General features: G+C 42.8%; 1 long non-coding RNA gene across 1 annotated transcript; it reads left to right on the forward strand.

Moving 5' to 3' along the window:
* Window positions 1–59,287: 59,287 nt before the first annotated feature.
* Window positions 59,288–121,374, forward strand: LOC139071846 (uncharacterized). The gene is made up of 3 exons (XR_011521657.1): window positions 59,288–59,450; window positions 67,703–67,831; window positions 116,137–121,374. It is a non-coding gene; the product is annotated as an uncharacterized lncRNA (long non-coding RNA).
* The last annotated feature ends 7,642 nt before the right edge of the window (window positions 121,375–129,016 follow it).

A 129,016-nucleotide genomic window follows, 5' to 3' on the forward strand; every position in this document is an offset into this window, starting at 1 on the left:
TAAGTGAACCTGGTAAAACCTGGTGGGAGCTGGAGACCTAAAGGGGCACAGAACCCTAAGGGAAGAACTTGGAGTGGGGCTGGAGAACACAAGGAGGCACCTGAGGAACACGAGGAGGCACATGAGGGGGACCTAGAGGGGGCTGGAGAACACATGAGGGGGACGCAGGATGCAGAACATGACAAAGTCTCGTTGTGGAAGTCAAATAAAACCTAACAACCACCTGTGAAGCATGGTGGCGGTAGCATCATGATGAGGACCTCCAAAGCCTTCTCCTGAAAACATAAAAAGCAGATCAAAACTCGGACAAAACTGGACGCTCCAACAAGACCGTGACCCCACACACATACGTGCTGCTTTCTGATTGGATAAAACGGGCCAGCATTAAAGTTCTGGAATGACCTCAGACCTGGTGAAGTGTGATTAAATGCTGAGTCTCATCAGAAAACCAACTAAATAAACTCAAACAAAAGAGGATCAAATGTCAGCCAGAAGCTAAATGCAGGCGGTTCTGGTGCAGCTCGCTAACGGACATTTTCTAATTTTGAGCCTAAAACAGAAAATCTAAAAATAATCAGCGATATTTATGCTGATGACGTGCAAACTTCTGATGAATTAGGTTTGGTGTCAGGGAAATGAGGGAATGGTTTCTGAAGCAGCCGTGGATCGTGTGTGTGTGTGTGTGTGTGTGTGTGTGCGCGCGTGTGTGTGTGTTTGTGTACGTGTGTGTGTGTGCGCGTGTGTGTGTTTGTGTACGTGTACACGTGTGTCAGTGATCCTAATGAAAGCATGGAGATTGTTCCGGGCTCTCCACACCTGGTACGAGACAGGAATAACCAACATGTCGACAGCGACACTGAGTATATGTGACAGTTGTGCCGAAACCAGCTTCCCAATGTTCCTCCACCATCTTCTGTGTGTGTGTGTGTGTGTGTGTGTGTGTGTGTAGGGGGGGACTTCCTGTTTAGCTGCTGAAGGACTGTTTTCAGCTGCACTTTGGAGGAACTTGGAATTGAAGTATTTCTGTTTATGAAAATGAATGAAAAGCTTTATTTGTCCCAGGGAAGGGAGATTAGAGTGTCAGTACACACAATTCAGAGATCAGACATACTGGGCAAGACACATGACAAGAATTGGTGACTGTGGTCATTCGCAACGGAGTCGCGCTACCTTAATAGAGAGAGAAAAGGATAACATGAGGAATGGATTCGGGAGGAGGGAAAAAAAGGCACTTCACAGCTGCTCTCCCCCCAGGAGGGCAGCTTTGCTCTGCGAGAAAAAAAAAACACCTCAGCAGATAAGCAACAGATAACACAACATCACAATAGGAAGGCGGGGGGGCTGGGATTCTGTTTCCCCCAGCGAGAGCAGCCATGTACGGCGCTCAACCACTGTAGACCACAGGTGGGAGGGAGATCTTGGGAGGAACGCAGAGCACATTGACCCTGCAGGTTGATGACGTCGCTAGGCAGAAGTCCACAATCTGAAGGCGGGGTGGGGGGGTGGGTGGGGTGGGGGGGGGGGGGGGTTCGGGTTTTTCACAGCATCTGTCTGCATTCCTTCCTTCGTGGGGGTTGTTGTTGGCATCTTGAAGGCTGCCTTGGCATCAGATTTGGATAACGAGACTTTGTTTGGGTCAGGCAGAGATAATTTTCCTCTCTGCCTTTCAGTCTGTAACTGGTCATTCCAGTCCTCCGGTGAAGCCAATTTAGGTGTTAAACATCTCCACACCGTCCGGTGACCCTCTCCGAGATGACATCCATTTTGCGCACTAACACCGGTAACGCAGCTAGGACATTGTCCAGCTTACGATTCACCTCGACTAACGTCCCAGTCTGTGAGGTCTCCGCCCGGGCGGTGCTTCCAGTGGGTGCGGGTCGCCCTCCAATCGCTCCCGTCTTCCCAAATTTCCAGAAAACCAGATATCCTCCCACTCCAATCAGAACAAATCCAGTGATCATCAGGCCAAATATCCACATATCTTCGACGTCCTCAATGGACAGCTGAGAGAGACATACGATCCTCCACACCGTCCAGGAATCGAGTGCATATCCTGCTGCGTGTGTCCCTTGCGGGCAAGTGGGAGCCCCCTCCTCCGTTCTCATCGTAGAAAAAATCTTATCAATCGCGTTGAATGACCAATTAATTAAATCCATTTCTGAATAGGGATTTTCAGAAGAAATGCAGAGAAGCGCTCTGTAGGCAGACAGGACAAAGAGCCTTGGGAAACAACAGATAAGGGAGCAAAAGCAGAAGCGTCTGTACTCCTCGAGTGCCGGAAGATGAAGCTTAAGATTCACACAGGAAGCCACAGGCTCAGTTTGATTTCTCATTCGTGCAAAGACCCTAAATATAATCAGCAGAATGTTGTGTTTTTATTTTAGTGAAACCCAAAACCGTTTCTCCACCGAACAGATGAGAGGAAAAGGGTCTTTACCAAACATGACTCAGCGAAGCCAAGCGGCGTTATTATGCCCTGGGTGTCGTCAGAGACGTCCCAGCCATTCGAGGACATGGAAACAAAATGACTCAAGTCCAGCAGCTCTCCTGGGTCTCCGTGTTTTATTAGAAAAGATTAAAGAAAAGTCTCGATAACGCTTTATAACCTGGGAGACAAAAGTACCTGCTTATTAAAAAGTTTCAGCTTTATCGATAAAAGTTGGATTAATTCAGCCGTGCCTTCAGTCTCTGTGTCCCCGGTTTCCCTTCAGACCGTTTAATGAGCATTTCAATCCGTCCAGTTTCCGCTGCTGAAGATGGCCGATCCGTGAAGGTAAGAGCCCCGGGAGGAAGACGCAGACGTTGGCTACACCCTTCTGCTAGTCCAGAAACAAGGGCTGGTCCTTGGGCAAGCAGGCGGGGTACACCCGGGACGGGTTTCCAGTCCATCACAGGCTGATTAAAGAGCCTGCCTTTATGATGGGAACACCGGTGAGACGGGTGAGGTTGGTAATCCAGCCTCGTTGTCTCTGAGTTTGTGGAAGCAGCTGCTGACAGAAGTTCTGCTGAAACAACCAACATTAATTTGCAGGAGGAGCACGTTGTGAGGGCTGGGAGCGCTGGTAAACGGTGACAAATGAACCTTCCAGAGTGTGTGAACAGAAGGCCCGTCGCCTCCTCCTCGGGGTCCTGTTCTCTCCATCACCACAGCGAGGTTTTAATCAACTGCAGCTGTAAAGGTTGTGTGTTTCCTGCTGAACGTGTTATGAATAAGCTCGCCTCCGACTGCTGCAGCTTGGGAAATAATTGGCTGATGAATCATAAAGCGGCCTGACATGGAGATGTTAGGTTCTGGGCGTGTGAGGTCTTCGACAGAATTCTGACTAGGTGTGAATTTTACCCGGAACACCAGAGCAGAAATAATTCCTGTGGAATTAAAAATAGTTTAACTTTACTGAAGATACTGAACTTATTCTCTCCTCTCCTCTCCTTTCCTCTCCTCCCTTATCCTCTCCTCTCCTCCCTTATCCTCTCCTCTCCTTTCCTCTCCTCCCTTATCCTCTCCTCTCCTCCCTTATCCTCTCCTCTCCTCCCTTATCCTCTCCTCTCCTCCCTTATCCTCTCCTCTCACCCTTATCCTCTCCTCTCCTCCCTTATCCTCTCCTCTCCTCCCTTATCCTCTCCTCTCCTCCCTTATCCTCTCCTCTCCTCCCTTATCCTCTCCTCTCACCCTTATCCTCTCCTCTCCTCCCTTATCCTCTCCTCTCCTCTCCTTTCCTCTCCTCCCTTATCCTCTCCTCTCCTCCCTTATCCTCTCCTCCCTTATCCTCTCCTCCCTTATCCTCTCCTCTCACCCTTATCCTCTCCTCTCCTCCCTTATCCTCTCCTCTCCTCCCTTATCCTCTCCTCTCCTTTCCTCTCCTCCCTTATCCTCTCCTCTCACCCTTATCCTCTCCTCTCCTTCCTTATCCTCTCCTCTCCTCCCTTATCCTCTCCTCTCCTCCCTTATCCTCTCCTCTCACCCTTATCCTCTCCTCTCCTTCCTTATCCTCTCCTCTCCTCCCTTATCCTCTCCTCTCCTCCCTTATCCTCTCCTCTCCTTTCCTCTCCTCCCTTATCCTTTCCTCTCCTCCCTTATCCTCTCCTCTCCTTTCTTCTCCTCCCTTATCCTCTCCTTTCCTCTCCTCCCTTATCCTCTCCTTTCCTCTCCTTTCCTCTCCTCTCCTCTCCTCTCCTCTCCTCTCCTCACCTCTCCTCCCTTATCCTCTCCTTTCCTCTCCTCCCTTATCCTCTCCTTTCCTCTCCTCCCTTATCCTCTCCTTTCCTCTCCTCCCTTATCCTCTCCTCTCCTCTCCTCCCTTATCCTCTCCTCTCCTCCCTTATCCTCGCCTCTCCTTTCCTCTCCTCCCTTATCCTCTCCTCTCCTCTCCTCTCCTCCCTTATCCTCTCCTCTCCTCTCTTATCCTCTCCTTTCCTCTCCTTTCCTCTCCTCTCCTCTCCTCTCCTCTCCTCACCTCTCCTCCCTTATCATCTCCTCTCCTCTCCTCCCTTATCCTCTCCTTTCCTCTCCTCTCCTCTCCTCTCCTCTCCTCTCCTCACCTCTCCTCCCTTATCCTCTCCTTTCCTCTCCTCTCTTATCCTCTCCTCTCGCTAAATCATAATGAACTTTGAGAACTTCACTAGTTTACAAATTAAGACACTTTGCACGTGAAACAGGACAATAAAGACCAAAACAACCCCGGGAGGAGGACGGGGGGAGTCCTGTCGCCCACATGAATGATGCTGTTTAGGGATCTGTACTTTCCTCTGGAGAGGATTTGCATGTGTGGTGAGTCTCACAACAGCAGTGTAGCAATTTAGCTACATAAAACACATCTGATTTCTGACGTCCAACCTGCTCTGAAAAATGTGTGTTTTATATAAAGAATATTAATTTCCTTGTTTTCTGCTGTTTTGTTGCATTTTTACCTGCTGACCTCATAATTAATTAGATAACAAAATCATGTATTAAGGAAATGGGCGTAAAATACTGCAGTTTAGTTTTTTTACTTTTCCACCTAACCAGCTGGACTTTCTCGGAAAAAATAAGTAGAAAAATTCCCGTCATGTTAGTCATCACTGACTATTGTGGTTTTCTCGTCTCAGTCTGATGATGCAAAGCGACATCCGCCCCAACTGTGACATCATGTCTGCAGCTTCTGGCTGTTTTAAGTCCTTCTGACCCGCAGCGGAAAGGACCAGACTGATAAAACAAATAGTATGAAGCAGAAATGTGCGTGGGTGTGATCTTAGTTTGATCTTCTACTCAGAGACGATTGTTTTTTTTCTGCTTTGACGTTTTCTGATCTTAACTTTACAGAAGAGAGATCAGAGGATGCTCCAGACCCCGTTAAGCCAATGCATGACTCAGCAGAAGGACTCAGTCATGCTGCAAATAAAAGACAACAAGCATCTTTACTAAAACATCCAGCAGCAGGAGCGGCTCCAGAAGACGAGCGTGTCTGCACAACGGCGTTTGTTTAGTCATGTTGATCAGATATTCCTGGTGTGTTGAGAGCGCTCTGGTCCCTGCGGAACACTCAGATAATAAATCAGGGATATTAAACATGTTGGATTATCTTGGTGTGATTTTGAGGACAAACAAGCGTGCTGCTGGTTGAACGTGACATGTAGCCAATCATGCATGCTGCACGCTCCTCCTCCGTCATGCTCGTTTTCTTCGCAGTCACGTTTGATCTTGCAAGATTTCCCGTCTGACCAGGCGATGTCCGTGTGTGAAATGGTTGTTAAATCCTTGCAGAAAGCATTTGACTTAGTCCAGCACTCATTGCATCAGCTAAAGCTAACCCTTAATGCTGAGAAGACTAAGTTGATGTTTTTTACAAATAGGCAAATACCGAATAGTGTTCCTAAACTAATTACATTGGAAGGGAAAGTCATAGAGATGGTCCATGAGTGTAAGTACCTAGGTGTTTGGATAGATAACTCCCTTACCTCTAAATCTCATATAGCTAAACTGGTGAAAGAATTAAAACTAAAGCTGGGTTTCTACTTCCGTAATAAGTCGTGTTTTTCTTTTGAAGGAAAAAAGCAACTTGTCACTACTACCTTTTATCTGTACTAGATTATGGTGATCTTATATATATGAATGCTTCTTTAACTGTGCTACAAAAACTGGACTCGGTTTACCATGTAGAGCCATAACACATCACTGTGAATTATATTCACGAGTGAAATGGCCGTCATTGGCAATAAGAAGACAAAATCATTGGTATGTTTTTATTTACAAGGCAGTGTTTGGATTGTTACCTCCTTATATTTGCACATTAATCACACGAAAAAATGTTGATTCCTATTCTTTTAAGGTCGAACGATCAGTTGCTACTTTCTGTTCCTTTTGCTCGCACACAGTTAGGAAAGAGAGCCTTTGCCTGCTCTGCTCCTTCTGCTTGGAACCAGCTGCAGAAAACCTGGAAATTGACTGAGCAGGTTTCACTACATGCCTTTAAAACCAAACTGAAAGCTTCAGAGACTGCTTTAGTAACTTGTAACTGCTTTTAATGATTGAGTGTTTTATCATTGTCATTACGTTGTAACTGTTTGTATTTTTTGCTGCCTCTTGGCCAGGACACCCTTGTAAAAGAGGTTCTTAACCTCAATGGGTCTCCATCCTGGTTAAATAAAGGTTAAATAAAATTTAAAAAATAAAAATCGGTTTGTTTCACGCTGTAGGACCAAAACGGTTCTATCCGTGTTTTTTATCACCAGGATTGGATTCCCGTGCTCTGGAAATTGTCCAACAGTTAAAAATCCCATCTGCGTGAACCAGGCCTTAGCTGAGGACTACGATTCCTTTGTGGTACAATGAGATCAACAACACGAAATCCTTGGTGCGACTGTGATACCAGAGATGCTCGTGAACTTTAACCGGTCGGGATCTTTTTAACTTTCAGGGCTAAAAGCAGAAACGTTTGTAAACAGCTGGTTTGTATCATTTAGGCTGAGACGCTGAAACACAATAAAGTTATTGTGACAAGACAGGGGCAGCAGTAGCTCAGGTGGTAGAGCGGGTCGCCTCATGATCATGGGTTCGATTCCAGCTCCCGCCACGGGTATCCTGCTGTTGTGTCCTTGGGCAAGACACTTCACCCAACTTGCCTGTGTTAGTGGTGGTCAGAGGGGCCGACGGCGCCAAATGGCAGCCTCGCCTCTGTCATACCTCCCCAGGGCGGCTGTGGCTACAAGTAGCTTACCATCACTAGCAGTGTGTGAATGTGAGAGTGTGTGAAAGCGTCTTTGGGTGTCTAGAAAAGCGCTATATAAGTTCAATGCATTATTATTATTAAGACAATTTTAAAACATTGTCTCTTCCAAGAATATTAGTTTTATTCTTAATTTGGCTGAAAAAAAAACTTTATTCTGATGGTTCAGGCACCTGTTAGCTTCACGTGACCCCACCCTGCGAGGTCACACGACCCGTTAATCCCTGCGTGTTACACGTGTTAAACAATCCAGACTTGTGTGTTTGCTCTCAGGTCAGGATGCTTGTTCGGGCCCAACAATGAGAAGATAAAAATCTCCTTCATGGAGAGGAAGCAGCTCGGCGTCATCCTGGATGCGGTTGGCTGGGTTTGAGGCCGTGTGGACCGGTGTCACCCCGACAGGACGCGTTTGACTCCAGTCCCGGACCACAGATGGCCCAGATGGCTCATTAAGGCCGCAGCAGCGAGCCACCGGCTACGGCGAGCTCAAACCCTCACCTGACACACAGCGCTGCCAGTTCAGAGAAACTAACAAGAGGCCGGAGCCAAAACACGCTGTCAGAAAAATAAATCCCCCCCGTCAGCACACCACTAACACAACTTACTGCCTCGGTGCCTCAGAAGGAGTGGCAGGAATCGTCCTCAGCAGCTCCGGCAGACTGACAACAGCGTCCAGGAGGCGGCGAGAGCGACAGAAACCACAGAAAGACAGAGACGTGACAGAAGTGTCGAGGGCTCATGAAATAATTAGCTGCTCCTGTTACCTCCGTGTCAGACCGGGTCCTGATGCTGTCGCTCAAACCGGCTGCAGAAGCCGGATCTGGATAATTAACCCGCTGCCCGGACCGGGCCGCAAGCGACAGTTTGGATGTCAGGACGAATCACGAGGGAAGCATCAAAGGACGAGAAGGCCCGGGGTCGGCTGCCTCCCACGTCGGAGGAGGATCCAGAGTCAGCGACAGCTGGAGACGTTCAGATCCATCCGTCTCACACTTTACTGGAGTCCATTATTAAAACAGATTATTTCTGCACAGTTTCACTTTCTGAGATGAGATTCTCAGAAAGTGAAACGCATTTTTGGATGACATGAAAACCTTATTTTAGAAAAGACGCTACAGTTTCAGACCGGTCAGACACATCTGTCCAATCCTCACGAGGACGCTGGTGTCACATGCTGGGATGATCGTGGCTTACAGCTTATGAAAAATGAATACAGAACACCTGTAAATGGTTCCTGGGCCTTTAGATGGTCTCTCAGTCTAGACCGGATTACTGATATGAATGGACTTTGCACCAGCTTACCTGTCATGTCAGAGGTTTCAGTTAAAACCAGTATTACTAGTTTTGTCGATCAGACAGATGTAGCTACTCTGCAGGTTGTTGTTTACATCATTGTTCATTATTATGAGCTGTGATTATCTGAATCATTTTCTGGTAAAATACGCAGCTACTCTGCAGACTTCAGCCTCGTTAGGAGCTCCATTACCGTTTTTGTGTGTTTTTGATTCACGCACCGATGTCTTTTGGGGGGATTTCACCGTTGCGCTCTAACGACTTCATTTGGAGGCATAAATCTGTTTGTAGGGAAGCTGAAACAGTTTCAGCATAAAGCATCGGGTCGCTGTAAACAAACGCTGGCAGCTCATTTCCATTCATGCCTCCACTGTTTTCACCTCTCCATCACAGGATGAGGCTGCCTTTTGCGTTCATTTCATAGAAAGATGCAGTTCAGTCGGTGTGTGTGTGTGTGTGTGTGTGTGTGTGTGTGTGTGTGTGTGTGTGTGTTAAGGGGGTTCCAGTTCTTTAACATAGTGAGTTTATTATTACAGCTGTGGGTGATTCATGTGAAGATGTCAGCTGGAAGTGTTTCATCCATCCATCTGTCCATCAACCCATCATCCATCCATGCAGATCCTTTCTTCTCCATTTCCAGACTAAATGCTTCTTATTATCTAATTAAAGGATTCCTGCTTTGGATCTGCAGGCGGTCGGTCCCTGGAAGCAGATGTCGGCTCCCAGTGCTGCCAGAGAGTCCAGACCTCCAGCCTGCATCCTCCACGGGGACTACTCAACACAACCAGGTACATGACACAAGGCCAACTGGTTACTTGTTGTTGATGTTCGGGTTTAATTTGAGCCGTTTAACAGCCACAGCTCTGAAGCAGAAATCACTTTACAGTCCGGTCTCCTGGCGTTAAAATGAAAACAACATGGAGTTTCTGCACACCACAGATCTGTAGCTGTGGCTGCTTTTCTGCACCAATCAATGCATCCGAGCTGGAAACGTTCAAGGAGACTGAAACATTTTGACCCGACATCTGGACTCAATAATTTAGCTAGCAGTCCCAGCATCTAAATAAATTACTGATACAACAAACCAATAAACATTATAAACATAACATGAATGAATACAATCATTCATTTACAGGATATCACAACATTATTGCTCCAAATCAATATATAAGTTGTTTTCTAGAACTGTGGTGATTTATCTATAACTATTGACTGTTAATCCTAATCTCTGACAGAAACAAAGTTTAATCAGCTTCAACTTGAAGATCATTATTCATCAAGTTATGGTTTGGATTAGGATTAGGGTTAGGGCTAACTAGAATAAAGTAGTAGTAGGTAGTAGTTATAAATATTTGAGTGGTCAGGCTGTATCCACACACACACACACACACACACACACACACACACACACACACACACACACACACACACACACACACACACACACACACACACACACACACGTCATTAAAGCTCAGTAATGTGTGCCATAAAAACACGGTTGAGCAGATATAAAAGCTCATAAAGATATTAACAAATATGTGCTCTCTCTCACACGCACGCACACACACACACACACACACACACACACACACACACACACACACACACACACACACACACACACGCACACACACACACACACACACACACACACACACACACACACACACACACACACACACACACACACACACACACACACACACACACACACACACACACACACACACACACACACACACACTTCCTCTTTGTTCAGCGAGTGTGTGATTGTACTTTAATAATCTGTCATTTGTGCTAATACGCCAGCGCTCCCTGTTATCGTCTGAGTTGTGTTTGTTGTTCAGCATCATCGTGTATAATTAAAGTCAACACTTGTCAAAATGCTAATTTGCTGCATCCATGGTGGCGTCGTTGGTGTGAAACCAAGAATCTGTGTGTGTGTGTGTGTGTGTGTGTGTGTGTGTTTTCCTCATGCTGTGGGGACCGTCTCTTTGAAGACAAAAACAAAACCCTGCAAAAAAAAAAACACCAAGTTCCAGAATGAACACATCACATCAAAGGTTTGGTATGATGAACGATCAACTACCCTAAAGAGAAAAGAGGTAAGGGACATTATAAAAATATTTCAGCACAAGTAAATCGATTCTCAGAAAGCTGAAAGTTGATGTCCTGAGTCGTCAACAACATGTGAGACTGGTCCAGAAGAGGTGTGAGTCGTTTCTTTTATAGTTTCCTTCTGTGTGAACGAGGATCAGGACTTAACAGGTTACGTTACGTCATTCAGTTATGGATAAACACATTTTATTCACTCACGGAGTTGGGAAACACCACCCAGAGTTCACATTTTCATGAGACTGAAAACATTGTTTCCTGTCAGCAGGTGGCAGAGTTGAGCTATTTAAAAGTGATAAAAATGAAAGAATAAATTGTTAAATTAAAACAAATTTTATGAGATTAGAATAAATTATTATTATTATTTAGTTTACAAATCAAATACATTAATATTTTATATGCATATGTCAAATTAGATACCAAATAATTCCACACAAAAAATACTACAAAAACTTTACTTTTTAACATTTATATTTGTCTGGTAAATTATCTTCATCCCTTTTTGGCCTTCCCCTTTAGGGGGCGCCACAGCGAATCATGTGTCTCCATTTAGACGTTGGTCTAATCTGGGAATTAAAGGTTAAGATGCATGGTGATAATGTAAAAATCCCAATATTAAGATTAAGGCCATTTTAATATAGGATCATCATATTAAACCTTTAATTTAAACATGTCCACATTTAAAAGAATTTGCTTGGTAGTTGATTTTTTCCATGTTGTTCATTTAAAGACTTGCAGGAATGGATGTATGCTTAACCAAAGTGGTTGTCCTGCTAGTTAAAAGGTTCATTTTCAGCTTCACTGCATGAAGGAAACCAGAGGAACTGCATTAAAAGCAGAGAAGAGCTGCTACAGGAGCCTGCAGGTCCAAACAGGAAGTGTTTAATTTTTCAGAAGTGTCAATACGTATAAATAAAAGCACCCAAAAAGATCTGGCTGGAGGTCATAACCCTGAGCCTGAGTGTGTCCCACATGGAAGTAATAGTTATGGATTGTGTGGTGAAGGTTGCTGTGTTTTGCCCTTGTTCTGCCAGCTTTAAGTAGATGTGGGTGAGTCTAGCCTGCCATCAGGGAGGAGGTGGGCGTCATTTGAAAGGCGTGTCAAAATAAGAGCTTGCTTATCGTGTCAAAATAAGAGCTTGCTTATCTTCATTTTCATCGTCTGTTTTGGTATCAAACAGATAATCCCAACCATGACTACATGCACAAGCAAAACAACCATCTCCTGCCGTTCACCACTTCCTTCATTTTCTGCAGGAGTTTGGCTCGTTTCCACTAAACAAAACATTGAGGTGTCACCAAGCCCCCACAATGCAGCTCTAAAATTGAGTCAAACCCGGAAGTGAAATAAATTGCAGTTCCACTTTCATCCACTAGGGGCTGGTGTCAGAAGCGAGCAAATCCTCATTGACTCCCATGTTAAAAATACCAATTTCACAGCAGAAATAAATATGTTTACAGCCTGGTACCAAAACATGTTTTTTGTTTAAATGATCTAGTTTACACTCATGACAACTCTGAGGGGGGTGAATTTTTTTCTCACTCTTCTGTTTAAGTGTTTAAAAGTCTAAAATTCTGTATAATTAATGAGCATCAGACCCACGTGACCGCAGAGATAGCTTCGTGGAAAGGCCTCAGTAGAGCCTCGGCCTGGCCTGGAAACTGTTCCGGGATTTTGAGTCTCTGTGTTTGTGTATTCTTTTTTGGATATTATTTGTGCAATTGTTGGACAAAATGACTTGCTGTGGCATTAATTACACTAATAGAGCGTCCAAGGAGTCTTCACTTCATTTTTTTTCAGTAAGTAAAATTATATTTATGTATTTTAGGTCACTGCCAAGCTGAGCTTAGATTCTAACATGTACTTTTTAACCATGAAATTTAAATGTAATAGGGTAAAACCCAGTGCATTTAACATAATGCTGCCCTTTAGAAAATGGGTTGAAATATAACATGTTGGTGGAGCTGGGTTCCCACTATCGGCTTGTGGAGCTCTCGGGAGACCGATGTTTTCCACCCTTATCCCCTCCCCGCAGCCCGGCCCATCTCTGTGTCTGATCGCGGCTCCTGTCTGCTGCGCGGCAGGCTGACGGCTGGTTCTTCCAGCAGCTCGGCGCATCTGTCTGATCGTGGCTTCTGTTAGCTGCGCGGGCTGACATCTGGTTCTTATGGCAAGCCAGAACCGCCAAAATACGTTACTTCTCCCCGCAGCTCGGCGCATCTCTGTCTGATTGCGGCTTCTGTGTGCTGCGCGGGCTGCCGGCTTGTGGAGCTCTTGGGAGACCTCTGTGTTCCACCCGGTTTTACCCAGCGGTCAGCCCGGCGTATCTCTGACTCAGAAGCTCTGGTGTTGTGCACAGTTAACTTCGGTTGTAGCTAGGTTGCTACCTCCGTTAGCTTAGCTCCCACCTCCGCATTAGCTTTGGGTTAGCTTCAGGTTAGCGTGTAGCTAGTTCGACCGGGTGTCGTCAGCCTTACAGCCCCACCCTCAGCTCCACCTCTCTTCCCTTTTATGGAATTGTCTGGGCTTGACGGAACCTGTGACACGGTCAAAATGGCGGTGGTGGCCACCTCCCATTTTAGCAGAAAAACTTGTTATTGGAGCCTATGGAAACCCATTGTCCATATATTAATGTCGATGGGTGTCACAGACCCGCAGCAGCTCATGGACTGATGTTTGTGTTTGTCGTGTCGTCTGAGTTTGTGTTTGCAGCCACACCTGAGGGATGAAGGCTGCAGCATCCAGCCCGTCTGCGGGTCAGCACGGCTTCAGCCTCCGGCTGTTTGGAGGGAGAGCTCGGCACCGCTGGGCGAGTCCCGTTTAATGAAGTACTCCCAGAAATAAGACTCAGAGTTTCTCAAGGAAAAACAAACATTATGTGATAGATGGTGGTGAGAAACAGGGACAAGATAAGATGGACCAGAACTTTGTTGATCCCTCCTGTCGCAGCAGCAGCTTCAGCTGGATAAAAACAGACACAGCATAAAAAAGCTCATCCGAGGCTCTGGTGCCATCCAGAAACAGAAGACCTGTTGCCTCAGGTGTAGGCAGGGTCCAAAATTAAATTTTTTACTCACCGGCCAAGTTGGCTGGTAGATGATGAAAATCTACCGGCCAAGCATATTTTTTACCGGCCAAAATTCTAAATGATTTAGATCCACCTAAAGCATGTTATTCTATATTATGTTGATTCCAAACAGAGTGACAACATAATTAAAACACCAATTAATAAGAAAAACAACTCTTTTGTCATTTTTACTATTTATTTATTTATTTTTAGAGATGTTTTTATGAACTCTTTCATTGAAATCTAGTCAGACTCCTTGTTTTCTCTGTCCATGAAGTCTGGCCTCCTGCTTCTGACACCGTCTTTGTGCCAAAGCATTACAGCCTCATTTGGGTCCTAGTCCTTGATCTCTGGAGAACACAGCTGCAGCATGAGACTATCTGAAAGTGTGTCAGGGCTAGGGTTGTCACGGTAACCGGTGTAGCGGTAAACCCCGGTAAAAAAGTTGACAATAATAATAACCGTCTTGTTTTAAAAACTATATTATCTCGGTGGATTACTGTGGCTGCGGTGTAGGCGCGGTGACCCTTACCAGCCACCGTATCATCTGCTGAAGTTGCCGGCGGCACATGCGCGCTTTGTTGTTTACGACCAAAACTTTCTTTAAGCTAAAGCTGAAATAATGGCCAAAGGAGGAGACGGCAGCACTCGGGACATTTATTATCCCTCAAAGAAGACAAAGTCGGAAGTACGGGCATTTTTTTGGATATTTGAAGAATGCCGAGGGCCAGTTGATAGAAGACGGCTATCCTGTTTGCAGCACGAGCAGAAAAAGTGTCTGTGAAAGGCAACAATGCTACGTGGCCATCATAATGTAGCCATTGTCTCACGACTCCGCCATCTCCCACTTTTCACAAAATCTTCTGGTTGCCACTGGTCCTGGTGGTTTTTCTTCCAGTTCGACGAGTTTTCTTTTGGAAGGCTGGCTGACTCCAGTTAAAAACCACCACAATTCACCGCTAGTTTTAACACGAAGCTAACTGCTAACTTGATAAACTGATTGAATGGGATAGGTGGAAATGACGTTGGATGCGGCGCTCACGTTTCGCGTACGTTTGTGTACGTTGCATGCAGGCGGGAGGAGTATCAGACATCCATGGAAGATGACTGATAAACATAACTAATTTGGTGTAAACATTTACTCGCTATGTGGCAGGTAGAGCTCAAAAATTTACTCGCCAAATGGAGCAATTTGCTCGCATTTGGCGAGTGGCGAGTGTTAATTTCGGACCCTGGGTGTAGGTGTTCCAAGTTGGACTCTCTCTGGTCCCATCTAGATCCTAACCATCATTCATGGTCATGTGATCAGGATAGAAGCCATTAAAAGTAGATCCCGGTCTGGGTGGCCGGGTTCATTCTGAGGTGAGGAGCTCCATTATCCAGGATTAGCTGAGAAAACGCTGATGCTCCTTCTCCAGAAGAGGAGTCAGCTGATTCTAAGAGGTTTTCCTGGCCTGAGGCTGAAAATTCAATCAGATATCCTCTCTAAGAACACCTTTGGATCCTCCAGACGCTGGGGAGAGAACAGGGAGGTCTGGTTCTCCCTCCTGGATCCTGACCAAGGATCAGCAACAGGAAGAAGATGATGGATGGAGCTCACAGACCCACCGTCCTGAATCGGTTTTAGTTCTGTTTCCCGTCTTTTTGAAGAGTTTTGATCCCGGTCAGCTTTTTTTTTTTTTTTTCACCACTCAGAGTGAAACGTCTGTCACGACATCGAGAGCCTCCAGAAAAGTGCCTGGATCAGTGAACAGTGAAAACACCAGTGGCGGGCGGTGCGTTCCACCCCTGGGCCTTCAGTGATTTCCTATTCAGTCCAGTCTAATTTAATACACCTAAAATACCATCAATAGGACATCACAGCTGGAGAAACCTCACACACACACACACACACACACACACACACACACACACACACACACACACACACACACACACACACACACACACACACACACACCAGTGGCTGGTCAAGACACATAATTTCCAGAGTCTTTAAAATCAAACTCGCATTCCCAGTTGAGAGTAGGAAGCTGACCACGGATACCGTCAAATCTCAGAAATGAAAGACGGGTTTAAGAGATGAGACAATAAAATAAATAAGTAAAGCAAACACATTATTTGCATTTGTTTTGGAGAAAATTGTACCGCAAAACAATTGAACATGTTGGCGCAGCTGCACACACCACGTCATTCACAATATAAATTGCATAGAAACAGAACACAGAATAATTTCATTTTTCCATTTTATTTCGTTACCATTTATTGATTATTAACAAAATAAAATGACAAAACATTAAAAAAATACTAATAAAATGTTTCTACTCACCAACATAAATGTCCAGCATGGATCTCCTCCTCTCCTGCTCATTAGAAAATAAAATCCATCCTTCTTTCTTTCCTCAGGAAAACCTCAGTGGCTCTGTACAGTTTATCTGTGCACTTCAGGTCCATGAGTGGATCCTTTTCTACGGACATGGAGGCTAATGCTGAAAGCCGTGTCTGTCCGGTCGTGTTTCTGGCGTACGTTTTAACGCGCTTTAATGCTACCAAATCCATCTGATGCGAGCAACAGGCATTCCCAGCAGAATAACCTGCAGCGGTTCTCTGAAGCTGTTAGCCGTGGGTACCGTTCATAGTTGCTTGCCTGAAAATGACGAACAAATCCTTTCCCCTGCTGGGACAAGCCAGCTAGCGTTGGAGTCAGACGACCTGTTCTCACAAGATCCATTTTTTCTTGAAAGGTCCGTCTTGAAAATGGTGTGGCAAGTTAATCTGCAACCAAGTCTGTCTCTTCTCCTCTTTCAGCCATCATGTGTTCAAAAACACACCGATAGCTGCCTATAGATACAAATCTCCGTGTTTAGTTTTGATATTTTGCTTCATGCCGCTAGAAAAGTTCTAACTACTGCTTATCCAATCACAGGATGCGTTCATGTCAACTTTTGCATGAGGCCAGCTAGCTGGCCCGGGCCAAGCTGACTCGTGAGCTGATTGGCTATCGCAACTAGATCGTCTCCGTTCACTTACAGCGGACAGTGGGCTTCTCGATTGATTCTGAAGGCCTAGGGCAGACTTAATCTGCCTGAAAACACAAGCTAGCTTAAATCTGATTGGATAACACCCAGCCTTGGTATTTTAACACTGGAAGCAGCACAGCCAAGTGGGTATAATAGGATATAAAGAAAATAGACCAGTAAACATTTTTTTTATTTAAAAATAATTACCAAAGGAAAAAAAATACATTTACGCTTTTGAGTATGTTTAGGCCAGCAGAGAAGGCTTTGCTGGCCCTGACTGCCCACCACTGGAAAACACGGCAACATCTCTGTTAGTTTCCTTTTGCTGCTTTTGTCCAAATAAATAAAAAAAAATGTTCTGTCCTATGCAGCAGAAACAACAAGAAGTGGGTGAAGAAGGTTTAGAGAGGAGGACACTCTCGTGATGATGAACATCTGTGCTTCAGTTATTTAGATTCAAGTCAGACGGGTTCTCCACACGTTCAGGAGTAAACCAGCAGTGATTTGGAGGAAGCAACCCCCGAAGGTTCCGATTTCACGTGCGCTCAGGTGGGTGGACGAGAGCCAGCCAACAGTCAACTCTAATATGACGGTGTTGGATTCCAAACCACATCTTTTACAACTATTTGTTCTGTGGTCCAGCCCGCTCCATCTGCCAGCGCTGCAGCTCTGTCACCCACAGCTCATTACCCGGCATCTGTTTGTCATTTAGTTTAAGTGTCCCCGACCGCACAGGTACACAGAGCACCAGCACTGTCATTATAGCCTCTGTGACACCGGGGGAGGCTGCACTCGACACTCAATTACAGAAAAATGAGCTTTCTCTGACCAAATGTGCTCTGCAAGCAGGAAGTGTGGATGCGCTGGAGCTGGAGGAGCAACAAGAAAACAAGTAGAATATGGAAATGTTGCTGCCAGACACATCCCGCTTCTCCAGCCTCCAGTCAACAGCAACAGCAACCGCTGCAGCCAAAAATCTCCAACTCCAGCCACTCTTTAAGGATTAAAGAAACATTTCACCAAGATTGGAGCTGGTTAAATCAGTTTTTACAGAAAATACCAGCAAAAGTACTCTGCAGTAGCAGATGGAATGATGATTTTGACCGATTTGCCCTCCCACTGTCCAATTTGGTGACGCCGCGAGGAAAGTTGACCATTGAGCAGGATTGATGGTTTATCCCTTGAGGTTCATGTGGTGGAGGTGCAAACATTGTACAAAAGCACAGAAATATTTTAGCTGAAATAAAGACAGACTAAACTTCTGTTTTGTTCATTATCTGACAATGGAGTTTTGCTTTCCTGTCTTTAGGCCTTAAAAGTACGAGTCCCCCCCCATCCCGAGTCAACTTTGTGCTGAATATCCTCCTCCTTGCACTGAGCAGTTGTGAACAGGAAACTCTCCAGAGAGCAGAGCCGTACTGAGACCAGCTTAAGGAGGAGGTCTCGGTTCGTTTGTAGTGAACGTGATCCAACACTGACGCGACGCAGCAACCATGTATGCGCTGCTAGTTTGAGCTAAATGCCGTCTTGTAGCAGCTTGGCGTTGCATTCTGGAATGCAGCAGGACACAAACATCAGTAGCTATACTAAGTAGCTCTTAGCTAGCAGGAAATGAAGTGAGAACTCATAGTGGACAATCAAGAATACTGAACACCAATCCCATCATGACTACTTTTTACCAAGGGACCACTAAAGCACCCTGACCTGCTGCATCACTGTGTGGTATGGGAGCTCCAATCCAATTTTATTTATGAAGCGCATTCACAAGGCATTACAGCCAAACAAGGCGCTGTACACTAAAAATGTTAGTTAATTAAACCGGCGATATACAAACATGTCAACCACAGATAAAAGATAAAAAGGAAATACAACTAAATTCCCAAAAATTAACAGCTAAAAATCAATAAGACACAGGGAGAATAGAAAATTAGAAAAACATTTTAAAAAGAACCTCAATAGTACGGAAGTCGATATTGTAAAGTCCATTTTTAAACAATGCAGATGTCAGTGAGGTCCATTATTATGTTGTATAAGCTAGGTTGAAGTAGTGAGTTTTCAAGCGTGATTTAAAAATGCTAGCTGTTGGTGCTAGCCTCACTTGCAGTGGTAATGTGTTCCACAGCTTCGGTGCACAGACAGAGAAAGCCCTCTCTCCACGGCTTTTTAAATGTGCATTTGGAACAGTTAGGAGGAGCTTATCTTCAGACCTGAGAGCACGCGGCGGGTAGTAGTAATGGACCAGTTCACACAGATATGGAGGAGCTTGATGGTTCAAGGATTTGTAAGTCAGAGCTGCACCATATCCTGTTAGAAGTCTGTCATAGTGAGAGCCGCTGAGAGGATCACCTGTGCACCTCTTCCTTCCCTCCAGGACATCATCAACCCCCCCCCCCACCCCCAGCCCACAAAGCAACGAGCATTGTGGGTGACTCCACCCATCCCTTCAGTCTCCTGCCCTCCAGGAGGAGAATGAGGAGCCACCAAAAGAAAACCAGGCTGCGAGGGTGTTGAACTCACTCCCAGTGACCAACTACAGATTAGATTATTCTTTTTGTGTTTTCAAACCAACAAATTCACAAACTCGGCTGTTAAGAATAATAAAAATATATAAACTTCAGTTTTGACAGTTATCATCTTTGCTTCTTCATTAGAAACAGAAATAGCTGTCCTCTGGATCACCACAGAACAGTTTGTTCCTCAGGCGTCGTCTAATCTCGGTCTGATTCATCGTCAGACCAACATCACGTCACGCCGCCCCATCATCAGGACGCCAGACACGTTTCCATTAAAGGTCAAGTTTAGTTATGCAAACATGGAAGTGAAGCACAAGGTGGACTTCTGACATCACATCTCTTCTCCTTGTGCTGATATTTATGTTTGTTTGGCCGGAGGCCGACTCTCTAATCACAAACAGCTTTTCTAATTTTTAAAAAGGCCACGTCTGCTAAAAGGTGGCTGGATAGCTCGTCTCGCTACCTGTCAGCCCGAAGGCCGGATGACTCACTCTCAGGCTCCAAGGTGTTGTTTACCTCCATAAAACAGATTAATAGTTTACATTATAATTCATGTAGATGTGTTGTTATGGAGCCGAGAACTTCTCTGTAAACAGAACGAAGGATAATTAATCACATCCCTAAAGATCCGGGTGGGAAGCTCGAGGAATATCCTGGATTTTTATTAGATGAAGATAGAAATTAAATAGTGAAATATTTTCTCCTCTGTTATTATTTTAACTCTTTAAGAGTCTGTTTAATATCAGGAAAAACCAGAGATGTTTGCATCCAACACAGGGGTGCCCAATCCTGGTCCTGGAGGGCCAGTATCCAGAACTCTGCTTCAGCACACCTGATTTCACTCAGCAGCCGATTAACAGGCTTCTGCAGGGCTTGATGAGCTGCTGCACAGGTGATTGAACCACTAAATCAAGTGTGTTGGGGCAGAAAAACACAAAACCTGCTGATACCGGCCCTCCAGGACCAGGTTTGGGCACCCCTGATCTAACAAATAACGAAGTCTTCAGTTAAAATATGAAAATACTCATAATAGATGATCATAAATTCTTTAAAATCTGAAACATGAAAAGATAATGAATTAAAAAAGATATTAAAGATCAAGTAACGCTTAAATTAACTTTTTTTTGCTGATAACCTTTATAGTGTCTAATGGTGCTGTACACATTAGTGTGGCAGTTTAGTGCATCTTACTTTAAATTTAATATTTCAGCCCCAAACCATAATTCTATCTCCATCTTCAGGTTAAAACTCTGCTCCACATTTATGTAGAACCAGCTGCGGCCGATGGCTGAGCTGAAAAACGTGACGTTATCAGCAAATTACTACGTGGCTGCACCGCACTTGTTTCCAGGTGAGGCAGCTGCACCTCCACCTGGCTCAGCCACGCACCTGCTGACATGACACGTTAGCGCTCTGAGCAGCTCGCCTCCTTGAAAAAAATGCCCTCCTCCTCTTTTCATCTAATGATCGTGGTTAACAGGAAATCCTCCAGAATGCTGCAGAATCTGTGTCTGCATTTCTCCTGAGCGGTACGCCTTGTGTGAGTGCGTGCACGCATGAGTGCGCACGCACTCGTTAACAGCTAGTTTTTAGATTGAGAAACTCCTCACAGGAAGTGTGGATGAAATAGGTCTCCACCCAGGCCTTGACCCTCGCTTTAAAGAGAGAGTAACACCCAAATCAACTGTTCTTTGCTGATAACCTGTACAGATGAGTGTCTAACTGTCTCTAATAGTGCTGAGGACATGTCTACAAACCCATATTCTATTACACGATACTTTAATCACTTTTGTGAATCGCCTGCACCGACGGCTTAATTACTTAGTCACAAGGATGCAGTCATGTATTTAATTATTGAGATATGCGATTGTTTGTTTTGCACTATCCTACATGGTACTACTGTAGATCATTTTTTAATGTATATATTGTATATCATATTTCTATTTCACCTGTTCCTTTGTCTCTCCGACTGCTTTGAGCATGTACATGACACAAGAATTTCCCTCGGGTTAAATAAAGTTGTTCTTATCTTATCTTATCTTAATTACTATTTTGGCACTAATTATGGCCCCATCTTCAGGTTGAAAACTCCGCCCCACACTGATCAGCAGGGTGACGCTGTCTACAGGGGCGCCTCCGGAAATTTTTGAAAGGGGTGGCCAGATGGGCCCAAAGACATTTTTTGGGGTGGCACACCAAATTGGTCCTCGTGGTAACTCTGGGAGAGTTTAGCCTGTGGCGATGACTTGTATTGCTTCTTTATTTGTTTTTACTTAAAAAACAGTATGTATCTAAAACATTTAACTTAAATTTTACAAACACAAACATTTCAGAAAAATACATTTCAGTTATTTAAAATGTTATTTCACATTTTCTTTGAAAATACATATATATTTTTAGTTTAATTCACCTGTTGCTGTGTTCACAAAAAACTATGGAGATAAAACCTTTTTTAATGGTGAGCAGCAGAAACGTGTAATTTTTTTGTCTGATTATTTCTTTACTCATTAATTGTATTATTATTATTTTTACTTTATTTACAATTATGTCTTGAATAAAACAGATCAGTTTATGGTTTTACTGAATATTAATATGATTTATTAACACTGGCTTTTCCTGGGGGGACCAGCAATTTTCTAGGGATGGCCATGGCCACCCCTGGCCACCCCTTGGGGGCGCTATTGGTTGTCTGTAACGTACTACGTAGCTGCACTGCACTGGACTCCAGCTGGTTCAGCCACTCACCTGCTCATATGAAACATTGGGGCTCGGCGCCGCGCGGTGGACAGGAAATTCTCCAGCTGCAGCTTCTGACCAATGCACTTGCGATGAACGCATTCTAAGGGACTACGCCGTCACCTAATAATCAGTTGTTTTTTTATTATCCAGTTCTGTAACACTAGCCTGGCAAGCCATCTTATGTTAATAAATAGCACTGGCAGCTGTTGAATTTTTATTTTGATGGGGTGCTTTTTGCTGTCTGTTTTCAGATGCGCTAGCCACATATCACCACTAGAGGACGCCAAATTACCGTTCTAATGCTTCACACAACTTGAACCCAATGGAACAAAGTTGTTCCAAAAACGTGCTTAATATTCACCAACATATGTAAACAGCACAGGTACCGAACAGGAAGTAGTGCTGCATGGTGGCGCAGTGGTTAGCACTGTTGCCTCGCAGCACGAAGGTTGCAGGTTCGAAACTCGGCTGCGGCCTTTCTGCGTGGAGTTGCGTGTTCTCCCCATGCATGCGTGGATTTCCTCTGGGTACTCCGGTTTCCCCCACAGATCACAACATGCCCTATAGGTTATAAATTGTAAGTCGCTTTGGATAAAAGTGTCTGCCAAATAAATAAACATAAACATAAACAGGAAGTGACTCATATAAACGACAGAATCCATGTTTTCTATCTCAACGACAACCAGTCAGAATAAGCAGCTAATTGAAAAGGCAGAAAAAAGCTAAATACGCATAGAGAAAAACACAGTAGCAGTAATTTCATATGCTTTGTGACGTCATTGTGGATCATTGGATGAAAGAAAATGTGATATTTTTAGTTTTAACCCTCCTGGGAGGAGGAAATAAGAATTTTAACTATTAATTCATAATTACAAGAACCTCGCAGATGTAAAAAAAACACACACACACAAAAGTAAAAGTTGAAAAGTTTCCTAAAGTAAATCATTAAATAACACAGATAATGAAACCAGGTCGGAGTTAACAGAGTAAAATATTCTAGTGCGTCGACCTCTTCAGGGGTCAGCGTGTGATGGTTGTTCTTATTCTAACGCAGCTGCTGTTTGTGTGAATTTAAAACAGCAGTTTGAATGAATCTCTAAAAGGCAACATGAGTGATTCTGGACACTTTTGACCAGAAGTTCTAATTTAATTTATCTTTAATCAGAAAAGTCCTTTAATTCTCTGAAGGAACGTCATTAGCGGCCTCTTTTGATGTTCAACTGAAGGTTAATATTTTTATTTATGTCAGGTTTTTAAATCTAAGAACAAAAATTCTGCAAAGTATTTGAATTTGTTGGGATATTTCTGATTAATTCACACCTTTGAGGAAAGAAATGTAGAAACACTCTTGGTTATTATTCTCCACATTTTTCTTTTTTCATGCGTTCACCCACTCAGAATCTCACGCCCACTTTAACCCTGAGTGTGTGATGAACCGTACGATTAAAGGTTAATGGCTTTCCACAGCTGGGAGAGTTAGCCTTAATCGTGCCCTAATTAAAGTTCGTTCAGCTTTGCTCCTTCAGCTCCTCTCGGGACAATTAGCCTCTCTTTTCCGCCGCAGAAGGGGCCTCCTTTCTCCAGGATCACAAAGTAAGGAGGGCCGAGTTGCCTCATCCCTGTCAGGATTCGAGTGGCCTCGCAGTTTGCTGACTCACTCAGAGGCATGAGGTAATAAACTCAAAGACCGCCTGGATCAAAGGCTGAAAACGAAACCCAACGGGAGATAAAACGAGGAGATTCGGAGCTTAGGACTCCAAACTGAGGAAATATCCGAGCCATATTACATTCAGAAATGCTGCCTTTGGGTTCTTCTTCCAGGCTGAAGGTTGTTTTTTACCCCAGAAAAATGTAAAACTGAGTAAAAATTCCATCCATCCATCCATCCATTTTCATCCGCTTATCCGGAGTCGGGTCGCGGGGGCAGTAGCCTAAGGCGAGAGGCCCAGACTTCCCTCTCCTCAGCCACTTGGGCCCGCTCCTCCGGGGCAATCACAAGGTGTTACCTGGCCAGGTGAGAGACATAGTCCCTCCACCGGGTCCTGGGTCTACCTTTAGGTCTCCTCCCGGTTGGACGTGCCCGGAAAACCTCACCAGGGAGGCGTCCAGGAGGCATCCTGACCAGATGCCCGAGTCACATCAACAGGCTCCTCTTGATGTGGAGGAGCAGCGGGTCTAGTCCAAGTCCCTCCCGAATGACCGAGCTTCTCACCCTATCTCTAAGGGAGAGCCCAGCCACTCTTAGGAGAAAACTAATTTCGGCCGCTTGTATCCGCGATCTCGTTCTTTCGGTCACTACCCAAAGCTCATGACCATAGGTGAGGGTAGGAACGTAGATCGACCGGTAAATCGAGAGCTTCGCCTTCTGACTCAGCTCTCTCTTCACCACGACAGACCGGTACAACGCCCGCATCACTGCAGATGCAGCACCAATCCGCCTATCGATCTCACACTCCAGTTTTCCCTCACTCGTGAACAAGACCCCGAGATACTTAAACTCCTCCACTTGGGGCAGGACCTCATCCCTGACCTGGAGAAGGCATTCTACCCTTTTCCGAATCAAGACCATGATCTCAGATTTAGAGGAGCTGATTCTCATCCCAGCTGTTTCACACTCGGATGCAAACCGCTCCAGCGAAAGCTGAAGATCACGTTCTGATGAAGCCAACAGGACCACATCATCTGCAAAAAGCAGAGACCTGATCCTCAGGCCACCAAAACGGATGCCCTCCACACCTTGGCTGTGCCTAGAAATCCTGTCCATAAAGGTTATGAACAGAATCGGTGACAACGGGCAGCCTTGGCGGAGTCCAACTCTCACTGGGAACAAGCTCAACTTACTGCTGGCAATGCGGACCAAGCTCCGACACTGGTCATACAGGGACCTAACAGCCCGTATCAGAGGGCCTGGTACCCCATACTCCCGGAGTACCCCCCACTGAGCCCCCCGAGGGGCACGGTCAAATGCCTTCTGCAAATCCACAAAACACTTGTAGACTGCTTGTGCAAATTCCCACGCACCCTCCAGGATCCCCCTAAGGGTATAGAGCTGGTCCAGTGTTCCACGGCCAGGACGAAAACCACATTGCTCCTCCTGAATCTGAGGTTCAACAATCCGACGGACCCTCCTCTCCAGAACCCCTTAATAGACCTTACCAGGAAGGCTCAGGAGTGTGATCCCCCGTAGTTGGAACACACCCTGCGGTCCCCCTTTTTAAATAAAATTTCTAACTAATGATAAAATGTTTGATGATGGCCTTCCTCTGGAGTCTGGTGGCATGGTCCCGGCCACTCGTTCTGCAGCTCTCTCAACATGCTGCAGGTTCTTCCTTTCCTTCTCTGTGCAGCAGATGATATTCCACTCAGCAGCAGGTCAGAAGACCCTCAGTGGTGGAGCGGTGGAAGCTGAGGAGCAGCTGTTTCTAGGGCTAGGGTTAGGCTGATTGTTGTGCCTTCCTCACTGTTACGTTCCCCACTCATGTGTGGCCGTAAATGTGCTGTTTTCTTTTTATTATTATTGTGTTTGGTTGAAACGGCGCAGGTTTCTTTCTCATCTGTTCTTATCTTTTCTCTGTCCTCTTAGCTTCTTAAAGGGGTAAAGCATAAGTAAAAAGCTAACACTCACCTGGCGAGAGATGTTTATATGAAGTCAGCAGAAAAAGTAGCTCAGGAGGTAGAGCGGGTTGTCCAGTAATCTGAGGGTTGTGGGATTGATCCCATCTCCCAGCAAAGAATGCTGCTGTTGTGTCCTTGGGCAAGACGTTTCACCCACTGCCTGCTGGTGGTGGTCGTAGGGACCGGTGGTGCCTGTGCTCGGCAGACTCGCTTCAATCATTGCAACCCAGGGCAGCTGCTTCTACATTGTAGCTCATCACCACTCAGGAGTGAATGTGTGTGTGAATGGGTGAATGACTGATTGTGTCGTAAAGCACCTTGAGGGGTTCTAGGACTCTAAAAGGCACTATATCAAATACAGGCCATTAACCATTTATTTACCCAATCAGCCTCCTCTCCACCAATGAAAAGGGCAAATTCAGAGGACGTCTGAAATCTATTATCACCTTCTGGGTTTTGGCCGTATTCCAGTCCAGTGTGTTGTTGTCACACCCTTTTGTTGAGATGGTGTGAACAGGGGCAGTAGTCTTGTGTGAAATAGGAGGAGAGAATGGGGCTGAGGACATATCCCTGTGGAACACCTGTGTTCAGGATGAGAGCAGAGGAGGTGTGGTCCCCAAATCTAACATTCTGAAGAGAAAATCCAGCATCGTACTGATCTCTTTGGTTTTCAGAAATGCCCAAACCACATGGTGGACACCTAGCTTGTCCCGTTTCATAACTCTACCCCTTCTAACAGACCTCCTGTTTTTTGTCTCTGCTTAAAAAACAGCAAGTTCTTCATTTAGCACAGAAAAGAAAATTCCAGAGATGGGGAATTGTAGCATCGAGTCATCTCCATGCCATGTTTTTCTTCAGTTCAGCAACTAAACCAGGTGATTTCAGTCAGCACAGTGAACAAACCTGGTTCAGTTGCTGAGCAGAACAAAATCACAGCATTGTAAGAGGGTATAATATGTTGCTTTTAAGTTTAATGTATTACCTTTACTTCTGACCAATAAGATGTGATACTCTATATAAATATAGGATATCAATCTGATTGATCTTTGAATGATTAATCAGAAGAATTAGGATTCTTTGCTTTTTCAGTGATCATGGTCCACTTTGTATTAATTCAGTCAAGTTTACAAAATTAATAAATTTATTTTGTAAATAAATTAAAAACACGACAAGTTATAAATAAGACGAATGTGATGGATGAATATAAGTGGATGTAATGTGATGTATGATGATGGATGGTGTGTGTCGATCAGAACCTTGGATCTAGAAGAAACTGAGTTCTGTGTTTGAAAATAATTTGTGGTTGTTACAAGCTGAAGAATGGGTTTATCAAAACGGCATCAGACGCAATTCACGACGTGCCTACGTACCCGTGCCTGGAGACCCCGTTTGGATCCGAGATGTCAAGGAGTCGTTGACCCCAATGCACGTGGCTCGTAGGAAAACCTCGATGTGACCAAGTCAGTCCTAGGATGCCTCCCGAGTCACAACAGATGAAATCATTTGCATCTAGAATGGTTGTATCTGAATAGCTGAAGGAGCAAGTTCCTGTGTCGCTGCAGGCAGCTTTTGGCTTGTCGAAAGCTTTGATGGTTCAACGTCCCTCCAGGATTGGTCACTCTGAAAGTGTACTTGAACTGAATCACTCAGGAAGTGAGTTCTGTTTTAATTAATCTCATTTTATGACGTGAGCTGAAAATGTTCACTTTTATTCAGAGGCAGGAGGAATCCTGTAGAAACGATAAGAGGAAGCTTAAGGCCTTGAAATGGGAACAGTTTTGTTGACAATATGCTATCCTGTGTTCAAAGCTGCAGAGGCCTGGACTTCGGCTGATAGAATAGCAGAATCCAGCAGATTAAAGGCAACAGATGTAGACTTATGTCTCCATATGACGGATACTGAAGAGGTCAAACTGTAGATGGAAAACTGACCATTTCTGGACGCTACAGCATGGAGTTGATTTGTTGATGCCACAACTCCCATCTCTAGCAAATTTTACATATTTATTTAAACTAGATCAAATAAAACATGAAATATCTGCACCTCCTCCTTGGTTTGTTCTACTGGTACCAAGCAGAACCAGTTCAGTGTAATGATATCACAAGTAGGATTAATGTTGCATTAAAATGAGAGCGTGGCGGACTCGGTGCAGTCGAGTGTGAATGGATTCACCCGAGTGCGCTGCCTGTTCATGTTGCCTCGTGCTGAATAAGTAAAAGAGGACACTCGCAGCAGAGAAGCTTTAAAAAGTTTCAAGTCTCTTTAAATTAGTGAGCTGCTCACTTTCCCCACTCTCTCGTGGTCACTTAGTGACACGCTGGCCTCAATTATGTAACTCTGTGATTTAACAGCAAAAACACCAACTTTACTATCACTCTGTTGTTATAGCCCACTGTTGTTTTTACTTCTAGAGTCAGAAAATGAGGATTAATGACCTAAATGTTCCAAGATTAAAATACGCTTTGTAAAAATTCGGACCAATTACTCTTTATTTGTTTTACTGAAGGAAGTTTTTGCTTTTTATTCAAGATGCATAAAAATGATGCAGCCTTCCAAATCATCAACATCCTACTAGAAACCACAACAGGTGGTTCAATCAGGAATATGATGCAGTGACTTTGGGCGGAAAGACTTTGAGCAAATTAGCATGAACGAATTCCATTAAGACAACAGTAGGTATTAAGGTGGTAGAGAATTAAACTACACACTGGAATCAACTCTGTTGCTATTCAGTTGGAGATTCCGAAAAATGACCAATCAGATTAACCCATGAAGCTTAGATCATGTATAAATATCCCGGATACTTATATATGATCTAAGTTCATACGCCAACCTGTTTGATCTAATTTTAATCCAAAGATCAACGTTTAATTTAAATAATTAAATTTATAGCAAAAGTTATTTTGAATCAGAAGCTAGGATCTTTGCTTGTCAATAACCAGAAACATTGTACCTTTTCTGTGTTTCGTTTCAACAATGAGGCAAGTTTAAAAAATGAAGAAATTCATTACTAACAATTTTAAACTTAAAGATTTGAAACGACAATTATACGACAATTCATGAATGACAATTTAATGACAATTTTTAACAGCTTTGATATTAAACTTGTTTAAAGGCAAACCTGTGGCTGGATGGAAGCTAAATGAAAATACGAGTCTGAATGCGTGTGTCATGTTTGGAGGAAGGTACTTAACCCAAGACATGCAGAATGCAACACAGACCAAAAACGGATGGTAAAATGATTTATTTATAAAGGAGGAACTTAGGATGCACAGATAAGTCTGTGGTTGGAACTGCTACGACAGCTCAGCGTCTGGAGGAGGGAGAACACAGGTGAGCATAGGTTCTGATTCAAAAGTCTATTGTTGGCAGAGGTGTTCAGCAGACTTACTGTGGGGCGTGTATATGTTGGCTGGAGGAGGGAGAGGTAGAGAGCCGAGGGAAGCGCAGGAGAGGGAGCATAGGTGGAGAGAAGCGGGGCGTCCTGGTGGATGGGGCACTGGGTTGAGATGAGAGGTGGGTTATGGAGGTTGGTGATATGGTCCGTGTGCTGAATATCCAAATCCTGGAGTAGAGGTCAGTATCCAATGAGACCGACAGGAATCCTGAAGAAGAGTAAAAATCCAAATATACTAAGAGCAAAAAACACTACGAATAACATTAATCCTAGAAACACTAGAGATAACTCGAGTGGCTGGTTACTACCAAAACTGAGGCAATCTTCCGGCGTCGAATTGTGTCCTCCATCCACCTTAAATAGGAAATCACCCCGCTGACTGCTGATCAGGAACAGCTGGGCCACTCCCTCTCCTGGCAAGAGACTCACAGATGGTTAAGAGAAAAGGAGTACTCACCCCGGCTCATGACAGCGTGAATGGAATTATTAGAAGATTTCTTTCAGAGAGTTGGAAATGATGTTTTGCGGCTGAGTCTTTTTCTTAGAGAAAACAGCATCCAACGCATTCCCGTGGTCTACCTCACCCAAACAGGGACCCTCTTGTGGATCCGGAGATCAGGAGGATGTTGTTCATCCAAGATGACACTTGGTCCGGCAGGGGAGACGCGAGTGTCCGACCATCTGGTCCAGAGATGTCGCCGGGTACACAGGTGTCGAGCGTTTGCGGATGGACGTTCTCGTCTTAACTCAGAAATCAATGACTCTGGGTAGAGTCTTCGTTAGCTGGTTACAGTTGCGTTTCTTCTTCGCTATTCTGGTCGGCGTGACTGGAACAGCAGGTGGAGGTTTAGGGACGGCTGTTCCCTTCCTCCGTGGTGTTGGTTCAAGAACTGGCTGAAGCTGGTGATGGTTACAGTTTTACAAAGCTCTCAGGACACTCCCACTCTCTCCCCAAGAAAGCTTTGATCATGCGTCACAAACATGTGTTGCAGTTACCATTTATCTGGACTCTGTGTTAGATGGATAAGGTGAACTGACCTTTGCTGAACACATCTTTTACTGTCATCAACCATAATCATAATTAATCATTATTATTATTATACCCAAAGCATGAATTCATTTCATGTAATTAAAATACCTTTATCTTGAACCAAGTGATCATTTATGATGATTTTCATAAACAGTAATAAAATCAATGAGTTTTATTAATTATTATTATCTAATTATTATCATCGCGACTTGAAGTGTCCTCCTCCTGGGATGGAACAGCAGCAGATATGGATATGATCTTGAGCAGACATCGTGGCTCCTGGTTTAATCTGTGGATTTAAAAGTACTGTTTGACCCAGCATGACCCAGCTGGGTAGATGTGCCCATTGCCACAAATTAGAGGACCTTCGGTGACGCTACAAGGTGAACCAGGTGAGTAAGTCCCGCCCCCTTTGGAGCTGTATACCTCAGGTGAACTTTACAGAAGGAACATCAGTTCAAGTTCAATTGGGCCGCAGGAAGTTCTTGTCTGACTCTCTTAGTTAAATGTCACAGAGAGAGATACAGGTAAGTGGTTACCATGGTGACCCTGGTGACCAACTGGCAGCAGCTTTAACATTTCTGTTGATCTTATTTCTCCATATTTTCTGGTTTTTGCATCAAACGTTTAGCCTGAACTTGAAGTTTGTAGCAGTTGCATTCCACACTATTCCATAAAAAATGTTCAACCAATCAATAGAGAAAACTCATTTCGACCGCTTGTATCCACAATCTCGTTCTGTCGGTCACTACCCAAAGCTCGTGACCATAGGTGAGGGTAGAAAAGTAGGTCGACCGGTAAATCGAGAGCTTGGCCTTCTTGCTCAGCTCTCTCTTCACCATGACAGATTGGTACAACGCCCGCATCTCTGCAGATTAAGCACCAACCCACCTGTTGATCTCACGCTCCATCTTTCCTTCACTCGTCAACAAGACCCTGAGATACGTGAACTCCTCCACTTGGGGCAGGACCTCATCCCTGACCTGAAGAAGGCATTCCACCCTTTCCCATCACAGCATGGTCTCGCATTTAGAGGAGCTGTTTCTACTTTTACATTTTTCTTAATTTTTGTTTTCTAAAAAATAAATGCTAAATTGCTGAAAAATAGGATCCTCCTGAAAATCCTCAGCTACAGTTTGTAACTGAGTTATTAAGCAGCTAAAGTCTAAGGAAAAACTCACTTCTGATGAAAACCACATTTATTACAGGAATGTTTGGCTGCCAAGAAGGAAAATATAAAGGAATCAGAACTATATTAGGAGTTTTTAACAGGACTGTTTCTGCTCTGTCACATTTATTGAAAACATTAATAATAAGTCTAAATATTTAGGGTGGGAAACCCTTCAAACACCATGGATTTATTTATAATAATAGTGAGTATTTCTTTCTTCAGACAGGTGAATCCTCGCTCGGGCTGATATCTGTGTGGTTTTGTAAGCGTCTGCTCATGAATAATCTCTGTGTTGTTTGTGGTGTTGTCCTTTTTGTGCCGTCGTGTTTTCAGGATCAAAGCTGACAGGTTTGTCCCGCCCGTCCTCCAGACAACATAATCCCTCTGAGAGGAGGCCAGCTGAATCCATTAGAGCTCATTCAGAGTCCCATCCCACACTGAGAGCGTGCGTGTGTGTGTGTGTGTTTGATAGTATTACAGGACATTTATTGCATATTTAGCCTGAGTCTGATCTTTTTTTAATGAGCTGCTTTTTCTTCAATTACAAATCATTAAAACAAGATGAATACAGACACAAACACACTTCCCTAAATGACCTCACATCTAATCATGTGATCATAACAGCTGATAAATAGTCATGGCCTCTTGTGAGAATATATGTACAACCATTAGTCATAGTGAATGTATGTACTCATCTGAACACACAACTAAACCAGAAACGTCTGGTTGATGAGTAAAATATCTAAAACATAAAAAACACTTTTTGTCATGATCAGTTTTGTTTTTGTTTTGTTAACTTATGGTTTTACCTCATTCAACCTGTGCTCACCAACTCTCCTCAGTCTCTGCCTCCATACCAGATAACTTTTTTAAAAACATCTTTTATTTCATTCTTTAAAAAAACCCAAAACAAAAAAAAAAATACTAATTGAACAACAAATACACCTTACAATCCCACTGCCCCACTCACACTAACAGTTAAATCAATAATAAATAAAATTTACTAATAAATTTACCTAAAAGACAACTGCGGGCTAACATGTCAGTAATTTACAATAAATACTTTATTTACTGTTCATGCAGCATCATCTACAATTCAATGCAGGGTGAAACAGTAATAAACAAATCACAAAAAACAACCAAACAAAATAACAAAACCAATCAAGATTGTTTATATTTTCTTATATATTGTTTTTCGTAGTCTTTTTAAACAAGGTCATTGATTTTGCTTCTTTCAATTCTAACTCCATACTGTTCCACAAACCTAGCCTGGCAAGCCAGACTAAATAAATGTATTATTTAGTCTGGCCACGCTCCATTGACGGTTCTCGGTTGTGGGGCGGGTTCTACCGTTGTCTTTCAAATGATCTCCGCGTTCCACTGGACAATGAATGTGACATACTCTTGTTTCACTCTGTTGCATCATCCCACCCACCAGGCACATAGAGTGCCCTGATTGGCCCACAAAGCGGATAAAGCTCTGTGATTTGTTCACTAAGCAGATAGAGCATGATTGGCCCACCATTATGGACCAATCACAGCTCTTTATGTGTTTGAAACCCCTCTAGAGAGCTGTGATTGGCTAGCTAGAGTCCTGGTAGGAGCTGCTGAGGTTCCAATGGAGCATGCCTAGACCAAACTTTGCAAAGCAAGAATTTGGTCTAGTTCACTAGGCTACCACAAACCGACTCCATACACAGAAGCACATCTCTCCAACACTTTGGTCCTGAATCTTGGTTTTATAAATATATCACATCCTTTTAAATCATAACAACTTTTGTCTTTTTTCAAATGTTGTCTGGATATTTCTTGGTGAACATTTCATATGAGCTTTATATATCAATGCTGTCATCAACCAGATCATTAAGTTTTGATATTTGTGAGTTGCCTAATAAAGGACTGGTTCGAACTCTTAACTACTTTGACTAATGATTCTTATTGCTCTTTTTCGTAAAATCAAAACTGGATTCGTGTATGTTTTATCTGTATTTCCCCAGATTTAAATGCGATAAGCCATATATGGAACAATCAAAGTATATATAATAGGCATAATGTATTACTATTCAAAGACTCTTTTACTTTGCCATTTTTGTTTTCATACCATTAATATGTGACTTCCAGGAAATATTTTCATCAATAATGACCCTAAAAACTTTATTTCCCTCACTCTATCATTGGTAATGCCTTCTGTAGCCAGTGAAATATCCTTATTTATCCCTTTTTGGCTAAATACCATGAAATTAGTTTTTTTCAAGATTTAGGGATTGTTTGTTTACATTAAACCACTGTTTCAATTTTCCTAGTTCATTTTGAGTCACTTCTCTCATATACTCTATATTGTCACTTACATAGAAAAACTTGTCATCTGCGAATAAAAGACATTTCAACAATTTAGATACATTTGTAATATCATTAATAACATCTATGATAGCTTCCAGTCAGGTTTTCGTAGAGCTCATTCTACTGAAACAGCTCTTCTTAGGGTCTCTAATGACCTTCTGACTCACAGTGATGCAGGGGACTGTTCTGTTCTGGTCCTGCTGGACCTGACTGCAGCCTTTGACACTGTTGACCATCACCTGCTACTGGAGAGGCTGAGAGACTGGGTAGGCCTATCAGGATCTGCTCTGGAGTGGTTCTCCTCTTATCTTTCTGAGCGCTCCTTTTCTGTGGCCGTCTCCAAGTTTAGGTCCTCCACCACCTCCCTTACCCATGGTGTCCCACAAGGTTATGTGCTGGGGCCTCTACTCTTCCTCCTCTATCTACTTCCTCTTCAGCAAATCCTGAGCTCCTTCACAGGAATCTCCTACCATCTTTATGCAGATGACATCCAACTGTACATTTCCTTTAAGCCCCATGAGATGTCTAAGCTGCAGCTGTTACACACCTGCTTTGACTCTATCAAAACCTGGATGGCTGGGAGCTTTCTTCAGCTGAATGAAGATAAGACTGAGATCCTCATCTGTTCCCCAGACAAGCTGGTTCCCAAAGTCAGAGAATCTCTTGGTCAGTTTGCTTCTCACACCAAACCTTCTGTCAGGAATCTTGGTGTGACCTTTGACCCAGCTCTCACCCTGGATTCTCATGTCAGTTCTCTTGTTCGCTCTTCCTTCTTCCATCTCAGGAACGTTGCTAAGCTGAGTCCCATTCTGTCCCGCTCTGAACTTGAGACAGTTCTCCACACCTTCATCTCCTCACGCTTAGACTACTGTAACTCTCTTTTCACGTGTCTGAGCAGAACCTCCCAGCAGAGCTGGCTCTAGGTAATTTGGTGCCCAAGGCAAGACTGCCCATTTGCCCCCCCCCCGTGCCTGCACGCCGCTCACCAAAACCCAAGTCCACCCGCACCCACCACACATTGGAAAAAGCCACTTCACAGTTTTTCCTTGGTTACTAATTTTTTATTTTAAATATTCACACAGCAACTCTTTAAAGTCAACAGCCTGAAGAATAAATGTAAGTTTGAAAGATAAGTAAGTGAGAATATTACAATAACCAACAACTCAAAATGTTGTGCAAATGTCATTGGGGGGGGGGGGGGGGGGGGGGGATACAAAATCAACAGCAACATTAAACTGTGCAATCAAAAGCAAAACTCAAATATCAAAGTGTCATCATAAAGAAAGTTCTACTTTCCATTTTGTTCAACTGCTGTGACCAGTCAGCAGGATCCATGGGGCCAGCAGCTCATACATGTTCACAGACATCTGTTGAAGCTGATGATGGTGTCTCCTCAGGCTGTTGGATTGGAGCACTGAGCCTGCTGGTGTTGGGTTCTTCTTCTGTGAGAAAATAAACACACACACACACACACACACACACACACACACACACACACACACACACACACACACACACAAAGCAACTTAACCCTCTGATGCATGCATTAAGAACAGCGCCACTTTCACATTCAGTATTCCTCAGTCATGTGCAGTGATGCACTTCATTATTTTTAAAGTTACTGGACTTTTTATTTTATTGATTTTTTTTATCTGTTCTATGAAAACATGAATAAAATTATCAAAAACAGGTGGAAGTGGGGAATATTTGAAAAAACGTAAGTCTCACTCTCAGGTGCTCTTCAGCATCAAATAAATCCTAGAATATGAGGAAGAAGAACCGGTGATCTGAGGCACTCTGAGGATTTCATTTATTAAACAAGGAAACGCAGACGCGCTTCGGTACAACCTTCTTCAGGGCAAACCTTTATGCCCTGAAGATGACTCACTAATGTCACAAAAACTAATGTCCATCCTTTTTTTTTTTTACAAATTTACAGCCTAATTGACAATAATATCTTAACGAGACAATTTCAGATGTGTATGTTCAGATTATTTAATATGCTCAATGCTAAATCAATGCTGCACTCATTGTGCCAAAAACAAGTGTCTGGTGTGGATTTAAATAAATTAATTTTGCATATCGATATATGTGATAAGCCGTTTAATTTGAAAAAGCCCGTTTCTACTGCTGATTACAAATAGCCTAACAAGTAACTTACCTGGTTCTAGATGCTGAGATTGTAGCTCAGTAAATGTTCTGCTGCTGCTGCGTGATGCCTGGATGGAAGACGCTGCAGCGTAAACAAGAAAGAGACGGCATAAGATGTCATCCTGTGTTTAGGCAGTTCTCACTCCCCGCCGGGCCCGGTGTCGCTACAAGATCTGCTCGGGTGCAAGATCGGCTCGGGGTCCGTCGACTGCCGATGATGTCAAAGTAGTTGATTGGCTGAACATGAACCTTACGGAAGTTACGTAATCACGTTACGTTGTTATCACGTTACGTTGGTCCAGGCAAATGTTTCTGTTGGAAAGATGGACAACTTTTACAAAGAAATCCATCATTACCTCTTTGAAAATACACTTTTAGCATAGAGCTGCATGTATATTAGGGCTGAACGATTAACTGCATGTGCAAATAAATTGTGATGTGACAAAAGGAGATTTTCTAATCGCAAAGGCTGCCATTTGGCAGCGAGTGGTTAGCGCAATGCTAATGTCACACGTGCCGGAGTACGAGGCGGGGGTGAGGATCCACGAGCGGGTGAAGAAGCAGGCAGGTAGGCAGATGGGAACATTAAACACAGAGCTTTATTTTTGGGACATGTAGGACAACGAAACAATGATCCGACACAAGACACAGAACAGAAGGGGCTTAAATACACGAGGGCTGGGAGCTAAGGTGATTGGGAAACGAGAGGCAGGTGGGAGCAATCAACGGAGACACAAGGCTGAACCAAACGGGAAGACTGGACAGGGTGTGACAGTAACCCCCACCCCCAAAAGGGCAGATCCCAGATGCCCACAGGAACAAGGAGCAGGGCGGGAGGAGGGGGACCCGGAGGGAGGGCCAAGAGGAACCGAGGGACCAACGGAGAGGAGGCAGGGACCAGCACAGTCCGGGGGCCTGCGCCTGGGGCAGAGGAGGAGGCGGCGGGCTCTTGGAGGCCTGCGTCTGCGGCAGAGGAGGCGACGGGCTCTTGGAGGCCTGCGTCTGTGGCAGAGGAGGAGGTGACGGGCTCTTGGGGGCCTGCATCTGCGGCAGAGGAGGCGGCGACGACGGGCTCTTGGGGGCCTGCGTCTGCGGCAGAGGAGCTCTGCAGGCTGGACCGGGGACAAAGTCTCTGCAGGCTGGGCCGGGGACAAAGTCTCTGCAGGCTGGACCGGGGACAAAGTCTCTGCAGGCTGGACCGGGGACAAAGTCTCTGCAGGCTGGACCGGGGACAAAGTCTCTGCAGGCTGGACCGGGGACAAAGTCTCTGCGAGCTGGACCGGAGCCTCGTGGAAGGGCTGGACCGGACACCGTGCGACCTCCGGAACCACCACTGGAATTGGAGATGGCGTCGACCACGGGACTGGAGACGACGGACTAGAGGAAGCGTCGACCTCTGGACTGGAAAGAACGTCGACCTCTGGACTGGAAAGAGCGTCGACCTCCGGACTGGAAAGAGCGTCGACCTCTGGACACCAGGGGGGCGGGACTGTCTTCTACACCTGTTGAGTCTCACTGTATGAATTGTGCAATGACAAAGGTTCCGCCTTGCTCGAAATGCAAGCTGTGATTAAATGCGTTAATTTTTTTAACGCATCATTTTTTCTAATTAATTAATCATAATTAACGCAATTAAGTCCCAGCCCTGGAGGTGCTCATTTCTAAACCATATGGGTCATTCCACCAAAAGGGCGCCATTTGCTTGTAAGTCTCAATATATATATATATATATATATATATATATATATATATATATATATATATATATATACCATTCAAAAAGTGAATCAAGTTTAAAATGCTTTTATTTAATAGTTTAGTAGTGTTTTTATTAATTCCTTCAATAAATCTCTAAATTGCAAACAGATCACAAATGGCTCATTCTGTTGGGGCGACGGTGGCACAGGAGTTAAGTGCTCGCCCCGTAATCGGAAGGTTGCAGGTTCGAGCCCTGCTCAGTCTGTCACTGTTGTTGTGTCCTTGGGCAAGACACTTAACCCACCTTGCCTGCTGGTGGTGTTCGGAAGGACCCGTTAGAGCCCTGCACTGAAGCCCTAGGCCCTCGGATCGGCCCGGCCCGACGGCCCTCGGGACGGGCTTCGGGCCAACGACTGTGTAATTACCTCGGACACGGGCTGGGCCGGGCTGGGCTGGGCGCCTTTATTTTTAATCGAATTCATGAAAAAAATTGAAACACAAACGCAGCAGTAGAGCCCTGCGCGGGACTGTTTTCTTCATCCCGCTCCTGCCCACTTCCGCTGAATTTCTGACCATTACCGCCTGCAACCGCAACGTGTGTGTTACACTCCCGCCCACACCCGTAGCGTGCATGTCTACTCCCGCCCGCAACCGCAAAACTCGGAGAAATTATTACCTCACAATGAAAGAGATGTATTGAGTTTGCGTCCTCTCTGGTCCTGGAGAAAACATGTCACAACCCGCGGCTCTTCCATCCATCTGATGCGGCTCTCTGTGCTTGTAAAATAATGAATGGATATTTAAATAAAATGCTTTATATTTTACTGAATTAATTTTATATCTGTAAGTCAATTCTATGTAAAGATCGTCTGCGTAAACCTGAACAGGTCCAATCCAGTCTTACTGTGAGACCGGGTTGACGCGTCACGCTTGTGCGTAATCATATAGGCGCTTTCTGAGCTGAAGATGTCAGATTCTGGGCTTCTCCTCAGACGGCTCATGGATGTGTCACCACATTGGAGACAGGAACAAGCACTATTCAGCCAAAGTTTCATAATCAGGGAACATTTTCTAAGTGACAAGTCTCGCTTCAGTGGGAGGAATCTTCCCGCATGCGCTCTGGTTCTGCGATGCGCTCCAAGCCCCTCTCCACAACTTCAGCTCGCCTTGCTGTGCACATATGCGCTGACATCGAGCTGCGCTGAGCAGCTCAGATGTTCATATGGGAATGTTTTCTTGGGTGATTTAGCTACATCTGCGATGTAACGAATAAAATGTCAGCTTGTCTGCATGCGTCAGGGTAATTCTTTCTATTCTTTCTCTATCAAAATAAACGGTCAAATACGGGAACTGTCCGGTCAACTCAAGCCCTGCTTTTGACTGTTTTGTTTTCTTGTGAAAATTGTTGGAAAGAGATCAAATTTAACTTGATTACCACCAGAGCCAGGCGCACTGCGTCGTTATCTCCGTGACGGTAAACGAGGGAAAAACAAATTGATCGGATCCTGCACGTCTTTTAACACACTGGTCAGGATTGACGCACTTTGTTTTCATTTAGTTTGTTAAAAAAAAAAAGTCGGGCTCATGCTCGGGCCGGGCCAGGGAATCCTGAAAACCTTTTCGGGCCGGGCCGGACACGGGCTCAGATTTTAGGCCCGTGCAGGGCTCTAGGACCCGTGGCTCCAGTGCTCGGCAGCCTCGCCTCTGTCAGTGCGCCCCAGAGCAGCTGTGGCTACATTGTAGCTCATCCCCACCAGTGTGTGAATGTGTGTGTGAATGGGTGAATGACTGATTATGTTGTAAAGCACCTTGGGGGGTTCCAGGACTCTAGAAGGCGCTATATCAAATACAGACCATTTAATATGAAAATGCATTTTACAGCCAATCTTCATGGGTGTTTATGGATATAATGTCTAGGGAATGGAAAGGGCACTGACGCTGTTGAATGACCCGTTTACTTTTCATAAATGTGGCAGGTGCCACATTTATGAAACAAAAACATTCTAATCATGCCACAAAACTCTAAAAAGATATAATTTGGACTTTTTCTTTAAACACTTTCACTCTCTGCCAAAAAGCAGGTTTTGTTTTTTTGTTTAAATACTAATTATGAGTGAATAATCAACTCTGACATATTTCCAGGTCATAACTCAAAGGTTTAAACACAATTTCCATCAAAAACCATCACATTTCCTCACAAACTCAAATACTTAACAGTCATAAATATATGCAAAATAAATGACTGAAAAACCAAACCTGGAGTCAGAGAAATTTATTTCATTGTTGACGCAGCCGTCTCAGCTGTCAGTCTCCGTGTGGAGGTCCAACAATAACAGCGCCTCTGGCGTGGTGACAGCCATGTTGACTCGTGTTTCTCCCTCATGGTGTTTTGATGGTTTTGACAGGAGAGATAAATGACGATGCTACCTCTCTTTGACTCAAACTGAAACAAGCAAACTTAAACACACACACACACACACACTCTCTCTCTCTCTCTCTCTCTCACACACACACACACACACACACACACACACACACACACACACACAAACACACACACACACACACACACACACTCACACACACACACACACACACACAAGTTCTTCTGTTTTATTTTTCTTCAGTTAAATGAAAGCTGAATTACCATGTCAGACATTATAATTTATGATTTACTACATTGGATACCGTTGTAGAGCATAGTTAGCTAGCATGGTGCTGGTTAGCCTATTAGCTGTTTGCTTCAACAGTTCAGACGTCCAGCTAGCTAAAAAAAGCCGTGAAGAGTACGTGGTTAAAGAGCAAGTCACCCCCTACCAGAGTCTTACTCCACTCCCACTTCATGTTTGAAAAATGCAACAAAAGCAGACCGAGAGGGCGGAGCCACTAACAAATACACACACACAGACTCACAACAGCATTGTGACATCATAATGTACCAACTAACGTCATTGTGTACCTCTTAGCCAATCGCGGTGGCAGATTTAAATTCAAATGTAGTGCAGAGTTTTTGCCTGACAATGGTGCAACATTGACAGTTTTAGGCAGAATAGTTAAATTTGAACTAAGGTGCATTATAGTGTAAAATTATTGACTACATGTGTCTGTAGCATGATTAGACACTCATTTATATTGTTTAGCAGCAAAAAAAGTTGACTTGGTGGTGACTTGCTCTTTAAATCAGTGGTCAATACAAAACACAACTCATATATTTTTAGGGCTAGGTAAATTGAGTACTCTAGGAGCTTAATATGTATATTAACTCTGCTTGTGACCAATAAACTGTGATACTCTATCTAAATATAGAATATCACCCTGTCTGGTCTTTATTGTGTTTAATCAGAAGATTCTAGGATTCTTTATTTATTAGGGGATTGTACACACTTCAGAAAATAGTCAGGTTTATAAAAGTAAGAATTTATTTTACAAACAATTAAAATGTGACTAACTATTAGTTACTGTGAGTGGATGGAGCTAAAGGTGATGTCTGGAACCTATGTGTGAATGCAATGTTGGTCAGAACTTCCGTATCTCGGACAGGTGAGTTCTGGATATAAGAGAATTTGGTTTGCGTTAGGCTATGAAGTAGATTTTTATCAAAACCACATCCAGACACAATCTCATTGTGTTCGACGTACCCAGGTGGAGATGCTGTTTTCGGATCTGAGATGTCGGGGGGGGGGGGGGGGGGGGGTGTCGGAGACCCAAGGTACCAAAGTCCGTAGATTAACTCGCAGTACGACCAGGCCACTCCAGAGTCATCTCCAGGTAACGACAGTTGGAACTAGTTTGCGTCTCAGGAATAACTCTTAAGGAGTCGAACAAATCTGCTTGTTCTGCAGGAACTATTTTGTTGTATCAGCTTCGCAGGTGCAAAAAAGGTTTTGACGACGTGTCAAAAGCTTTGGTGGGTTAAAGAGGTTTTTGCTTCAGGCAAGACCGGATCAACCATATGGGCAACTGGGCAATTGCCCAGGGCCCACGAACTCTAAAGGGCCCAGGGCAGCAAGGGCACGAGCAAAGTACTGTATCTGTAATCTCCCACTTTATATTAAACTAGGGTGACCGTCCTGTTTTCCTCGGACATGTCCACTTTTCACTCTCTGTCCGGGCGTCCGGGGGGGTTCTTGTATTAATGAAAATGTCCGGTTTTTCATCCAGGAGCAGGGATCGAATTATGGGGGAGCTGTATATCCTACACATCCAGGGGAGCCGGAAAAAACATTTTCTACCTATATTACATCATTCATGGACTCTTCAGCAGAGAGCACAGAGAGCGATGATCGTTGGTGTGCAGCGCTCCAGGCTGCTGCGTCCAGGGCATGGTCCATTCTCAAAGTGGCGCAACCCAAAAACTATAATTAGCACACGATCATTCATGTCCGCACATGTTCTCTACGTTCTGTCTTATCTGTGCCTGAAGTGCTCTGTTACTGTCTTAAGGCAGGAAGACGTCATGCCGTAGTAGCACACACACACAGGGCATTATTTTACTCCAGCAATCCGAATGGGTGTGTACATGGACGTCAATCTGAAAGACGATCGGACAAAACCACCTCTCTCAATCGGAATGAAATTTCCTTCCGATCGGGCCGTATCGGATCAGAATATTCTGATTGACACGTTTACCTGAAGAATTTTTGATCTGATAGGACGTAAATTTTGATTACTTGTGCCCATGTAAACGTAGCTATTGGTCGGCAGGCCTCGCCTCTGTCAGTGCACTCCAGGGCAACGGTGGCTACTTGGTGGCTCATCCCCTCCAGCGTGTGAATGTGTGTGTGAATGGGTGAATGAATGATTGTGCTGTGAAGTGCCTTGGGGAGTTGTAGAACCCTAAGAAGGCGCTATACAAATACAGGCCATTTACATTTAAAACATAATACTCCTCTGCTTGGTCCACCCTTATCAAATGTAGCGTGCCAAATGGCCAAGTATTTCATCAAAATGACCTGAAATTAACTTTTAACTTACAGGCCAAACTTCTGCATCGTGGGTCCCTCTAATCCTCTTTGCCTTATGCCCTGGATCACACACGTGTTGTACTGGAATTTAAATGAAAACTATTCATGGGTGTTTCGAGCACGCCAGTCACGTACTTTGAGATTTATCAGCTTGTAAAAGTTCGTAATTAGCATGACTACAAACTAGAAATCGGCACGTCGCATATGTGACATCACCACATAATCTCCTTTTCCCTAGCATAGCTGCTACTTACCAAATGACCAGATTTATGGTGGTTCTTCCCTCCTGTGAGAAGTTTGCTGAACTTACAGCCATTTTCCCTCAGTTTTCTCCGTGTCTGGTTCGATGGCGTCACTTTGGTGAAGCGCATTTGTAGTCCTGGACTTATTTTCATACAAAACCTAAAATATCGTTCCCCCGGTTTGAAAATAAGCGCGTTCTTGGTATCAAAATGCATCTTTAAAATTCACGGACATCAAATGTGAAATCCATGGCACATAACAAGCGGAATTAGAAAATAGCGTTTTAGCCCCGTTGACTTGCATTCATTTTTTCGTTCTTCCGGGGACTCGTGGTCCGGAAGTGACTTATGGGCCATTCCCATCTGTACCGGGTCGGCCCGGGCCGGGTAGCTCCAGTCGGCCCCAGCCTGGCCCGGCTGATTCCACACATCCTTGTCTTAAGCCCATGTGGGCTGCTTCTACCCACCAATCAGAGGCTTGCTCTAATGGAAGGTGTGAATTTGCCGTCAGCAGTGGGTGTGTTGGCCCTGGTCGGCCTGAAGCAGACCCCCTCGAGAAGAGGGCTGAGAATGAGCCTTGGTTGGCCCGGAAAAATACCAGGCCACCCAGATATGTAAACAACCTACGCTACCCGGCCCGGGCCGACCCGGTACAGATGGGAATGGCCCATTAGGCTCCCTATGATGTCTATGAACTTGAGCCAATATTCTTAACTCATCCTGCGTACGTCACGATTCCTCAAGGCTCCAAGAGATGCAGGACCTCTTATCTATCCTCTTTGAATAAAGTTTATCTTCCCTGGCTCCTAAATAACTTTATAATTTCACATGTATTAAATAATCATATTTTGTTGAATGAACAATATATTTAAATCCAAAGTGTTTTAATAATGTGTGTGTTTTAACAATAAGCGTACCCTTCGAATTTGGATAATTTTCGTCACTTCAATGTGACAAAGTCGGCCTTCACATGCAGCCCTGGAAGAATGCAGCCCCCTCACTCTGATGTATTTAGATCGAATTCTTTAATCACGTTAAACACAGGTAGTCATTGTGACAGGTGTTGTCCATCACCTGGTCAGAGTGAAGTTACTGTTTTGACCAACTAAAGAAGCTAAAGCAAGTCTTCCACTGTCACACTGGTTGAGTGAGACACACGTTCAGTTGGTGTAGAGTTTTCAGGTTCTCATACTTCTATGATGTAAGAGGTCAGAGGTCGTCGTTGAGCCCACGTCAGCCTGTTCTGTTCCAGTCTCCAGACGCTCCAACAGCAGCTGCCGCTCTGAGTCACGCGTTCTATCTGAAACGTGCTCCTCGTTTAATTTATAACTTTCCAGATTCACAGACACCGCCTAGGCTCTAATTAGCTGTACCTTCTGCTCTGATGGTTCATCAGCTCGCCGTCAGCAGAACTGGAAACTAATTTCTTGTTAGCTGCGCTGAGATTTCACATCTGTGTTGTAAAGAGAACTACATCATTCTTCTTATCAGATATGGTGAATCATTATATTAATTTCTTACTCATTCGATCAGCGCTTCTCTTGATGTCAGACTTATATTTCAGCAAACTGGAGCTTCACTTGGTTGTTTTTCTTGAATTTGAGACCATTTTGTGTCCACCCTGGGAGATACTGTATCAGGGATCAAATCCTGGTCGGGTCGTACCAAAGACTTTTGGGCCATTCCCATCTGTACCGGGTCGGCCCGGGCCGAGTAGCCCCAGTCGGCACCAGCCTGGCCCGGTTGATTCCACACATCCTAGTTTTAAGCCCATGTGGGCTGATTCTACCCACCAATCAGAGGCTTGCTCTAATGGAAGGTGTGAATTTGCTGTCAGCAGTGGGTGTGTTGGCCCTGGTCGGCCTGAAGCAGACCCCCTCGAGAAGAGGGCTGAGAATGAGCCTTGGTTGGCCCGGAAAAATACCAGGCCACCCAGATATGTAAACAATCTACGCTACCCGGCCCGTGCCGACCCGGTACAGATGGGAATGGCCCATTAGACTCTCAGCTTTAAGGGGTTGGATTGGGGGTTAAAACACCAAATAGTTCCCGTGCGCAGCCACAGCTGCAGCTCCCCGCTCCCCACGGGGATGGGTCTAATGCGGGGATGTAATTTCACCAGTGTGTGATGACTGATGGGACATTTACTTATTCTCTAGCAGGAGCAGGTGTAACAGGGGAGAAAAGGACTTTGACTTTCACCAGAATTGATGCTTAGTGTTTTGATGTCTGCACTTTGGAGCCATCTACTGGTGTTTGAGCGCAATAACACACAAGAGTTTGTTCGGGAAAATGAGCTATTAAATTACTGTGCGCCTCAGTTAGTGAGCAGTTAGCTTCCATTAGCAACATGCTAACCGAAGCAAATCAGCAATAAAGGTCGTTATCAAAATTACAGCCAAACTTTTCACAAAACACTCGGAGAGTCCGTATATATCATCAATGAGTTACATAAGCTACTTCACCTAAAACGGAGTTATTAACAGCGGATAATGTAGCAACCCACGTGTGCTCACCTCCACCAGATTACACATTTCTCTGCTAGGGGAGGCCGTGAACGTGCCAGAAGGACCCTTGTGTGTCATTGTGCTTAAACACCAGTACATGGCTCCAAAACACAGACAACACTGAACATCAATTTTAGTGAAATTCACTCTCGCTTCTGTTACTCTAATGAACCAGTGATGAATTTTGGTTGTTCCCTGTTCTCAGGACGAGGTTCTGTGTATCCTGAGCAAAACCGTGATCATGCTGTTACAAGCTTGCTGATGATTAGTGAAACTTCACAAACATAAACCTGATCAATCTTTTAGTTGTTTTGATTCAAATGCTTTGGAAAACGTTAACTTGCTGTTTAACGAGCCGTAGAAGTTGTCCGTAGAACAGTTTCGTTAGGTGCAGCTAAACGTTTTTAAAAATGTGTCATTTTGGTTCGAAACTTCACTTTTTGCTTTTCACTGACAAATTTTCTCCCAGAAACAGTAAATCGGAGGTTCTCGTTCGATCGGGGGAACCTCTGATATCAGAAACCCGTAGATAACTCCGATAGGACCCGTCCAGTCTGAGAACCCTCCAGGTGAAAGCAGGAAGCTGGAGTGCTTATTTACGTCCAAGGTGGATGTCTGAGAGTTGAAGTAGCTCTGAAAAGAGCTGATTGGCTGTATCAGCTTGCAGCGACGCGGAAAGGCTTTTGACTGGAGGTCAAAAGACATGTCGCAAAGATGCTTGTTCCCAAACTGGCCGGTTCGAGAATCAGCTAGAAACTGAATTAATCGGGAAGTAATTCTTGTTTTAATAAACCACAATGTTATGAGTTTTGGCAAATCAGAATTCAACCCATCTCTGAGTCTTTATCAACATCCCTCAGAAAACCACGCCATACAAAGATGCTTTCACTTTCTGAATGAGAATCTTTAAAACTCTTATGTGAGGTGCTTATTAACCTTAATGAGTATCTTATTGTAATGAGTGTAAACAATGATTAACTTGTTAAATCAACACATACTGATCATGAGATCTGACATGATCATTGTAAGAGCAATATTCATTTTAAAGCCATCATTGGTTTAAGCACAGATTATACAAACATTTGATTTAAATATCTTGTTCATTCATCACATGTGATTATTTAACGTAACTGTAAAGTCACGGAGCCTTCGAGTAGGTTGTGAGGAACGCAGCAGCCAGGCTTTTACGCAGTGAGTGCAGGACCTTGGGAGAGAATGTCGGTCTGGATGTTTTGTCTTCATGTATGTAAACACGCACTGAGCAGAACCTTCTGGAGTTGGAAGGACAATCAGAAAGTGGATTTATTTCTGTAGATGAAAGATTATTATGTTGGTCAGTATAGTATAGGTGAAAATTGACCCTTTTGGTGTATGCATGTGTATATGTATATATGTAAATATCTATCTATATATCTATATATTTATATATAGATATCTATATATAAATATATAGATATCTATATATCTATATATATCTACATCTATCTATATCTATATCTATCTATCTATCTATCTATCTATCTATCTATCTATCTATCTATCTATCTATCATCTATCTATCTATCTATCTATCTATCTATCTATCTATCTATCTATCTATCTATCTATCTATCTATCTATATATACATATATAGATATATATATATATATATATATGTATATATGTATATATATATATATATATGTATATATATACATATATATATATATATATATATATATATATATATATACATATATACATATATATATATATATATATATATATATACACATATATATATATATATATATATATATATATATATATATATATATATATCCATTGTCTGAACCAGCTTGTCCACGTAGGGTCGCAGGGGGGCTCGTGCCTATCTCCAGCGGTCAATGGGCAATCAGGCGGGGTACACCCTGGACAGAGAGCCAGTCCATCGGAGGGCAACACAGAGACACACAGGACAAACAATCATGCACACACACACACACACACACACACACACACACACACACACACACACACACACACACACACACACACACACACTTTAGAATGTCCCAACTTTTCCATTTTTTTAAACCAGATTCACAAAAAAGCCAAATCAACGACTGCACATATCTGCAGCACTAATAGAGCGGTGGGCTGAAAAAGACAATCACATAAGGCTGATATAAGACTGAATACTTTTATTGACACAAGGCAGACGTTTTGATGATCTACTTAGCACCATCCACACACATCCTTTAAACCTTCAAAATAAAAGGTTTCAAACACACACATGTAACTCAAAGCACCTGAAGCTTGTAAAAATAGTTCATTTTCTTTGTTCTCTGCTTGAGATTAATCAGACTAAATTTTAAAAGTCGCCAAGAGACGAATGATTGCCGTTAAATGTGGACTCTGGTTCAGATTCCTGCTCTTACAAACGCAATCTCTGACCTGAGGGGACCAACTCTGCTGCACGCACAAGTTTTCAGTCACGGAACTTAGTTTAGTGATTATTACCTTGTTTTTGTGAACATTGATGCAGCATTAATTAGATTTGTCCTGCTCTGTTTGCTGACCCCACGGGGACGAATATTAACAACCCAGCTCTCCATCAGCAGCTGTTAAAACCATTTCCCTGATTTTAATCAGCAGAAAACACCGACTAAACCAATGTTGTGTGGAGAACAAACAACCCAGCTCTCTGCTGACCCCAGCGTTTTCCTGTGCTGTGGGTGGCGAAGGCGACGTTCCTGATTAAACATCCGGAAAGGTGACGACGCCTGACGCAGCAGGAAGAGGAACCTGGAGGAGATGCCAGCTTCGGTCCAGCAGAGGTTGACTCATTCATGGTTTGGGTTTTATCAGCTGGCCTGCAGCTTCCAGCACACACACACACACACACACACACACACACACACACACACACACACACACACACACACACACACGTTTTATTTTGCTTTCGATCCATTCTCGTGACCCGAACATGTCAGGACTGATTATTTCTCTGGTCATCGTGATGCAGTAGGTCTGTGCAGCTCGTCTTCATCTGTTATGGGTTCATCATCCTGAAATCTGAGCTTTTGGTTTTTTGGGTGTTATATTTTTATTCCCCCCAGATTAGCAGGACGGCATAGACCTCTTAACGATATAATCTCTAATTCTAGAAGCTATTTATTATTTTGTGTTTCAGCAAAACACCAGCTGTTGTGTACAATAAAAAAGTGTTTAACAGAAAAAAACTAGTCTTAGGAAGCCGTTTTAATGTGATATTTACTTTAATTTAAAGAGCAAGTCACCCCCAAATCAACTTTTTTTTTTGATAAACTATATAAATGTGTGTCTAATCGTGCTGCAGACACGTGTAGTCAATAGTTTTGCACTTTAGTGCATTTTAGTTAAAATTGTAATTTTCTGCCTAAAACTGTCAGTGTTGTGCCGTTGTCAGGTAAAAACTCTGCACTGCATTTGAATTTAAATCTGCCATCGCTATTGGCTAAGAGGAACCCTAGAACGTTAGCTGGTACCATATGATGTCACAATGTCGTTGTGAGCCTGTGTGTGTGTATTTGTTAGCGGCTCCGCCCTCTCGGTCTGCTAGGCAACAGCATTTGTTGCATTTTTCAAACAGGAAATGGGAGTGGAGTAATACTCTGGTAGGGGGTAACTTGCTCTTTAACTAACACAATCATGTAATATTATTATAATAATGGTCTCCTTTTAAACCGTGATCAGGATCTGAGGTGGTCAGATGATTTTGACTGATCATGAATCTTTTATTCCAGGTTTTTTTCCCCACTCTGCACTTTTTCCTGACTCTGACATTTTTCCATGCCCACCTGTAATATTCACACCTGAAATCATCTCCCGTTCTGCAGCAATGTTGCATCTCCTGCTACAAATTACATGCTTTTATTTAAAGTTTTCCATTTCCTCTGGAAGCTTGTTTTTTTTTTATTCTGCACAATTTAACGTGAAATGCATAAATGTGCCAACACATCGACAGAAAATTGAAGAGTTTGAGTCCATTCAGAAAAACAATAAACAAATAAATAACAGAGGTAGAGACAGCTGTTATAGGTTTCATTTAAAGGAGTTTGGTAACACTTTTATCAGGGCTTGTATGAAGGACTGGACCCAAATGAGGAGTTCGGCAAAACAAGGCTTTTATTTAGGCAAAGGCTTATTTAACGAAGGAACAAAAAGTGATCAAAAAACAGAACTGAGTCAAAGGACCCAGAGATCAGTTAATGCCTGGAACAAGAGAATGAAAACTAATGAAATGGCAACTGAAAGAGAACAGAAGCCGGTTATATACACACATGAACAGCTGGGAGAAATCAGAGTGATGAGGAACAGGAAGCAGAACTGAAACAGAAGAGGTGACACCAAAATAAAACAGGAAGTGGGATGGATGAACAGGTCTCACAGCAGGGCGCGACAACTTTACTGGGCAGCAGTAGCTTAGGAGGTAGAGCTTTACATGGATGATGCTCCAACAGCTCAGATGGAAATGTTGACACAATTTGAAGATAAAAAAATAAAAGTTTTGTTGTTTTTCTTGTAATAAATGAAAATAAACAGAAACACACAAAGACTCACGAGTAAATTTACCATTTCAACTCGGTGTTGGAGGTGCGATGATTGCTGAAAGCCTGACGTTCCCTTTCATGTTCCTGTGCACTCTACGGCATCAACGCGCCTTTAAATAATCAAATGACCAGAGATTTGAAACCCAAACAGGAAAACAATCAATGGGTGTGTTTTCTTTACCGGTACTTCAGGGTAAATGCAGCGAGGGGGAAATTGACCGGGAGATAGAAGGTCCAGTCCTCTTAGCTGTCGAGTCTCCATTTACAGTTTGGCCCTGAATGTGCTAGGACGCCAGCGCATCCTGACCGTCACGTTGTGAGTGATGTCATCCACTGGTGCAGAAAACGCCAACAACTCGTGTTTTCAAAAAATGCCCGCCCCATATGCAGGGCTTTTCCTGGCTCAAACTGAGGCAGAGGTGGTACCATCCTGACCATGCGCCAGCACATGCATACTCTGTGCATTCAACTGCCTCAATTTTTTAAAGGCCAAATATTATAAAAGGCTCAATAACGTGCATTAGATTGGTGTTTAGTTCCCTTTTTCCCATCTGATATTTGTAGTTAAAAATATATTGAAATATTTGACCTACCGTATTTTCCGGACTATAAGCCGCTGCTTTTTTCCCACGCCTTGAACCATGCGACTTATGATGAGGTGCGGCCTTGACTGAAGATTTTCCTTCACCTGCCACCAGGGGGCGCTTTAGCAGAAAGTGAAACAGGTGGAAGTCAAAAGTGGAAATCGAAGAAAGTGCTCATTTCAATTTAGCACATGCAAGCAGCCGGCACGACGAAGAATTTTTTTCAAATCCATACCCTCAAAGAAATCAGTTGTTGGATGAACACAATCTAATCATGGCTCCTATTTCCACATAATTGAACCAACCAAGTACGATTACCCATTTTTGATCATGTCAAACGAACACAATTGGAATTTGGTGGTTTAATTTAATCAGATTTCATTGGATCAATGTAGTATCCTTTCATTGACTCAAAGTTATTTATTTAAGTATGTAGAATAATTTTTTTTAAATTCATTCAACAACAGTTAAAAACTTGAGAAAACACAATTAAATCTTGTTGTTTGAACATCTATCTTGTTAATCAAGGCAATTACTGTTAGTCTTGCTTAATGAACCAATATGGGGGTTGCTGATTTTACACATATCAATCTATGTATTTCAATTAGATTTGTTTTCATTTGTTACACATAATTAGAACCCATAATTTTACAATAAAAAAATCACAATTAGATTATGATGACATTAACTTTACTAACTGGATTTAGTAGACAGCATAAAAGCGAACCATTTTTGTACATCTTCTGCAAACATAATGCAATTTCAAAGGTTAACACTAGAAAACTTATTTAAACAGGAAATTCCATTGTAATCATGCAAATCAGACAGTGGAACCAAAACTTCCACAACTAATAACGGATGTAAAAATTGCTCCATAAACTATTATGTTAACTGTATTATAAAAAATTATATAAAAATTAAAAACATTTCCCTTTCGGCAAGATAAAAAATGATCTTTTTCTGCAGCGGTTTCAGCACTTTTCGGTGCACCGCTGCTCCTACAGCGCCCCTGTAGTGGCGCAACGCTGCAACTGCAGTTAAAATGACATCCATAGCTGGGGGCGGAGTGAAATCAGACTGGGGCGGCACAAAATAGCTGGAGGTGGCCGCCACGCAAATTTGAACGCAGGAAAAGCTCTGATGTGCATTTCCTACTTTCTACATCGACGTACAATGTCATTTCCAACCGAGTTCCAACCAAACGGCGGCGTTCCCGCCCACCACCTGCTTTGGGCCTCCCACTGGGCCACTCAGAGCACCAGCCTTTGAGCAGGTACTCAGAATGCCCCGGAAAACGGCCATTCGGCCGGCCCGGTTGAGTAGAGACTTGGAGATTTTGGTGAGTTTACCCTAAAGTTCCGGTAATGGAAACACAGCTATTGATATGAACCAGATTTACTTTTAAAGCTGCAGCAAACATGTCAGTAAAACACCAGAAGCTCCGATCTTCTGAACACATTCAGAGAAATACAGGGAATCAATAATTTAAAGTAGAGGTTGAAAGTTTTCCTGCTAAAAAAAACCCGGCCTTCATCTCCCAGGGAGGAGTGGATCCATCAAACATCATAAAATGATGATGATGCGTTTCCTGTCTGCTGTCCGGAGGGGATTCGTTGCTTCTTCCAGGGCCTTTCTTAGCACTCCGAATCCGGCTTTGCCAGCAACGCCTCTCGCTCCGGATTTCAACCACAGCATCAGAAATCTTTCCATCATTCATCCTCTGAGTGATTGTACTCTGATCGGGATCATCACTCAGATTAAACATTAATGATGGATGTCAGCAACCGGAATATTGATGGACATAAATAACTTGGGTGGAGTTTACTGGAAAACTCTCTCCACACACATCAGCTTCAGAGGTCTGGGAGCTGGACTGAGGTCTCTGAGGTCGTTCCTGAGATCTGCTGGAGCCACTTTCCCAGTTTGGGTGACCAGTCACACCAGTGAAGTCCTGATCTTCCACAACTCCCTCCTCAAACGTAAAACACCCAACCAGCGAGTGGGTTTATAGAGGATGCTGGGAACTATGGTTGGAACAACAGCGTGATGTTCCAAACCCTGTTCAGTCCAGGTCACTCTGATGTTTCTGCTGTTCTTCAGAACTAAAAAAATAAAACTCCCTCTGGAATTCCTGTTTTATCCATCAGGTCACATCAGTAAAGTTCAGCTGAAGGACCGGCTCTGGCTTTACAGATTATTGACATCACAACTCTTGGAATTCATGACCAAGTTTGATAAAAAATGATCGCCTTAAAATCCAAAATCCAAATTTGCTAAATAAAAGCAGCAGAAGAAGCAAATGGACGACTCACCAGAACGATATAACAAAACCAGCAGCAGCCTTCTGAGCATTTCTGTTCCACATTATTTATTCACTCGCTGCATCTTCTGTGAGAAGCCACATTCTCTCAAGTGTAAAAAACAGATTTTTGTTTTGTCTCTAATTTAAAATGCACATAAAACCACCGAGTGAAGTGAAGGGGGTTATTTTAAGAGTCACGCCTGCAGGAGATATCTCTACAAAAGTTGTTTTAGCAGCAAAACATTGACTCATGGATTGTTTTCCCGCCCAAATAAAGACTTTTTTCCCCCCCTCAAATGCTTGAATTTTTCAGGTAGATTATTATTTAAAGAAAATACTAATTCTGCTCCTGATGGACTGACTTTAAAGTGATTAAATCAAAATGAACACTTTCAACATTTAGCTCCTCATAGGAGGATGTAAAATGGTTAGTATCAATTCCACCACATTTGTTAAAGAGCAAGTCACCCCCTACCAGAGTACCATAATTTCCGGACTATAGAGGGCACCTCAACATAAGCCGCACCGGGCTAAAAGCCGCAGATATCTACTGAATTGAAAACGTTGAACTGAACGTAACTGAACTGATCAGTATCAAACAAAACAGAAAAGTTATCGATTAGTTTATTCATCATCCTCCTGCGCTCTGAAACCACTGAAGTCATCTTCTTCAGTGTCGGAGTTGAACAGCCTCAGAAGAGCTTCCTCACACACCTTTTCTGTGGCGATGTTAGTGTCGCTGTCATCATCCCGGAATGAAGCTGGGAAAACAAGCAGCGCCGTTTTACTGTGAAATAAATCCTCCTGGGCGCTTTCCGTAGCGCTCCTTTAACCATTCCTTCATTAGGCTTTCCAGCATCCATCCTTTCTGGTTGACTAAAGCCGCACCTCATTATAAGCCGCGTGGTTCAAAGCGTGGGAAAAAGTAACGGCTTATAGTCCGGAAAATACGGTATTACTTCACTCCCACTTCCTGTTTGAAAAATGCAACAAATGCTGTTGCTTAGCAGACCGAGAGGGCGGAGCCGCTAACAAATACACACACACAGACTCACAATGACGTTGTGACATCATATGGTACCAGCTAACGTTCTAGGGCACCTCTTAGCCAATAGCGATGGCAGATTTAAATTCAACTGCAGTGCAGAGTTTTTACCTGACAACGGCACAACACTGACAGTTTTAGGCAGAAAATTTAAATTTGAACTAAAATGCACTAAAGTGCAAAACTATTGACTACACATGTCTGCAGCACGATTAGACACACATTTATATAGTTTATCAGGAGAAAATGAGTTGATTTGGGGGGACTTGCTCTTCAAGGAAAAGTCAGTGTTCTGCCTAAATCCTAATATTAACGTAAAGAGAAGTGATCACTAAACAAATAAATGATTACGATTATATAGATATAATTTTTACACTAATATCATCAGTAATAGTAATATTTTTTTACTTACTGTCTCAAATGAAGGCAATTTTCATCAGCCTGACCAGCCAGCCCCACTCCTCGGTTCTCTCAGTTCTCTGTGTAGAATTAAACAGAGGACGAGTCTGGCAGGCCAGGCAAATTTTTTATTGCATGTTTTTTGATGTGGAGGCAAACGTTAAAATATGTTCAAATCATACATATCAACACATTTAAATAGTTTAAACTTTTTAACTTCAGACGTGTGTACAACAGAAGTTGGGTATAAGTTGGGTGAAGAGATCTCTTTTTGGGCATCACTTCACCCCCGTTTTCACAGAATAATGTAACGTTTAAAACCTGAATATGGATTTATTTATTTCAACAATCCAATATTATGCACATTATATTCTTATTTTTTAATAAAAATATAAATGTTTTACTTTAAAGCCCTGAAGAATACATGAAGTCGGCATGTGCTGCTCCAAGGGGAGGAATTTAAGTATCTCAGGGTCTTGTTCAGTGAGGAAAGGATGGAGCATGAGCTCGATAGGTAGATTGGTGCTGCGTCTGCAGTGATGCGAGCTTTGTACCGATCTGTCATGGTGGAGAGAGAGCTGAGCCAGAAGGCAAAGCTCTTGATTTAAGATTCTACTCTCACCTGTGGTTAGAAGCTTTGCGTAGTGACTAGGGATGCACGTTTTCCTAAATGTCTTTAACCGGTTATTGATGCCTCCTAACGGTTAATAGCCAGTTAACCGGAAGCCAACCAACAGTCCCATCCCCAACGCACACTTAAAGAGCAAGTCACCCCGTACAAGAAACTTACTTCACTCCCACTTCATGTTTGAAAAATGCAACAAATGCTGTTGCCTGGCAGACCAAGAGGGCGGAGCCACTAACAAATACACACACACACACAGGCTCACAATGGCATTATGACATCATAATGTACCAGATTACATCATAGCATACCTCTTAGCCAATAGTGGTGGCAGATTTAAATTCAAATACAGTGCAGAATTTTCCCCTGATGACGGCGCAACACTGACAGTTTTAGGCACAATATTTGAATTTTAACCAAGATGCACTGAAGTGCCAAATTCAAATGCCAAATGACTACACGTGTCGGCAGCATGATTGGACACTCCTTTATATAGTTTATCAGCAAAAAAATGTGATTTAGGGGTGACTTGCTCTTTAACATTTGCCCCCGCTCTATGAATAATAACCCTTTTTCCATCTACTCTTTTTAATATAACTCTGAGGCACAACTAAAATCCCACACTCGTTACATGTATGAACAAAAAGTAAAGAGTGGGATGAGAGCTGAAACGCCCATCTGACTCAGAACTTGCTGCGCAGCGGACCGTCTGGCATCAAAAACACGGCGCCGCTTGCGATGGTGTGCTTATACGCGCATTCTGGAGGCCCCGATTAGTAAAAGCCATTTTAGTTCCCTTACATTGAACTAAATAATTACACTGACATTTCTTTATTTTACTAGACAAATTAGAAGTCAGACGCAGGCAGGAGGCGTCATGGCCGCCTGGCCTGCTGCTGGTCTCGGTTCATTTTGCTGCGCCATGTTCTGCCAGGCTTTGATGTGAGGCTTATTGTGTCCCAAGACGAAATAACTAAGAATAAACTGCTCTCGTGCTGTTTGCTGACCATTTGTTTGGTCATGTGACAAGCTCATTTCTTCTTTTACGGTTGCCCCGTACACATACTTTGATAGCGGTGTGATTGCGCCCTCTAGTGGCACAAAATATATTACACCCAGCGCAGCAGAAGGACTAGAGGCAGTTCACTGGGCAAAACTATTTTACCCAGTTACAAAATTAACGGCAATTAACCGGTTAACTGGTTATCTGTGTACTTCCCTAGTAGTGAGCGACAGAAATAGGGTGAGAAGCTCAGTCATCCAGGAGGGGCTCAGAGTAGATCCGCTGCCCCTCCACATTAAGAGGAGCCAGTTGAGGTGGCTCTGGCATCTGATGAGGGTGCCTCCTGGACTCCTCCCTGGTGATCCAGGCACGTCCAACCGGGAGGAGACCTAAAGGAAGACCCAGGACACATTGGAGAGGCTATGTTTCTCGGCTGGTCAGGGTAAAAATGGTAAATGGTAAATGGACACCTTCTTAGGGTTCTACAATCCCCCCAAGGTGCTTCACAGCACAATCATTCACACATTCACACACTGGTGGGGATGAGCAAAAGCTGTACTGGGGCGCACTGACAGAGGCGAGGAGTGCCACACACTGGCACCACTAGTCCCTCTGACCACCACCAGCAGGCAAGGTGAGTTCAGTGTCTTGCCCAAGAACACATCAGCAGCTCTGGTCATCAGCTTCTGCTGTCCCAGGGAACACCTTGGGATTCTCCTGGAGGAGCTGGTCCAGGTGAGAGAGTGAAGTCTTGGCCTCCTTGCTTAGGCTGTTGCCCCCCACGACCCGAAATTGGATGAATGGATTGATTTTCAATGTTAATAATGATAAAAACATGTAATTGTTAAAACTGAACCATTGATTACCTAATGTTACTTGACTATTAAAAATCTGTTTAATTTTACTATGTAATTCTATTCTAATATAACAGTTAGGCCTAATGAAGACATAAACTGGCCTTTACCACTGGTAAATGCTCCTCCAGGGGACAGTGGACAGTTATAAGCCCGGTTTCTGATGAAGGTACTAATCCTGACGCTCCATCTAGAGGCTTTAATTCACAGAATTAAACTGTGTTTATTAATGATTAAATAAAAGTTTAATTACAATTTTGATGGCTTCAGCTACATCCAGCTCACAGATACAAACTCTTCGTATTTTTAGTCTCAGTTTAGACCATCCTGCCAATCACAGGCCATCAAAGATAACAATTGTCAGACTTCTTGAGTGCGCTGTTGCTGCTTTGCTTTGTTCCAGCCTGCTGACATTCTCTCTGGTAGTGTTTTGTTTTTCCTGTCTGCATCCTTTTGGTATTTAGCTGCAGTGATGTGGACTCAACAGCAGCCTGTTGAAACACTTGTTTCAGCATTTGACCTGCTCAGAGTTGGCATCGACTCTTATGATTTGCCAGTTGGTGCATCTTTTATGCCAAACCACCTATCTTTGGTTTTCCTGACTTGTTCTGAGCTTATTTGAGTTATTAGTGAAAGCAACCACATGTGGTCAGAACAGACGCTACTCTCATCCAGAGATATGACCTTTCACGCTAGGCCTACCTCAACTTTACAGCCTCTGGATTTTGGCTTAAGTAAGTTGAGCTTTTCCAAAACTAAACATTTGATTTTCCCAAAATGTGGAATTTTGTATCAAGATCTTTATTGTACCTATTTGTTTGGACATTAATGAGTGCGTTTACATGCAGGCAGTAACCCTTTTAAAACCCGAATATTCACAATAACCCAGTTCCGCATGTCCATGTAAACACCGCCAAAAACCCGGATATGCTCATAACCGGGTTTTTAAAAACCCGGTTACTACACCTGAGGTAACCCTTTTCTAACCCGAATGTTTGGTCGTGTAAACGCATATCGGGATATCCCCATCAAAGCGTGTGTTCTGCACATGCTCTGTTCGCAAGGAATCTTGGTCTTTTGAGTAGCGAGACGTCTTGTATGCGCCAGAACACCGGAAGTAAACAACAAGTTGGGATCAACATGGCGAGTCGCGACACAGCACCACACTTTTGGAGTGGCGAGGAAACTAAAGCGCAAACAAACGCGGTCGCTATCTCTTCCGAACTGGGAAACATGTTGTTGTTTTCATGGATACCAGAACAAGAAGAACCGGAAATGACGCATATTGCGTCTGGACGTAGTCCATACGTCCTGACGCTACCCCAACGTCCGCATTTAAATCGGGTTATGCAAGTTAGAGGTAACTCTTTCTATTTATGCTTGTAAACGGGTTATTCTGATCAACTCAGAAACCCGATTACCGACCTTAACCCGATCATAACCCAGATATTGGCTGCATGTAAACGTAGTCTATATAAACTATATTGGGCTGCCTTTAAGAAATCAAAACCTGGTTTTCAGCAAATTTCCTTCATTAAAATGATGACTAAACTGAGGCAGTTATATTCTACCCTAGGAACCACATACTGAATTTGTATGCCGCTCCTTTCAAACTCCTGTGTTTCCAGTTTAGGCGTCAAGCTGGATGCAGCGCTAACATTAGCCCCACATGTCAATGCCACGATCAAGTCTTGCTTCTTTCAGTTGCACCGCTTAGCCCGATTGAAAAATGTCCTGAAAAGATCTCATGTAGAATCAGTCATTTGTGCATTTATTACTTCCAGACTGGACTACGCAAACTCTGTCCCATTGGGAGTAAATAAATCACTGCTGGATCGTCTTCAGAAAGTTCAGAATGCTGCACCAGGCTTTCTGACTAATTCTGGCAGACGTCTACATATCACATCCATTCTCTCCCATTTGCATTGGCTTCCTCTCTCGTTTAAAGTGAACTTCAAAGCTATGGTTTTTGTTTACAAGATCCTTCAAGCTCAGATTCCTGCATACCTAGCTGACATGATCACTCCCCATATTGCTAGATTGCCCATACGCTCCGCTGAACTATCACTGTTGGCTGTTCCTGTTGCACGATATAAAGCTAACGGCGAACTGCTTTCTCGCATGCTGCCTCGAAGCTGTGGAACGCTCTTCCTCTGCATGTTAGAAGAGCCCCTTCCCTTGAGTGTTTCAAGTCCTACCATTTTTCGGTCACTTTCAAAGCTTCATTCCTTAAATTAGAAAACAAATTAGCTTAAAACTTATTTTTTTCATGCCTCTTAACAACGTGTTAACGTAGCATAGCTATAAAAAAATTAATACGATGCCCACCTGTTTGACAGGCCTGATGTTTTTATTGTTTATCCCAGAATTATTTTATTTATGTATTTATCATTATTATTATTATTATTATTATGTTTTAGTGACTGTGTTTTATTACTGGTTTTTATGTTGTTCGGCACTTTGGTCTGCTCCAATTCTGTTTAAAACGGTGCTTTATAAATAAACTTGGATTGGATTGGTTGTAGTCTGGAATGTGTTTTTATTTCTGGTTGTTCTGGGTTCAACTTCTGATTTCTGGTTGGATGTGATTCAGTGAAAAAAAATGTTCCTTTCAAAACAGCTTTTATACAGATTCACTCAGTGAGATTAATATTATAATAACGTGATATTTTATCATTTAGAAAAGTGATTATTAGCAAAAGTTGTAAATATTTTCAGTTTTACTTAGTTAAAGTTGGCCAGACTCTGCAAAATTGTAGAAATTAGCAGCTGTTCATGAAGAGAAGGCGAAATTGGAAACTGTGTGTAAGCTCCGCCCACTCGGCGCTAGCTTAGCAGCGAGCTAATTGTGTGGTTCCTAAATTAGCTGAAATCCCAACATGAAGACGTTCCTTCAACACAGAAGAAAACGGTCACCCTGAATTTTGCAGATATTTCACTAAAAGTAAAGAAACTTCTGACGATTAAGGATCGCCATGGCAACAAGTTAAAGTAAGACAATAATGTTATTATTAAGTTAGCCTTTAGCCACGTATTAGCTTTGTTAACTGTGTTAGCTGAGTTAGCTAGCTTTGTTTGCTGTGTTAGCTCAGAAACACTGAACTCGTACAGTGAGTTTAATACCTGTACTATATGTTTGTACCTGAAAGCAAGGTGTTCGTAGTAAGAAGTTGTATATATAAAAGCCACATTAGTGTTGATTAGCTCTAGTGTTTAGCTGCTAGTTTAATGAAGCAAACAGCTATAGAAACAGATAGCCTCAGCTTCCTGTATGTAACACACATGTACTACAGATTGCACTGTTAGCTTCAACATCCACACCTAAAACATCAGAGAATTATTAAGTAGACTAAATTTGGTCTGGCTTGAAACGTGACGTGGGCTGAAAAATTACAGGTGCTGGTCATAAGATTTAATTATCATGACAAAGTTGATTTCAGTAATTCCATTCAAAAAGGGGAACTTGTATACCAGATTTGTTTATTAAACACAGATATGTTTCAAATGTTTATTTCTTTTAATTTTGATGATAATAACTGACAACTAATGAAAATCCCAAATTCAGTATCCCAGAATATTGGACTATTGTGAAAAGTAGGGCTAGGATGATAACACATTTTACTGGATGACATATGGTCCGACTCCAACAAATTATTGATGATAAACAATATATTATTGTCGACATTATCGAGATCAGAATAACCACTTATGTAATATTAATATATAATAATAATGCATGTACACTCTTTAAAATGCAACAATTAAATATTTATTTAGCATTGGAATGTCCAAAACCAGAACTTCTAAATAAATACAGAAAACAAACAAAAAATAGATAAATAAAAAAGGACTTTCATTCTCTGTCAGAAAATATTGCACCAAAAACAATAAAATAGACCCTGTTTCTCCAAAACAATAAATACAGTGGCCTATCCAATGTCCACAACCAAAACTGCACTCCAATAATAAATAATAAAAATAGAGTTGTACATTTCTTTACCTCCTTATATTGAGGCTGGAAAATATATTGAGTTAATTTTCATCTATCGTACGGTTAGTCCATTTATTGATTATTGTCCCAGCTCCAGTGAAAAGGTTCAATGTTGAAGACTAATGAACTCAAAAACGCTTACAAAAGCCTTTAAATGGTCTCTCAGTCTAGTTCTGTAGGCTACATAATCATGGGCAATACTGCTAAATGGACATTTGTCCACAAGATGACCATTGACACCTTGCAGGAGGGCTAGACACAAAAGTACGCTGTTGAAGAGGCTGGCTGTTCACAGAGCTCTGTGTTCAAGCACGTTAATAGAGGCACAAGGAGTTTCCATGACAAACTGCTCAGACTAAATCCTAAATTATGCTTCTCCGTCTGCGTCGGGACGGAGACACGCAACGCCATTATCCATCCTTGCGAGCCTGCTGGAGAGCCCTCGCAAGTAGTGCCTTGAGACGACTCTTGTCGTGATTTGGCGCTATATAAATAAACTTGAATTGAATTGAATTGAAAGTACGGACGGAGTCTAGCTCTCTTTTCTAAACATCCGTCCGTCGAGACAGAGAACGCAAGCTTGTGATTGGTCAGGGCACCGCTGTCGTCTACAGCGTCGCCATTGCGCCCTCAAAAACATAAAGAGAGCCGAGGATAACTAGCAGTAGACACGGAGAAGCTTGAAGAATACCTCGCGAAAAACTCAAAATATGAACGTTTAATTCCCCCGTGACTGGGGGGAGTGAAAAGATGTGCAGCAAGCGTTTTATTTGTGGACAGAAATGACAGGAAACGTGGGTTTAGAGGTGGCGAGAGCATAAGGAGGTGGAGGAGAATGAGAGACAAATTTGTCTGTGTTAAAAAGTCTCTTATATGCAAAAACACAATATAAATACACTATCTAGGACCGGGTACATGACAGGATACCACAGAACAGTGCTACGCCCTCTGTTGTCCTAGCGGGGAATTGTTTTGCAACACTCCCCTGGAGACGGAGAAGTATGAGGGTAAAATGTCTCCGTCTGTGCGTGCGTGTCTCTCCCTGTTGGAGCTGATGGGGAAGTATAAATGAAGCTTGAGAGGAAAAGCAGCTCACCTGGAACAGGAGAGCCAAAGCCCCCCCCATCACCACCCTTAGGCGGGGGTAAACACCTGGTGGCTGAGTCCCGGTTCCTGGGCCTTCAGCCGGGCTTTAGCCCACAGAAGCAGCAGGACGCCACTTTCATGTGTTTCCACCACCTGCAGGGAGAAGAGTGGAGGTTGGGTTCTGCATGGGGGGTGTGGGGCAGACGAGGAACTGAATGAGTGTCTCAGCTCTAAAAAATAAAAAGTATGAAAGCAGAGCTTTCCTAATTAAATATGCATCAGCATGTCCTGGCTGCTATAGCGTCGCCACCTCTTTTGTTTGCACGGTACACTACGTGCTTCAGGAGCTGCAGACAATGATTCATTAATACAAGGACTAAAAGTCAAAAACTGATAAGAGGAAAATTTGTTTGAATATCTTCTTCCATTAAGTGCTTGACTCACATCTGACTCTGTTTAATCAATTTTGTAATCATTCCCAATTTCCTCATTATCCCCATTAACTCCACTAACTCTCCTGTGATCACCGCAGACAGATGTGTTTATGTCTGATGAATCTGCAGCCTCAACGCTGTCACTATTGCTTCAACTCTGTTTTGTTTTGTTTTGGATACTTATTTCCTCAAGGTCAGACCTGTGATCAGAATACAACGTTCCTTCAGTCTGAGAAAACTCAGCTGGAGTCGCAGTAAATTCCACCTTCATACTAACTGAAGAGCCATAGGCTCCCTTCCTATGGGTGCCCCTTCCATACAAGATTTAGGTTACAAGTAATGCAGCAGCATAGTTATCCAGGCAAACGGCATAAACTAAACTAACTGTCTTGCGTTAGAGGTTTAAATGTTTTAACCCATCATTGGGAGTTTTGATAAGCATATGAAAATACCAGGAAGTAGCCTGTACCAATCTGGTTAGCAATGAGTATTGCTCCAGTAAGAGGATTTCTTCCTGTTTCTACTGCCCACTTTTAGGGATTTCACCTAAACAAACGCTTGGTCAGCCACCCTCCGCGTCAGACACCAGACGCCAAAAGTGCCCTTTTTTGTCACTTATGTGCGAAAAGGGGTTTTTCCCTTTTCTGACTGAAGATCCCAATGCAGCGTAAAACTGACGCGATGGGATGTCCACAGCCAGGGCACCAAACAAGCTCATTGTACCTCACCCTAACCTTATCCTCTTGTTATTTAACCTTCCCCTCACCCCTATCCTAACCTTAACCATCTTGCTAGCTAACACGTTAGTGATGTGTCGATCGCTCTAAAAGCCGGCTCTATGCAGTGAACGGCAGGAGTTGCCTCGTCAGGTTTCAACTGCCAAGGTGGAGGTTAAAAGTAGAGGGTATTTGTAACCTCACCCTCGCCAGATGGTATGTTCTAACGTTCCCCTTGGGCGGCAAATACGAAAATTCACAGTCAGAATGCAGTGAGAGTAACGTTTTAGGTAGCAAGAGGGTTAAGGTTAGGATGAGGGTGATGAGAAGGTTATAAATAGTAAAACGTTAAGGTTTAGGTGCGGCTAAATGAGCTGGTTCGGTGCCGCATCAGTGGACATCCCATCGCGTCAGTTTTACGCTGCATTGGGATCTAAAGTCAGAAAAGGGAAAACCCCCTTTTCGCACATAAGTGACAAAAAAGGGCACTTTTAGCGTCAGGGGTCTGACGTGGAGGGTGGCTGACCAAGCGTTTGTTTTTGATGCGCTGGGAGTGAGAATGTGTTGAACTGATAGAACATACAAACGTAGTACGTATGCGACATCACCACAGAATCTCCCCTAGCATAGCTGCTCCTGACCAGATAGCCAGATTTATTATGGTGGTTCTTTCCTCCTGAAGGAAGGATTAGAAGTCCGATGAACTTACAGCCATTTTCTGTCACGGTGGGGTTCAGGCAGTAACCCAATCGTAGGAATAACAATCCTTGGTTTAGGTTCAGGGTTTTTAATAACCAAAATTCACCACACACAGTGGGAAAAACTAACAGAAAGTAACTAGCACGAAGGCACCCTGGCTCTTATCAAGCAATACAGAAAAAGACAACGCCACACTGAGGGCTGGAAAACAGTGGCTTAAGTAAGGGTGGTAATTGGGCAATTGCGACACTCCGGAGAAGCCCACACAGGGGGCAGGGCACCTGGACGGAGCTGCAGCTGCCCTGCAAAAAACACAGAAAAAAGGATGATCAGAAAGGTAAAACCAGTAACAGAAACCAAAACCACAAACCTGAATAAAAAGGAGCAACTCATAACATTTTCCCTGTTTTTCTCCATGTCTGGTTCAATGACGTCACTTTGGTGATGCTTTTGTAGTCCTGGACTTATTTTCAAACAAAACCTAAAATAACGTTTCTCCCTGTTTGAAAATAAGCGCGTTCTTGGCATCAAAATGCGTCTTTAAAATTCTCGGACATCATATATGAAATCCATGGCACATAACAAGCAGAATTAGAAAAGAGCGTTTTTAGCTCCACTGACTTGCATTCAGTTTTTCATTCTTCCGGAGACCCACGAAAGTAGATGGACATGACCTAGGCTCCCAATCTGCTTTAGGACTGTTAGCTGTTTACTTCACCGGTAGCTAATATAAAGGCTAGCACCATCTTTTAGTTCTTTTTAAAACACAGAACGGTTTTCTTTACCTGCAACTTTTTGTGACGGAGTTTGCAGCCGCAAACGAAACGTTGCAGGTAAATAAAACTATTTGGCCTCATGGCAGGGTCTGGAAGTAAAAGTAAGAGAGTAATGTCTTTGGAGGCAAAGCAAAGAGCCAAAACCAGAGTGAACATTGGCTTACGCTAGTTTGAAGGAGCTAAAAGAGGCTACGTAATCACGGACTGATGGTGACCTTGCTTTTTTTGCTACTGGACTTGAAAGTAAGAGTATTTTCTGTCCAACAGCGTGGATCTCGTTTAATTTATGGCTTTAGTACCGGTTGGCTTGTGTTAGCGTTAGTTTGTTCTCATCGCTAGCTGCGGCAGGGTTGTTTACAACAGTTGTCATTCCACTTTCGACCAGCAGGAGGGAGAAGCATGAAGCATATTCAGTAGGGCTGCAGCTATCGAATATTTTTGTAATCGAGTACTCTGTCGAATATTTTATCGATTAATCGAGTACTCTAATAAATTACCCTTTTGTGTTCGTAAACCATTATATCAAATAGCATGTTATAAAATATGAAAGACCTCTTAAAATAAGCAAGCAATTGCCAGTTATTCTTCTATTCAAAATTAGTTTTCAAAACTTCAGCACTTCAATTTTACTTCACAGTAGGGCTGGGCGATATGACGATTTTAGACCGTTTTACGATCTACACATCTGACGGTCTGTCATTTTTTTTGAGAGACCTTTTTATCACGATTCACAGCTCTGCTGTTGAATTTCTGCCTCTGAATGAAAAGGGAACTTACCTCCGGCAAATGACACACCTTTGTTTGACCCTTAACCAATCAGAGTGAGTCATAGTAATATATTAGTGCCCCGCTTGTTTTCACCTGTGTGTGAACAAACATGGCTTCGGCCGCGGCTGAGCGACAACGAGGTTTTCGTTCCGAATGGAACGCCTCGTCCGTTATGTGGAACTGGTTTGGTTTTTCACCAGATGACAAAGAGCAGCGAAACGTCATTTGCAAAGTTTGCAAGGAGAGCGTCAAGGCAAGTGATGGCAACACCACAAACTTGTTTAAACACTTGAAAAGAAGGCATCCCAAACAATGCAATGAGAGCCAGCTGGCAGCTAAAGCTAAAAAGCCTGCTGCTGCAGCGGCAGCGGCTAGTGCTTCTTCCAGGCAGCAAACTCTAACAGAAACACTCACAAAACTCACTCCTTACGACAGAGACAGCAGACGATGGAACAGCGTGACAGATGCAGTGACGTACCACTTGGCTAAAGATTTGTGTCCCGTGCGAACAGTAGGAGCGGGATTTAAGAAAATGATAAAAACATTGGATCCGTGCTACGAGTTTTCCAGCCGCATGTATTTTTCGAACACCGCCATTCCACGCATGTAGGCTGAATGCAAAGTGAGAGTTGCAGAAAATATTCAGAATGCGCAGTTTTTTTGCTACCACAAGCGATCTCTGGTCCAGCCGCACATCAGAGCCGTATTTGAGCTTAACTATCCACTACATGAGCAACTGGGAGCTACATAGTATTTTGAACAAGTTCATGTTTGCACAATACGTTTGCAATTGACATGTTTGCACTTTAAATATGTTTACGATTTTAATTTATGTTAAGTTACTTGAAAAACGAGAAAACTGATTTTTGTAATTGTTTCTCTCAGGGCTTTTGCCATCTCTGGTGTGAGTTTCAAATATAAGTGTGTTGTCACTGTGTTGATTATCCCTAATATGAATGAATGTTTATTTATTCAATGTTTCTCTTCTTTAATACGCAATTGAAGTTATGCTATTCATGGATAAATCGTGATAAAATCGAAATCGTGATAAAATATTGGAAAAATCGTGATATTCTATTTTTGTCATATCGCCCAGCCCTACTTCACAGTAAACAAATGCCTGTGCAAAAAATAAGTATACAACCTGAGCCGATTTTCCTCATGTGAGAATCTACTAGCCTGCAAGCCAGACAAAAACTAGGAGGATAACTGTTGAAGTAGCGCTGTGGCCCAAACAGCACCAGAACTGCTCACGGTGCATGCGCAAACATGGCGCGCCAGCTGTTTCCCTATGAACACACGTCCGTTTTAATTTCTACACATTTTTTTCTCGCAATAACCAGGATTGTCGAGAAAGCATGTTTGCCGTGGTTATGTCAAATTATACTGATCACAAAACATTTATTTACTTTTTTCGTTTTCCTCATAAATACCCGCGTCCTCCTGCAGCGATCCCGAGGGACAACCGACGTCAATAACAACACAATAAAACGTCTGACGTGTTGTGTAAAAACGGCTGTTTTTATCACATTTTTAGGTCCGACGTGTTGCTACCAGACTGAAACTGAGTGCTACAAATGAAAAAGTCGCACAGTGTCCGCAGAATATATAGCGGACCTCCGAGTCCGCCTGCAGAAGTGGCATTTACATGTGGATGTTTCCTGGTCAGGTGCTGCGGCATGGAGGATGTGGTGTTGTGGTAGGCTAAATCCATTTTACAGTATTTACACTGGACTACGTTTTCCGCCTTACAACGTGAAAAATGGTCCCACACCTTTGACATTTTCTGTCTTTTTTGCACTCCACCGGGGTCCACGTTGTCCGCCATGGCTTAAGAGAAAGTAAAGTTACATTTGCTACTCTCGTGTGCTTTCAGTGCAGTGTGTACGTGCGTCACTAATCTCGGTCCGGATGAAACATGACCCCGGGTGATTGCTAAGCCATGAATTAATTAAACATGAATTAAACTAAGCCTCGAGGCAGAGAATTTGACTCGAGGATTTTTTGTACTCGAATTATCCGAGGTACTCGAGGAGTCGTTTCAGACCTAATATTCAGTGTTGCTTTAAAGCAGCCTGTTTGCTCTCCGTGTGTCAGCTGACACCAAATGTAAATCTAACCTCAAATAAACAAAGCATTCCTGCGATGACTTTTACTAAGATTACAGAAACATTTCAGAATTGATCAAAATGGCCACCTTTGGAGAGAATTTCCCTGTTTTAAACCTCAGAGACCCTTTTCCTCACAAAAATTCAAACATATTCCCAGTTTTTTCTAGAGACACTCCCTTGTTTTACTGCTGGTGAAGATCGATCCTGTCTCGGAGATAAACAGCAGGACAACCTCGGGACTTTTGGAGGATTCGCGTTCTCAGATGGAATCCTTTAGGATGGGTCTTCCTGACACCTCAGAGTCTGTTGCTCTTCTGCAGCAGGATGACGATGGGATTCATACCACCTTAACATAATCTCCACTCAAGTTTATTTAAGGAAGCAAAGATTCTCGGGTGGAGACAGTGATCTAAATCTGTTCTTTCACTTCTCTTAAACTTCTCATTAGTTGAACACAGGTTTTAAAGCTTTGTTGTCAATTTAATTTGAATTTCCCACATTTTAGATTCCCCTGCAATCCGAGCTGTCTGACCTTTGTCTTTGCTGAATTTGTTTAGTTTAATCACTTGTTTTCCAAGATCCTAGCTTGGCATCAGGACTAGTTCTGTGTGTTGCTCTAAAGAAGGTCAGAGATGGGCTAATTGGAGCTCTGCTATTTTCAGTGCTGGCAACTGGAGCTCGTTTTGGCTTTCATCATCAGCTGGATCTGATGTCGTCTGATGAAAGAGCGTCAGCGAGCAGGAGTGAGCCTGAATCCTGGCGCTGCTCTTAGTCAGAACATGGAGATTAAGGTTTGTCTGATGTGATTAAATCCTGTTCATTGATATTATCTAAGTTGCACCAATTCCCAACAAAAGTTGTCTTTTAGGATTATACACATTATAAATATAAATCTGAATAAATATTTCACATTCATGAATAATATACTCGACATATTCTTATGCACTTTTCATAATTTAGTCCAGTTTCATTTATCGTAGAGTGACTTAAAAATCATGATATAATTTAATCTAATTAGAAAATTAAATAAATGAATAAATTAAATTAAATTCCAGAGACTTACATCTTCTCCATATGAGAAAAACCTTTTTTTTGCTGTATTCCAAGTTGAAATGTTGAAAAAAAAGTCTAAATGTTTTCACATAGTTTGTAGAAATAACAAGAATAAAAGATGAGATTAAAACATAAATAACAATGAAACCAGCAAGGTTCCATAATGCCTAACCCTAATAAACAATAGTCAAAGCCGATTAAAACGTTTTATCAACTTTACTTTAATTGTATTTCAACTAAGGGTGGGACTTTAACTCTTTAATTATGAATAATTAGAAAAAATATTGTGTTAAAATTACCCCTTGAGCCCCAGTGCCCCCAAATTTGAACATCAAACTTTATGCCTTATACATCATTAAATATCATCTAGCTTACCTCTAACCAAACATGCTCCAAACACTAGAAAACTACAATTAAATAAATGATGACACATCGGACTTCATAAAAAAGTAATAAAAAACTTTAACTGTTATGTTTTGTAGTAGAAAGCAGGCAGGCAGTAATTGTATCCGTATGAATTTTATTACAGCAGGCGGGACTAGCATACAGGTGCTGGCCAGTAAATTAGAATATCATCAAAAGGTTGAAAATATTTCAGTAATTCCATTCAAAACGTGAAACTTGTACATTATATTCATGCAATGCACACAGACCAATGTATTTCCGATGTTTATTACGTTTAATTTTGATATTTATAGGTGACAACCAATGAAAACATCAAATCTGGTATCTCAGAAAATTAGAATATTCTAAAGGCCAATGAAAAAATGTTTGTTTCTCTAATGTTGGCCAACTGAAAAGAATGAACATGAAAAGAATGTGCATGTATAGCACTCAATACTTAGTCGGGGCTCCTTTTGCCTCAATAACTGCAGTAATGCGGCGTGGCATGGACTCGATCCGTCTGTGGCACTGCTCAGGTGTTATGAGAGCCCAGGTTGCTCTGATAGTCGTCTTCAGCTCCTCTGCATTGTTGGGTCTAGCGTATTGCATCCTCCGCTTCACAATACCCCATAGATTTTCTATGGGGTTAAGGTCAGGCGAGTTTGCTGGCCAATCAAGGACAGGGATACCATGGTCCTTGAACCAGGTGCTGGTGGTTTTGGCACTGTGTGCAGGTGCCAAGTCCTGTTGAAAGGTGAAGTCTGCATCCCCATAAAGTTGGTCAGCAGCAGGAAGCATGAAGTGCTCTAAAACTTCCTGGTAGACGGCTGCATTGACCCTGGACCTCAGGAAACAGAGTGGGCCAACACCGGCAGATGACATGGCACCCCACACCATCACTGACGGTGGAAACTTTACACTGGACCTCATGCAACGTGGATTCTGTGCTTCTCCGCTCTTCCTCCAGACTCTGGGTCCTTGATTTCCAAAGGAAATGCAGAACTTGCTTTCATCAGAAAACATAACTTTGGACCACTCAGCATCAGTCCAGTCCTTTTTGTCCTTGGCCCAGGCGAGACGCTTCTTGCGCTGTTTCTTGTTCAAGAGTGGCTTGACACACGGAATGCGACACCTGAATCCCATGTCTTTCATGAGTCTCCTCGTGGTGGTTCTTGAAGCGCTGACTCCAGCTGCAGTCCACTCTTTGTGGATCTCCCCCACATTTTTGAATGGGTTTGTCGTCACAATTCTCTGCAGGGTGCGGTTATCCCTAGAGCTTGTACACTTTTTTCTACCACATTTTTTCCGTCCCTTCGCCTGTCTGTTAATGTGCTTGGACACAGAGCTCTGCGAACAGCCAGCTTCTTTAGCAATCACCTTTTGTGTCTTGCCCTCCTTGTGCAAGGTGTCAATGATTGTCTTTTGGACAGCTGTTAAGTCAGAAGTCTTCCCCATGATTGTGGTGCCTTCAAAACAAGACTGAGGGACCTTTTAAAGGCCTTTGCAGGTGTTTTGAGTAAATCAGCTGATTAGAGTGGCAGCAGGTGTCTTCTATATTCAGCCTTTTCAGAATATTCTAATTTTTTGAGATACCAAATTTGGAGTTTTCATTAGTTGTCACTTATGAATATCAAATTTAAATGTAATGAACATTGGAAATACATTGGTCTGTGTGCATTGCATGAATATAATGTACAAGTTTCACGTTTTGAATGGAATTACTGAAATATATTCAACCTTTTGATGATATTCTAATTTACTGGCCAGCACCTGTACACGCAGCATTCATCTTATAACCCTCAGCAGAACTTCCCCTGAACTCTACACTACACCTCTATATATATTAGCAGTGCTCTGCTGCCACCTAGTGTTCACTTCAGTACACAACATTTACGATGTTCCATGTCCATTTACACTTCATCAATAACACAAATACTAATATTTACACATCCCAACAAATCCCACATTGGTTACCTTTATAATAAGACCAAAGTAATCAAACAGACTTTGTTGTTACAGAAATAAACTCATTAAAGTGTGGATTTGTCTTCTGTGCCTCACTAACATTATTGTAATAAAAAATAGCTTTTGCATAACAGTTCTTGAATGATTAAAATGTGATTAATCAAGATTAAAACGTCTAATTTTATAATTATTTTAATCGAGTCCCACCCCTAATTTCAACCTTTTTTAACATGTTGACTTTAATTTTGACAATGGGATTAAAATAAAACTTTTCTAAACAAATTTTACTCTTCATTTATATATCCAAAGATTTTTGACTGGCCTTTTGTTCAAATATTTAAATCCTATTATAAAATATTTAAAGGAAGTTCTGAGTTCCTCTGAGGATGCTTCTACAGATGTAAGAAAAGCTCTTCGTCTAAATGATGACATTTATTGATTACTGTCTTCTTTACATTTAACTTTATTCTGGAAATAATCACTTAGTATTCCAGCTTATAACTTTTAGCTATGTTTTCTGTTTAATTTTGCCTCTAACACTCCTAAAACATTATAGATGAATAAATATTTGCTGCTGCAAAAGACGCTGTAGCTTTCTCAGGAAGGAGACAAAACTTTTTAATGTTTGTTGATTCCAGCTATCAGCTGATTAAAAAAATAACTTTTCATTTACAACAGAATCAATAAACTTCTTTTTTAGGTAGCTTGGGTTGTTGGATCAAACACACAAATATGGATGTCATATCTCGGTCCCCACCTGTCTCTTCTTGATGTTATCAGGATTTTTACAGAGTCACCATGAAGCCAAGGTTTCTGTCTCATCCATAAAGTCGACGCTCTCTGACAGCTGTTATCAGAATAATAGATGAATGATAGAATGCTCTGGCACACAGTGATTCACCGCTCTGCATCACCTTTTTCTCCTTCAGCTGATGTGTTTATATAATGTTCTTTATGGTCACAGTAATAAGTGGAAAGGGACATAAAGCAGGTGGGCACGGAAACTGGATGAACTTAGAGCCTTTTATCTCTCTCCACTCTCTCAGCCAGCAGCTTTACTTTCTGAAACAAACTAATTCAATAGCGCCATTCTCAAAGACCTGTGCAGTACGCCGTTCAGGCTCTATAATGGTATGGGGATGAAAACGGGTGAGCCTGGACTTTTACAGCAAAGCATCATCGTTTGTCTTATCAGAAGGTAAGTTTGATCCGACTGACCTCCGTGGATTCAAAGAAAAAAAATGACTGTGCATTGTTCTTGTTGTAAGATGATCAGTTTATATTTAAAGGTGTCCTAGAATTAAAATCCACATTTATCCTGTTGATAAAGGCAGCTTGTGGTGCCTAAGGTAGCGTGTGCGCATACTGTTTTCTTACGTGAATAAGTCATGTTGTTGCAACCACGAAGAAACTGATCATTCTGAGAAAAGCTCATTTAACACATCATGAGCTTGGACACGCCGTAAATTAGCATGTCCCAAACCACTTTATCTTGAGCAATATATAATAGTTGGTTGGAAGAAGGAAGAGCGAACAAGAGAACTGACATGAGAATCCAGGGTGAGAGCTGGGTCAAAGGTCACACCAAGATTCCTGACAGAAGGTTTGGTGTGAGAAGCAAGCTGACCAAGAGAGTCTCTGACTTTGGGAACCAGCTTGTTTGGGGTCACAGATGATAATAGTCTTATCTTCATTCAGCTGTAGAAAGCTCCCAGCCATCCAGGTTTTAACCCTCTGGAGGCAGGCATTGCAGATTTTCAACGTTAAAACCTGCCCACCTCGTTACTCCACATACATATTTCATGAGCATTTTTTTAACTCCAAAGTACCTCAGAAAGACTCAGGCCCCGTCCACACGTAGCTGGGGATCTGCCAAAACGTAGATATTTTTCTACGTTTTGGCCTGTCATCCACACGAAAACTGAGTTTTTTCACACGAAAACTGATCTTTTTAAAAACTCCGGCCAAAGTGAAGATCTGCGTTTTCTCCGTTTTGGGTGTCTGCGTGTGGACAGACAAAACCGGAGTTTTAAGGTCCGCAACGTCACTTTCCGCGACAGAAAAATGCTGGCATCATGTGTGCGACCTGTGTTTACACTAGCCGACTGCGCTCGCTTTATCAATTGTCCAAGCGCTTTTTGCTTGTTTAGTTTTGCAAGTGGAATTACTGCTCCTTACGGAAGATCACAGACGAAGGACGAGGTTAAGAACAGGGAAGTACTGCCACCTACAGGTCTGTCATGTCCTTAACAACGTATTTATCCGGGTTCGTGTGGACAGAGTTTTTTTTTAAACGAGGTGGTGTGGATGCAAGTTTGTGGAGGGGCGGATATTCATTTTGAAAAAAAACGGCTACGTGTGGACTAGGCCTTAGTTGTTCGTCCTTTTATCAAAACTTATTTTGAGCCTGAAATGGTTAATAGAGTCTAAGCAGGAGTGTAGCAGCTGCAGCTTAGACATCTCATGGGGCTTAAAGGAGATGTGCAGTTGGATGTCATCAGCATAAAGATGGTAGGAGATTCCTTTAAAGGAGCTCTGATGTGCTGAAGAGAAAGCAGATAAGAGGAGGAAGCGCAAAGGCCAAAACTTGCAACATTTTTACAAAACAATGCCATTAACTTGCTGCAATCTCGTGGCGGTATCAGGGACAATCGTGTCTTTTTATAAAGATTAGGCGATGGTGGCATAAAAGGGGTATGGAGGCGGTCTCTGCGATGCCATGGTCTTCCGTTTATCTTGGACATAACTTGCTTTTTATTGCGATCGTTAAGTTTTTTTTAACAAGCCACTCTTAAAGGTGTCTGTCCCCATCAGTCCCTGTGCAGTCTCTGATGATCTGAGCTCCAGCTCTAACAGAGGAGCTCATGGAGCGCTGCAGCGTTTATAAGACACACTGTTGCGTTAATATTACGCTGGTTTGCCGGCATGGTGTGTCTTGTTAAAAGGGCTTTGGAGACGGCCACAGAGAAGGATCACTCAGACAGATAAGAGGAGAACCACTCCAGAGAAGTTACTGATAGGCCTACCCAGTAGCAGGTGAAATAGCATGAAAGTGTGAAAGTATGAGTTTTGTCCACATGGTGTCTGGGCTCTCCCTTAGAGGGGGTGAGAAGCTCTGTCATCCGGGAGGGGCTTGGAGTAGATCCTCCTGCACATCGAGAGGAGCCAGTTGAGGTGGCTCGGGCACCTGGTTGGGATGCCTTCCTGATGAGGTGTTCTGGGCACTTCCAACTGGGAAGAGACCTAAAGGAAGATCCAGGACCAGCTGGAGGGACTGCATCTCAGCTGGCAGGGGATGCCTTGGGAGCTGGCCCAAGTGGCTGGGAAGAAGGAAGTCTGAGCCTCTCTGCTTAGGTTGCTGCCTCCACAACCCGGCCCTGGATGAGCAGAGGAAAATGAATGAATGGATGGATCAACGCCAACAAACATTTCATCCCGTGGTACTGCATTTGTTTTGAAAGAACAAAATGGCTGAAACTTCTCGACCAATCCTGTTGATTCTTCTAAATCACGTTTTCATTTAGCTGCAGATGAGAAACAGTTTTGCCGTCAGAACATTAAAGAAAATAATTTTTATTGCCTTTGTCTTTCAGCAACCAACAACTTCAGCTCACGAAGCTGCGTTCAGAGTCGTCCTTATACAGGTGCTGGCCAGTAAATTAGAATATCATCAAAAGGTTGAAAATATTTCAGTAATTCCATTCAAAACGTGAAACTTGTACATTATATTCATGCAATGCACACAGACCAATGTATTTCCGATGTTTATTACGTTTAATTTTGATATTTATAGGTGACAACCAATGAAAACATCAAATCTGGTATCTCAGAAAATTAGAATATTCTAAAGGCCAATGAAAAAATGTTTGTTTCTCTAATGTTGGCCAACTGAAAAGAATGAACATGAAAAGAATGTGCATGTATAGCACTCAATACTTAGTCGGGGCTCCTTTTGCCTCAATAACTGCAGTAATGCGGCGTGGCATGGACTCGATCAGTCTGTGGCACTGCTCAGGTGTTATGAGAGCCCAGGTTGCTCTGATAGTCCTCTTCAGCTCCTCTGCATTGTTGGGTCTAGCGTATTGCATCCTCCGCTTCACAATACCCCATAGATTTTCTGTGGGGTTAAGGTCAGGCGAGTTTGCTGGCCAATCAAGGACAGGGATACCATGGTCCTTGAACCAGGTGCTGGTGGTTTTGGCACTGTGTGCAGGTGCCAAGTCCTGTTGAAAGGTGAAGTCTGCATCCCCATAAAGTTGGTCAGCAGCAGGAAGCATGAAGTGCTCTAAAACTTCCTGGTAGACGGCTGCATTGACCCTGGACCTCAGGAAACAGAGTGGGCCAACACCGGCAGATGACATGGCACCCCACACCATCACTGACGGTGGAAACTTTACACTGGACCTCATGCAACGTGGATTCTGTGCTTCTCCGCTCTTCCTCCAGACTCTGGGTCCTTGATTTCCAAAGGAAATGCAGAACTTGCTTTCATCAGAAAACATAACTTTGGACCACTCAGCATCAGTCCAGTCCTTTTTGTCCTTGGCCCAGGCGAGACGCTTCTTGCGCTGTTTCTTGTTCAAGAGTGGCTTGACACACGGAATGCGACACCTGAATCCCATGTCTTTCATGAGTCTCCTCGTGGTGGTTCTTGAAGCGCTGACTCCAGCTGAAGTCCACTCTTTGTGGATCTCCCCCACATTTTTGAATGGGTTTGTCGTCACAATTCTCTGCAGGGTGCGGTTATCCCTAGAGCTTGTACACTTTTTTCTACCACATTTTTTCCGTCCCTTCGCCTGTCTGTTAATGTGCTTGGACACAGAGCTCTGCGAACAGCCAGCTTCTTTAGCAATCACCTTTTGTGTCTTGCCCTCCTTGTGCAAGGTGTCAATGATTGTCTTTTGGACAGCTGTTAAGTCAGAAGTCTTCCCCATGATTGTGGTGCCTTCAAAACAAGACTGAGGGACTTTTTAAAGGCCTTTGCAGGTGTTTTGAGTAAATCAGCTGATTAGAGTGGCAGCAGGTGTCTTCTATATTCAGCCTTTTCAGAATATTCTAATTTTTTGAGATACCAAATTTGGAGTTTTCATTAGTTGTCACTTATGAATATCAAATTTAAATGTAATGAACATTGGAAATACATTGGTCTGTGTGCATTGCATGAATATAATGTACAAGTTTCACGTTTTGAATGGAATTACTGAAATATTTTCAACCTTTTGATGATATTCTAATTTACTGGCCAGCACCTGTATTTAATTCTGTAATTTTATGCTTGTTATGATTCTCTCCTCCATGGAAGTTACTCAAAAGAACTCTGAAACCCTTCAGGGCTGTAAATAAAATGTAATTGCATTTCTGTTTATGCTTTAACGACATATTTTAGCCAAAACGTTATTCAGAAAGCAGCTGAGTTGAACCATAGTGAGAACAAGTGATATTATCACTTCACTCTGAGGTTTTGGGCATTTCAGCTCTTTGACTGTTTGAACCTGAACAGGAAGCCTCCTCTTCCTCCTGGGTCATGACTCAGCCGAGGCAGTCTGGTTTTTACAACATTTCTCTTTCTGCGACAGCGAAGCGTTGTTGCTGTAGAATGAAGCTCCGTACAGCACATGACGGTGTGCATAGTCAGGGTTCCCACGCGTCCTGGAAAACCTGGAAAATGATAGTCCAATTTTCCAGTCATGGAAAACACATGGAAAATGGGGGGAATTGCAAAATGTCCTGGAATTTTTTGAGTTTTCCCTGGAAAATATGTTTCCCTCCTTGTGGATAAACAAACAGATTAAACATTTTGGGCAATATTGGGCTGTAGCGCTTCTCCTTTAATTTCTGCATCTAGCTGGCACAGCGCCCAGCATGACGCTTCCAACCAATCAGATTGCATATTCCCCTTCAGTTTCAGTTCCACTTGTGTTTTTCCAACTGTCTTTTTGGCTAGATTTACAGATTTTTCACCCATAGATTTATTTCTCTAAAGAAGGGCCAAAAGTAGCGACTCGGTTCACGAGTATTGCTTTATCGCAGTTTATAGAGCGAGAAGTTTTTCTCCTTCTCTCTGTTGAGTGACAAAGGAGCAGAGGAGAGCTTTTGTTTTTTTCACTCATGCGATGAGACGAGCGAACATGAGGAGAGCTTTGGGATAGCAACGGATAGCAGGTAGTCTACCGGACCCGCGCTCCACTCAGTAATTCATACTTGTTCTATCTTCCAACAGCAGAAACAAAAATATGTGAATGATAAAAATGTCATGAATTCGATTTTATCAAAATACTAAGTATGTGCTCAGAGGACAGAGCCTCAGCTATTCATACTGTTTTTAGCTAGCTACACAGACCGCAGCCAGGAGGCAGTGAGAACTGAAGACTGGCATGGTCATTTGAACAAAGTTGTTAATGTAATTAAATTGAATTCAACACGGCTAAATTAATAACTAGAATGATTTTAAGTGGTAACTATATATTTATCATAGTAATGCTACGTACAGTCCAGACTAAAATGGTGGCGAACAATTACAAGTACTTATCTCTGAGGTAGAAAAAAATATTTTTCAGGTCCAATATGTCTGTAGTGTTAGCGGGAGATATTAGCCTAGTCATCTACCCTGAATCTTGTTTCTGGATGACTGGACTAACTTAAAATGACCAATACTGGAACAACAAAATGCAGTTTAACATCCAACTATGTGGAATAAGCAGTAAAATGTGATGTGGTGTGTACAGTAAGCATAATACATAGAATATGAAAGATATAAAAGAGCTAAGGTTTGAAAAGCAGGCCTAATTTATTGAATAAACAGTCAATATAAACAGTAACAATCTTTCAAAATATGTCTTTGTGTCCTTTATAGGCAGGAGTGAGTGATGTCAGGAAGACGGTGCAAATTCAAAACTTTTCAAAACTGGCTTTTTGCTAGCCCCAAGACGCTCTGCCTGTGTGTTGGGGTTTACCCCGGGGGACGAGAGGGTAGCTTCCCTGTGCCTTCGGGTCGGGAAATGGGTCCTGACTGCAGTTTGCGCTTATGGGCTAAATATCAGTTCAGAGTACCCACCCTTTTTGGAGTCCCTGGGACGAGTGCTAGATAGTGCTCCATCGGGGACTCCATTGTCCTGCTGGGGGACTTCAATGCTCACGTGGGCAATGACAGCTTGACCTGGAGGGGTGTGACTGGGAGGAACGGCCCACCTAATCAGAACTCGAGCGGTGTTTTGTTATTGGACTTCTGTGCAAGCCGCAGTTTGGCCATAACGAACACCATGTTCGAACATAAGGATGCCCATCGGTACACTTGGTACCAGGGTAGCCTAGGTCGCAGGTCGATGATAGACTTTGTAGTCTTATCATCTGACCTACGGCCGTATGTTTTGGACACCCGAGTGAAGAGAGGAGTGGAGCTGTCAACTGATCACCACCTGGTGGTGAGTTGGATCAGATGGCAGGGGAAGATGCTGCATAGACCTGGCAGACCCAAATGCATAGTGAGGGTCTGCTGGGAACGCCTGGCAGAAGAACCTGTCAAGACGGTCTTCAACTCCCACCTCCGGCAGAGCTTTGACCATGTCCCGAGAGCAGTGGGGGATGTTGACTCCGAGAGGGCCTTGTTCCACTCTGCAATTGTTGAGGCGGCTGTTGCAAGCTGTGGTCGCAATGTGGCCGGTGCCAGTCGTGGTGGTAACCCCCGTACCCGCTGGTGGACACCAGAGGTTCGGGGAGCCGTCAGGCTGAAGAAGGAGGCCTACAAGGCGTAGCTGGTCTGTGGGTCTCTGGAGGCAGCAGACAGGTACCGGATATCCAAGCGGGGTGCAGCAGTGGCAGTTGCAAAGGCAAAATCTCGGGCGTGGGAGGAGTTTGGTGAGGCCATGGAGAAAGACTATCGATCGGCTCCAAAGAGGTGCTGGCAAACTGTCCGGCGCCTCAGGAGAGGAAGGCAGCAACTCGCTCACACTGTTTACAGAGGGGATGGGGAGCTGCTGACGTCAACTTAGGGCTGGGCGATATGACGAATTTAGACCGTTTTACGATCTACACATCTGAAGGTCTGTCTTTTTATAGAGACCTTTTTATCACGATTCACAGCTCTGCTGTTGAATTTCTGCCTCTGAATGAAAATGGAACTTACCTCAGGCGAATGACACGCCTTTGGTTGACCCTTAACCAATCAGAGTGAGTCATAGTAATATATTAGTGCCCCGCTTGTTTTCACCTGTGTGTGAACAAACATGGCTTCGGCCGCGGCTGAGAGCTACAACGAGGTTTTCGTTCCGAAGAGGAACGCAGGGTTTCCTTAGCGCGCGGCGCTAACAACTTAGCGACGTGACATGTTTCGGAGAAAGCGTAAAAACACGTTGGATGCTTCTTCTGAAGCAGGAAAAAGCACTTCTTCTTAAGCAGAGCACGACGTCGCCTCGGCTCGTTCACCCTCTGCCGAGCCGGACTGAGCTCGGTCACTGGGTCGTTGGAGCTGCCCCGTGACTGGCTGATGGAAAACCAGCGGGTTTCATCAGACTCATAGTTACTTGTTTTTGCTGGGGACCCCCTGTATTTTATCGCTCCCTCCTGCAGTCTTCCCCTATTAACATTTAAAATGATTCTGTGTATCAATAGAAAAAATCTCTGCCTCTGCCAGCTGCAGTAAATGTAGTCTCCAAATAATAAGAGGTGCATTCATCTGTGTATCTCCTTTGATCCGCATTAGTGATATTTTCAGCACCAGAACAGTGAAGCAAAGAAAGATTCCTGAGTTTGTTAGTAATTTTATTTATTAGGTGCATCTAACCTGTTCTATTTTTCTCTGAAATGAGATCAAATCAGTGCTTCTATGGGTTGTCTCCAATCTGCACTGGAAATTTTTACTTTATTTAGAGACTTGTTGCAGAAAATATTCAGAATGCGCAGTTTTTGCTACCACAAGCGATCTCTGGTCCAGCCGCACATCAGAGCCGTATTTGAGCTTAACTATCCACTACATGAGCAACTGGGAGCTACATAGTATTTTGAACAAGTTAATGTTTGCACAATACGTTTGCAATTGACATGTTTGCACTTTAAATATGTTTACGATTTTAATTTATGTTAAATTACTTGAAAAACGAGAAAAACTGATTTTTGTAATTGTTTCTCTCAGGGCTTTTATCATCTCTGGTGTGAGTTTAAAATATAAGTGTGTTAGCACTGTGTTGATTATCCCTAATATGAATAAATGTTTATTTATTCAATGTTTCTCTTCTTTAAAGGCCCCATGTGTGAAATTCACAGAAATCATAGTAAAAAGATCCGACTCTTTAGCACCACGCAGTTTAGAGTCGGTATTGCAGCTATTGGAGCCCCCGAGGATCAAAAAGGGTTTTTTTAATCGTTATTTAAAACTTTATTAACAAATATAACAAATACAATACAAAATCGTGTTGCTGTAAACGGCAGCATTTCATCATCTAACTCCAGCTTTCAAGTCAGCGAACAGGTTAGTTGTTTTCATCTAACTTATTTTATTAATTTAATCTAAATAGGTTTTGAATAAAAAAAACTTTTTTATGTCAGTTATGTTTGCTAATAGCAAACGGCAGCTAGTTAGTGATGACTTCTGACTACAAAAAATGACAATATTTTGTTCATTTTATTTGAGAAATGTTATATTTCTATTTGCCATTTTGGAAATATACAAGGTAGTGTAGTCTGTAATTGTTTTCTCTCCGTAAACAGAGTCAGATATCATCCGATGGTTCATCAGTGGAGACAGACAGAGGACGAGGGAGAGGAAGAGGGAGAGGAAGAGGGAGAGGACAGATGTGTGCCAGCGCACAGAGAGGCAGAGGTGTTAGACATGCGACAGAAGCAGGGCAAGCATCACAAGATGAAGGAGCCGAATTTGCTCAAACCAGCCGCAACGTCCCACGCACAAGAGGAAGAGGCAGAGCTGCAATAAAGTCTAGAAGATCGGCGCTTTCAAGCGCTTTCAAACTATCCCGTTTCTCAAGTTTGCTTGTAGAATATGTGTGATCCTCCATCGCTAGAAGTACGGTGTGGCTAGTTTCTTCTTCTTCTTAGTTACTTTGTCAGACTGCATGCTTACAAGGCGCACTTCTGCCCCCTGCTGTTTCTTTGAGGTTACATCATTTAAAAACGCAAACATCAAATGCGAAGCTTAATATGTTGTATGTCCCTAAAAGGTCACTGTATTTTAAGATGGCGCATGCCATATGGAGCACCAGTCTGCTTCTTTTGTCTAAAATATTAAAATATAAAGCTAATAATAATGCTTAGAATAAATGCTTGTTTGAATTATCATTAAAAAAAACAAATTTGAGAATGTGATACAAGAAATTTGATAACTTATAAGATGAAATATCACACATTGGGCCTTTAATACGCAATTGAAGTTATGCTATTCTTGGATAAAAAAATCGTGATAAAATCGAAATCGTGATAAAATATTGGAAAAATTGTGATATTCTATTTTTGCCATATCTCCCAGCCCTACGTCAACTGGGGCTATAGTCGGACGGTGGAAGGAATACTTTTAGGAGCTCCTCAATCCCACCTACGCGCATTCCGAGGAGGAACCAGGGCCTGGAGACCTGGGGATGGACTGTCCAATCTCGGGGGCAGAAATTGCTGAGGTAGTCAAACAACTACACAGCGGCAGAGCCCCAGGGGTGGATGAGATTCATCCTGGGTATCTCAAGGCTATGGATGTTGTAGGGCAGGGTTATGGAGATGACTTGATGATGCCACATTGTCACACCTCTGGTATGAACTAAAGTAGAGAATAACTTCTGTTTTAGTTGTGTTGCATTGTAAGTAGAGGAAAGCAGGTGGGATTGTGAAAGACAAAAATCTTTCCAAAACTATATTGTCAAAATAACGGTATAGGTAGGTACAATATCATATCTGTTTCTAAATATATCGGGATATCGGCAAACCGTAGTTATGATAACTTGACTTGTACGCTGAAAAAGTCTTGAAAATGTCCTGGAAAAGTCCTGGAAAATAATTTCAAGAAAAGAGTGGGAACCCTGATAGTTCTTCTCATCATCTCACAGGTCTTCTTCCATCAGCCAGGTGAAGTGGCATCACCTTTTGCTCATTAGAGCATCTCAGATTTGTGTCTGCTCTCCTAGCTCGTAGCTCATCCACGTTTAGTGATGAATGACCCACACTTGTGTAGCGCCTTTCAGAGTCAGAGGACTCTACAGTGCTTTACACTACAGTACATCATTCATCCATTCACACACTGGTGGTGATGAGCTATGATGTAGCCACAGCTGCCCCGGGGCGCACTGACAGAGGCGAGGCTGCCGAACACAGGCACCACCGATCCCTCCGACCACAGGCTGCAGGCAGGGAGGGTTAAGTGTCTTGCCCAAAGATACAACGGCAGCACTCTTGGTCAGGAGCCGGAATCGATCCTACAGCCTTCCAGTTACAACCTGATACCTTCTGAGCTACTGCTGTCTGACCAATCTGACCAATTTAGCAACTTTATTGCTTTTTCTAAGAAATGTTAGACTCCCTTAACTGCTTTTTTGAAACAGCCTATCAACATAAATCAGAACCCGTAGCTATTTTATGTGCAATTCTGTCTTCGATATTTCCTGTAGATTAGCAAAAATCCAACCTGCGCTCCGGACCATCTGTCCAGATGTCAGGAAAATGAATGATCTGTGGATGTCTTGGTAGCATAATCACGTTACACTGACTGTCCAATCATAAACCTTTCTCGGCAGATCTCACCCATTCACAAAGTAGTTTTACAAGCAAAATAAATTCAAGAGGACCCCTTCAGATTTGATTACAACACACATTCGCTGTGGCGTTCCGATAAATTTCTGCAGTGTAACCAGAACCTTGTGGGACACCATGGGTAAGGGAGGTGGTGGAGGACCGAAACTTGGAGACGGCCACAGAAAAGGAGCACTCAGAAAGATAAGAGGAGAACCACTCCAGACCTGTTCCTAATAGGTCTACCCAGTCTCTCAGCCTCTCCAGTAGCAGGTGATGGTCAACAGTGTCAAAGGCTGCAGTCAGGTCCAGCAGGACCAGAACAGAACAGTCCCCTGCATCACTGTGAGTCAGAAGGTCATTAGAGACCCTAAGAAGAGCTGTTTCAGTAGAATGAGCTCTACGAAAACCTGACTGGAAGCTATCATAGATGTTATGTTCATCAAGAGCAGCTGTGAGTTGTTTAGCCACAACCTTTTCCAAGATCTTGGAGATGAACGGAAGTTTAGAGATGGGTCTGAAGCTGCTATGGAGAGAGGGGTCAAGACTCGGTTTTTTAAGAAGCGGGTGGATTACAGCGTTCTTAAAGTAAGCAGGGACCTGACCAGAGACCAGAGAAGCATTAATTATAGAGAGCACGCTGGGACCGATGGACTGAAAAGCACTTTTAAACAAAGATGAGGGTAAGATGTGGAGGGGGCATGCAGAGGTCTTCATAGAGTTAACTAGTTTGGTTAACTCAGGCAAAGAAACAGGAGCAAAGCTATCTAGGATGATGGGCCTGGTTGGAGTCGGGAGAGGCAGCGATAAGGCTGAAGGAGAGATGCTAGATCTAACCGTATTGACTTTGTCCACAAAGAAAGACAGAAAGTTCTCACAGTCTGCAACAGAGTGGATGGAGGCTGTAGGAGAGGCACGAGAGACGATGCTGCTGATGGTGTTAAACAGCACCTTGGGGTTCCCTTTGCTCTGGGACACCAGGTTGGAGAAATAGGCGACCCTCGTGTCTCTGACTGCAGAGTTAAAGGATGTCAGAAGATCCTTTAGATGCAGCAGATGGACGTCGAGATGGGAAGCAACTCATTGCACCAGTTGGGTTAATTAAGAAAGATCATCGCCCATGCCGTAATTATCCAATAGGAGGCTCAGTCCTACCAGTTTGCTTAGTTACATCCAGGTGGCGACTTTGTTTATGGCCAAGCAGTGATAATAAAAGTAATCAGTTCCATAGTTCTCACACAGTCAGCATGAGACACACAGATCCGAGTGTCTTCACACACACTGACGCCACTCCTTACACATCCCAAAATTGTCAAATCTTTTTAAATCCTGGAAATTCTGAATTATTTTCTTAAAAACTTGTGATTTTATAATTTTTATATTATTCTCATAATTTTACACCTATAAAATCAGCATGTTTTTTTCCTTGTTTGTCTATGTTTGTTATTTTATTCCCTGCTTTTGCAACGTTCTTTTTATTCATCTCTGAAATCAAAACATAATAATCAGCTCGCTGAAGCAAAAATATGAAAAACTATATCCTGCACTAAATTTAAGCCTGAAAAGGAACCCAATTAACATGAAAAAAAAAAACCAAAAGAAATATTTCAATTTCATTAGTTCAAAAAATCACTAAAGCTTTTAAAATTGCTTGAATTATTCAGCAGAACTAGTTTATTTAATTCTAGGAATTTTTAATTCTGTTTTCATACAGGAGGAGCAGTGTGTGTGTGTGTTTGTGTGTGTGTGTGTGTGTGTGTGTGTGTGTGTGTGTGTGTGTGTGTTTTGAAGCAACGCATTAAAAACATCCATTTTTCAAACAAACCCAACATTTATTGCTGAGGTGTGCCAGCTTCTGTTGAGTCATGATCTCGTCTCACACTGCTGGGATGTCATTCTGGCTCCATGGTAACGGTCTTTCAGTTCGACTGTTTCTGAATGGATGCAATTCAACAATCAGAGTGAAGGCCGGGAGAAAAATAAAACACTCTCAGCTGATTTAAAACCCGCGTTTGAAAATAACAAGGATTTTAATGCGTTGTTGGATGAAGTCAAAGTTTTAAAGAGCAAGTTCACTTAGAAACCAATTTTTTAACTTGGTAACTGGACAATTGGAACAAATTTTCAAAGCTGCCGGAGATGAATGAAAAAAACAAACTTGACTAAATTGTGAACAGAATTCAGAATCAGAAGGTTTTATTGCCGTGTGAGCCAGAATCACAACATTTGGAAGTTTCTGCGGTACTCGGTGCAAGAAAAAATAAAAGATAAGCAAAGTTAGAATTAAGAAATGAACACAATGAAATAATGAAAATCTAGGGAGACAATAATTATAAGCAGCTACTTTATACAAGTCAGTGTAGGTACTGGTCAGAGCAGGTCGGATCAGATGCAAACACAACACCGGGTCATGTGACTGAAACAAATCAGCTGGAGTGGGCAGGTCTACGATTGTCATTCATGTGTCTGACCGCAGAGGGGAAGAAACTGTTCTTGTGGCGGGAGGTTCTGGTCCGAATGGATCTGAGCCTCCTGCCAGATGGGAACGAGTCAAAAAGTCTGTCCAGGGCGACACGGGTCATTATTTTATGCACTGGCAACAAGGCCTCAACATTTTAAGTGCATGACTTTATTTTTTTAATATTTATTTGACTTTTTTGATGGTATTAACTCAGTTCCAGTCATCCTTTTTAAAAATAATGAATCCTTCTCGGTTTATTCTCAAGTGTTTTAGCTCTTAAATTCAAGCTGCGCCTCACTTTAGCTTTGTTTCAAATCCTCAGAGTGAGACTTCACATTCTGCGTTTGTAGAGGACATTTGTGCGTCCGCCTGGTGTTTCTGGAGGACAGAACCTCTGAGAGCGTGCTGACCATAAAAGCTTCAGTCGAGTCCAGTTGGAGCGCCGCCTGCAGAGACATGCACGGCGCTCTCAGGGAGGAGGTCCAGGCGGATGGTTTGGCATATAAACTGAGTGATTTGAGAATGCTGTTCACATGTCGTTTCCTAGCAACTGTCAGTGCGCTTCTTTTGACCATGACCGCAGTCTTTCTCTAAACTTCTGAAGCCTCCACCAATTTACTGCTGCTCTCCTCTAACAGAGTCAGAACCACAGAGAATCAGAGCTGCTGCCTGTTGCTCATCTCTCTTTATTAGGATGCCAAGCCCGAAGGGCAGGGAACCCTATCGTATTTGTACCAATTTTACTCTCATTTGTGTTTCTTTATTGTTTATTTCTGATGCATACGCTACTATCTTATCCCTTAATACTGCTTTTCCTGTTTCCCACAACAAAGACAGTGAAATGCTACCAGTCTAAGCCTTCAGATCAGGAATATCCTCAAGTTTGCAACAAATAATCAACAATGAAGATGAAAATTATTGAAAAGTTTGGTGAAAACATTTGTTTACTTGAAGTTGACGCGTGTGCTAGAGACAAATATCAAAGTGCCGTGCTGTAAATTACTTTGAGCACATGTTCCAACAAAGTTGGTGAAAACCACTGATCTGTTCGACCACATGAACCAGCGCCCCCTAGCATAGCAAGCCATCCTATATATGTGAATATCAAGTCTGGCCACAGTCCATTGACAGCTCTCAGTCTCCACATGCTATTGGATAACAAACAAGGTGATGAACTAACCGCTACGGATGTGAGTCAACGAGGCAGTCTGCCATACATCATGGAAGAAGCAGGGAAGAAAATGAAATAATGTTTTTCTAAATAAATGCATTGTGATTGGCCAGCCACAATGCTGGCTGAGGCTGCGAGGTTCCAATGAAGAGTTGCTAGGCGGTCATGCAAAGCAAGATTTCTGCAGAATGTAAGGCTTTACAATCACAGACAAGAGCGAGTGTTCCCCATAGGGAGCCCAAGTCTCCTCCCCTTTCGATCAGCTCCCGGGTCACTGGAAGAATGGAAGCAATCATGCAAGTCAACGGAGCTGAAAGAGCTGTTTTCTAATCCACTTTGCCTTAAGCCTCATTTATACTTCTCCGTCAGCTCCACGAGGGAGAGGCAGGCACGCACGGCTAGAGACGGTTTACCTTCGGAGAGTGTTGCAAAGCAGTTCCTCGCCAGGACAGCAGAGGGCGTAGCACTGCTCTGTGGTTGTACCGTCATGTATCTGGCCCAAGATAGTGCATTTACAAATGTGCTTATGTATTTTTTTGTGTTTGTAAGAGACTTTTGAACACACACGTTTGTTTCTCATTCTCCTCCACCTCTTCATGCCCTCACCACCTCTAAGCCCTTGTTTCCCGTCATTATTTGAGATTTTTTCAACAAGATATTATTCAAGCTTCTCCGTGTCTGCCTCTAGATATCCTAAGCTCTCGTTATGTTTTCGGGGGCTCAGTGGCGGTTCTGTTGATAGCAGCAGCGTTCTGACCAATCACAAGCTTGCATTCTCCATCTCGTTGGACGAATGTTTAGAAAAGAGAGCTCGACTCCGTCTGAACTTGCGAGCCTGCTGGAGAGTCCTCGCAAGTACGGATAATGGCGTTGCGTGCGTCCGTATAAATCAGGCTTTAGGCTCCCAATGTCTATTTCAATAATTAAGCTACGTTTCTTCAGGAATTTTTAATGATTTGATAATTAATGTTTTTTCATGTATTTATTATTCTTGGCATTAAGTTAAATTTTTACTTTTTTTTTTTTAAATTAAAACTGGGCAAAAAAAAATATAAAATTCTGAAAATGTTTGCAAGTAACTGATGTTTGCAGTGTAGCAGAACACTAGATAAGGTCCAAAGGTTCCTGTAGCAGACAGTCGTCTGGGAACATCCTGGGTGAACTCTGAACTCGGCGTCCGGCAGAATCGTCTGAATGATCTGACAGTTCACATTAAAGTTTGCTGCTCACAGAAGCTCAAAACCTCTTTCATTTAAATATGAGGCTCGCTGATATTCAGAGGTGAAACTGTTTTATTCAGCTGACATGTTAGAGTCAGACTCACGGTTTCTGTTTTTGACACAAGGTGAATTAAAGGTGAATTAGGAAAGAAAACAAAAGCTTAAATTAGAAATAAAAACTATAAATATCAAGAAAAAAATGCCTTTTTCTCGTTCATGAATGGAGTTCTGCGTAATCACTGATAACTTCTATTTAGGAGTGAGTTTTACTTTTAAAAGCCTTTCTCCTGATGCCAGAACAGGTCATATGTAATCCATGCAGGAATGTTTATCTGTCTTTAGTAAAGCCTTTGGGATTCATCATATTCCCAAAAGGAAACAGGATGAGGAAACTGGATCAAAGAGGCTTTTTGGATTTGTAAGCTCCAAGCTAGAAAACCTCTGGACCAGAAGGAGGACGTTAAAAGAATTTGATAAGCAGATGTGTGTAAATGTGTCTTTTGAATGTTGATGATGATGGACTGATGTGTATTATTTCTAGAACTGAGTTGTTTTAGGGTTTTGCTCTGATGGGTTTTATGTTTCTCCGCAACAGTTGGAGGCCTCCATATTAAGAAGGAAGAGTTTTCTTTTATTGGTGTCTTGTTTGACTCTTTTTCCAAAACTTCCTCTTTCTGTGCTGTTGTGTGTCTGAAACTAGCCAGTGGGAAGGGAGCTTCTGGTACAAATGTATCTATTACTTTACTCACTGCTTACACATCCAGTGGAAAGGCCGGGTTAAAGCCGTCTAGAATTAAAAAACGAGGAGAAAAGGATATTAAAGTTGAAATGGTCTGAAATAAAGTGCAGATGCCGCCGTTTGATTCTGTTTAGTCTGATCCGCTGATAAAACACCCTCTCCAGACCACTGAGTCCACTGATCTCAGGCTCAGGGGGAGAGAGTTCCAGAGTCTGGGGGCCACAGCAGCAAATGATCTGTCACCTTTGGTCTTTAGCCTGGTGCTGCACAACCAGTAGGCTTTGGTCACTGGACCTCAGGGACCTGCTGGGGGTGTAGGGACTAAGAAGATCACCATTGTATGATGGTGCTTTTCTATGCAAGTCCCAATAGGGAGCCTAAGTCACTTCCGCATCATGAGTCCCCGGAAGAACAGAAAAAGGGAATGCAAGTCAACGGGGCTAAAAACACAATTTTCTAATCCTCTTTGCCTTACGCCCTGGATCACACATGTTGTACTGCCATTTAAATGAAAACTATTCATGGGTGTTTCGAGCACGCCAGTCACGTACTTTGAGATTTATCAGCTTGTAAAAGTTTTTAATTAGCACGCCTACAAACTAGAAATCGGCACGTCGCATATGTGACGTCACCACATAATCTCCTCTCCCCTAGCGTAGCTGCTACTTACCACATGACCAGATTTATGGTGGTTCTTCCCTCCTGTGAGAAGTTTGCTTAACTTACAGCCATTTTCCCTCAGTTTTCTCCGTGTCTGGTTCGATGACGTCACTTTGGTGAAGCTCATTTGTAGTCCTGGACTTATTGTCACACAAAACCTGAAATATTGTTCCCCCAGTTCGAAAATAAGCTCGTTCTTGGTATCAAAATGCATCTTTAAAATTCACGGACATCATAGTGAAATCCATGGAACATAACAAGCCGAATTAGAAAATAGAGTTTTTAGCCCCGTTGACTTGCATTCATTATTTCGTTCTTCCGGGGAACCGTGGTGCGGAAGTGACTTAGGCTCCTCATGGACCAGAACCAGGATCTTGAAATGAACCCTGAAGTTGACTGGCAGCTAGTAAAGCTGGAGGAGAAGCGGGGTGTTGCTCAAACAGTGGAAAACCACTCCAGAGGAGTTCCTCTCAGCCTCTCCAGTAGCAGGTGATGGTCAACAGTGTCAAAGACTGCCGTCAGGTCCAGCAGGACCAGAACAGAACAGTCCCCTGCATCACTGTGAGTCGGAAGGTCATTAGAGACCCTAAGAAGAGCTGTTTCAGTAGAATGAGCTCTACGAAAACCTGACTGGAAGCTATCATAGATGTTATGTTCATCAAGAGCAGCTGTGAGTTGTTTAGCCACAACCTTTTCCAAGATCTTGGAGATGAACGGAAGTTTAACCTGTTTAACCCTAACGCCCCCCAATTGGGGGCATCTACAGTTTCATGTCCCAAACATCTACAACTGTCCACATTCTCCAAACACAACTAAAACCACAATCAAACAGCCCAGATGGGAAACAAGGCCATTTTAAACTGTAATAAATTAAGATACACAGATATTTAAACTTTATTCTAGAAGAGCATCTGACCTTCACTGGTGTCTGCTGGAAAAAAAACTCGTGAACACATTTCGTCGAGGACCCCTGGAATAAATAAAAACAATTGACTAAATTTCCTAAAAAGAATTTGAACTCACAACCTCCATCCTGTCAGCACGTTCACACAGGGCAGCTCTTCTAAAATAAATTTCAAGTATTATTTTATCTTAATGTATCAAAAACCAAAAATAGCTTTGTTTACCATCTAAACTCCAAAGGCCCCCAATTGGGAGGCGACAGGGCCCAAAGGAAAAAGGCCTAGAGCCTAAAGGGTTAGAGATGGGTCTGAAGCTGCTATGGGGAGAGTTTTTTAAGAAGCGGGTGGATTACAGCGTTCTTAAAGTAAGCTGGGACCTGATCAGAGACCAGAGAAGCATTAATTATAGAGAGCACGCTGGGACCGATGGACTGAAAAGCACTTTTAAACGAAGATGAGGGTAAGATGTGGAGGGGGCATGCAGAAGTCTTCATAGAGTTAACTAGTTTGGTTAACTCAGGCAAAGAAACAGGAGCAAAGCTATCTAGGATGATGGGCCTGGTTGGAGTCGGGAGAGGCAGCGATAAGGCTGAAGGAGAGATGCTAGATCTAACCTTATTGACTTTGTCCACAAAGAAAGACAGAAAGTTCTCACAGTCTGTAACAGAGTGGATGGAGGCTGTAGGAGAGGCAGGAGAGACGATGCTGCTGATGGTGGTAAACAGCACCTTGGGGTTCCCTTTGCTCTGGGACACCAGGTTGGAGAAATAGGAAACCGTAGCGTCTCTGACTGCAGAGTTAAAGGATGTCAGAAGATCCTTTAGGTGCAGCAGATGGACGTGGAGACGGGTTTTCTTCCACAAGCGCTCAAAACCGAGTCTCTGATCGTGGCTATCGGGACATGCTAGCCGCCATTTTTATCTGCTTTCAGCTCTTCTGTGGTTGTTCATCTTGCTTTAAAAACACCTTTTGACAGTTTTTTTTTCAGGGTTTTTAATCATTTTCTCACCACAAACTTTACTTCTCTAAGAAATGTGATCAAACTTGCATCTGTGGTGAAAACTACAGGAATCCATTTAATCTATAATACATGAAAAACTGCTGTCAGCCTTCAGATAAATATTTGCAGAGCTTGTCACCGTTCTGCCGTCACACGTTTGATTCTCAGATTCATCGTTTTTCTTTTTAAATTCAAGGTGAAGTGTGTAACAGCCAGCCGACATGCTTTTACTCTGAAGCTCATCACTCTGGAAAGAAAACAAAACAGAAGAAATGTGAGTTTTCTTTCTCTCCTCCGCAAATGAGTGAAAGGTTTCTTCCTTTGTGGGTGCACATCGATGCTTTGTGCTTTAAGACTCCAGAGATGAACATAGGAGGGTTGTTACAGTGGCTGATGGGAATCTGCTGTTAAATAATATCTTTATGAAGCTTTAGTTTACCTGGTAAGTCAGTAAGTATGTGGGTGAACTGGTCAAGGAGCAGCGCTACAGATGCCAAACAGCTGAAAACTAGACTCCTTTATGAAGCAGCAGTAAAAACAATGAGCACATCATAACAGGTGCATTGATCCTTTATGGGTCATTCTATTGAATATTTGAAGGTTCATCCGGTTTAAATTTGAGGTTTTTATGTGTCGTGTAGAGCTGGGGGATTTTTTTTTCGTATACGTCGATATCGATACACACTGTTTTTGTTCACCTTTAAAGTTCTTTGGTATGATTAAAGGTCAACTTGACTCATATTTTAATAGATTTTTTGTTGTTGTTGTTTTTTTGTAGGAATGAATGCCTTGTAAGTCGTAAACTGGGGAAAAAAGCTCCGGTGCATACATTTATTCAGAATTTTACGTCCTGATATTTGAGCATCTCTCCTCTGATTGGCTAACAGCCACACGGCTCTACCACTGACTCTGTTTGCTCTGCAACGTTGATGTTTTATCTCCACATATAACACATGCCTGGGGGAGTTCTGCTGTGTGGTGGAGCTGCTAATGCTAACAGCTAGCTTCTACTAGCCAAGACGTTCTCCATCACGAGCCAAAATGGTTGAGTCCATGAATGCTAAGTGACAGTGTGACAGATTTGTCAGGCTTTTATAATCTTAGAGTTTCACTGTCTAGTTTCTATCAGAAGCCAATGCAGGAGATAGGTGTAGGAGACTATTTTCATGTTCAGCCTGCATGAGAAACTTAGTCACGTATTATAATCAGAAATGGTAATTGAAAATGTTTTTTTCTGTGAAGTTGACCTTTAGGTGAGATTTGAAGAAACCAGAAATTTACTTTTGATTAAAAAAATGTTTTTCTTTGAAAGTTGAACACTAGCCTTTGCTCTGCAGGTTGGTCTAGCTCCATCGTAGCCTCAGCAGGTCTACCACCAGTGATGGGAGTAACGTCATTTAAAATAACGGCGTTATTAAAAAAATATTTTTTTCAGTAATGAGTAATCGAATTAATTACCGTCTTTTGTTATCATAACGTCGTTTCCGTTACTGATGAGAAAATGCGTGCGGTATTTATTCAGCAGCGCGGTGTGTTGAAGCCGTCATCAGCTGATCGGGAGCTTAAGAGGCGTATACGGTATTTTCATCCACGCGTGTCATGGCCCGTGAAGAACGAGGAAGACGTGATGAATAGTCTACGGCTGCAGACGTGAGATTCGCTGCTGCAGGCGTAAATCTGCAGCCGTGCCCTTCTTGGCGCGACAGCGGGAAGTCCCGAAGGTCCGCTCACCTGTTCACCGCTCAGATGTCACGACTCTCTACCGTCCTAGATCATCCAACTGTAACCTGTTCCTGATTATTCTTTAGTCCCGCTGTAACACTGATGCATCAGTCTCAGACGTCATGGAGCTCAGGTGTTATTAGAACTACCTGTGTGTGTTTACCACCCAGCTTCAGCTCTTCTGTGTTTGGGTCTGACCCACGTTAGTACGATTAAGTCCTCCATCAGGCTTGTGCCTCTTCTAGTGTCATTTTAAAGGATTTTATTTATTTATTTAACCGTTACTAGATTACCAGCAACAGAAATGCTGCTAAAAACGCACAATTATGCGAAGCTGGAAAAAGTAAAATAATGTGCAAAATTACATTCATTTCTGTAATTTAACTAGACTGAGAGACCATTTAAAGGAACCTTTACAGGTGTTTCTATTTGCAATTATACATTTTAGCTGCCTGGGTCTTATTAAATATCACACAGTGACCTTTTAATAGTCTACATTAGTGCAATGTTCCTGTTAGTAGTTCCTCCTGTTAAGTGTTTATTTAAATTATTCAGGTGTATAAAAACATTTGGACATACATTTCACTATGTTCCAGTCATTAGTCATTTATATTTCAGTATTGTAGTAATTAATAGTAAATTAAGTAAGTTAAATTAAGAGGGGAACCCATTTTTCTTGCATTCTTTTACTCATTCACTGCCAGCCATTTCCTGATCACTAACGGCCTTCGCTGCCAGCGTTTCTCACCGTTTTTACTGTTTTTTTTAAGAGTCGCACAACGTTGCGTGCTAGGATGATGTCGATGCCAAAACAAAGCGGAGACTCACCTCTTATATCAGGAAGAATCTGTGTGTTTTCAGCATTATCTGTTCTTTCATAATCCGTTGTCGAATTGTGATCGGCAGACGCTTTTCCTGTTCGCTCCTCACTTTTTTTTACAGGATCGGCCCAAAACGATCTCCTAACACATGGATGTTCTGCTTCCTGATCACGTGACGTGTGACGTATACGGATGAAGATCGGCTTTAGGGGTGAGATGTTTGTTCTCTCAGCGCGGGGGCTCGTTCCGATTTTCAAACAGTAAAAAAATGCAAATGACGACTTTAGTCGTCATTGGCAGTGAACGGTTGGATCTAAAATGACGGCTTTAGTTGTCAATGGCAGTGAATGAGTTAATAAAAAAAGTAACAAAATGGTTATTTTTCTTGGTAATTAGTTTTATAATCTTATAACTCTGTAAGTAACTGAGTTGTTTTTTTGACAAAGTAATCAGTAACTAACTAATGACTTTTCAAAAGTAACGTTCCCTACACTGTCTACCACTGACTCTACTAAGTTAAGGCGGAGCCAGTCACAGCGCTCTGTAGGTAGAGAGAGGTTGGGCGGGCATCGCACATCTACGGCAGAGCTTTATTTGGCATCTGCTGTGGACAATTTACACTTGGGCTTCTAGAGCTTTTTCTTTGACGGTGTACGGTGGACTGCCCTGTTGACCGATTTCCGTTGCTATGAATACGTCACGCTGTTCATGGCTCTGATTGGTCCAAGCACTGACCAATCAGAATCTCTTTGAAAAACAGTCTGTTAGGCTCTCTTCATCAGTAGCGGTTTTGAAAGTGAGGCTGAAGACCCTCTTTTATGGTCTGGCTTTTAACTGTGTGTGTGTTAAATGTTGCTGATCTTTTATATGACTTTATTTTATCTTTACTTGTTAGTTTTAATTGTCTTTGTTCATTTTATCAGTTTTAATTTGTTACTATACAGCACTTTGGTGGCATGTCTCATGCCTGTAGGTGCCAAATAAATAAAAGAAGATTATGATGATGATGATGATGATAGCCATTAGGGATGTGTATTGGTGAAATAATGGCGATACAATACGTATTACGATTCAGGAGAGACGATACAATATATCACGATATATTGCGATACATTCAGTCAGATGATATTGGTGATTATTTTTAGACTAAATTTATTATAGGAAAATTCAACAAACAGTCCAAACTGATACTTAACATGTTTAACCATAACAGAGGTCTAACCACCATAACTGGTGGTCGGCATTTGAATTGCACCACAATTTCGCAGATTTTTTCTTTGGAGCCTTATTCAAGGGAAATTCGCCGATTCGCGGTATTTTTCACCGATTCGCAGTATTTTTCTATGCGAAATATCAAGAAATTCCTGTTTTTTTTCATCAGTTTCATCATAAAATGCACTTTTTGTAATAAAACTATAAAAAAAACAAGTAAAAAAAAAATTTCTTGAGTTTTACCCACAAAAAGAAAATGTGATCATACGATAATTCAATATAGTACTAGTAAAATTAAACTGAACATGAAACGTTAATCAGATGCAGTCTGACATTGTCATATTTGAATGGTGTAAGGCTGCTGATGGCTACTATATACGTACTACGTAATTATAAAATACAAATGTAATGAATGCGCATCTTTTCCATGAATCTTTTGTACTGCATCCAATAATATTGTTTGTTGCAAAAATCACATCTCGAATATGTAAACCTAAATACGTGCGTAAAGTATAGAACTCTCTCTCTCTCTCTCTCTCTCTCTCTCTCTCTCTCTCTCTCGCTGGTTTATGCTGATATTTTTTTATTTACGTATTTATTATTTCGTTGACATTTTTATGCTTGCTATGTTAATTTGAAACTAGCATGTAAGATGGGCTGTGATTTGTTCCATTGGTGATAGATGATGAATCAGCTCCCAAGTTTTGTAATGTCGCCTGTGACTAGTGTTTTGACCTTTTCTCCGACCCCCAACAGCTTCCCTGGTCTCGGAGCCTCGGGCATCTTCTCGCGATCCTCGTTCACTTTGTCTCGCGCTCTCTCCGTACGTAGATGTTTATATTAGCAGTCTGTGTTTGAACTTGAACTCTTTTTTTGAACTTGTTTAACCCCTTCAATAGCTCCCAAGCGTTCTGCTTCTGCTAAGGCTGCTACTGAGCCTAAACGCAAACGGAAAATGATGACGATTGCTGAGAAGGTGACACTTCTGGATATGTCAAATGAAGGCAGAAGTTACGCGGCAGTAGCTCGTCATTTTGGAGTGAATGAGTCCAAAGTTCGCTACATTAAGAAGGATGAGTCGAAGATTAGAAAGATGGCTAGCATCACCTTTAGCAAGTCAGCAAAGTGAGTTGTTACGGCTCGTAATAAAGCGATCGTCAGTATGGAAGGTGCTTTGTCAATCTGGATTGCCGACTGTCAGAAGAAGCAAATACCCTTGGATACGAACACCATCCGAACCAAGGCTTTGGGCTTGTATGAGACTTTCGCGGCAAAGGAACCTCAAGATGATGGCGACCACGCTGAAGAAGAGGAGGAAGATGATGAAGATGATGTACTAGATGAACCACAAGCAGGGACATCCACTGATTCCCCGCCTCGGAAACCACGTTTTACCACCAGCAAAGGATGGTTCGAGAAGTTTAAGAAACGCTTTAGCCTGAAAAGCATTTCCCTGTATGGCGAGGCATCTTCCGCTGACACAGAAGCTGCTGATACTTACGCAAAAGAAACTTTCAAGAATATTATCGCCGAAGGTGGATACAAGCCAGAACAAGTCTTTAATATGGACAAGATGGGTTTGTTTTGGAAGAGAATGCCATCGTGAACTTTCCTGTTCTAAGAAGAAGCCAAAGCCTCTGGCTTTAAAGCATTCAAAGATCGTGTTACCCTTGTGATGTGTGGCAATGCTGCAGGATTTTTGCTAAGGCCAGGGCTTATTTATAAGGCGAAAAACCCTCGTGCTTTGAAAAATAAAAATAAAAATCTCCTTCCCGTGTATTGGATGCACAATCAAAAAGCATGGATTATGAAGATGCTGACCTCCACTGGTTCCACCAGTGTTTTAGCCCGCAAGTCAGTAAATATCTCGTATAGAAGGGCTTGCCGTTTAAGATCCTTCTCCTGATGGATAACGCTGGTGGACAAGCGACTGATCTTTCGCATGAGGGCATTCAGGTTGAGTTCCTGCCACCCAATACAACGTCCTTAATTCAACCGATGGACCAGGGCATTATCAGGGCGTTCAAGGCCCTCTACATGAAGAATACCTTGGAAGACCTCGTTGCGTGCATGGATGCCGCCCAAGAAGATGAAGATGAAACATTCAATTTGAAGGCGTACTGGCGGCAGTAGACAATTGCCTCGTGCCTGCAGAACATCCAGAAGGCACTGCAAGAAATGAAACCTGCTACCGTTAATGCGAGCTGGAAGAAGTTGTGGTCCGAGGTTGTTTACGACGACATGGGATTTACGCCTGCCGAGATTCAACACTCTGCCATACGGAAATCTGTGCAGTTGGCTGCGATAATTGGAGGTGACGGGTTTGGCGACATGACAACGGAAGACGTTGACGAGTTGTTGGACTGCCATTCCGAGCCGCTAAGGCTTGACATTAGAACGACTTGTCAAGCTCTGCAACCTAGCCTAGCGAAGGAGCTGAAAGAATTGTCACAAGAATGGGACGAGGATATGGTTCGTTCTCTGTAGTTCTGCAATAAAATTGATGAAAACATCACTCCCTACAGGATGCTCTTGGATCGAAAAAAGAAGCAGCGGTAGCATCTTCCGATCACAATGTTCTTCCAGCCTCGCAAAAAAGAGCCAGTTCCTCCTGCTACTATGCCTTCGGAAGAAATTGAAGAAGTGTCCCAGGAAGAAGTTGAAGAGGTGTCCCAGGAAAAGACACCTCATTCTGAAGAGACGTAAAATACTACAATCATTGGCTGCACAGTAGAAGACATCATCAGCTTCATCATCATCATTTCTTTAATATTCTATCATTTTAATATTAGTGCCTGTTTTAGATTAAGTGTTCTGTACATTAAAGGGTGGTTTGTTAACAGTACTATGTAAAGGGAGGGTTTTAAAAGTCTGAATACTGAATACGTACCTCTTAAATAAATACTGTACTGTACTGTAAATATGGTGTCCCTACTTCGCGGATTTTCACCTATCGCGGCCAGGTCTGGAACGCATCTTCCGCGATAAACGAGGGATCACTGTAATATCCCTGGGGAAAATATCACGATATATAGCCATAATCAACATTTTCTTACATCCCTAATAACCATAGATTCTGCCCTACCACTATTCTCTGTCTAATGATTGTGGCCAGATTATGTTTACATAGCAGGGGTTCTCAATCTTGGTCCTTGAGTGCAGCACGTTTTAGTGGTTTCTCTGCTCCGACACACATGATTCAGTGGTTGAGCCACCTGTTCAGCAGCTCTTCATCATCCTACAAAGAGAAGAAACATCTAGGCTAACTGATAGCCTTCCTAGGAGTGGTCCTCCCAGCAGGTTGATACAGAGGTCAAAGGTCAGAGAAATGACAGAATAACCAAAGGCTCTTCATGCCTCGGTTAGAAGGTTATTTAAATCTTTGTTTTGTGTGTGTGTGTGTTTTTTTTATCATTTTACGTCCCGGTAAGTAGAACCCTAAAGCTGGAAAAGAGTTTAGAGGAGTTAAAGTTTTAGTTTTTTACATCTATTAACAGATTATAAAAATACATCATGTTCATAAATCAAATAGATAAATATCCAGTAGAGAACTCCGTTTTCCAACATCTTTGTTGTATTTCTATGAGTAAAGTTTCACCTTGACTCAGAAATCTCGACAATGAACCTTTTTCTTTTGCTGCAGAAACCTTTTATTTCCTGACTGACACATGATGTTCCGTAAAACTCCCACCAGAGCATCGGATCTGAGTCAGTTTGGCACTAAAAGACCAAAATCTCCTTTGATGATTTATAATTTACTCAAATGTTTTCATTATTTTGAACAGCTAGGATCCTGGGTTAATGCTTTTAGCTCAGTTTCTTATCTTTAATTGCATTTCTGGTGAATAAAACTTGAAAAGACAAACCTGAAAAGGACAAAGAATGAACTCTGATCACAGAGATGACTCGTTTAAGCTCAAACAGATGTTTGTCAGAGCCACAGGAACATTTAGATCACCTGTTGATGACTTCTTAAACCCAGTCTGTTTAAGGTGGAGCTCTGAGGTAAAAGGAGAGAAATCTAGCATATCTGCTGATTCATCCTCCCAGAATGCTTTTGGGCTCTGAATTATTAAAACAGCAGTTACTTTGGTGGAGAAACAGAATGAATTTTACACTCGGAGATAAAGTCCATCTATGAGGACCAGAATGTGTAGCAGAGCGCTCATGCAGAAGGTTTCCACCGATTGACCTCCCCGTGTTTGACGTCCAAGAAAGTCACCCAACCCAAGGTCCACGTGTTTCACATTACATTGACATCCAAATGGGATCGTATTTAGACGTCCAAAAAATGGACCTGGTTTGCAAATCCAGCAGTTATCTAGAACTGGTCTAGACTGACGGACTCAATGTAGACTTGATCTGCACGTCCATGCGACGTTGACTGTTTGTTGGGCAGGTTAGTAGAATACTGTAACAGAATGAAATTACTTTTCCACCTAAAAGTCATTTTCCCCCTCTCAGCAAGAACTAATCTGCAGGAGATATTGCTTAAGGTCTCATGCATTTGCTTCTAAAACTTTTCCTTTCCAGCCCAAGAGAAGAATCAAGACAAAAAGACTATTTCTTTTTAATAAATCAAAGAAATCTATTTTTAATAAGCTAATCAAACAAAGTGTTAGTCAATAATAAGATGTTGACCAATCTGTGAAATGACAATGTTATTAGTGTTTTAATGAGTAATATGACTTCAATCTAGCTGCACTAGACATCCTGATCCATGTAATGTAAATACATGACACATTGCTTTGACTCATCCAATCAGAACCTTCCTTTCTGAAGCGTGGCATAGTCTCTGTGGTGTTTATAAATCTGCCAACTTTGATTCGACCGTAAATCAAAACATCCAGATTAATAAAACCAGTCCCCACGCCATCTTGGTTCAGTTCACCGCATTCTAAGAGAAGTATCGGACCGGCCACTTGGACTTCCTTTTTAAGCAAAGAACCAAATGGCTGGATAAAATCAGTTGCATTTTACCAACCAAGCAACAGTTCCTTTCAGAATAAAAGCTGAACTCACTGACCCTCCGGGTCCATCTCACGCTGTCAACCAACTGTCGCTTTTTACCTGGAGACAATCCAAAGACTAGTCTGTCGTGCTGCTGACCCTGTTTCAGGGGTGGACATTAACTTCAAAACCAACTGGCCAGCCGGGCCGGTAACTGAATATTTACCGGCCCTGCCAAGAATCTACCGGCCCCGCTGGACAGCTGCCAAAATGAGTCAAAATAACAACTGAACTGTTTTAAATGTAATAAACTTTTATTTTGTACACATTCACAACACATATTAACATATTCAAGTTTGAATTTGTTTGTTCCCTCAACAAAACTCGATTTTGTCGTCGCATACTTCCGGCATACAACGCAGTACATCACCAACTCCACTTTGCTGTACTTGAGCCATTGGCTGTGTTCGAGATAAGCCAGTTCTGCGCAGATTAGACCAGTGGTGATCGGCGAGCAGTGCATGCCGGTTAGATTTGTGTCCGACTTGACACCGACTTGCTCTGACGTCATGCATACGTAGGCAACGATAACCTTGTGAGATCAAGGCGGCCGCAGATTTTGGAGCAAGGCGCTGCAGTTGCTCTCCCTCGGCTGCAAAACCTAGGGGATGACGGGAAACGCCTGGCTCTCACCTGATCTAAGATCTGATTGGTTCATATTTTGAGCCAAACATCCAGTGGTAGAACATGAAATGTTAGTTGTTCACATGTATTCTGTAAATCATGTTATGTTGATGATGACAGCAATATAGGCCATAAAGAGAAATGTGTTTTGTTTTCTTTTGTCACGTTTCCTATGAGCACACTGAAGCTACAGCTGATAACCTTTACTTATTATTACAGTCATGTCTTCATATAGAATATATGATATTCACAAGCACATGAGGATGTGTTTCAGCTGCTAACAGGCACCAGAATTAAAATTGAAAATTGAACAAGTATGAACGCTAATGCGATATCTTCAGCCATCGTCACCCCCGAGCTACACATGTAGGGAAATCTGTCCGACTTTCAGCCACTACCCCTGCTGCTTCCGTCTGCTCTCGTCTGTTTTCCAGGCGAGGCGCTGCTCAACTCGAACATGGCCATTCTCTGCGCCTCCCGTCTTCTTTAAACCGCCAAGAATCATTCCACCTACACACACGCTTCTCTGCTTCATACCGTTTCGAACTGTCTCGCTTCTCCTCACCAGTTTAAAGCGTTTTGCCAGAGATTTCATCAAGAAATCCCATCTCTGTGGTGGCGCCATCTTCCTGCGTGCTTGTGTGTTTCTAGCGTGGTTCCACTTCGTCTTTAATAGTGAACTTATAGTTCACGTGACTATAACTAGAATCGTGCAGTACATGCACGAATCGTATAAGTGCAGTACGTGCAGTACGTGGCTAGAGGCGCGCAGGTTCGCGCGCGCACAAAACGAAAACGGCGGCTTCCTACAGGGCGTGGCCATGATGTAGGTGAAAGCCAGTGTGTAAATGACAAACAAGGCTTGGGCGCCACCCGGGCGGTAAGTCGTCAAGTATTTACCGCCCGACAAGAAAATTTAGCGTCATTGGCGCTCGGGCACTTTAAAGGTCCACCCCTGTGTTTCATCGGCTCCGGTACCAAAGGGGGGGTCCGAGGACCTGGCATTCTAGATCTGTACGTAGGTCTCATCCTGAAGGGTATGTGTGGAGCGACAAGATGGTGTCTCATGTGTTTATGAAACTCCGATTATAGCTTACGAGCAAAACATCTCTTTATCACTCAGACTTGCTTCTCTGGATCCGAGATTTCTGATTACAAACATCACTCACACATACACCATTCTTCTCACGTCTCATTCACACCAAGATTCATTCAGTCACTTAGAATTTAGAGTTAGTCTTGTTTAAAATTGTTTAGAAATAAATCTTCTTAAACGTTAAAGGTGACTCTCTCTTCTGTTGTCTCTCAGTTAATACAAAGTGTTACATAATCCCTGCAATAAAAAGTTCCAATCTTCTGGTTAAAAGTACCCAAAGATCCATAAGATTAATTTCATATTTACTATAGAATCTCATGTCTTATGGTTCCTTAAATAATATGTATTACATTCTTACAATACCTTTATTTGGTTATATGTAGGGTTGTCACGGTAACCGGTATAGCGGTAAACCCCGGTAAAAAAGTTGACAATAAAAATAACCGTCCAGTTTTTAAAAAACTAAATTATCTCGGTGGGTTTACCGTGGCCGCGGTTTCGGCGCGGTGACCCTTACCAGCCACCGTCGCTTCAGCTGAAGTTCCCGCGGCGCGCACACGCACTTTTTAGTTTGCAACGGCACCAAAACTTTGAAGCTGAAATAATGGCCGAAGGAGGAGACGGCAGCACCCAGGACATCCATCAGCCCTCAAAGAAGACTAAATCGGAAGTATGGGCATATTTTGGATTTCTGAAAAATGCTGAGGGACAGTTAATAGAAGACGGCTATCCCGTTTGCAGAACATGCAGGAAACAAGTGTCTGCAAAAGGCAGCAACACTTCAAATCTAATGGCACATCTGCGTGACCATCACCCATGTCTCTACAGCCAGTGCAAGGTAAGTTAACATTAGCATTTTAGCTTAAATGCATGACGTGAGGACTTTTGGTTGAGGGAGAATGCAACGAGTCACTATATACTGCAGCCGCAGCGTCCTCTGCCAGCATTTACACCGTGTCACGGACACCCTGTTGCTGGATGAAACATCTTATTTGTTGATGATGAAGAGAAATATACAATTAGTTCCTTGTCATTGATTTGTTTACTTATTCAATGCCATTTATACTTGAACATTTGGATTTGATTACATAGTGTAGTAGTTATTTTAGTAATTTGTTTAAAGTGGCTATTTATTTTAAATACATATTTTTTTAAGGTTGACTTGTACAGTGCTCAAGTCAAGTGTGGACTGGAGTTTTAGATTTTCATTTTGATAATGAAGAAAACAAGTATATGAGAAAACAAGTGGTGTTTCTTTGATTTGTTTACATATTGTTTATGTTTTGAATGTTTGGATTTGTATAATTTAAACCTGCACTGACTACTGTAACATGTTCCAGAAAAAGAAGCTATTTGTTCCTTTACTTGTGAAAAGTTGCACTTTTGCTAAGGCTTTGTGTTATTTTGGGTTTAATAAACACTGTTAAACCTTTTCAAAACTATTTCAGTTTGTGTAGAACAGGACTATCAATGCTTTCTGAACATATGCAACACCGTTTAAAAAATACCGCGATAATACCGAAAACCGTGATAATTTTGGTCACAATAACCGTGAGGTTAAATTTTCATACCGTGACAACCCTAGTTATACGTATATTACAGTTGTGCTTGTTTGATTTTTGTGTGTGTTGTCCTTTTCATTCACCAGTGTTGTATGTTTGAAACATTTGATCACATTCACATCTGCAGACATGCTTTTATTTTGTAATCTCTTCAATCTGTTAAACCTGATGAAACATTTTTACTTCCTGTTGAACCTCCAGGCTCCCGTAGCAGCTCTTCTCTGCTTTCTTAGCAGCGCCACTCATGTTTCCTCATGCAACAAACAGATCAAGTAAAATTTTAAGTTTAATACTCTTTTATATAAAGTCTAGCTAGATAAAAGTTTGCACAAATAAAAAAAATTTATTCCAGCAAAACTAGAGTAATACAATTAAAAACAACAACGTGCACACACAAACTTAAGCAACAATTCATGATATATACAATAAGTATCATTAGCGATGGGTACCGTATTCTGTACTTTTTAAGGTACCGACCGAATTCCATAGTACCGACTGAGCACCGATTCACGTCATTTGAAACGGTGCCTCGTTTTGGTACCCGTCCTTCATAACGAAAACTTGCCTAGACAGCTGTGCACGCGCAAGAGCTTTATGTTATCTGTCGCTGCGAGCGAGTTGTAAACAGAGCAGGATGGTAGAAAGAACGCACGCTAAAGCTTGGGTCCACTTCACTAAATGTGATGGGTAACTGGGTGATGATGAAACCAGCGACAACGATCTAAGTGGGACATCCTCATCTTAATCTGCTCCGGTAGGTAAATAAAATGTTTAAGATAACGTTACCTTGATTTGTTAGCTTCCGTTTCGCTAATGGTGTGTTCGCTTTCTCCTCGGAACTTCGAATTTCCGACTAGAAGAACATGAATGCGCTCTAAAGTTTGGCTTCACTTTACTAAATGTGACGGGTGATTGGGTGAAGATGAAACCAGCGACAACGATCTAAGTGTGAGGCATCATCGTTTTAATCTGCTCCAGCAGCTAAATAAACTGTTTAAGATAACGTTAGCTTGATATGTTAGCTTCCATTGCCACCATTGTTATCAGCTAATGGTGCATTCACTTTCTCCTCGAAAATTCTAACTTCCCAGTAGGAAAAATCAAATGAAAAAGGACGGTAAAAGGAATGAAGATACACAGTAAATTTAGTTCACAGTAAAGATGTTTGCTTCAGTTTAATTATCAGCTTATAAAACTACAAGGACGATGTTAAAATACAAACAGTTGTATGTTATTATGGTTACATATTGAGAAAAATATATATTTAATTATAAAAGAGAATTAAAATATTAAACACTCAAAAGTATCAAAAATTGGTACCGTTAAGTACCGGTATCGATTCCTAGGTACCGGGAATTAGTACCGAATTGATTCAAATGTCAAAGGTACCCATCCCTAAGTATCATACACCATGGTTATGATTTTCAAGTAGTTTTTCACCAAAAAGCATTCTCACTTTTCAGCTTTACAAAATCAGACAAACCTGCTGCAGATGACTGCTTTGCATCTTTAAAACAAACCTTTTCTCTTTTTTATTTATTTTTATTTTTTTACCTCAGCTGAGTTCAGCAAAAGCATCTTTTGGTGGTTTGTTTTCTGGGAGGCGACTGTGAGAGCTGCTCCAACTCGAGAGTGTGCTTCAGCCTTCTGTTCTGGGTCAGAGACGATATATTTTACATAGAAACTAAAATTATTTCAGATTAAACTATCAGCAAACCTCCTTCAGGGTTTTAAAACAGGACACACCAAATACTTTCTGGGGTATTTTTTTTGTCTTTGAGTCTCTATGCACTTCCTGTCAGGGTGAATTAGTGCAGCGCTGCTGCTCCGCCTGCAGAGGAGCCGTTTGGGTAATTCAAGCTCAGCCTGTCTTGTGATTTATGGGCGAGGAGGTGAGGCAGCAGAGGAACTGAGACACAAGTTCAGAGTGGGGAATAATAAATACCTGGAGATTTAAAACCTGAGAAGGAGGAGGAATAAAGCAGGAACAGACGCTGGAGGAAAGTTTCTCAGTCATCGAGGCTGAGTTTGTCCCAGTCAACAAGTCACATTAAAATTAGACTTGTATTTATTTATTTATACATCCATCCACTTTTGTCCACTTATCCGGGGTCGGGTTGTGGGGACAGCAGCCTAAGCAGAGAGGCTCAGACTTTCCACTCCTCAGCCACTTGGGCCAGCTCCTCTGGAGGAATCCCAAGGCGTCCACTGGCCAGCTGAGAGCTAAAGGCCCTCCAGGATGTCCTGGGTCTTCCCTTAGCTCTCCTCCCCGTTGGACCTGCCCGGAAAACCTCACCAGGGAGGCGTCCAGGAGGCATCCTGATCAGATGCCAGAGCTTCTCACCCTGTCTCTAAGGGATAGCGCACCATAGGTGAGGGTAGGACCGTAGATCGACCGGTAAATGGAGAGCTTCACCTTCCGGCTCAGCTTTCTCTTCACCACGACAGACCGGTACATCACATCACTGCAGATGCAGCACCAATCCGCCTATCGATCTCACGCTAAAGTTTTCCCTCACTCGTGAACAAGACCCCGAGATACTTAAACTCCTCCACTTGGGACAGGACCTCATCCCTGACCCAGAGAAGGCATTCTACCCTTTTCCGAATCAAGACCATGGCCTCAGATCTATAGGAGCTGATTCTGATCCCAGCTGCTTCACACTCGGCTGCGAACCGCTCCAGCGAAAGCTGAAGAGCACGTTCTGATGCAGCCAACAGGACCACATCATCTGCAAAAAGCAGAGACCTGATCCTCAGGCCACCAAAACGGATGCCCTCCACACCTTGGCTGTGCCTAGAAATCCTGTCCATGAAACGAAACTGAATCGGTGACAATATTTATTCATTCATGTTCTTTTCTTAACATTAGTAGTTTTTTTGGTAAATCTTTGACATATTAAATTGTTCTTAAAGTGACCAAATACGTCAAATACCAACAGCATCTACAACAGGAGTGATAATAACTTGGAGACTGAAATAAATTAGCATAAAACAGAAGTTATGGTCAGAAGTTTAAACTAAACTTGTTAATTTAATTTTTTTTCTTATTTTGTTGATGTTTTCAGTTCTTGTTGGAGTTTTTTGTCATAGGACCCTTATTACAGCTCAGGTCGGGTGAAAACAACGAATTGGACGTACTTTCACTCCACCATTTTTCTGAGTCTCCTCTAGTTGTTGGGTTTCTGATTTAGAGTTTTTACGGTGGTTAAAGTAGTTTAAACGTCTGTTGTTGCCACTGGTTTGTTTTATAATCTTTATGACCCGCACTTGTATAGCGCTTCTCAGAGTAAGGACTCCAAAGCGCTTTATACTACAGTGTATCATTCATCCATTCACACACACACATTCACACACTGGTGGGGATGAGCTACGATGTAGCCACAGCTGCCCTGGGGCGCACTGACAGAGGCAAGGCTGCCGAGCACTGGCGCCACCGGTCCCTCCGATCACCACCAGCAGGCAATGTGGGTTAAGTGTCTTGCCCAAGGACACAATAGCAGAATTCTCTGTCCGGAGGCGGGATTGAACCGGCAACCTTCCGATTACTGGACAACCTGTTGAGCTACTGCTGCCCTAAGCCTTTATCATAATGTTTTGGGTTTGTTTTATTTTATGTCTTTCCTTGTTGTTTCACATGTTCATCAGCGAGTACATTTATAATCAGAGTGTGTGTGTGTGTGTGTGTGTCTCATTAACGCATCCATTTCCACTGATAAAGCTCTGTTCCTGCTGACTTTTAGAAAGGATTCTTAGCTTTTCCTGAACCAGGTGGCAGCAGCGGCGCTCCATCTCCATGAAACACTTCCTGTTTGTCAACGCCGACACGTACAATGAACCAACAACACTGAGGCCCTGTCCACACGTAGCCGGGGATCTGCCAAAAACTAGATATTTTTCTACGTTTTGGCCTGTCATCCACACGAAAACGGAGTTTTTTCACAGGAAAAAACACCGGCCAAAGTGAAGATCTGGTTTTCTCAGTTTTGGGTGTCTGCGTGTGGACTGACAAAACCGGAGTTTTAAGGTCCGCAACGTCACGTTCCACGACAAAAAATGCTGACATCAAGTGTGCGACCTGTGTTTACACTAGCCGACAGCATGGATGTCCTAAGAGCTGCGCTTGCTTTATCAATGGTCCAAGCGCTTTTTGCTTGTTTGTTTTTGCAAGCGGAATTACTGCTCCTTGCAGAAGACCACAGACGAAGGACGAGGTTAAGAACGGGGGAAGTACTGCCGCCTACAGGTCTGGCATGTCCTTAACAACGTATTTATCCGGGTACGTGTGGGCAGAGTTTTTTTTAAAACGAGGTGGTGTGGATGCAAAAATAACTATACAGAGAACTAAAGATAAGAGAATTAATAAACCTGAAAAATAGACACCATAAAAAACACTAAATCTTCTGCTTGGGGAACTAAAGAGACGGGGACCAAAGAGAGGGGATCTATGGGGAGACTAGACTAACTTTGGTGGGATAACTAAGAATAAAGTGACCCGGGGGAAACATGAGGGAAACCTGGAAGGGGCTTGGGACCACAAGGAGCACAGGACCTGAGGGGACACCTGGAGGGAGAACCTGGAGAGGGATGCAGACAAGAGACAAATGGGGGAAACCTAGAGAGGGATGGACAACACAAGGAGACACGAGGGAGACGCAGGACACAGACCATGACACTGTTCTGATATTAGTTTCCTTCCTTTTGGCTGGTCGTTGGCGTTAAAGAGGATCAGGGAAGAAATAATGAGACATCTCTATGCGTTTGGGTTTTTCTCTGAGATCCGGCGGCCTCCTGCTCAGCGGAAGGCACAGATTTCTGTTCTGAACCCTCTGAAGTGGCTTCGTTTTGTTTTCTCGGAGCGTTTCCTCCTAATAAAGCACATTTGTTTGACATTAACCTTCATTATTCTCATTCTGCATTCAGCCTTTCAGAAATCAGTTCTTTTCCTGATATTTGACCCCTGCTGTGAATAAAACACTGCTCATTGTTGAGTGATTAAAATGATTAAAGCTTTTGTTTACTGGAGCGGTTTCTGTAAAAAGCTGCTTGAATGATTCCTCCTGTCTGGAAACAGAACAATTTAAAATCCTTCAAATCTAGATTTGTTTTACCGTGTTTTCTGTTTGAGGGCCTGAGTTCATTTGTGAATTACGTTTATATGAATTAATTATTAGACCTATTTTGTAAGCAAATGTATAAAGTAAAAACTTAATTACAATTTAAATATTTATTTTCTCACCTCGGCAGAATATTAAATAACCTGTAATTTCATTTTAACGTTCCAGAGAAGTTAAACTCCAGTTTTAATTTTTTAAAGGGACATTATGGAAGTGTGACGGCCAAAACATGTATAGAAATAATAAATGTCTTCTTCATACATTCTCCTGCAATGCCCTGGTCCTGTAGAATGAGCCCTGACATTTTCACTGTGATTGCCTGTTTTTCTGTAAAATCACAGAAAAAGAGAGATGCTCGGGTCGAGCAGGCTGCTTCATGCGCGTTCACGCTCAGGCATCACCCGTAGCATTTGCTATCAGTAGCTTTAGCAGTAGAGAGAGGCAGTGCCACTTTGTCGCTGTTCCTAACGCCTAGTGACAAAGCTAGCTACATTTCTGAGGACCCTTAGCTACTTTCTGTAGAACTTTCTTCTAGATATTTCCTGCTAATTAGCAACAAAATAGCCATTTTCACTCTGAACCGTTCTTTGAACGTTGTTTCAGCTGTCATCAAGGATATAAATGTTACAGATACAAACTATGTCACTAGTGCTTAAGCTCACCCAGTAAGATGTTGGACTCCCATGCTGAAGACCTGGGTTTGATTCTGGGTGAGAACACAGTTGTTTTAGAGTGAATTTTTGACATTAATGGTATATTTTTTACAGTAAGATGTCCAAATTTTTATTTGAGACTTGCCGAACGGCATTGAATTCACAGATAAAAAAGATGTGGGTTCAACTTTCATTTTGGAACAATTTTTCAAGCAAGGGAAGGGAATGATCTGAGCATGCAGGAGGACTGACCCATCATAAACCTTTGTCGGCTGTGCTGAAGAGAAAGGTACAGAACCAAATTATTTAATTAATTAGCTGCATGTTCTCCTGTCCTCTGTCCTTCGGGCCACACACACACACACACACACACACGGGACTTTCTCAACTGTTATTTTCGTTAAGGAGTGTGCACGTACAGCATGCGCGCCTCGTGCACGAGCCTACTGTTGAAGCTGCCGTTACGCTTTTGGCCTGAGGGGGCAATCGCCAGCATAAAAATTCAAAACTCCGTAAAGTCCCTTTAAATAATGGCAATAAAAAAAGTTTCATCCTCACTGCTGATGGGGTTTTTCTGTTCGGCTGTTGCTATGGTGACCATTTCTGTTAGTTGTGTTTTATAAAAAAAATGTTTGTCACGTTTATCCGTTTTACCTTCTGTTGTTTATTTTTTTGGTCAGTTCATTTGCTCCTACGTCCTCTCGTTTCCAGTGAAATAAAAGTTTGTTTGTGTCTTTAGTTTGCTGATTAAAGGAAACAACTACACAAAAAAACATTGTCAGTTGTGTTTAATCATAAATAAACTCACATAAATCAGATTTTTATATAAATCAAGATTTAAACTTTCTGAGTGAAGTAAAAATCAGTCAAACATCTGAGCAGAGTGCACATGATAGAGTGCACCAAACAAATGTCCTCTCTTGAAAACAGTGCTTGGGATGGGATTAGAAATATTCTACTGCAAATATGTGATTTCAGAGGAGGTTTTTACCAAATAATTTAAATAAACTCTACTAAAACATTTCTACAAAAACATATTTTTTTAAATTCTGAAACATTTTTATTTGATAGGGCCTATGGTTCAAATCTGATGTTAGCCTAGATCTGGACAAGTGGGGGAGTAGAGGGAGGTGGAGTGTACAGTCGGTAAAGACGACTCTCCCTTGCCCTGCCTCCAACATGCCTCCATCTAAAAGGCTAGGTTATCCAGAGTTATCTCTGTAGTTATGCTGCTATAGGCTTAGACTGTTGGAGGATACACTGACTTCTTTCCACACTCGACTACTTTCTTCTACAATCTGCTCTTTAACTGTATTATTTCCTGTTATTTCAGCTGTTAACTTTATTTTCTCTCTAAGTGTTTTTCTCCCCAGAAGAAGCTACAACGATGTTCTGCTGAGCTGTGGTGGCCTCATGGAGGGGGCCATCGGCTGGCACACTGCTGCTAACCACTTAAATATTCTCTCTCTCCTGATAACAACTTTTTACTTTCCTTGACGTTGGATGTGCTACTACTAGTTTACCCGTTTAATTATAGATTCACTAGGATAAATACAATAAAGTTAATCTCTCACCAAATAGAATATTTACTAAGAAATCACAATGTAACCATAGAAACACTGCTTGGTGTGTGTGTGTGTGTGTGTGTGTGTGTGTGTGTGTGTGTGTGTGTGTGTGTGTGTGTGTGTGTGTGTGTGTGTGTGTGTGTGTGTGTGTGTGTGTGTGTGTGTGTGTGTGTGTGTGTGTGTGTGTGTGTGTGTGTGTGTGTGTGTGTGTGTGTGTGTTTCGTTCTTCATCCCCAGTGGGTCATGGTGGATGGCTGCTTATACTGAGCCAGGATCCTCAGGAGGTTTCTTCCTGTTTAAAGGGAGTTTTCCTCTCCACTATCGCTAAATGCTTTCTTAGTATGAGGAATGCTGTAAAGTCACTGACACTAGTCAGTGAACCTGCTGGGTTCCTTTAATAGGAAACTTTTTACTGATTGGCTAAATGAACTGACCTGTATTGGAATGTTTACTGAGTGAAGTTCCTTGAGACGACTCGACTTGTTGTGATTTGGCGCTTTATAAATATGTTTATTTATTTAGCAGACACTTTTATCCAAAGCGTCTTACAATTTATAACCTATAGGGCATGTTGTGATCTGTGGGGGAAACCGGAGTACCTGGAGGAAACCCACGCATGCATGGGGAGAACAAAAGGCCACAGCAGAGTTTCGAACCTGCAACCTTTGTGCTGCGAGGCAACAGTACTAACCACTGTGCCACCATGCTGCCTAATAATAATAAACTTGAATTGAATTATCAGTTTGATTTCAAACGTTTTTCTTAAGACTACATTTTCTAACACTTGTAGCTATTGCTTTAAAGATGTTTTCAGTGGCTCTTCAGCCATAAACCTTTGCAGCTTCACATTGGACGGCACTTTGCTGCCTTCTGCTGCCCTTAACTTTTGTGGTTTGGGTAGGAACAAGTGAAGTTTCTACCGACGTCACGGCTTTTGTGTGCCGGTAGTATATACACGGAAGCAATTCCCTTTTTCTGTCCGCCAACCAGTTCGCCAAAAGGTACAGCGAGAAGCGTCATGGCGGAGCCTGGAAGTAAAAGTAGGACTTAGTAAAACTGTTGGACTTAAAGTAGAGCTGACATGCCTTGCACTGCAGTCTGCTTCCAGCACGTTGCTGAATGGTTCAGATTGGGAACACAGCTGATTTGTTTGATTTGGTGATGAACTGTTCCTGCAGAAACTAATGAAGACTGCGTTAACATTTCAGCCATTAGATGAAGGTGTTAAGATAAGTTTTACTTTAGTTTTTACTAATGGACACTAGGGGGTGCTAATAGCAAGTCAAAACTGCCTAGTATCCCTTTAAAGTGGCAGTGTGTGTGTTTTCCTAGCGATAGGAGACAGTAGATACCTAAATCGTTGGAGTAAGACCAACGGATGCCCGTTAAGGCCAAAAAGCCCTAGGGAGTGGAAACTTCAGCAAAATAAGAAGCACATCAGACTCCCTTTCATCACTGGCAGCAAGTGAAGAGGTAAACGTGTAAAACAACAAAATTTAAGAATGTTGAAAGTTTTGTAACGGTTTGTTACAAATAAGTAAATGCGTTTGCATCAAATGCATTTTGTCCTCACGGGCTCCCGTAGAAAGAAGCTTACCCAGAGAATTGAACCCGCTCCCATGTATTCTAGACCTGGTTTTTATTGTTATGTAATGAAGGTGCCAATATTTTTTGACAACTGGGGATCATTTCATTCATTTTCAACAACATTTTCATGGATATTTCCAGAGATTAATGGTAAAAACCACACATTGTCTCTTCAAGTGTCACTTTAAAGTTAGAAAATGTAAAGATTTAAATGATGATGCTGCTGTTTTTAATACTGCTTTAATCCATTTCTATGTTCTTTATTCTACTGATGGCATCATTTTAAGATCTGTCTTTGTTTTTCTTCTCTATGTACCACCAAAGTCGTTTTCTTTATGATTACATTAATTATGTTTTGTTCTTTTTTCTAACCGATTTTGTTTTATTTACATCGACTAATTCTGCAGCAGCAGGGAATAATTAACCAGCCCACATCATAAATGGTAAAAAATAAACTCGTAACATTCAGAAATCAGTTTTGTTTTTAGGACAGAAAAAGACCATTCTTCATGTGAATAAGCTAAGACTAATGAGGATGACATTTGGCCTCGTAGAAAAGCCACAAATTGATTTTTACACAAAAGCTGTTATAAATGGGGAAACAGCCGTTCATCTGGGCTTTTTCTTAAATAATAAGCAGGTGTTGAAGGTCTTCTCTGCAAACCTGGGCTCTAATTAATAATCTAAAAGCCTGGCAGACAAACAGAAGCTGGCTTGAATAATTAATCACAGGAAGTTTAGAAGTTAGCGTGTCCGTGAGCGTTGGTGGAGGTTGAAGATGTCAGCAGATGATTAAAATAACTGAGAATTCAAGTCAAATGTAAATGAGTGAACTGGCTTCTGTACGTTTTATAGATCATGAAAAAATTACACTTTTAAGCAGAAATCATAATGTAGGCATTACAACTGAACGCCACTTTGAGAGGAGCCAGTTGAGGTGGCTCGGGCATCTGGCCAGGATGCCTCCTGGATCCTCCCTGGTGAGGTTTTCCAGGCATGTCCGACTAGGAGGAGACCCAAGGGAAGACCCAGGACACACTGGAGGGGATTTCGCTGGAGAAGCTGCTGCCCCCACGACCCGACTCCGGATAAACGGTTGAAAATGGACAGATGGATGGATAAAATTGGAGTATAGGGGCAGCAGACATGGCAGGTTTTTGGTGAAGGCAGAGCCGTGTCCAGGACTTTTAAAATGGGGTGGCCCATGTGGGGCACTTGTTTATGCATGGGTGGCACCAATGGTTATGCTTATTTATTTATTTACACAAATCGTTTATTTACTTTCTAGTGAATTTTGGAGTTTCACATTGCACAGTCACCATTTTGTTCTATTCATCTTCTAGTTTTGTGGTGATTAGCAAGTCACTTCTTGTTGCATTACTGCCACCAACTGGAGTTCATTGGGACTCTAAATACTATTTATGCAACACATTCTCACTCCCAGCACATCAAAAACAAACGCTTGGTCAGCCACCCTCCGCCTCAAGCCCCTGACGCCAAAAGTGCCCTTTTTCATCACTTATGTGCGAAAAGGGTTTTTTCCCTTTTTCTGACTGCAGATCCCAACGCAGTGTAAAACTGACGTGATGGGATATCCGCTGATCCAGCACCAAACCAGCTCATTTAACCGCACCTAAACCTTAACGTTTCACTATTTATAACCTTCCCCTCACCCTCATCCTAACCTTAACCTTCTTGCTACCTAAAACGTTACTCTCACTGTGATCAAGCGTCTGTTTCCAATGCATTCTGACTGTGAATTTTTGTATTTGCCGCCCACGGGGAACGTTAGAACATACCATCTGGTGAGGGGGAGGTTACACATACCTTGGTAGTTGAAACCTCCCCCTCGCGTTGGCTCGGTCTAAACCCGACCAATGACAAGGCGGCTCCCGCCGTTCACTTCATAGTGCCGGCTTTTAGAGCGACTGACACACCACTAACGTGTTCGCTAGCAAGGTGGTTAAGATTAGGATAGGTGTGAGGGGAAGGTTAAATAAGAGGATAAGGTTAGGGTGAGGTATAATGAGCATGTTTGGTTCCCTGGCTGTGGACATCCCATCACGTCAGTTTTACGCTGCATTGGGATCTGCAGTCAGAAAAAGGGAAAAACCCTTTTCGCACATAAGTGACGAAAAAGGGCACTTTTGGCGTCAGGGGCCTGAGGCGGTGGGTGGCTCACCAAGCGTTTGTTTTTGACGCGCTGGGAGTGAGATTGTGTTGATTTATGTGAATATGGAAAAATAATAAAGAATATTAATTCTACTGCCCTCGGGTGAATGTATGGCTATTCACCCTATGCAGCGAGCTTAACATAAGAGGACATGGTTCCAGGAACGACAGGACACATCGCTTTGTCTTTTTGTCTTTTTCTGAAGACCGTTTTTTCCTCTTTTAATTTGTAAAACTGTGAACATACAGTAAAATAACATGTAAGCATCAGTATTTATATATTTTGTAACCAAAAACAGGTTAGCAACATAGCTTTCCTTATGCTTTCATTCACCATCCTGATACATTCAAATAAGCTTTTAAGTAACATGAACATAACAAATCTTACAGAAAACAAAGCTACACGTTGATTACTTACAGATTATGGTTCAACAAACTCCCCAACGACGTAAACTGGGCTTAAAGTTGTGCAGGTTTTCTGCTCCACGCATTCTCTCACACTGCCTGAGTGAACTTTTCCTGCTGCTTACAACACGTCCCCAAAGGGGGCAGTGTAGCGCACACCAAACAACCAAAGAAGAAGCAACAAACCTCAAGGGGTAATACTGCCCACTGGTGGGAAAACTGAGAAATGCCCCAGCCAAAGAAACTCAATAAAGCGACAACAGAGGGGGCAGAATATTAATACTACAGAAATGTACTGTAGGCCTGGGCTAGAAGACAATGTTAAAGGTGCATGCAACCACACACCATTTTTGGAGTTTACAACCCAAGCCTTTTGTCGACAATGTAAAGTCAATTTAAACTGGAACTTAGTGGGGTGGCACCTGGGGTGGCCAATCAGATTCTAAGGATGGCATGTGCTACCCCAGGCCACTCCCTGGACACGCCCCTGGGTGAAGGTACTAAACTTGATACTCCACCTGAATGCTTTAAGGTCACAAGGAGTTAACAAAGCCAAAAGTATTCTTAATTCATTCACTCATTTTTTACTGCGTGGGCGTCGGAACGAGCCCCCGCACCGTGAGAACAAACATTCCTGCTCTAAAGCCGATCTTCATCCACGTACATCACACGTCACGTGATCAGGAAGCAGAACATCCATGTGTTAGGAGATCATTTTAGGCCGTTCCTGTAAAAAAAAAAGTGAGGCGCAAACCGGAAAAGCTTCTGCCGATCACAATTCAACAACGGATTATGAAAGAACGGATAATGCTCAAAACGCGCAGATTCTTCCTGATTTTAGAGGAGAGTCTCCGCTTTGTTGTGGTTGTTTTGGCGTCGACATCATCCTAGCGCGCAACGTTCTGTCACTCTTAAAAAAACAGTAAAAACAGCGAGAAACGCTGGCAGCGAAGGACTTAACTGATCAGGAAACGGCAGCGAATTAGTTAAAGGTGTGATTCGCTCTTGTAATCAATACATCTGCAGTGGTCTCTAGTAGGAATGAATGCCTTGTAAATCGTACTCTGGGCACAAAAAGCACCGGTGTTCCTGTTTCAGGATCTAGAAGATTGCTAGAACAGAGGAGAGGTTCAGACTGCAGGATTTGGAGTCTCACCTCCTGATTTTTGGATATCTCACCTCTGATTGGCTAACAGAAATGCAACTTTACCACTGACTAAGACTTTGCAACATTGATGTTTTGTCTCCATGAATAAAGCTTGGTTTATGCTTGACGCATTTACTTTCCGCTTGGTGATGCGGCTCGCGGATGGAACGCGCTTCACAACTCGCAGCGTTTATGGTTCATGCGGCTCGTCTCTGCGGTGAGCCAATATTCTCCCAAACTGTAGGGGGCAGCATGGAGCTCTACGGCATGCATCCAACACTACACCATAGTAGAAGTAAAAATTACTGTTGTTTACAACCTGGCATTCCAGCATTTTTTTAACAGCGTCCTCGTCTTTTCCGACAGTGCGTGCTATTTCTCTCCAAGAATTATTAACAACATCTTGATCACGGTGATCTCTGAGAGCTGAATCATACAAATGTCTGTATTTACAAACCTCTGCCATACTAGTTCTTGCCAGTCCGCCATGTTTTTCCGCGTCCGACTCCGACCATCTGAGTGGTTAGAAAATTTCCTAGGTGCGCGGTGCGGAAAGTTTGGGCCGTGCGGATGCGCGTTGGAGGGGCGTGGTTGTTAAAATGACGCAATTTTCCACGCAGAGCTGTGTGTACCTCGCGGACGCGTCAAGCATAAACCAAGCTTAACAAGCCTGGAGGAGATCTGCCATGTGGTGGAGCTGCTAATGCTAACAATTAGCTTCTACAAGTCGAATCTTTCTGTTGTTTTCTGGACGCTAAACCAACAATAATCTTTTCCGCTAAGAGTCAAGATGGGGCTTTTCCAATCCTAGGGTTTCACCATCTATTTTCTATCAGAATATAATGCAGGAGATGGGTGTAGGAGACTATTTTTATGTTCACCCTGCATGGAAAAACTCGGAGTGACCCGTTATGATCAGAAACAATAATTAACAAAGGGTTTTTCAGTGAGCTACAGCTTTAATATTCAGCGTTTAGTTTTTGTTTCATGTCAGACCAACTTTCCCAGGCAACAGCAAACCCTCCTCAGGTGATGACAACTGGGTGTTTAATTAAAGACTGAGCCAACAGCTGGTTCACGGGTAAATTATAGGATGTCTCGTCTCAGGATGGTTTGTTTTACTGCAGGTTTCTGATCCTACTGAACATGCGGGTGGAGGGAGACGAGAGAGAACGAGGAGGAGGACAAAGGCGAGCGAGAGTGAGGAGAGTGCGACGAAGACGGTGAGAAAATGAGCGCCAGCAGTCAGAAAGTGGAGATTTCTTAAAGTGTTCAGTTATTAAATCCATAGAAATGATAAATATTTGATATATAGCATTTTTTACATTAGTAAATCATTTTACACATAGTTTACCATTATTTTGGTTATAAATGTACTCTACGCAACAGAAAATCTGAGGAACCACTTGGGAGCCGAAAGAGCCGAGTCTTTTTGGTGAGCTGAGCCAAATGAACCGGCTCTCTAAAAAGAGCCGGAATTCCCATCACTACTGAACAGTTTCCACCTTTTTTACTCACTTTACACAAATTATAACAAAAGACATTTGTGTTTGAAATTCATATAAATCACTTGTCTAATGTGTCTTTCATTGGTTTGAAATGCGTTAAAACTTCAGTGTGAGAGCGTCTGGGTCACAGAGCTGTATTCTACTGCTGAGGTGTGTTTTTCTGCTGCTCCAGCCATCTCACGGTCCTTCGTCCTTCCGCTTTCTATCCAGCAGTGTTTCTCTGACTGGCGTGAGCCGAGGAGTAAGGAGACAACTTTGATGTTCAGTGAAGCGCTCCACTTCAAAGTTCTGCGGAGCGGGATTAGCCGAGGAAGGAGATTACTGTAATTGGGGACTGTAGAGGTGGAACAAAAGGTTCTCCTCTCCGTCAGAGAGGTGGATGTTTTACAGTGAAAACACACATTCATGCAGCGTCACGGAGCAGGAAGAAATTTCACCCCCGAGCAGGTTAATCCTGCAATTCTGTAAAAAGCATTTTTGGACGACTTTCCCACATTAGTTTTAGAGATATTAATGAGGCAGAGGACGCTCTGCAGCAGCTGTTTATTTACTGGAGATGAATGGCTTAATGGTGCATTAGTGTCAGGCTCAAACCGGTCACAGCCAGAATCTCGGGTTCCAGATACTAAAAAAATCACTTCCACTTGTCTGCAGTCAGCCCAACATTCCTGTGGTGATTCATCAGCAGGACGTTAGTAAAAGATCAGTCCTGTGTAGTGGATCCATAGTTACATCTTACGTAGGAAACCATTTTCTTCAAGGCACTCGAGGAGTACAGACGCTTCTCTCTTTTGCTCCCTTATCTTTTTTTTTCCCCCAAAGCTCTTTATCCTGTCTGCCCACAGAGCGCTTCTCTGCATTTCTTCTGAAAAACCCTATTTTTAATCATGGATTTGATGAATTGGTCATTCAATGCAATCGATAAGATTTTTTTCAACAATGAGAACGGAGCAGGGAGCTCCCGCACGTCCACAGGGGACACACCCGGTGGGATATATGCTGGTTTCCTGGAATCTCTAATTTCCCTCTGGGATTAATAAAGGATTGATTGATTGATCAAAGCAACAGCCTTTGGATCTACGAGGGCTTTTGAAATAGAACTCACTGAGTGTCTTGGTTTTGGTCTGTATATGTTTGTGTGTTGAAATGGTGATAAGACTTTTATTTATGCATTTAAACATGATGATTTTTGTATGGCCAGCCAAAAATATTCCAAGTAGTTTAAAGAATTCAATTCTCAGTTGACTCAATAGGCAAACAAAATCTAATTAATTATTGGAGCTAAGGTGTCAGCTAGCTAAAGAACCATAACAGAAACTCCATCAGATAAATAAAAATATTAATATTATAATAAACAAACAAGGCAATTTATTGTTTATTAGAATTTTGATATTTCAAATTAAACTGTGTTTTCTAAACTAGTGCTATGCTAACAGCAATGGCGCCCCAAGGGATGGCCAGAAAATAATCATAATAAATAAAAAATACATGTTTCTGCTGTGCACCATTTTAAAAAAGTTTTTATCTCCATAGCTTTTGTGAACACAGCAACAGGTGAATTAAACTAAAAAATATATATTTTAAAATAAAAAATGAAATAACATTTTAAATAGCTGAAATGTATTTTTCTGAAATTCTTGTGTTGTAAATCATTTTTTTTACCCTCCCACTGTCCTAACGGGTCTGACCCCGCGAGGAAAGTTGACCATTGAGCAGGGTTGATGGTTTATCCCTTGGGTCCATGTGGCAGGGGTGAGGAGTGAGCACCACCTCAGAGCGGCTACAGGACCACCGCACCTTTGGCCCCAGAAGCAAAATGGACCTAGATGGGCCAGGAAAGGTGGAGCAGAAATGGAGAGATTGAAAAACAAGAAAGCTCTGGCCACAGATGCGTGTCCAGGCTGGCCTGTATGTGATCATGTTGGGAGAACCGGGTTAAGGTGGAGTTTTTGGGCGGGGTTAATTATCGCGCAGCTCGTGGGGTGGGTTGGGGAGGAAGACACAGTGGCTGTCAGGAACGTATCAGGATGATCAAATTCTGATGATCAGATTATGTAAAAAAAAAAAAAGGTTACACAACTGATCGTGGATCAGTCAAAACCGCTAAAACCGCAGCTTTGACGGTCACGTGATCATGCTGTTTGAAATCGCAATTTCAGTCCTAAAACGACAGATCGTTCAGCCCTATGGCTGATTTCATCTAATGTAATGCCATGCAAGAGGCACGTTTAACAGAATCAAATAAAATTTCAACATAAATGCAGATTATAGCAGCAGAACACACATATTTATATTTTAGAGGAAAGAATCAGGGCACGTGAAGCTTTAATTTAGTTGTTTTACACTTTTACATCAGTAGGCACCCAACCTGACTCACTTGTAGTGTTTAGCGTAAATTGGGCGGTGGCCTGGGATGGTTTCAAAATTTCCAGCCTGAATTGTCCCAGTCTGCCCCTAAATACAGGGCCATGATTGGCCCACAAAGCAGATAGAGTGCTGTGATTGGCCCACCATTGTGGACCAAACACAGAACTCTATAGGATTGAAACCCCTATAGAGGGCTGTGATTGGCCAGCCAGACAGCTGGTAGGGGCTGCAGAGGTTCCAATGGAGCGTTCCTAGACCAAACTTTGCAAAGCAAGAGTTTGTTCTAGTTCACTAGGCTAAAAGAGTACGGTTCTGTTCTAAATGCTGTCCTCGTCCTCCCGTAGAACGGACTTTCTGCTTTACTTGCCAAGAACATACTTTCACAAGAGTGCACTAGTGGGCTTGGGTGTTAAAAAATGGCTAATGTTTCTGCTTAGACCATTTTAGATGTGGCACACTCTGAACCTGATCGCTTTAGTGTGTTTATATAACTAAAGCAAGAAATGAATGCTGATATGTTTAAATTCTGGTGTTTTTAACATCGACATTTATACTGGACAAATCATGTCCATAGGCTGGAGTTATAAGTTTTTGTTTCCAAATGGACAGTTCCCACCACCGCCATTATGACTATCATCTCGTCACGACAGGACAATCCCAAAATAGGAAAAGAGGTGAAGCTGAGGGTGGGGCTCTTACAGTTGGAACAAACCCACTGTGCAGACCTAGTTTGGACGTCCTACGGATGTTGTCTGGACCGACAGACTCAATATAGACATGATCTGCACATCCATGCGACATTGGTTGTTTGCAGGGAATGAACCAATGCAGCTGCTAGCTAACTTAGCTAACCAAAAAAAGCTAAGAAGGGGCTCTGGGACTGGGGTAGTCCACCCGCTCGGCCACCTGGTTTCCGTGTGCGAGGCTGTAGTCATGCTGGTTGCCTGTGGACATCTAACATGGACCAGGACTTTTAAATTACAAGCAGAGCCTCAGACCGCTGCCATCGTAAACTCCCAACCCGGTCCAGGCGGAGCGGAGCTGATGCTAGTGTGTAAGGGCCCTAACCCTAACCAATGAGTTGGTGATTTACAGTACACAATAATTATCTTTAGCATTGCGTTAGCAATACTAATTAGCATAACGCAGAAGAGGATTATGGCCTCTTGACGTTTTTTCACAGAAGTCAAAAATATGAATTCTGAGGAGAAAAAGTCAGAATTATTTTTTTCTTCTCCTTCTGTAGCACAAGGCAGCGAGTTATTACTAATTACTTTAGAAGGTGCTGTAGAGAATTACTGTGGTTGCATTGTTTAGTAAGATATAATTTAAAAAATTACTTCAAACAACTAATCACAAAAATTGTGATTGCAAAGTACAAATGGGTGACTAGTCAAGCGTCTGCTGCATCTATGACACCATTTTTTTTAGCTAACTAAAGAAATCTTAACAAAGATTTCATCAGCTATTTAGAATATATCATCAGAACAAATTATTGTGGCAGCCCTGCCACTGATTGGCCAGCGAGGCCGCTTTGCACTCTGGGGGGACGGTAAATTGGGGTTGTTTATTCAGTTTGTGGTGTTCTGAGGGTTATTTTGTTCGGGGTTAAGTTAGTGTTGTTTTTTTCAGCTTGCTGTTCTCTCTGTCAAGTCGCTCTATCTCCTCGACGAGTTGCTGCATCTTTTCTGTCTTTCTTGACGGCACTAATCCCACTTCTGACACCAGCGTAGCGGCCTGCGCCGCCCTCTAGCGGGGTGTGTGTGATGGTGATGTGTCGGTCGTGAACGAACCGGCTGAAGTGAACGACGGGAGCCGGCTCGTCATTGGGAGCCGTCCCCTCCTCTCCCCCCTCCCCTCTTGCTTTGGTGAAAGCTACAGGCGATTGGTCAACATGTGTAACTGCGTGTCCAGACTGTCCACACACAGAGCAGTAGGGGCGGGGAAGAGGGAGGATCAGACTCACACACACAGCAGAGCACATGCGGGTGGAGGGAGACGAGAGGGAATGAGGAGGAGGAAAAAGGCGAGCGAGAGAGAGGAGAGTGCGACGAAGACGGAGAGAAAATGAGCGCCAGCAGTCAGAAAGTGGAGATTTCTTAAAGTGTTCAGTTATGAAATCCATAGAAATGATAAATATTTGACGTATTGCATATTTTTACATTAGTAAATGATTTAACATATAGTTTAGCATTGTTTTGGTTATAAATGGACTCCACGCAACAGAAAATCTGAGGAGCCACTTGGGAGCCGAAAGAGCCGGCTCTCTAAAAAGAGCCGGAAATCCCATCACGAGTCTGCACCGCCATCTAGCGGGGTGTGTGTGAAGCAGCAAAGAAGTGTCGACCGGTAGCAAACGTAGAACACTTTTAATAGTCGGATGGCTCCCCTTTTCATCCCCACACGTACATTTAACTCACGGTGCCAACAGACACCGGATAAGAACAACACAGCGTGAACTCCATACTGAAACAAACAACACTAGCATAACCCCGAACAACATAACCCTCAGAACGCCACAAACTGAATAAACAACCCTAATTTAACACCCCCCCACCCCCACCCCACCCCCCGAGTGCACTGCAGCTTTGCCAGCCTATCAGTGGCAGGGCCGCCACATTATTTACCTCCACATTTGTCATATTTGGAGTTTAATATTCCCAAATGTATTCCAAGCTATCAGCTAAAAAGATTTTAGCTACTAGCTTGTATCTAACCTCTTCTTTTCACTGGCGCCGTCAGCAGCACGTTACTGCAGCAGCACGTCTTGCTCGCGTAAGCTGCTGCTTGGCCCTTCCCACGAGTTGCGAAGCAGCAGGGGAGCAGCTGTCACTGACAGAGCACGAAGTCACACGAGTGACTTCATCAGTAAACACAACAACAAGCAGGAGAAAACTACAACATGGCTCCAAAAGGTTTGTGTTTTATGTTCTGTCCGTTTCATAATCGCCAATACGGACCTGAAAAACAAAGGAGACCGCTAGCTAGGGGATAACTTCTCACGGGGCCGCACAGTTGGTAACTTTTTTTTAAAGTGAAGCAACCTGAAGGCAGTACGTTCTTTATTCTGAAAATCTCGGGAGCTTCGCTCTGTTTCTGCGTCCGATTTCCTGTCTTTCCTTCCCCAAAAATGACAAACTTGACCCGTTTCAGAGGCAAAGCGCGTAGAAAATAGAACCGGTGTGTAAGGACGTCGACATGCTGCTCCTGAGACGCGGCCGACTCGCGCTGCTGACGGCTCCAATGGAAAAGGTTCTGTTGACCACAGCGGTTCCTATCAGCTGCAGTAACGTGCTGCTGACGGCTCCGGTGGAAAGAAGGGGTTACAGTCAGCTGCAGTTACTACTTTAATATAAATGTTGCTAATTTAGCTAATCGTCTTTCTGGCAGGAAGTCCAAAAGTTAGATTGTTTACATGAATGGTTTTATGTTTAGTCTTTTTCTGACTGGACTTCAGCTGCTTTCTTAGAAAGCATGAAGTCATTCACGTACAACAGGGTAGCTTTGAGTCAGGACAGAAATGGTCTCAGATCAGTTTGCCTGTTTAAAATTAAAGAAAGTTTTCATGCTTTCCTTTGTTGTGTAACGTCATCGCTCTTTTGCGCTCTCATGGAAGGAAACCAGGAAGGAGGTGTACAACTTCAGTGAAATCAGGCCAGAGTTCCTCTGAGCAGTGCCTGGAACAACAGAGTAATCTCCTCATTACCTCACTGCTTTCTGAGCTCCCCGTGTTGGTGCACGGAGCTGTCGAGGCAGCAAACCGGTAACGATTTCTAATTGCTGGACTGACTGCAGAGATTATCGGCCCGAGTTGCTGGTTGAGTTCCTAAATGATTTTGCTGCTCGGCTTCTCCCCAATCAGCTGTTCATGTGGAAGAAAATCAGCTGATGAAACAGAGAGCCGGCAACACTAAAGAGGTTCTGATTTATCATCGACATCACAAGTAACGGCTCATTGAAGCGAGATGATTCGATAAGCTGAGTATTGAGGATGACACACTTTATTGGAAGTCTCGGGGAATCCATCCTTCTCCAAGTGTAATGTCAAGGAAAAGGAAGAAATACTTGTTCAGAGGAGGAGTTCAAGAGGAAATATAAAACAATTTTGAACTTACTTGTGCTGAAATAATCCTAAAACCTCACCTTGAAAGTGTAAAACCTGGTTTTCATAAAGAGCAATGGAGCGAAGTGGTTAAAGATTTCTATTTTAAAGTGCAAAAGCTACTTCCCGTCTTACTCTTTGTAGATGGCTTCCTGAGCAGCCTCTGTTCACAAAAAGCAGGACGACTACCTCCGACCGCTACCTCCACCTTTGTGCAAAGAGGACCAGGAGGAGCACTGGCAGAGCCCTGAAAAATGACCTCCAGTGGGCCACAAATGTGCATGTGTCTCTAGGGCTGTCACAATAATCGCAAGAACAATATATCGCGATATTAAGAAACCCACCGCGCTGCATGACGTGCCACCGCAATTACCGCACTTGATTAAATCTCGCGACAGCGCATGCTGAGAGGTAAAGTCCGCGCTGATCGAGGAGATAGTAGGGCACTTTTTTTAATTTCTGTTAGATGTTGCAGCCAAATTTGCATTTCAAAGTTAAACCTCCTGAATGTTGTTTTTAAGTTCAGTCAGAGAATGCCGTCACTGCCCTTTGACCTGCATTCAATAAAGTGTTAAAAATGGCCATGTATTGTTTTCTAACATTTTTTAAATGTGTAAGCACAATGTTTCAAAGGAAATATTGCAATGAGTTTAGTAATTAACAAACAAATTTGCTAAGTACATAAATAAAAACGAGGTGCAATAATATCGCATATTGCAATATTGAGCTGCCCTGACTCACCGCAGGGGGAATGCCTCAACCGCGACTGCCCTATGTGTCTCCTCAAAAGACATGACGTCCACAGGTAGCGGTTGTGCTTACGGCCCAACGCCGTGCAGGACATTTGGCATTTTCCAGAAAACACCAAGATTGGAAAATATTCTACTGGCACCCTGTGCTCTTCACAGATGAAAGCAGGTTCACACCGAGCACGTGACAAACGAGGCCGAGTCTGGAGACGCTGTGGAGAACGTTCTGCTTCCTGGAACATCCTCCAGCATGACCGCTTTGGCGGTGGGTCAGTAATGGTGTGGAGTGGCATTTCTTTGGGTGACCACTAGGGATGCAAGCAATTAATCGATTATCAATTAATTGTCGATAAGAAATTACTCGATTAAAATAAATTAATTGCAATTAATTGCGTTTTAAACATGTAGTTCCCCGCCAGTCCGCGTGGGGGCGCGCTTGATGCCAGACGTACTTGACGCACATGCGGGATCACAAGCGATGAGAGAGGAAGGCTCCGACGACGACAACAACAGAGGAGAAAGAGTATGCAGAGGATGAGGAGGACAAAACGGAGTGCAGGATGGAGCCACTTCACGTTGGTCAATGACAACGATGCCAAATGCACAATATGTGGAATTATTCTGAAGTACAACAAATCTACAACTTCGTTGAACTACCACCTAAGTACGTCACATTCAGCCGTGCTACAAACTGCGAGTGGCACTCAGCCTACAATTGCCATGACATTGGGAAGAAGGGTATGTGACTCCACAAAAGCAGAGGGCATTACCCAGCGAATATGTAACATGGTTACTACAGACATGCTGCCGATAAATGTCGTTGGAAGGACAGGGATTTCAAGAACTGATAAAATACGTTGAGCCAGGGTACAATATCCATTCTAGAACAACTATAACCACTCGCTTGGAGGCAAGTTACACAAAGAAGAAGACCAAATTGAGAACGCAACTTGCAACTGCGAATGTGGCCCTCACGACAGACTGTTGGACTTCCTTGACTACGGAAAGCTACATCACAGTGACATGCCACTACATTGAACCAGACTGGTGGGTAAAGTCAGCAGTCCTACTCACAGAGAGTATAACAGTGAGGCATACGGCAGACAATTTAGCCGACAAGATAAACCAGGTTGTAGAAACATGGGAACTCACGGGGCGTGTAGTTGCTTGTGTGCACGACAATGCACGGAATATCGTCTCAGCAAACAGTCCCACACGAGTCAACTGTCACTCAGTTCCATGTTTCGCCCACACTCTGCAGCTGGCCATTAACAACGGATTCGCCACCTACATTAACCGAGTCATTATAGCTGTTAGCAGACTCGTGCAACACTTCAATCATAGTAGCCCAGCAAACATAGCGCTCAAAGCTAAACAACAACAAATGCAGCTGCCGTCTCATAAACTCATCCAATCCTGCAAAACCAGGTGGAATTCAGTCAGTGAAATGTTTAACAGACTAACGGAGCAGAGGTGGGCCGTGTCTGCTGTACTGTCTGACCGCACAGTAACCAAACCCTCAGATGCGAGGACGCTGGAATTAAGAGATGAATACTGGCAGTTGGAGGATGTGGCGCCAGTGCTGGAAACGCTCAAGTGTGCAACGACCATCATGTCTTCTGAGACTGAGGTGCCCGTATCAGACACATATCCCATCACCTTCAGCCTGATCAATGTGCATCTCAAGACAGACGAGGAAGACACCAGCAAAGTGGGGGAATTCAAATCCAGAGTGTGCACTTCACTGAGTGAAAGGATGAAGGTAAGTTAAAAGTTAAATTTAATGATTGCAGATATTTTTTAACTGTATGCATTGCATACAAAGCACATTGTTTGACAATGGTAGTTTTTAACTCCAATCTGATCTAATAATTAAGATCAGGCAATAAATAAACACCTAATCAATTTAAAAAAATTAAAAACAAACATTTAGGCAAGGCATATAGCACACTTACAGCACAATAACAGCAGTTATTCAAGGTGCTTTAAATTATTAAATTTGCAGAAAAGAAAAACAATTTGACAGCAATATAAAAACGGCAGACAAGGCAAAGAAAAAAATACGATATTGGCTTAATGCAGCAAGTTGAAAAGAAACTAAATGATGGATGATGTGCTATGACATAATTCAAAAGCAATTCTAAAAAGTTGAGTTTTGATTTAAGGCAGCTCAGTGTTTCAGCAGCTTTACAATATTCAGGGAGTGAAGAGGCACTTTAGATATAATTATTTGTTTTCTTCACAGATTGCTTCTGATGACCTGATGTCAACACCACCAATGATAGCAACCATGCTGGATCCTAGGCACAAGCACCTGGGATTTCTGACCCCACCAAGGAGGGTTACAGCTCATGCCAAACTGCCTGAAGTTTTGGCTGAGACTGAAGCAGAAGCCGAATGCAAGAGCTCCACGTCAGCAGATGCGATTGGAGGCCAGCAGGAGTTGGTCAGGGGCCGGGCGGTGCCAGTCCAGGCAGGTTGACTTCAGAGACGCAGTGCGTATGCTTTGCTCATGGGTGAAAACTATACCACCAGGAGCACCGATGATGTAGAAAAAGAGGTGGACAGCTTTCTGAAGGATCTGCCACCACTCCTTGATTCCAGTCCCACAACATGGTGGAAAGTCAATGAAGGAAGTTTTCCAAGGCTGGCAAACCTGGCACGAAAGTACTTGGCCATACCAGGCCCATCAGTCCCTTCTGAGAGAGTATTCTCAGCAGCTGGCCTAACTGTTAACAGGCTGCGCACACGACTTACTCCTGACCATGTGGATTTGCTGATATTCTTGAACAAAAATAGATAAGTCTATCTATGCTATGAGAAGCACTAGGGATGTTTTGGTTGTTTGTTTTATGAAGACTGTCATCAGGGAGCCTATATTTTAAGTTAACTAGAGCTACAGTTTTGGTTTACCAATGTAATTGTGATATTGTCACATTTCCCAGTTAAAAAGGGATTATAAATACTGCTGATGGTCCACATGTGACACCTTGTTTGCTTTACAGAATTTATTTTATTATTATTTATAGAAACAGTGCACTTTGTTAAAGTAGCCTATATTCTATGTTTCTCTTCAGGAATGTATATTTTATGCTGCTGCTATTTATGTTCCAATGTCGCAGTCGCAGATGAGAAGCAAAAATGTATTTTCATTTTAAGTAGCTGCTACCAAATGTTATTCCCTGCCGTCACCTGATCCCAGAATAAATCTTTGATTAAGGAATATTATTTGCATTTTTTCTTTATATCATATAGAAGATGACATTTTATGTTGCATATATAGTAGATGGGACCTATTCAGAGGTTAATTCAATTTTTCAGAAAAATTGCTGCTTATCAATTAATCGATCATCGATCGATAAGATGAAACAACTATCGATTAATGAATTACTCGATAATTTGCATCCCTAGTGACCACACAGCCCTCCATGTGCTCGCCAGAGGTAGCCTGACTGCCATTAGGGACCGAGATGAGATCCTCAGACCCCATATGCTGGTGTGGTTGGTCCTGGGTTCCTCCTAATGCAGGACAGCGCTAGACCTCACGTGGCTGGAGTGTGTCAGCAGTTCCTGTAAGATGAAGGTAAATGATCTGTTCTCATCTTTGTGCGCATGCTCGAGTGGCCGGGTGGCAAAACAAACACAAAATGGCCTGCTATAAGTTTGCGACGTACACTTTTAAGAGAGTTTACGATCAAAATCCTCAATAAAAAAACACTTCAAAGTCTAAAGACAAAAGAGAGAAGCTTAAAATCTGTGTTGAAGAAAAAATTTAAGTTGTTAAAGGGGCATTATGGAAGTCTGACAGCCAAAACATGTACAGAAATAATAAATGTCTTCTTCATACATTCTCCTGCAATGCCCTGGTCCTGTAGAATGAGCCCTGGCATTTTTACTGTGATTGCCTGTTTTTCTGTAAAATCACAGAAAAAGAGAGATGCTCGGGTCGAGCAGGCTGCTTCATGCGCGTTCACGCTCAGGCATAGCCCGTAGCATTTGCTATCCGTAGCTTTAGCAGCAGAGAGAGAGGCAGTGCCACTTTGTCGCTGTTCCTAACGCCTGGTGACAAAGCTAGCTACATTTCTGAGGACCCTTAGCTACTTTCTGTAGAACTTTCTTCTAGATATTTCCTGCAAATTAGCAACAAAATAGCCATTTTCGCTCTGAACCGTTCTTTGGTTTGACGTTGTTTCAGCTGTCATCAAGGATATAAAAGTTACACATGCAAACTATGTCACTGGCACTTTAGCTCACCTTGTAAGATGTCTGACTCCCATGCAGAAGACCTGGGTTTGAGTCTGAATGTGAACATAGTTCATTTAGTTTCTTTTTTACATTAATGGTTTATTTTTTTTATAGTAAGTTGCCCAAATTTTTATTTGAGACTCGCCGAACGGCATTGAATTGAGTGAGTGAGTGTGTGTGTGTGTGTGTGTGTGTGTGTGTGTGTGTGTGTGTGTGTGTCCACGTGCGTGTGCAGGGGTGGACATTAACTTCAAAACCAACCGGCCAGCCGGGCCGGTAACTCTGAATATTTACCGGCCCCGCCAAGAATCTACCGGCCCCGCTGGTCAGCCGCCAAAACGAGTCAAAATAACAACTGAACCGTTTTAAATGTAATAAACCTTTATTTTGTACACATTCACAAACATAATAACGTATTCAAGTTTGAATTTGTTTGTTCCCTCAACAAAACACGATTTTGTCGTCGCATACTTCCGGCATACAACGCAGTACATCACCAACTCCGCTTTGCTGTATTCGAGCCATTGGCTGTGTTTGAGATGAGCCAGTTCTGTGCAGATTAGACCAGCGGTGATCGGCGAGCGGTGCATGCCGGTTTTGTGTCCGACTTGACGCTGACTTGCTCTGACGTCATGCATACGTAGGCATCGATAACCTCGTGAGATCAAGGCGGCCGCAGATTTTGGAGCAAGGCGCTGCAGCTGCTCTCCACCAGCTGCAAAACCTAGGGGATGACGGGAAACGCCTGGCTCTCACCTGATCTAAGATCTGATTGGTTCATATTTTGATCCAAACATCCGGTGGTAGAACATGAAACGTTAGTTGGTCACATGAATTCTGTAAATCATGTTACGTTGATGATGACAACAATATAGGCCATAAAGAGAAATGCGTTTTGTTTTCTTTTGTCACGTTTCCTATGAGCACACTGAAGCTACAGCTGCTAACCTTTACTTATTATTACAGTCATGTTTTCATATAGAATATATGATATCCACAAGCACGTGAGGATGTGTTTCAGCTGCTAACAGGCACC

The sequence above is a fragment of the Nothobranchius furzeri genome, chromosome 9 (genome assembly GCF_043380555.1).
Source record: "Nothobranchius furzeri strain GRZ-AD chromosome 9, NfurGRZ-RIMD1, whole genome shotgun sequence".
Taxonomy (NCBI): Eukaryota; Metazoa; Chordata; class Actinopteri; order Cyprinodontiformes; family Nothobranchiidae; genus Nothobranchius; species Nothobranchius furzeri.